We start from the raw sequence: 142,452 nt of genomic DNA on the forward strand, positions 1-142,452 counted from the left end.
TGCAGCCCTGATCTAGCCCATAGATACAGGTATGGCCCACGCAGAAATGTTTTTAAATACTTAATTACCAACACTTATAAATTGGTAACTTTTACATAAATATCTGGATCTGGGGATTTCCTTTATTTTTTAATTAAAAAAGATTTTAAGTTTATTCATTTATTTTTGAGAGAGACAGAGAGAGAGTGTGAGCTGGGAAGGGGCAGAGAGAGAAAGGGAGAGAGAGAATCCCAAACAGGCTCATGCTGTCATCTCTGAGCCAGACGTGGAGCTTGAACTCACGAACCATGAGATCATAACCTGATCAGAAACCGAGAGCCAGAGGCTTAACCAAATGAGCCACCCAGGCGCCCTCTTCAATAACTGAGCCTGTCTTCCCCCAGGGCAACCATGAACTGGCTGTCACTCAGAGACCCCTCCTTTTAGACGGCGCTAGTGTCATCCGCCTTTCGTGTTGTCCCAGCCACTTCCTTGTGACACCACCTATCTGGATGTTGTGGAAATGTGTGTTTGCACACCAGCAACAAATGGCAGTAGCATGGTTCATGTTTTTACCATCGCACTTAGTTAAGTGCATTTTGAATGGCTTTTCTCTTCATGACCACTAGAGGGCAATACAGAGACAACTTTCTAAAATAGCCATTAATATTTTTAAAAACATTACATGTATTTTTAAATATATGAATCATTTATATAAATACTATTATATCTTTCTGTACATGCATGTACAGAAAGGAGGTTTATAATAAGGACAATGGTGATTGTCATTGTTATGGCATTTTTATTGTTAGTAAAGAAGAGATGAGACACCAATAGGACCCACCAGTGACCTGATACCTGAATAACTTAGACTCAGCACCTAGGTAGTTACGGAGGAAAAGCAGAGAGAAATGGCTCTTCTCCCTGGTTGCAATCTCCTAGAGCGGGGAATTCCTATATTTACTCCCACCAGACATTATGGGAATGTCCTGTCCAACTTCAAATCCCTGCTCTACGATGTTTGGCTGATTACTTAGCCTTTCAGTGCAGTGTCTTCTGCATCAGTAAAATGAGGATTGTAGGGGTGCTTGGGGGGCTCAGTCGGTTGAGCGTCTGACTTCAGCTTGGGTACTGATCTTACAGTTCGTGAATTCAAGCCCCACAATGGGCTCACTGCTATCAGCACAGAGCTCGCTTCAGATACTCTGACCCCTACTCTCTACTCTCTCTGCACCTCTTGCACTCTCTCTCTCTCTCTCAAAAATAAAAATCAAATGAGATTATATGAATTAATATACTCAGTGCCAGCTTCATGGAAGAGTGTGTGATCAGTGCCATCTCACAGACCCCCTTCCCTCTCCTTGGAAAGGCCTCATGCTTGGGATGGAAAGCCCCTACCTCATCACCATCTCGAAATTCTTAATAATTTCATCTTTGAGTTTGCGTTTTGTAAGTGATGTCTGACGGGACAATGGTGCAGATGCCAGGGACTTGGAGCCTCGGCCCTCACACAGTGGTGCCTCTCACAGGGACCCCAGGATGGGTCCTCTGCCCCCTGCTCCCGGCCCCTGCCCCCTAGGGCAACGACAGCAGTGAGACAGTGGGGATGTGTCCTGTAGGAACACAAATCACAGCCGCCCGGCCTTCAGGGTCAGGGAGGCAGCTTCCATGCTGAGTTCTGAACCGAACGCAAGGGAGGCTCAATGTGACTGGTGACCAAAGAGTAAGGAGTCCTGGAAAACCGGGGGGGGTGGGGGGGTGAGGAACGGCCTGGAGTCAATCTGTTCTAAGCCAACCATTGCTGCCCCCAAAGTACCATTAACTCTGGCAAGAACAACTGGACTCAGATGGAATTACAAAAGGTTTAGCACTTCCCTCAAGATTAAGTATGTCTGCAGTAATGGCTCCCCTGTGGATCCTTCTAGATGATCAAACAATCGGTGCAAGAAATTATATATCTTTTCGTGTTTATTTATTTATTTTGAGAGAGAGCACAAGCAGGGGAGGGGCAGAGGGAGAGGGAGAGAGAGACAATTCCAAGCAGGCCCTTCGCTGTCAGCAAACAGTGAGACAACACTTAACAGACTGAGCCACCCAGGCGCCATGGTGCAAGAAATTATCTTTGATCAAACTACTAATGATCTTAAGGTAGCATAAACCATATCCATTACTGGGGAAATAGAAAATTAAGAGAAATTCAAAAGCAGATCAACATTAACAAGATAATAATATTTCAGCTTTTTTCATTATCATTTTAAAGTATCATAAACTCCTATGACTCAATTGAGAATTCTCTATAAACTCATGTTATCACTGATGGTATTGTAATAAGGAAAGCAGTAATAAGGGTATATAGCTTAACAGTTTTTACATTTATTTATTTTGAGAGTGAGAGAGAGTATGTGTGCGCGTGAGTGGGTGAGGGGCAGAGAGAGAGAGAGAGAATCCCAAACTGTCAGCACAAAGCCCCACTCGGGGCTCAATCTCACGAACCGTGAGATCATGACCAGATCTGAAACCAAGAGTCGGACACTTAAATGACTGAGCCACCCAGGTGCCCATATAGCTTAAAATGTTTTATTATATTCGTAAAAGTTTATTTGTTTATTTTGAGACAGAGAGGAGAGAGAGAATGGGCAGAGTAGGGTCAGAGAGAGAGGGAGACAGAGGACCTGAAGTGGGGCTTGAACTCACAAACCAAGAGATCATGACCTGAGCCAAAGTCAGATGCTCAACTGATTGAACCACCCAGGCACCCCAAAGTGTTTTAAATAACTAACCTGAAGGGGGAAGAAATTTACCTCCTCCTGAATTTACATAAAGTATTAGTTTTATACCAAATTCAACTACCAATTATTAAAGCAATTCTCTTTAATTATCTTTTTCTGTTTTGCGATGGTAAACATTTTAAGAAAACATTATTTTAATTGTGTAGTTAAATCCAATATCTACGACTTTTCATTTTCTCTCTCAAAGTTCTACAGAACCTTGGTAAATAAATATTAGTAAATGATAAAGTTAGGAAGATATAAATTGAAAATCTTACCTACATTTATAAAAAATAAATTCATAATGCTTCTTCCTACTCGGGTTACCTTCACAGCCAAGTTTTTTTCAAGCAATTATTTTTTTTTAATGTTTATTTTTGAGAGAGAGAGAGAGAGAAACAGAGTACGAGTACGGGGAGGGCAGATAGAGAGACACAGAATCCGAAGCAGGCTCCAGGCTCTGACCTGTCTGCACAGAGCCCAACTCATGTCGGGCTCGAACTCACGAACCGTGAAGTCATGACTGGAGCCGATGTCAGATGCTTAACCCACTGAGCCACAAAGGTGCCCCTCAAACAACCATTTAAAAATTCTCTCTTTTATTGTATCATGTAACCAATGTGTAGTGAGTGAATCTCAAATTCACCTTAAGAATGAGAAGAATCACCTTATAGATGTTCTGAAGCTAGAAAGATTTAGCTACATAGCTTATAGACTTTTTTGAGATAGAATACTGTTTATGAAAATTTGGAAGCACCCAAATGTCTAACAATAAGGAACTAATTAAATAAATGTGTCGTATGAGAGAGTATGCAGTTATTTAAATAATGTTGTAGTATAGTATTCAATGGCATGGAAAAATGTTTATGATCTATTAAATAAAAAAGAACCAGTTATACCTATAATGCACAAGATTCATTTTATACTTTTAACAAAAAGAGCTGAAAAGAAATAAGACTGGAAGAATGTATCCATGCTCTGAAAGCTGGTGGCATTTGGGGAGAGGATGCATTTTCCAATGACTTTTCTTGTTTTCGTTATTACCTGCTATGTGTAAGTCACCATGTGTTGTGCATTAAACCATTTCAAAGTGCATTTCTCAGCAACGGATCATACCTGATTTCTTAGTCAACAATTTGCAAGTAATTTATGATTTATCCTTTTAAAAAGTTGGAACAGATTCATATCTATGCCTACAATGACTTTCCTATTCACCTTGCATTTTTTAAAGTATTGATTTGTTTTGTGAAGCAAGTTATAAGTTTATTTATTTGAGAGAAACAAGTTTTAAGTTCATTTATTTGTTTTGAGAGAGAAAGAGAAAGAGAGAGAGAGAGAGCATGGTTGGGGCAGAGAGAGAGGGAGAGACAGAGAATCGCAAGCAGGCTCTATGCTGTCAGCACAGAGCCCAATGTGGGACTTGAACTCACGAACCGTAAGATCATGACCTGAGCTGAAATCAAGAGTCAGATGCTTAACCGACTGAGTCACCCAGGCGCCCTTCATCTCACATTCCATATGTTCTCTTAAGCAGGAGAAAAAAAGGTGGGTACAGGTACAGTTGGAGGTTGGACACAACCCTGGATCTTCCCTGGGCATGCGTGTGTCATGCATGGGGATGTTAGAGACTGCTCTGTTCCTTCTGCTTGAATCCCCTTTCCTCCTAATTGCCCTCAGGCCTTGGCCTACATATCACTTCCTCCAGGAAGCCTTCTTTAATCTCTATCATTTATTTCAGGTGCTTCTGGGTGTCCCTACAATATCCTTTACACACAATCAACTCATTATGAGTTGTATTGTTTATGTAAGCTTCATGGAAGGAAAACTGGTATCTCCTTTATATCACTGATCCCCAGCCCCTAACACACTTGAGTCAAAGTAGATGCTCAATAAGTGTTTGTCAAGTGGCTAAGCAAATGGAAAAGCGATGGAGGACCATTGCGCTCAAATTTCTGCCAGAGTTTTCCACAGAAGCCAAAATGGGAGGGACACAAGGGAGCAAGTCTCGGAAGACTGAGGGATCAGATCACATGCAGTCAGGAGACCAGGGCTGGGCTCAGGAATATATACAGGATGTGCCAAAGGATAGAGAGAAAAGATGATTCTAAGATAGCCAAACTAAGAGGTCCACTCAGATTAGGAAAAGGAGTAGTTAAGAAAACTAGACCAGTTTCTTTCCATCCTTATAAATAATCCACATGATCCCTTATAGCAGAAAATAGACATTTCCCCATCTGAGATTATAGCCACCTAGAGAACGTCCTATCAGTATAAGATGAGATTTAACCCTCATAAAATTAAACATTATACCCCAGCAAAAGTCTTGAGGCCTGGTCTCCTAATATTGCAAACAAATACTTTAAAAACAAGAAGACTGTTTAAAAACAAGGGGATGTATCATTGTGTCTCTGCCCCAGCAGCATACACAAGCAGAAAATCACATCTGGCACATGAATTCCCAGCCCGCAGGGACAGAATACTGCTCTTGATGACCTCAAAAAGGTGCCCGGGGCTCTAGAACCAGGAACTACAGCAGTGAATGTGGCATGGAGTCTCTCCTGACTCAGAGCAGGTCAAGGTCAAGGAGGTATAAAGAGCAAATGCCCTCCCCCTCCTCCCCCAGGACAGAAGTCAACCCAAACTCACACACGGCACAGGTGTTAGTGAATATACATCCCTGAATCCAACCCCACCTCCAAGGAGAACCTCAGAATAGGAGAGAAGCACCCACCTCCGTGCCGTTCTGACACTCCTGGTCACCAAATATATAGTCTTTCCACACATCAAGCAATTCTCTATGACACCAGCTGGGTGCCCTACAATATAACTAAATTCTAGCACCATCTACCCAGAGATAGCATCAGATTCTACAGGTTAAGGGCTCAGTCCCACAAGACTGCCCTCTCCTGACCACACACACACACACACACACACACACACACACACACACACATTTCACACACTAGTTGCAAGCTCAGATCATCACCTTGAAATGATAATAGCAATCGCTTCTCGGTCTTTTGGCTAAGATCAAGTGTAAAATAATAAGAGGAAACTATGTATTTAGTGATCATAGCTTATGGGCAAATGAATAAAATGAATGACTGCAATGTTATAAGAAACAAGGGGGGAAATTTGGGAATATTCTTTAAAAGGTACCTGCACTACCTGTGAACAGCTATTATGTTATTTGAGACTGGACTTCAATTAATTGTAAAAATATATCACAAATTCCAGTGCAACCACTAAGACTATTTTTAAAAGAAGTATGATTTCTGTGCTAAGAGAAGAGAAAAAATAGAATCATATAAAACACTCAGTTAAAACCAGAGAAAGCAAAGAAAGAGAGGATTAAAAAGCAAGAAATGAAGGACAAATGAAGCAAGTAGAAAATGGTAACAAATATGACAGATATTAATCCAAAGATATCAACAACCATTTTAAATGTGAATTGGCTAAATATACCAGTTAAAAGGCAGAGATTGACAGGACTTAAAAAAAAAAAAGACTCAACTATATCTTGTTTACAGAAACCCACTTAAATAAAGAGACATAAAAAATTTTTTAAAAGGGGGGCACCTGGGTACCTCACTCGGTTAAGGATCCAACTTTGGCTCAGATCATGATCCCGCAGTTCATGAGTTCAAGCCCCACATCAGGCTGTCTGCTGTCAGCGCAGAGCCTGTTTTGGATCCCTTGTCTCCCTCTCTCTTTGCCCCTCCTCTGCTCACGTGCTCACTCTCTCTCTCTTAAAAATAAATAATTAAAGAATTAAATATAAAGACACAGATAGTTTAAAAGTAAAGAGTTAAAGATATACCTTGCTAATATGAATCAGAAGAGACCTAGACTAGCTGTATTAATTTCAGAAAAAGAAACAAAAAAATTTTCAGAACAAGGAAAATTATCAGGGAAACAGAGGAGCGTTGATGATAAAGAGGTCAATTCTCATAGAAGACGTAACAATCTATAATGTGTATCTACCTAACAGAGCATCAAAATACACAAGGCAGAAAATGATGGACCTTCAAGGAGAAACAGACAAGGCCACAGCGGTAGCTGGAGACTTGAACACCTCTCTACTAGAAACTGGTGTATGCACCAGGCCAAAGAACAGTAGGGACACAGTTAAGCTAAACAGCGCCACCAACAAACAGAATTTAATTGACACTCGTAGAATGCTTCATCACAACAATGACAGATTACACATTCTTCTCAAACTCACATAAAATATTCACCAAGATAGACCACAACCATAGGCCATATATCACACCTTAGCAAATACAAAATAGAAGTCACGTATGCTCTCCAGCCAACATGAAATGAAACTCAAAATCAATAACAGAAAGGTAGCTGGAAAATCCCGAAACATTTGGAGATTAAACAACACACTTCTAAACTGCACACGGGTAAAAGAGGAGTCTCAAGAGAAATTTTAAAATATTTTGAAGGAAGGAAAATGAAAATACAACTTATCAAGATTTGTGGCATATGATGTAAGCAGGACTCAGAAGAAAATGTAAAATGGTACAGCCACGCAAGGAAGTGGTTTGACAGGCTAAGAAAACCAACAACTAAATATGCAACTGTCATGGGATCCAGCAATTGCACTCCCGGGAATGGCACTCCCAGATAACTGAAGATCTATGTTCACACAAAGAAACTGTACTTGAATGTGTACAGCAGCTTAATTCATGACAGCCACAAACTGGAAACCACGCAGATATACTTAGACAAGTGGAATGACTCAAGATGGTGCATCCCTATCAGCCATAGCACGGAAAACTACTCAACAATAAAAAGGAACATACTGTTGATATATACAACAACCTGTATAGTTTTTTAAAAAATTTTTAATGTTTTATTTATTTCTGAGAGAGAAACAGCTTAAGCAGGAGAGGGTCAGAGAGAGAGGGAGACACAGAATCTGAAACAGGCTCCAGGCTCTGAGCTGTCAGCACAGAGCCCGACACGGGGCTTGAACCCACAAACCGTGAGATCATGACCTGAGCCCAAGTCAGACGCTCAACGGAGCCACCCAGGTGCCCCGTATAGCTGCAATTTTTCATGTGCAGCCGAGGCACAGCTCACAATCATTCCAGCAAGAAAACGTTTGTAATTGGAAATAGCTCACATTTGTCCCGTCGGTCCATCAGAAAGAAGAAAATTGTAATTACCTGCACTTTTCAAGTTGCTGCATTGATCCTACGCTTACGGGAGAACATCCTGACACTGTGGCACAATATGAAGTAGACAGGACTGACTACGAAATATGATTGTCAAAGGTGGTAAGCATGAATCTATCATCTAGTTTATAGGAAACACAGGGGAGAGAGACACAAGCTAAATGTCATCATGAAGAAACGATCAGACATCCAGATATAAATAAATAACCCGTTCTCTTAAAAACAAGTCAGTAACAGAAACAAAAACCAAAACAACACATGGATCCTGCTCTAGATTTAAAAAGACTTAAGAGCATAACCAAGTATAAACGATGAACCTTGATTGGTATCTCACGTCTTTATTCACTTGTCAATGGACACTTCGGTCCCTTCTATGTCTTGGCTGTTGTAAATAGTGCTGCAGTAAACCGTGGGGTGCGTACACCTCTGTGAACTAGTGTTTTTATTTCCTTTGGGTAAATATCCAGTAGTGGAATTACTGGATCATATGGTATTCCTATTTTTAATTAGAGGAACCTCCATACTGTTTTCCAGAGTTGCCATACCAATTTACATTCCCACCAACAGAGCACAATAGCTCCCTTTTCTCGCCAACACTTACGTCTTGTCTTTTGTATTCTAGCCGTCTGGTGGGTGTCAGGTGATACCTCATTGTGGTTTTGATTTGTATTTCCCTGATGCCTAATGATGAGTATCTTTTCATGTGTGTGAAGACATGGGTTTCTTGAATTAGGCTGGGTGTAAGTATTGTTATGTTTATACACAAAGCAATGTATTTGGCATCTTAGTTATGGATGGAGAAATGATATATGTATATAAGCTTGATATCTGAAAAATGTCACTTTTAATGAACTTGCACATGTTTTCAAATAAGGTTAGACAGGACACACCCTCTACAGGTAATTCATGGGGACAGATTTTCATTTCTAATGCAGGTTTAACTTAATTACCATGAGCCCACTTATTGCCTTTCCTTTCTAACAGTTGTAGTGCAATTTCAGACTAATAGTTTCATTATCTCTTGTTGTACGATCAATTATGCAAAAGAAAAAAAAAGAAAAAAGAAAAATAACCATAATGTCTTTAAACCACTATAATTTATTTTTCATGATTTCTGCCAAGTCCTGAGTTCACTCAGAGCACAGTAGGGGGCAGCTTGTCTTGGCTCCTTGATGCCTGGGGCCTCAGCAAAAATCACTGGGGGCTGGAATCATTTGTTCACATGACTGGTGGTGCTGGCAGTTAATGTGACCTCTCCATGTAGCCTTGGGTTTCTGCCAACATGGTGACAAGGTTCCAAAGGCAAGCATCCCAAGAAAGAGACAGATGGAATTCATTGTCTTTAATAGCTAGCTTGGAAATCACACAGTGGCATTTCCTCTCCATTCTATTGGCTGAAGCTACAAAGATATGTCCAGATTCAAAGGGAGGGAACAAGGATCCGCCTCTTGATGGGAGTGTTGATAACACATTGAAGGAGTATGTGGGACGGAATACGGAATTACCCCATCCATCCATCTTTGGAAACCACATTCTGCTACAAGAAGTGACAGCTAGATCTCTTCACTTAAACTTCCCCCTTTGTCTGAGCAAGCAAGACAAACACCAGATCCACACCTAGAGACACAAGTTGGATGAGGCCAAAAGACACCTACAGAGTTAGGAAATGTGCGAGCGGACCCAGTATCCTAAGGCGAGGTGCAACAGGACCAAGGCTGGGACATACCCTGAACACTTTTAACTAGACTGTGTTATGTAAGGGGGAAAAATGTGTTATCTATGAATAACTAACTTAAAACAAGTTTTAAAGGAACAGGTGAAAGACTTTATCAGATAAAAATTAGTATCTCCATATAGAAGCCTGAGCAAAGTTCTGGGTCTCTGCTGCCCGGCCCTCTCCTCCCCGGGCCCATGGACCAGTGGGGCCAGGAGGTGTGAAGCCAGGCCACAGGCCCCACGCAGAGAACTGTGGCCCAAGAGGCAGGGCCCAAACTTCTGGAAAGCCATGCTATGGGGCCCATGGACTGCAGGGGAAGGGCGTTTAAAGAAAAATATTATTTTCAAAAATATGGAAGTTGAACAAGCCTGTCATTTTTTTTTTTTTTTTTTGAAAATGAAGTTCAAGTAACAGGGGTTAGTTCTTGTTTGAAAAATGCTTTTTCCCCCAGAGCTTTATTTTTGCTTATTTTGAGAAAGAGAGCACAAACGGGAGGAACAGAGAGAGGGAGAGAGAATCCCAAGCAGGCTCCACACTGTCAGTGCAGGACCTGACACAGGGGTCGAACTCACGAACTGTGAGATCATGACCTGAGCTCTAAGGTCAGACGCTTAACCGACTGAGCCACCCAGGCGCCCCCAAATCAATGTCTTTATTCTTCTTTGAGGAATAGTTTATCAAATGTACGCCCAAATTTATGTAACAAATTGATTACATGCTAATGATTAAAATAGAGACTAACTACTCCCCTCAGTGTCCATTCTACAAGAATTACACACATTGACAGTTGTTCACTATGAATTCCAGGAAGAGAGAGATGTCAAGCAGATAAAATGTTTTTTATAGAGAAAAATGATTTATAGAGAAAAATCAAGCAAGACTTTAAACAAAGTAAAAGATAAGGCCACTGTTTTTATTTAAAGCAAGACATGAAAAATTAAACACATCTGCATTTAGGTTAGGGAGGAAGAAAGTATATTTTGTAGTGCCCATAATATACTTTGTGGTCACCACAGTGACAGTGTTAACCAGGCCAAGCCTGAGAGGTGATTTTTAAGGATTGACCTGCCAAGCAGATGGCGGACTGTGATGGTTAACTTATGTGTCAACTTGACTGGCCACGGGGTCCCCACATGAAACCTTATTTCTGGGTGTGTCTCTGAGGGTGTTTCCAGGAGGGAATAGCATTTGAATCAGAGGACTCAGTAGACTGCCCTCCCCACTCGTGTGTGGGTACCATCCAATCCGTGGAGGACATGAACACAACAAAAGGTGAAGGAGGAATTCACTTCTTTCCCGCCTCACTGCTTGAGCCACAAGATGAGGTTCTCAGGCCTTCAGACTTGGACTGAATTACACTCTGGCTTTCTTGGGTCTCCCACTTGCAGACAGCAGATTGGGGGACTTCTCAGGCTCCATAACCACATGAACCAAGTTTTCATAATAAATCTGTGTGTGTGTGTGTGTGTGTGTGTGTGTGTGTGTGTGTGTATCCTACTGCTTCCAGAACTCTGGAGAACTGACTAAAACACACATAGCCAGTCTCCCCAAGTGTGGAAGAGAAAAAAACATCCTAAATGCTTGCAATCCAACCACCCATTTTCCATGACAACTTTCAACTTGTTTACACATTATTTTATCATTTTTTTCATCTCAATGTACTTTTATTACAATATCACTACAGGCTGATGTTTATAGATTGGTTTACACTGAATGTATTTCAGGTAAGCTGTTCCCTAACAACTTATGGAAACGCAGAATCATCACAAGGAGAAGCTGCTTACAAATCCCAGCTTTTGCCTATACACCGAGATGCCACTGATAGAATTTTGACAGTCAAGACCTAATTCTCAAGAGCCTGGGTACCCTTGACCTTATCTTCTTGACCTTTTCCTTCCCTAATCACATCCATACCTGTCTTATTGGGTTCTACAGCACTGTCACTAAACACAAAAATGAAATCTGACCATTTTTTAGTTCCTTTATATACCTAGCACAGAGGCTCGTATGGTAGGGGTTAACCATGTGCTGAAGGAAAAATGAATCTGGGACACCTGGGTGGCTCATTCAGTTAAGCGTCCAGCTCTTGATATCGGCTCAAGTCATGATCTCACGGTTCATGGGATGAAGACCCACACTGGGCTCTGTGCCGACAACATGGAGCCTGCTTGGGATTCTCTCTCTCCATCTCTCTCTCTGCCTCTCTGTACTCTCTCTCAAGATAAATAAACTTAAAAAAAAAAAAAGAGAAGAAGAAGAAGAAGAGCACCTGGATGGATTACTCTGTTAGGTATCTGACTCTTGATCTCAGCTCAGGTCACTATCTCCTTTGGTTTGGGAGACCAAGCCCTATGCCAGGCTCTGTGCTGACAGCATGGAGGCTGCTTGGGGTTCTATCTCTCCCTCTCTCTCTACCTTCCCTCTAAAATAAATAAATTTTATTTATTTAAATAAATGAAAACTTAAAAAAAATAGATCTGGAAAAAATATTCAAAAAAAAAAAAGAAAGTGAATTTTAAAATACATATGCTTTATTTACTAAAAAGTTTCATTTTTATAGTCAAGTAGAAAAGAAAATGAGAAAGGCAAAGAAGTTATATATAAAGAAATTACGCATAAGGAAACTATAGGAGTGGCCTCTAGGCCCTACTCTGGACCAGCTAAAGCTCAGGACTTCAGGTTATAACGTATCGGGTAAGGCCTCCCCCCCGGACCTCTGAGAGCCTCCGGCAGTGTCGTAAGATGTTCAATATCACATGAAACCGCTTGTCAGCTTTCAAAGCTGTGAACTCCTTTATGTCCGCTTCCACTATAAAATAATGACCTGAAAAATAAAGATATTCATGCTAATTTTCACGAGGACAACTTTCAAGATGAGTCTTTAATGAGGTTCAATGTGAATATGAATAACATTAATCATTTTTACTATCATTAGGCAACCAGAGTGAGAAGCAGTATTCCTGCTAAAATAATCATTATTCAACTGCAGTTGCACAACGTTTACGGTAGCATTTTAGAAATGTAGCTATCTGTTGGTATCTTCTGAACAGTAGTTCACTTTTCAAGAGGGAATATAGTGTAGTGGTTGAGAGAATGAAACCCCCCACAGCTCTGTCCCTTAACTGGCTGACCTTGGGCAAGTATCTTCAGTTCTCTTTGCCTAATCTGCAAAATGGGAATAAGGGTACACACCTTGTTAAGACGGAAGGACAAAAGCTCTCAGTATGCCATCTGGCACATGGTAAGTGCTACGTAAGCATGACCAACTCTTCTCATTTCTATTCTAATTCTGAAGACACTGGGTATAGTTTCATAATAGACTCTAAAGCCGTGCTCCTCAGCCTCAGAACTACAGGCACTTCTTTGCTGTGAAAGCTGTTGTACACTGCACTTTAACAGCACCTGTAGTCTCTAGATGCCAGTAGCACTCCCAACCCTGGTTGTAACCACCAAAAATACCTCCAGAGATGCCAAAAATGTTCCTAAGTGGGAAAACGGCTCCTGGCTGAGAACTACCTCTTTAGACTCAGAATTTTCTAGAATAAGTTGTTTCTCATAAGTTAGTTACACTCCAAACAGTTGACATGCACACACAGGTATGCTATCATATTTACCTTTGGTATCCTTTGTTTCTTCATCAATAAATCTGTGATATAGATTTCTGGCCACGGAATTCATAGACTTCTTTGGCTGATGCAGGATCTTATATTTACTAACTACTGCCTTATTGATTTCTTTAATTACATCATTAATTTGACAATAGGTTAAGCGGGATTTCATGTACCTGCAAATAAGTATATGATTAATTTTTTAAAAAATCATTATGCAAAATCATTTTCTCTGAAAAACATTAATGCTGATTTTATACAGTAGCAGTGATTAGAACTCTTTATACCAAAAAAAGTACATCAACTTCCAAATAAACCACACATCTCTCAATAGTTAAAAAATTAAAGAGACACCACAACATACCAGTTGCTTATCTTCCCTACTCATGTCTAGACACATTAATCTCCATTCTCTACCTACAGAACCAATATTACAATTTAAAATAAGATCTCAAATACTGATTCAAATGAACTGGTTAATTGCAAGCCAGAGGTTTATTTAAACATTTTTAAATGTTTGTGAGCAAGGGAAAGAAAAATTTCAATATTAACAAAATATATAACTCACACCACTCTAGTTTTCTGCAAACTTACCTGCTCTGAGAAAGAAAGAAAAGGGGAGGAGGAAGAGGAAGATGGGCAACAAAGGCCACTACAGAGATGGGAATTCCGATTAGGACAGAGAGCCGAATGCGCAGGAGAAGGTCTGGGAGTCGAAAGGCGGAGAGGAGCCAGGGCATAGCTCTGGGGTTCCACCCCATTGAGCACTGGTCTTTCTCTAAATCCACTCTTCCATTTCCCTCTTCCCCTTGCCGTGCTCCCTGTCACCTACAGTCTTAGAATATAAAAACAGGAGAACCTGATTTCTCCATACGCACCAAAACTAAAACCCAATGACCTGCCTCAATTTTTCCCTTCAAAAAACTGTGGATTCATTATGTGAAATGCTGCCCTTCTCTTCTCTCCAATGGGGCAGATTTCTTTCTTTTTTTTTAATGTTCATTTATTTTTGAGAGCAAGAGACAGAGCGCAGGTGGGGCAAGGGCAAAGAGAGAAGGAGACACAGAATCCAAAACAGGCTCCAGGCTCTGAGCGGTCAGCACAGAGCCTGACGCGGGGCTCGAACCCACAAACCACGAGATCACGACCTGAACCAAAGTTAGACCCTTAACCAACTGAGCCACCCAGGTGCCCCCAAGGGGGCAGATTTCTAACCAAACGTACGTAATATAAAATAATATATGAATATGTTTAAAGGAAAATGTTCATATTGATTAAAACACATTTTCATTATTCTCTTCTTTTCTAAATTCATTTTTGCCGTTGTTGTTTCTAACCACGATTCTCACAAACTATTGATCCCACAAACTATTCCCTCTCCCCAAAGAAATTCCTTTAAATCCTCTGAACTATCACCTTAATTTCCTCAATACTTATCCCCCTCCTCTGCCCATGTTCTCCACTTTTACTTCATCCTCAGAATTAGCTTTTTAACGATAAATAAATAAAAGCCTCATGCTTGGAATACATTCTTCCTTACCCCAATCGTCCAAGTTCTCTCATTCAATAAATATCCCCTCCCGTGAAAAATGAATACTCTGTGGCTAAAATGAACAAGTCAGGAGACAATAGATGCTGGTGAGAATGTGGAGAAACAGGCCCCCTCCTACACTGTTGGTGGGAATGTAAACTGGTGCAGCCCCTCTGGAAAACAGTGTGGAGGTTCCTCAAAAAATTAACAATAGAACTCCCCTATGACCCAGCAATAGCCCTGCTAGGAATTTACCCAAAGGACACAGGAGTGCAGACGCATGGGAGCACATGTACCCCAATGTTCACAGCAGCACTCTCAACAATAGCCAAATCATGGAAAGGGCCTAAATGTCCATCAACTGACAAATGGACCAAGAAGATGTGGTTTATATATACAGTGGGATACTACATGGCATGAGAAAGAATGGAATCTGGCCATTTGTAGCAATGTGGATGTAGCAGGGTGTTATGTTAAGTGAAATAAGAAGGACTGATACCATACGATTTCACTCATATGTGGAACAGGAGAAACTTAACAAACAGAGGACCATGGGGGAGGGGAAGGGGAAAAATAGTTAAGGAGAGGGAGGGAGGCAAACCATGAGAGACTCTTAAATACTGAGAACAAACTGAGAGTTGATGGGGGTGGGGGAGAGGGGAAAATGGGTGATGGGCATGAAGGAGGGCACTTGGGATGAGCACTGGGTGTTATATGGAAACTAACTTAACAATAAACTATAAAAGAAAAAAAATACAAAATAAAAATAAAAATGAATACTCTGCGGCACCTGGATGGCTCAGTCAGTTGAGCGTCTGACTATGGCTTAGGTCATGATCTCAAACTTTTTGAGTTCGAGCCCCACATTGGGCTCTGTGTTGACAGCATAGAGTCTGCTTGGATCTTCTGTTTCCTTCTCTCTCTGTCCCTCCCTTGCTCTCTCTCTCTCAAAAATAAACATTAAAAACAAAAAAATACTACGACTATTCTGATTTCCTTCCTTTATCTCTTCATGGAAGCAATTTTTAAAAACCCGTCTACCCCACTGTTCTCACAGACATTTGGTTTTCCATTTAGCTCAGCTAATGAGCAACAAAAATAACAACAAACTAAAAAATGAATAGCACCAAACAGAATTATCATGAAAATAAAGCGATCATAAAGAGAAATGACTGACAAAAAAATAGAAATTGAAGAGAACGGTCAGTCTCATTTTGATGACATATAATACAACTATTAACACCCAAGTTTACAAGAATAGGTAACAATGGCAAAATGCTCATGATAAAAAAGAAAGTAAACTGTATTTCCTGTATAAGTACATTGTTGTCATAATGATCAGGAGCAACCTATTACATACGTGAAATTAAATAAATATCCGGGTGGCAGAATTACAATGGAGTTATTTTCCTAACACGTATTATTTATATAATAGAAATGCAACAATATCAAGCCAAGACATTAAGCAAAGCCCTGGAGTTACAAGAGTTTAAAAACCTGGGTTAGCATGACGGGCTCTCCATTACTGTCTTCTGTAAAGAGCAAAGAAGACCTCCCACCAGGGACATTATCTGGTCTCACTTGCCCCTGTATTCTCCTCAGTGACCCATGGCCCAGAACGAGTGTGGGGCATAAGGTAAAAAACAAATGGAAAGCAAACACAACACTTGCCGTTCTAATTCTCAAACCCATACAACACACCTTCCTTAAAAGTACAGCAAAACTGAGGCTACTTCTAAAATGGAACTGAATAGAGGGGCCTTGGTGGCTCAGCCGGTTAGGCATCCAACTTCGGCTCAGGTCATGATCTCAGAGTTTGTGAGTTCGAGTCCCGCCTCAGGCTCTGTGCTGACAGCTTGGAGCCTGGAGCCTGCTTCCAATTCTGGGTCTCCCTCTCTCTCTGCTCTTCCCCTGCTCATGCTCTATCTCTCTCTCCTTCAAAAATAAATAATTAAAATGTAACTGGATAAATCTCTACCACAAAATGGTCCTGGAACTCAACAGACTGACCCATCACTAGGTCTCGCTATGAAAAGAGATCTGACAACTAAATAAAAAACATGATTTTAAGCATCTTCAAAAGACTTCCTGCATTTTCATAGCACAATGTTAAGACTATTTTAGAAAATATCAATATTTGAACACAGCAGACTATGAATATAATCAAGCTTTATGATTTAAACAATCATGTATGTTGACCATGAAAGAGTTGAATGTTAACATTTATCTTAAATACTTACGCTGGAATGCCATTAAACTCATCGGAAGTTATAAATGGCATTTCTTTAATACTTCTTTGTTCTTTTGGGGGCTTCTTTGTGGGTGCAGGTTCCTCAACTTTGACTGGTTCTTCAGGGTCAACATCTGACGCATTAACACTAAGGAACAGAGATGCACAGATGTACAAGTGATTATCAGAATTCCACAGAATACCAGCAAGTTTTCCCAACTGAAAATACTCAATAACAAATACAAGATTCATCTTGTGATAATTTTATAGTCATTTTTTGCTGCCCCTACTTCTATGTTCATGAAGATCTGAATAGTGAAGAGACCACTGAAAAATTAAGTTCCCAAATCTTCAGTAATAGAATTATATTTACATACCCAAAACATGGTACATGCAGTACATATGCCAGCCATCTTCACCAGTTATTCCTCTGGCTCCTCAAAGTCAGTATGTGCAAAGCTGAACTTAACCTCTCAACAGCTTCTCTTCCTGACTCCTTGTTTCTAGATGTAGAAGCATCAATCATCTCCTTCTATTTTTCTAATTTATCCCATTGGTTGCTGGTATCAGTCCCTGCCTGTTGCAGACTCATTTTAGTTGCAAGCCATGAGCATGGAACTCTTGGATTCAGTCCTGCCCAATTTTTGGAGTCAGTGAGAAGCCCAATATAGCTCCTACCCCACTAGCGAAGAGTCTAGAAATAGGCTGTAGCTTCTGGGTTATTTAGCTGCCAGGGAAGGAACAGAACCTTGTTTCCAGCAGCAAATGAAGCCATACTGGCTCGACAGCTCCAGAAAAGAAATGGGATACAGGAAAGAGTAGATCGAACCCAGGAGCCAGTGAAGGGAACCCCAAAAAAGACAGGGAAGTGAGGTCCCAAGATGACAGCAGGGCACCAGACACAGGGCAACCAGGCCTTACTGAGGTGGTATGACTGAGGATGGCCATGTTGGCGGCTGTCAAGGTGAAGCCTCCCAATGCTGTGCTCCCATCAACTTCAGTTAACATGAGACTTCACAGTGAGCCTGGCTGATTCTTCTCTGTACTTGTCTGTCTTCACCAGGTGCTAAGGAAGCTCGTGATTTCTCCTTCATGCCCTGCTGGGAGTATCAGCTGAAAAGAACCATTTCTACCTATGGAAAGGTTCTGCTTTGACCTTGGCTAAAAACTGAAACTAAGCCACAGTGAAGTCGGAAGAAGAAACCTCCTCCTATTCTCCGGGCCATATTCCTGCTGGATACCACCATCCAGCTCACACTACAATCCTGGCGAGTCTCCTATGATGGTCTCTAGTCCTAGCATCCATTCGTGACCTTGCCCATGACTTTCTTCTTGTAGGGAAATCACAGGGAACCCTGACCATGCCAGGCACTCTGCTGAGCTTTTCTTCTGGAGAACTCCAGCCATCAGCAGAAATGTGCCTCTTACCCTATACAGCGAGGCTCGTGCCTTCCTTTAAGTTTTTCTTTTCAAAGTTAAACAGTATGTTGTTTATGGAAACACACCCGTAAGAGTGATTATCATAAATGCCAGGATGACTACCTCTCTGACAGAGGAAGGGTCTGCAGGGGAAGAAGGGTTGTAAGGCACCAGGAATATCCTATTTCTTAATCTGACTGGTACATACACTGATGTTTGTTTATTACTCTAATTTGCACAAATAATGCTTTAGTCATTTTTCTGTGTGTATGTACATATATATATTTCAAAAGTTAAAAAATTTTAAGTTATCCACGGCATGGTTTTTATATACTTGGAACCCTGGAAGAAGAACCCAGAAGCCTAGAGAGGTGGGGGTGGTGGATCCCCCTGCAAAGGCAAAAAACACAGGAGCTCTCAAATCACACAGACCAGCAATGATGGGAGATGGCCTGGAGAGCCAGGCGATGAGAGTGGAAGAGAGGGCAGGGACAGACAAAATCCTGCGGAGACAGCAGCCTGGCTGAGGGCTGCAGAGAGCAAGACAGGCTGGAGGCACGGAGTTCCTCCGGCCCGGTGATGGGTGGGAGGCAGCAGGCATGACGGGTGGTTAACAAGGAACCAGTCGGAACCAGTCAGTTGAGTCTCAGACACACAGAGTTGAAAAGAATAGCTCATTTATCAAGCTCCCAGCAAGCAATTAAAACAGCAGAACCAGAGGTGACGTCAAGGCTGGAGCTGGACATCTGAGAGCATTAACAGTGGCGTAAGGTAAGTGTGAGCACCATTTAGCTTTAGGAGACACGCGTAATTTGAAGTAGGGCAAGCCAGTCAGACGCGGGATGACAAGGAAGCACTGTGGCAGAGCAGAAAAGAATTCCAGAAACAGACAGACAGCGAGATAATATCTGAAAAGAATCGGGGCTGAAGGGGGGATTTCTTGATGAGTTTCCTAAGTGTGGTAGTGATAGCAGCCCAGAGACCGGCGCAGGGGCTCTGCGGAAAAGGGGGGGTGGGGGCACAAGCACATACTGGGGGGGACCACACTGGGGACACAGGCTGGAGGGGGAAAGCAAAGCCAAGTGTTTGGTTCCTTTGGCTGTTTTTAAGATGGGACATTTATTAATCTTATTTTTACTCTAAACCAGTGGTTCTCAAGGGTCAGGGGAGAGACTGTCCCCCAGAGGACATATGGCAATGTCTGCAGACATTTCTCGTTGTCACAACGGGGCGGCGACGGTGAGGACGCCACTGACATGTAGTTGGTAGGTAGAGATCAGGGATGCTACTAAACATCACTGTCCTCAAAATAAAGAATTATCTAAATCAAGAAGGTAACAGGGCCAAGGTTGACAAACTCTGCTCTAAGGGAAAGAAATGAGAAAAAGTAGGGAAAGAGGGGTGACATCGTCCAGAGGCAGCAGGGTAAGACTGGGGCAGACAAAGAGAAACACTATTTCTACTGTAAGTGACAACACTAACACTAACATAATCACTAACAAACTCACAAGTACACGAAAACACAAAAAAGAGCCGAGGTGTTTAAAAGTTTTATACACGCAGATAGCAAGAATAATTACAAACACTTACAAGTTCTGGCTTACTGTTACTTGAGGCAAATGGGGAGGAATGTTTTCTTTGAGATGTTCCACATCTTTATAATCCTCTTCGAGAGATTCACAGAGTTCCTAGAATTTAAAAAAGGTCCCCAATGAGCGGCTATCCTGCCTGAGTGTGTTTTAAGACATTATAAAGAGCACAAAAGACTCAACCACAATCACAATGACTGGGAGTATTAAGAACGCAGAAGAGGGGCGCCTGGGTGGCTTAGTCGGTTAAGCGTCCGACTTTCGCTTAGGTCATGATCTCGCGGTTCGTGGGTTCGAGCCCCGCGTCGGGCTCTGTGCTGACTGCCGGCTCAGAGCCTGAAGCCTGTTTCGGAGTCTGTATCTCCCTCTCTCTCTGACCCTCCCCTGTTCACACTGTCTCTCTCTCTCTCTCCTAGAAATAAATAAAAAATATTAAAAAAAAAAAAAAAGAACGCAGAAGATGGAGAAGGGCACCGGCCACAACCGTATTTTTTTCACTGCGGCAATACATTTTTTAAGACGACTCTGGTCTCTAGATCTGTTTTTGGATAGCAACATAATATCTTTCTCTACTGGATTTTTTTTTCCAGAGAATAACTGCTATAATCACATTACAACAGCTAGGGTTGACATTTAACTTCAAGCTTGGCAAGCAACTAAAAAATGCATGAAGGATTTATGTTTGTCATTCCAGTAAATTGCTTCTGTTGACTTAACAAGCACTCCCCAGTGTGAGCTGTGCAGCACCATCAGGGTGACAATGCACGCCTGGAACGTACATGCAAGAAGCTACGTGGAACGACTTCCACAGCTGGCCTACACAATTCTCTAGCTTCATGGAAATTTCCACTGGGTCATGATCACATGGTTTTGTTCTGTGTCATCTTTATTTTACCTTTCACTAGAACTTGAGGCTATGAACTCATGCAAATGTGGTAAGAAAACTACTCTGTGCCTTTGGAGACCTGTCATCTGATCCTCAATCATAATATGAACAAAAATTCTATGCAGACTTCACTTCTAAACTTAACATTCCCTAGGCACACACTTAACTCTGGGTACTTCTAGGCAGATTAGAACTGAAACCAATATTGCCTTCTGTTTTGAATTTGCAGGACACCTTTCTTTCAAAGAGCCAAATGATGCTCACAGTCACTAATGTCATTTCAACTAATAGGATAGGTATATTCATGCCCATTCTTATGAAAAATCTTCACAGATCTTAAGGATTATGAGGCTGAAAGGGTCCGTAGAGGCCACCTTGTTCACTCCCACTGAACACCTCAATGGCTCTCAAAGCTTGAGGCAACGATGGACAGACTGAGTATTTTCCCAGAAGTACACTAGCACTTTACTAGCTTCATCAATTAGAAAGCTCATTTGGGGGGCGCCTGGGTGGCTTAGTCGGTTAAGCGTCCAACTTTCGCTTAGGTCATGATCTCGCGGTTTGTGGGTTCAAGCCCCACGTCGGGCTCTGTGCTGACTGCCAGCTCAGAGCCTGGAGCCTGTTTCAGAGTCTGTGACTCCCTCTCTCTCTGACTTTCCCCTGCTCACGCTGTCTCTCTCTCTCTCTCCTAGAAATAAATAAAAAACATGAAAAAATTTTTAAAAAAAATTAAAAAAAAAAAGAAAGCTCATTTGAAACAAAATGGTGTGCGAATACGGCTCAAGCTTTTTTTTGAGAATCCTTATATTTTATAGAACAGAAAAATGCAGAATGGAAGGAACCTAAGAAATAGTTAAGTATGACTAATTAATTTCCACATGAGGCCCCCAAGACCCCAAAAGGTAAGACGGCTTTCTCAGGGTGGCAGAGGGTGCTCTGGGCATCCAGAGTGAGAATCCGCATGTCCTCACCCCAGGCCAGGTACTCCTTCCACACCATTCTGCCAGATCGTTTGTTTCAATTAAACCTACCAAGAATTATTTGGGAAATCTTCCTTTTTAGTAAAGTTCAATTTCATTGGCTACCAGTGCGAAGAAAGAAACGCCTGTGGATCTCCGGAGTCCTTTATATGAATATAATGCAGACGGCACTCTACCATTAATAATAATTTACAAAGCTAAGAACCTTTTAGAGTAGCCTTCAGAATTCCCTGGGGATTAGGGAATTTATTGCCCTTTTGTTTCTTTACTGAAAAAACATTACCTTGAGTGAATGGTTGGTTTGTTCTTGATACTGAATTTCCAATTCCAATTTATTTAGAAGTTCATTTACTACAATGATCTCATCTCCTATTTTATCTAATGTAGTCTTCAAGGTAGGTTCCTGACCTATTAATAAACAAAGATAAAATGGCAAATAAAACATAGAAAACAATGAACATAACTGTACTCTTTAACTCAATTGTACCCAATTAAACTCTTGGATCAGAGCTTTACTTTAGATACAGATGGTTAGGGGAAGAGAAAGGACTTGTTTCAGCCCTAGGACCTGTCTCCATGGATAATCTTAAGAACTTTCTAAGCAACTGGTGTTTCTTATTGAGACAGAGAGAGACAAAGAGTGTGAGCAGGGGAGGGGCAGAAAGGGAGACAGAATCTGAAGTAGGCTCCAGGCTCTGAGCTGTCAGCACAGAGCTGGAGATGGGGCTCAAACTCACGAACCGCGAGATCATGACCTGAGCCAAAGTTGGACACTTAACCGACTGAATGATTCAGGTGCCCCATCATTTCTAAGTAACTGGAAGAGAAGGAAGGGAGAGGTAAAGTGTCCCCTGAGTCTTTTGTTTCTGGCAAATTCCTCCACTATAATAAAAGGCCTAGAAATGCTAGATAAAAGAGACACCATTTTACATGAATAGCTGAGCTTTCATGAGAATAAGGTAAATCCCCAAGGGCTTCAACATGAAGACAGATGCACAGACTAGGCAGTGTGAGTGAGTCAATATCGCAGCAGCCCTGATTGGGGGTGCAGAGGAACCTGGTAAGAGGAGGTTGCCAGTCAAGGCTTTGGGACTTCAAAGCACAGGATGTTAGAAGTCAGAATCCCAAATGAGGCTTCTTCATGGGATATATCTTCAGTGAAAGTATAAACCTCAGAATTCTAATCACTGACCAGGGAGAGAAGCTTATGATATGGACTGGCCCTTAGGGGTATGTGGAAGTTGGAGGTGAGTTTCTCTTCAGAATTTGTAATAGTGGCTTGGGATTCACTTGGGTTTAAAATTCATATTTACACTATCCACACTATTCACTAAGCAGAAAAAGTAATATATTAAGTCACAGGCCAGTAATCAGTCTGGGGTATTTGAAAGGAACAAACACCAGACATCTGTAAAGTAGCATGCTCTCATATTCCTAACCCCACCTCCTGGCACCTTTCTCTAGCTCTGTAGATTTGAGGATGGGAAAGCCAGAGTCTCCTCCTCCCTAGAAATAAAAGCAATCCAAAAAAAATTTTTTAATAGATCAAAAGCACAAAAGAAAAACTATTCTCATAATCAAATCTTTCCATTTTATTTCTAGTGACCAATGAAATACACATAAACCAAAGTATAATTAGAGAGGCAGGAAAAAAATAAACAAAAGTATAATTTGACCCTATCTGTAGATTATGGAAGCAGAAGAGTGAAACAGCCAGAAGGTCCAAAGCCTAAAGTTAGAGACACCAGTACCTACCTCCTCAAGATTACTATGAAGATAAGTGAAAAAGTACATGTAAGATGAGTCTGAACACTGTGCCTGGAACCTAGTAAAACATTCAGTAAACGCTAACTCCTACTGATCATCATAGTGACAAGCAACATATAATTCTATTTATAGAGCAATGTTAATAGAATTTGACAGGTTTGTAACAACTAAAAGAAATTAATAAGTAAATCAGAGTACTGATGTCTCTATCAAGATTAATTTCAGGGGGTTAAATAACTAGTTCCGATACACTGGTATCTCCACTAACTTTTAGTTACCTAAATTTTAGGGCCTTGTCTACTGATTTGTAGAAATATAATCAACAAGCGAATACACTACTTTTGATAGTAGTAATCTAGTATATTACAGCAGCCAAAAACTGAGTGGCAAACAAATTACTGGGTTCTAGTAAATAAGCCATGGAACCAAACAGTCAAATTATCCTTCCCACATGCACATGATGTGACCCAATGTGTACTAATCTAATAGGTCACATTGCTTCAGCCAGGACTCATGTGTTGGTGGGGTCATTTGAACTCAAGGTTTAATAGTTTCACAGATCTCCAAATTGTATATGTTTATTCCACAGTAATCATTCCCCTAGAAAGAGATTCTACACAAGGCTAGTTATTAAAATTCTAGACATCCCGGCACACCTGGTTGGCTCAGTCGGTTAAGCATCTGACTTTGGCTCAGGTGGTGATCTCACAGTTCATGAGTTCGAGCCCTGTGTAGGGCTCTGACAGCTCAGAACTTGGAGCCTGCTGGGGCGCCTGGGTGGCTTAGTCGGTTAAGCGTCCGACTTTCGCTTAGGTCATGATCTCGCGGTTTGTGGGTTCGAGCCCTACGTCGGGCTCTGTGCTGACTGCCGTCTCAGAGCCTGGAGCCTATTTCAGAGTCTGTATCTCCCTCTCTCTCTGACCCTCCCCTGCTCACGCTGTCTCTCTCTCTCTCTCTCAAAAAGTTTTAAAAAAAATAATAAAAAATAAATAAAATTCTAGACATCCTTTTTAGGTTTTTCAATAAAAGTGTCACAGAAGTAGAAAGAATATTAGCCTGGGGATGAAGGTACAAAACTGTAGTTCCAACCAGCTACCCATGAGCTAGGGGACCAGGCAAGTCACTTGACTTCTGAGAGTCATGTGTGAAATGAGGGAACTGGAGATGAACCCATACTCCCTACACCTTTAACTTTCTACAGAGTATGTGAGTGCCATAAACTGTATAATAAATAATGCTCCTTTCTTAGGGGTTCTCAAAAAGAGAACCTCAGTTAAGTGACCAACTCTTGATTTTGGCTCAGGTTATGATCTCATGGTCCTAAGACTTAGCCCTGAGTCAGGCTCCGCGCTGATTTGGAGCCTGCTTAAGATTCTCTCTCTCTCTCTCTCTCTCTCTCTGATCTGGAGCCTGCTTAAGATTCTCTCTCTCAATCTCCCTCAAAAAAGAAACAAACAAAGCAAAACAAAACAAAAACAAAACACACACACACAAACCGAACAAGCAGTTTAAATTATCAATCCACAGTACAAACTACGGATTTGTTTGTACAACGGAAAAGTTCACCACGATGGTCCCAGCAGATAGTATTCTGCCAACACTGAACACCTTCCCAGAGTGGACTGGAGAGCTCATGATTTTTGTAAACAACATGGTCCCAGACTTGACAAAGATCACCTATTTCTTTGCACTGTCCCTGCCACGTCTTCTTTCAGCACTTCAAAACATTCTGGAAGATGCTTGCAACCTCCAAGTTTCCTGACCTTAAAAACCTGGACATTTTCAATCATTTCCTAGTCATACATACTGATAAGCTTTCTCTGAAGCAGGTTGTGAGATGGGTTATGGGCTATTTCTACCTCTATGGGTCTCTTCCACTTCTATTTTTCTCCCTTACCTTTCAGTATCTCTGTTTAGCTTTAGAACCACATATGCCCCATGACCTTCAAATCTTACTATTGTGCCTTGTGTATCTCAAAAAAAATAAACAATTAAGTCTAATTAATATGCAGTTCATGGTTCAATATAATTGGCATTTTGGTACTCTGCAATATTCAAAATATTAATGTTGGAGTGCTTCACAAAACCACTACTCAAAAAACCGCTTACCTTTCACTTAACCAGGTAGGTATAAAATATTGAAAATGGAACATTAAAATGCATTGTGTCTGTATAACGTCAGCGGAATCTGTTCTACTTACCACAGTTTCTTAAAGACAGCATTCTTTTAATATTGCCAATCTTTTCGTTAATATGAGAGCATAACTGTTCCAGGTCTGAGGAGGCCATCCTTTAAGCCTCTGAAGAAACAAATAAACAACACATTTACCAAAAAAATAGGCCAAATTTCTGTTCACTTCCAAAATCCAATAATGGCAAATACCCAAGAACTCACATCTCCTTGAAAAGAAAGTACAAAAACTCAATTTCTTTTAATTTTCCAAAATTCAGTTTCTAACCAAAGTCCAGTACCTCTCTCTGAGCCTTCTGTAATCAGCGCACCCCAAACCAAGGTACAGGGAATTTAGGGGGACAAATGTCCTATTTATAAAGACAACGTTGATCTTTTCTTTAAAGATGCAAAGTACACATGCATTTTAAGAAAAAAACACAGTTGAGTGCACAGAAACAGGTCCAAGTAAGCATTTCTTCCATGCTGCGGGGGGTCCGGCGCTTTACGGTTTGGAGTCGATAAAGAGGCAGAGGGAAGGGAAGGAAGGGAGTCAGTTAATCATTCACTCCCGAGGGTAGGACAGAGGCTCGAAAGCATCCACTCCAGCTACCCGAGCGGTGGAAGGACAAGGCCGGCTCCCCGGCTCCGCCCGGCTGCCCCGCCCCCGCACCCCGCCCGCCCCCCCCTGCCCCAGCAATACCTTCCGCCTGCTCCCGAGGCCGCGGCCCCCGACACCAACCTCGCTCGGGTCCGGGAGCAAAGCACCACTCGCTGTGGAATTAAGAGCCGCGGAGCCCCGAGTCTCTGCCGGAAGCCCAAGATCGCGAGACGCGACTCTGGGAGCGAAATTCAAAGTGCCCGCCTGGATTCGGCGCCGCGCAGGCGCACCTCGGCGCTCCCGGAACGCCTGTTTAGCAACTGTTCGAGTTCCGGCGCCTTCCGCGGNTGCAGGCGATCCGGAATGATCCCAGGCAGTCACGTCACCTTGTTTTGGCCGCCGCCCAGCCAGGGGCCGCGGACTCTAACAGTGAGTCTCCAAGTTGGCTGCGCGTTAGAATCACCAGGGGGCAGCTTTTACAAATTCCAATCCCATTGAAATCAGGCACTCTGGAAGTCGGGCCTGCGGCTTGATATTTTAAAAAGCACTCCGGATAACTCCAAAAAGCACCCAAGTGTGTGAACTTAGAGACTGGGCGACTACAAATTTAAAATTAAAAAGGTTGGGGCGCCTGGGTGGCTCAGTCGGTTAAGCGTCTGACTCGCTCAGGTCATGATCTCGCGGTTCGTGGGTTCGAGCCCCGCGTCGGGCTCTGTGCTGACAGCTCAGAGCCTGGAACCTGCTTCTGATTCTGTGTCTCCCTCTCTCTCTGACCCTCCCCTGCTCATGCTTTGTTTCTCTCTGTCTCAATAATAAATATTTAAAAACATTAAAAAAATAAAAATTAAATTAAAAAGGTTAATTATCCCTGTCGAAATAAAAGGGAAAGTAACCCCGAGCTGGTGTGGCATCTCCACAGTCGTCAACGATCCAGATTCCTTCTAACTTTTGGCACCATCATCCGTAGCATCATGCATTCTGGCCTTCAGGCTGCCTGTAAGCAAGATGACCCTGACACTCCCTTCCTCAGGTATTGGTCTAAGGTAGCAGAAGAGACAAGGGTAACGTTTATGGAACCCACACCCAGTGGCTTCTATCTGCTTTTCACAGGTGATTCACATCTGCAAGCAAGACTGGAAGAAAAAAAATCATTAAAAATATATTTTTTTTAATTTAGACCGTTGTATTGCATCCTCCACCATGTAGGGATTCTGCTTGTAAAGGAGAAGGAGAGTGTAGATTCTGGGTAGGCACGTAGCAGCCTTGACCATTTCTACTTATTACTTTAAAAAAATCTCTTATGGAAAATTTCAAACTTATAAAGTTAGAATATAAGATAATGAAGCCCATGGTCAACCCATCGCCCCAGCTTCAACCATTATTAACTTATCCCAAATTTTGTTTCATCTGTACCTCCTGTCCTCTTACCTTTTACCTACTGGAATATTTTGTTTATTTTTTATTATTATTTTCTTTTTAGAGAGAGAGAGAGAGCGAGCATGCAAATGGGAAAGAGGAACAGTGGGAGAGACGAAGAGAGATAGAGAGAATCCCAAGCAGGCTCCACGCTCAGCGAAAAGTCCTACTAGGGACTCAATCCCATAACCCTGGACTCATTGAGCCAAAATCTAGAGTTGGAAGCTCAGCTAACTGAGCCACCCAGGGGCCCCTGGAATATTTTGAAGCAAATCTCAAATATTGCATCTTTCCATCCAAAATCATTTACATATTTATCTCCTAAAGATAGAAACTCTTTAAAAATGTGGCTTAGTCGGTTAAGCAACCGACTTTCGCTTAGGTCATGATCTTGCGGTTCGTGGGTTCAAGCCCCACGTTGGGCTCTGTGCTGACTGCCAGCTCAGAGCCCGGAGCCTGTTTCAGAGTCTGTGTCTCCCTCTCTCCCTGACCCTCCCCTGCTCACGCTGTCTCTCTCTCTCTCCTAGAAATAAATAAATAAATAAAAATATTAAAAATTACCATGTTAGCATTATCACATCTAAGTATTTTAACAATTATTTCTGAATACCAAACACCCAATGTTCAATTTCCCTGATTGTATCATTATTTATTGTTAAACTATTGGTTTGTTTGAATTAGAATCCAAACAAGAGTTACACAATGTTATCTGGTTGATACATTTTTAATGTTTCTCTTAATTTTGACGTACCTACTTATCTAAAGCCAAAACTCATTTAACAGGAACAAAGCCTTTCACTGTGGGAAACAATGTAAGGCCTCAAACGTCAGTATTCCAAGAAAAATAACACAGTAACACAAATTCACCCTGTAGCATCAAGGACAAACATTATCAGATCGTTTCCCATGAGAAAATAATAGGAAGATGAAAGCATAAAGGCACTGAATATGAGAGGAGAAGGGGGAAATGTGGAAAAAATATAGAAATGAGTAACTGGATGACACTGTCTATTTCATATTTCTTTCTAGGACAGGATTATTTACCAAGACTTCAAATACAATGACAGATACTCAATCCAAACTGGCTTAAGCAAGAAAAATAGGTTTCATTTGGCTTATAAAACAGTAAAGGGTACATGTGTAGGTCTTTTATTATAGCTGGACCCAGAAATTCAAACATCCTATTAAAGAACCACCTCCATCTCTCAGTTCTGCGTTCCTTTGTGCTTATTCCATTCCCACGCAGCCTTTACCCTCTGGTGACCGCTAATAGCTCTAGACTCAGACTCTAATAGGTTAGCAGTTCTTGCTTTCCTAAGGAATCTAGCAAAATGATTGGCCCAATTTGGGTCATCTGCCCAGTTTTAAACTAACCAGCCTGTTTAGGGGGGTAGAATGGTCATGTCGGCTACACATCCTGGAGCTGGGTGTTAGGATAATCCTACCCAAAAACACAGGGTCTGGGAGTAGAACAGAAGTGGTTTCTGGGATGTTATTTAACAGAGAAGGATAAGGAAATTGGGAGGGGTTATTTTGAACAAAAGTTTGTTGGAGAAAAGCAAGAGTTTCTCATTGGCTGAACTGCAGGGGGGAATTGATTTCTTGTAGGGTAATGCAATGTACATCTTTCTCTGTTGGGGCCTATAATTGATGATTCCTTCCTGCTGGTGATTCTTCTGCTGGGGTCTATAATTGACAATTCTTCTTGTAATTGGCATGGAATGGCAAGACTCCTTCTAGCCTCCTGATTCCATGTTAGAGAGGTTTCCCTTTATTTTTATATGAGCAAGATAGAAGAAATTGCTGGACTGGTTCTTGCAACAAATATAAGCAGGAGTAAAAGCAATGTGAACTCTAGTCTTCAGGGAAAAACAATAATAACATCAAAAAAACTTTTATTGGGTACTTAGTCTAATTCAGCCATTTTACGTGTATTATCCTGTTTAATCTTTGTAATAAACTTGTGAATACTTACAATTATGATCTGTACTTTACAGCTGAGGAACAGATGAGGAACTGAGGATTATAATCAAGTAACGCACAAGTCAGTATCTCAGAGCCTGTCCTCTTTCGATGAAGCTCTGTTGCCTCTCAGATGCAAGGGGTCTTTCCTTTACTCCCATGTTTTATGTTTCTGAACCTAAAGACTTCCATCATTATTTCAGTCCCTCATGGCACGCCTATCCCACAAGTGCAATTCTGGATTATTTATGAATTCTAAGTGTTTGATACCCAACTGACTTTGACAGAAACCACTTTTCTTTGTACTTTGCATACTTTCTTTCTGTCCTTTTCTTGCAGATAGGGGTCAAGTTTATTTCTGGATGTCCCCAAGTCAGAATCACCCAAGATCCTCATTGTAGAATAAAGATCAAATATCTCTTTAAGCAATAAGACTCTGCACTTCTGGGAAGCTGGGAAAGTATTTAACCCTCTGGTTTTGACGGTGGATAGTGACCAATAAGTTTGGGGACAGCTTCATATCTCTCCTTCCTGAAGAGGGAAAGCTCTCAATGTAATAGATGGGGTGCATTCTGAGATGCCTCACTGAGCAGGGGTAGGTCTGACCCTTTGGGGAGTTTTAACATTCAAGACAGATTGTGTTTTTACATTTCCTACTAAACTACGCTCCTTTATCTTATTCTTAAAAGCCGTTTTTTCCAACTGACAACATTAAAATCCAAGGCACATATTCATAATACAGTCCTCACGAGGGCCATTTCTCAATTCTCACTGCCTGTCATAGCAGCTGAGGCGAATCAGCCCAGAAAATCAAACTCCTCGCTTTTATAGTGTTTCATACCCTAAAATGATTTATGCCTCTTGCTGGAATTTTTTGGTTTTGTTTGGTTGGTTGGCTGAGGGGTTTTTCTTTCTTTCTTTTTTCTTCTTTTTCTTTTTTTGTAACTAGAGAGGAGAAAGAAAAAAACTTATACTTTTCCCCTAGTGTTCTCTCCTCATTTTATGAAGTCTTTATCCAGAGTGTGCTTTTTTTAGTGTTATAGTTAGAGCCCCAATTTCTGCACCACCAGAGTGCATTTAATAAAGACTCAGGGGTATGTAGTATGATTAGAGGCAGGAAAGGAAAGTCACCAGCATGAAAACTACACACATGCTTCTCTCTCTGATGTCCAGAATTCCACCCATTAGTGAGANGTCATTAACTAGCTCTGTGAACTTAAGGAGTAGATGACTTCTGATATGATGCCTAACTCAATGCATTAAGGTTTTTCCCTTTTGAGAAGTATTTCCTGCAGTGCCTGGGTGGCTCAGCCAGTTAAATACTCTACTCTTGGTTTCAGCTCAGGTCATGACCTCATGGTCATGGGATCGAGCCCTGAGTCTAGCTCTGCACTGGGCATGGAGCCTACTTAAAATTTTCTCTCTCCTTCTTCCTCTGCCTCTCTCCACTCGCATACATGTGTTCTTTCTCTCTCTCAAAAAGAAAAAAAAAGGAATTCCCTCTTCCTGTGACCTGCTTTTAAATATAAACATCACTGGGTGGAGAGTGACTTTTAAGTTAAAAGGGAGAATGAAGACTGTCCCACAGATTTTTCCTTTCCCTACATCTTAACAAATGTCCCCCAAATAAGTTTTTTTAAATCCTTTCCTCCCTGAAAAAAATCATTAATAATTGGCAATAAACAGATAATCTAAGGTAATAAACTTCGAAAACTGATGTCAAGGAGGGAAGCAGAAGATTCTGGAGCAGAGGGGAGAGGCAGAAGCCTGGTTCCTAACCACACCACCACCCTGAAATCATATTGGGGAAACCCACACAGCTAAGAATTGAAGGAAACCTGAAGATTACCAACTGAAGAATAGCCTTTCTTTTCCCCCTGTTCTTCTTGGCAATCACCCCGTCTCTAATTGAGTCCAGTTTCCCATTGGGAAATGACCTAAAGGTTGAGAGTATTCCTCAAAGGGAGGCACTACTCATTGAAATTGTGAAAATCAGAACAGCAGTTCGGTGCATTTAACAGTGAAAATGAAAAAGTGGGGGGAGGAAAGGAAGGAGGAAATCATGCAAAGAATGATAAAGAAAATGATCTACAGGAATACACAAAGGAATAGCAAGAAATTTTATATCTATGTGAATTGTATGTATATTAATTAAAAATAAGACTTCATCAAGAAGAGAGTAAACAGAAACAAAAGAGAGAGATAAAAAGGAGAGCATCAGACTAAAAAATATAAATTGACAGGCACCTGGGTGGGTCACTTTGTTAAGTGCCTGACTTTGGTTCAGGTCACGATCTCATGGTTAGTGAATTCAAGCCCCACATCTGGCTCAGTTCTGACAACTCAGAGCCTGGATCCTGCTTCGGATTTTGTGTCTCCCTCTCTCTCTGTGCCTCCCCTGTTTGTGTGCTCTCTCTCTCTCTCAAATAAACAAATAAACTTAAAATACACACACACACACACACACACATATATATACATACATACATATATATATGGAAGGGACACCTGGGTGGCTAAGTCGGTTAAGGAACCAACTCTTGATTTAGGCTCAGGTCATGATCTCACACAAGTGGAACTGAGCCCCTGTCAGGCTTTGCCCTGATCATGGAACCTGCTTGGGATTCTTTCTCTCCCTCTCCCTTTGCCTCTCCCTTGCTCTCTAAATAAAAAATATATGTATATACATATAAATTGAAGGGCCAAAAACACCACCACAGAATTAATGCACTGAATTACAAACAGCAAGGAATAGAAGAGACACCTTTGAAAATCAAGTTAAGAGAAAAGCTTAAGGTGATCAGAGGACAGGCAGTTGAAAAAAAAAAAGAAAACAGAGAGAAGCTCACAGAAACAGTAGAAATGATCCAACGTGAGCATAATTTGTGTCCTAAATACAAAACGACCCCCACAATGGGCCAGAAGATTTAATAAAGGTGATTACTCAAGAAAAAAAATTGAGCATCTAGGTGGAGATGCACACTGCATTCCAGGAAAATTTATTAAGGGACATTTTACAACTATAAATACCCAAGTTAAGTTATTCAACTTTAAGGATAAAGAAAGACTACTCCAAGCATACAGGTGAAAAGCAAATTGACTACAAGAAAGAAAAAAGAATCAGGCTGGCTGGCCTCCAACAGTGATATAGTAACATCCTCTCCCCAACTTTTTTTTTTAATTTCAACCATACATAAAAATGGAAAGAGTTGAACAACAAGCACTCATCTACCCTTCACTGAAATTCTTCAAATTTAAACATTTTGCAGTTGTTTCCTTCCTATTTATCTGTATATACATAGTGGTGGTTTTAAAATTCCACAAATATGGAGTCTGCTTCGGATTCTGTGTCTTCCTCTCTCTCCCCTTCACCCACTTGTGCGCTGTCTCTCTGTCTCTCAAAAATAAAAAAACACTAAAAAAATGTTTTAACTCCACAAATATCATAGTGTATTGCAAATACTAGGGAAACCACTAATTTTTTTTATAAAAGAAGTATAATTCTTTACTAATAAAAAATGCTCAGGGTGCCTGGGTAGCTCAGTCCGGTAAGTGTCTGACATTTGATTTCGGCTCAGGTTATGATCTCACAGTTCATGAAATCAAGGCTTGCATCAGGCTCTGTGCTGCCAGTGCCAGAGTCTGCTTGGGATTCTCTCTTTCCCTCTCTCTCTGCCCCTTCCTCGCTTTCTCTCCCTCTCTCTCTCTGTCTCTCTCTCTCTGTCTCTCAAAATAAATAAATAAACTTAAAAAAAACATGCTCAACTAAACTCAAAGAAAGGAGAAGAAGAAGCCTCTGGCAACAAGTAGAAAATACAAGCATGCTTGATATTAACCCAAATATATGAATAGTCACTTTATTTTTTTTTGAGTATAGCTTTTTAAAAAATATTTTTGGTCTTATTTAAATCCAGCTTAGTTAACATACAGTGTAATAATGATTTTAGGAGTAGAATTTAGTGATTCATCATTTACATATAACACTCAGTGCTCACTCAGTGCTCAATAATCCCTTTAAATGTGAATGGGTCTAATGACACCAATTAAAAGACGGTGATTGTTAGAGTGGATAAAAAAAAAAAAGTAAGACCCACCAAAAGTTGTCTACAAGAAAACCACTTTAAATATACAGAATCCAATAAAAGGCATGGAGGGGCGCCTGGGTGACTCAGTCAGTTAGGCATCCAATCTCAGCTCAGGTCATGACCTCGCGGTTCGTGGGTTCGAGCCCCGCGTCAGGCTCTGTGCTGACCGCTCAGAGCTTCGAGCCTGTCTTCAGATTCTGTGACTCCCTCTCTCTCTGACCCTCCCCTGCTCATGCTGTCTCTCTCTCTCTCTCTCTCAAAAATTAAGAAAACACTTAAAAACAACAACAACAACTAAAGGCATGGAGAAAGATAACAATGACAATGCTAATCAAAAGAAAACTAAGGTAGTTTTTTTTTTTTTTTTTGGACAAAGTAGACTTCAGAACAAGGAAAATTATCAGGGACAAAAGGAGACACTACAGAATAATAGAGGGGTCAGGCTCCAAGAGGTCATACATTCTTAAACATGTATGCACCTAACAACAGAGCATCATAATACGTGAGGCAAAACCTGATAGAAATAAAAGAAAAATAGACAAATGCACTATTACAGTTGGAGATCCAACATCCGCCTATCAATAACTAATAGATCAAGCAGGCAGAAAAATCGTTTACGATATAGCTTGACAGAACAACACTATAAACTGATCTAATTTACATTTACGGAATATTCTATTAAACAACAGCAAAATACATATTCTCCTCAAGCTTGCATACAAGTAATACGAGGTATATTTTTAGACTATAATGGAATTAAACTCTTAAAAGTCATATCTTCAAATAGAGTCACATTGTTCAGTTAGGGCTTTAATATATGAATTTTGAAGGGACACGACTCACTAAATTGTAGAAACACACACATTTTCAACTATGAGAGGCTGACTTATTACGTCTCTGGCTTCTGGAGTCTAGCATTTTAATGCAACAGAATGCGTACATGTAATAAAAGAAAAAGGTGAGAAATTCAGCTGCCGATTAAGGATAAGGGGCAAGGACACAAATGAAAAACCTACTTAATATTTTTTCAATAATAATAAGAAGAAAATATTTCTGTCTTTTACCTCACATATTCTAGGGGATGGTTGTTGCACTTGGGGGCATGTAATGTCCAACCCAAACAATAACAAGGTATAAATAACCCCTTGAATCCTGACCAACTGTGGGATGCTGACCTCAAGAGAGACTCGGCGCTGACTAGAAATTGGAGCACTAGTTTCTACTAAAAGAAAAGGAAGAAGAGATGTATTAATAGAGCAGCAGCTTTGTAGTACAAAGTCTCTCCAGTTTTTCACAGAGATTGTATGTTCGTGTTTTCTGCCATATGCTTAGTTCACACAAAGGAAAGAGTAAACATACTATATCAATACCTTGACAAAAATAAGATGGAAAAAACCTGGGTGATTTGAGGAGAATTTAATAAAAGGGACTGCTTAAAATAGGTGGCAGAGTTTTCAGAAGGTAACAATTGATGATGCAGTTCCCTGGGGTTGATGATCTTAGGGAACAGTTATTATCTCTAAGCATGAAGACTAAAAGTCACAGGAGTTTGGGGAAACAGCTCTGGCCTCTGGTTAGGATCAGAGCACCCCTGTCAGAAACTCAACAGGAAGGAAGCTAGGAGAATAAATATCTGCCTCTTTTCTCCCCCCACCTGCGGGTCTTCTGATAACCCCCTACTCCCATTGGCTGGACCCATCTTGAAGCCAGGAGGCAAAGGGAAATCCTGAAGCAGTCCATATAGGTCAGGCGCCCTCAGTCCAGGACTGGGTGGAAAATCACGGGGAGTGAAACTTGAGGAGAAGACAACCAACACATACTGAGGTTGCGGCTTTCACATATTGATGTACTTTGTGAATTTGGTAAAACATTTTTAGAACAGGCATCAGTATTTTATGCATAATATTTGAGACCAAGTATTATAAACATGAAAACCATATCTTTTGACAGAGACTTTTCCCAAAACATTAAACACTTAAAGGACATTGTTATATCGGTGTATATAAACTGGGAAGTTTCCAGTTCTTGAGGTAGAGAGGAGCGATGCTTGCCAAATTTTCTAGAATCAGCTGTGCACTGACCCCTCCCCCAATTCATACGTCGAAAGTCCTAACCGCCACTGCCTCAGAATGTGACTTCATATGGAGATGGGGTCTTTAAAGGGCTAATCAAGTTAAACTGAGGCCAATAGGTGAGGACTAATCCATTATGACTGGTGCCTTCATTAAAAAGGGGATACTTGGATACAGAGACACATGTGAAGGTAAAGAGGTGCAGGGAGTACGTGGACATCTACAAACCAAAGAGAATGAAGCAAGGGACAGATCCTTCCCTCACAGCTCTGAGAAGGTACCAATGCTGCCAACACCTTGATCGTGGACTTCCAGCCTCCAGAACTGTGAGACAACAAATTTCTGTTATTTAGGTCACCCAGTCTGTGGCACTTTGTTATAGCAGGCCCAGCAAAACCAATGTAGCATATACTGCTACCCCGGGCTCTGGATTTACTGATTAAGTATGACGAAACCAGGCTCATCCAGGTGATACCGTCTTTTTTAAAAAACATGAGCTCTAAAAGAAACGTTGCTTTGTTCAATATATTCTGTTTAAGAAACGGTGAGAGTGTTCATTTAATTTTTATGGAGCTCCTTAAGAGTTAAGCTTTGAGTGGAGAAGTTTTGTTCCTTGATGACGCCAAAAGGACGAGATTTTACCATAAAACAGATTGCTCGGCCTATGTTTGGTATCCATGAGGCTTCAACCAAATCAAAGTTTTACCCAGAACAACGTATATTTGCTGTCTTCTTCAGAGTTGGTAAAACAAATGTTTACTTTATTCAAATGCTGGTGGGAAGGTGCGTTTGCCGTGTCGCCACTAGATGGCAGGCCAGCAGCGTTCTTCCTGAGGGCACAGCGTAAACAAGATGCAGACTCAGGGGACTGTGGGAAAAGTTTGCAAATACAAACTAAAAAGTTTAGTTTTAGTTACTTTTCAGTTTATCTTCATACACTTCACTACATTCTTTCTTGCACTCGCTTCTTTTTTTTTCTTTTTTTGGACTCTACTTTTTTTTTTTTACAATAGTTTGCCAAGTTGGTTTCCATGTAACACCCCGTGCTCACCCCAAGTGCCCTCCTCCATGCCCATCGGCCCCCTTCCCCCCCAACCATCAGTCCTCAGTTTGTTCTCAGCATTCAAGAGTCTCTCATGGTTTGCCTCCCTCCCTCTCCCCCACCATTTCCCCCTTCTTCTCCTCCATGGATTTGCTTCTTCTTTTATAAAACTAGCACATGTTTTTAACCGCAAGTCTTAAACGTTGAAGAGTGTAGAGAACACAATTAAAACTCACCATTCTACCTATTAGAAGCAAAAAGCTGGAGGTCTTGCTCCCAAGGATAAAATGGCTAGAGCGGGGACCATTCCCAGCATTCTGTGTGAATACCTCTGCTCAAGATTCGCTCCCCGCTCCAGTTCTCAGGAGGGGAACCAGGTCAGAAATGGCTTGAGACATATGGTCAGGGGTGAGCAGGGGTGACTGTGGCAGGACTCCATGCTTCCTGGACAAAAATGTCTTCGTGGCCATCAGCTTCAAAGGAAAGCCCAGGTTCCTTGGCATGACCCACAGTTCTACTGTTGACCTGGCTCCTGCTGCCTCACTAGCCTCCGCAACCACCCCTCTTGCCCAGCATCAGTGCCATAGGAGCAGCTAGCGAGACTTGACAGATGCGTTCACCACTTAACCCATCACCAAGAAATAACCCCCATGAGTCAGCTTTAAAATATAAATAATGTCTCTGGAAAATCATCATTTGTGGGATTGAAGGCCCTTCAGTCTCCATGACATTGAAACCCGGGAGGGCTGTCACCTTGTGATGGGGTGTGTATGCCCCAGGGGAGATGGAGGGCTGGGAAGCAGATGATCTGGGCATGGAGCTGGCCATTAACCAGCTTGAGATATGGAATGAATTTTTCATCTCATGGAGCATGGGCTGTGGAATCTGATGGAGCTGTGAGAGTCATGCCTTCGTCTCTCAGTCTTCTCCTGCCATCCACCATCACTTTATGTGACCAGTTCGACCCTGCTAGTGGCCTAGCTGAACCCACCCTGCAGACCTGGACGGTGGAGGAAGGATGGGGGACTGGAAAGACTGTAGTTGCGTAGAAGACCAAGGGAATGCTGCTCACCATAGAATATTGCTAGGTTCTGCGTTCTGCTGTAGACTGTTGCCATAAGCACTCTAATTCCTTTGTCTGCCAAGCCAGTACAATACTCCAGACACTACTCCATCCACACTCATGCAATCACGGAGATACTGGCTTAGCTCCTGCACCGTGTGCAGCACGATGGAAGACCCTGGTGGTCACACCTATTCCAGGCATTACTGGTGGGGATGTAAAATGATGCACCTACTTTGGAAAACAGCCTTGCAGTTCATTGAATTATTAAATATAGAGTTACCGTATGATCCAGGGATTTCATTCCCAGGTAGTAATTCCCAATAGTAATGAAAACACATGTCCATGCAAAGGCTCATCCACACATGTTCATAGCAGCATTATTCATAATTGCCAAAAAAGTGGAAAACAGCCCAAATGTCCATCAACAAATGGATGGATGGAATGTGTTATATCCAAACACTGGGATATTATTTGGCCATAACAAGGAATGAAATACGGATATATGCTACCACAAGAAGAAATCTTGAAATTGTGCTAATAAACCAGTCACAAAATGCTAATACTGTATGATTCCATAAATATGAAATGTCTAGTCTAAGCAAATCTTCAGAAACAAAAAGTCAATTTTGATTGCCTGGGGCTGGAGAAGTTGGGGAGAAGTGAGGAGTATCTGCTAATGGATACAAAGTTTCTTTTTTGAGCTGATGAAAATTCCTAAGCTGATTGTGGTAATCTTTGCACAATTATGTGATTATACTAAAAACCATTGAATTGCACATTTTAGATGGGTAAATTCTCTAACTTGTGAGTTTTATCTCAATAAAATTGTTTTTTTTTTAAAAAACAGTGAGATAAAATAAAATACATTGTTGGTAAAACTGGTACAGCCACCTTGGAAAAGCTTGGCAGTTTAAAAAAATTAAACATACTCTTATCATTATCACCCTGCAATCCAACATAGGTATCTACTCAAAGAAAAATGAAAATTTATGTTCACACACAAAAAAATTATAAGCAAATACTTGTAGTGGGTTTATTCATAACTACCAAAACCTAAGGCCTTTCAATAGATAGTTAAAACATGGTACCTCTGCACACATCTACCGCAATTAAAGACAAGGAATAACTGATACATGCAACAACTTAGAATTTCAAAAACATCCATCCAAGTGAAAGAGGCCTAAGTAAAGCGTTCCTTTTATATGACATTTTGGAAAAGGCAAAATTATAGGCGCAGAAAACAGATCAGTGGTTTCCAGGTGGTAAGGAAGTGAGGAGAGGTTGACTACAATGGGGTAGCACCAAGGAAATTTCTGGGAGGTGGTGAGAGAGTTCTGTACCTTGATTGTGGTGGTTGTGTACATATGACTGTGCAATTGTAAAAATTCATGGAACTGTACAGAAAAGGAATGAATTTTATCCTATGTAAACTAAAAGATGTGGACTTAAAAAAAAAAATACAGGGGAGCCTGCGTGGCACAGTCAGTTACGCATCTGACTCTTGATCTCAGCTCAGGTCATGATCTTACGGTTCGTGGGTGTGGAGCCCCGCATCGGGCTCTGTGCTGATGGTGTGGAGCCTGCTTGGGATTCTGTCTCTCCTTCTCTCTGCCCCTCCCCTGTCTGCACGTGCTTGCTTTCATCCCCCCTCCCCTTCTCTCTCTCTCAAAATGGATAAATAAACTTTAAAAATACATTTAGTTTTGTCATTGGGATAGTGCAGCATTTTTAGAGATAGAACAAGGATTTTCAGAGTTACTTTCAGTGTGAGTACAGCTCACATCCTGATGTGTAGGGAGGGTTGGTAAAAAGCTAGGAAAATGAAATGTGAGTTGGGGTCAGGTTGGGAAGGTTTGTCTGCCCTCTCAGAAAGCGGTCAGTAAAGGAGACTCTGGGACATCTGTGAGACCAGCATGTGGTCTTGTAAGGCCCGGATGCAGCAACTACAGAGGTGGGGCTGACGAGCTAGAGAGAGAGATGTGACAGCAATTTTCAGACATAACTAAAGGAGAGTGAAACCTCGTCACAAGAAAGACAAGTGAGGGGCATGGGGGGTGACTCAGTCGGTGGAGCAACTGCCTTGATTTTGGCTCAGGTCATGATCCCAGGGTTGTGGGATACAGCCCCCTGTCCAGCTAGGTGTTGAGCGTGGAGCCTGATTGAGATTCTCTCTCTCTCTCTCTCTCTCTCCCCCCTGCTGGTGCGCTCTCTCTCCAAATAAATAAATAAATAAGAAAGACAAATGACATATTTTAAAAAATTCAGTTTATTAAGGAGAGGAGAACAGATTATAGGGGCCCTTTTTTCCTCTTCAAGGCCAGAAGAAAAGATTTAGTTCCAATTGTCCTCCTAGCAAGAAACGCCTACATTGTTCCCACTGCCAGACAGGGGGACTTATCTAAAGCCAGCCAGCAAAGAGTCTGCAGGATCTCAGCATGTAGTTAGGGACTAGATCTAGTTTTTAGGTAATACACATGATGGTGGCTGCTTTGCTCAGCTGTTAGGTCTGCAATTCTTTTTAGGTCTGCAATTCTTATTTGTGTTGTTTTACATAATCCATGCAGATTTTAACCTGGCACTTGTTGTGTGGCTCGCTCTGACAAATAGTGGAATTGTTAACATGTTCTGAACACCCTAAAAGCATGGGTCTGGCCCAAAGATTCTTCCCGATGGATTGAGGCATCTGCTTGTGAAGTGCTGACATGAAAATCACTTACCTTGTTAAGGAGGAGTTGTAAGAATGGCAGACTCTTGAACAACATAGTGGTTAGCAGTATCAGTCCTGTGTGAAGTCGAAAATCCACATATAAGTTTTGATTCCCCCAAAACTTAACCACCAATAGCCTGCTGTTGACCAGAAGACTTGTGGATACCATAAACAGTTGGCTAACATATATTTTATATGTTATATGTATTCTATATTGTATTCTTACAACAAAGTAAGTTAGAGAAAAGAAAATCATAAAATACTATATTGTATTTATCATATACTATATTAGATTCTATACTGTATTTATTTTTAATCATGTTTAAGTGGACTGACTGGTGGAGCTCAAATCCCTGCTGTTCAAGGGTCGACTGTAATCTTAAAATAGTACAGAAGTAAGAGGGTTGGTGACAGCGGTCCTGGAGGCAGGCAGGACAGGTGTACCCTGTGTGAAACCAGAGTGCAGTAGGGAGTCTGCCAAAGCTCTGTCTTTACTTGTGAAGACCTCGGAAACTTGCAGTCCAGCAGTGGCCCAAGAGATGTCCCCAAAGATCTGGAGAGAGCAGTAGAGGATAACATCTTCCAGGTGGTGGCCCCAATGTGCTCTCAGGAGGAGATCAGCCAATCCAGCCACTCCTGTGAGCCACCCGCACTATTCCGGGCACACAGTGGCACATCCAGCACAACCTCTGTGCTTTGCCTCAGGAGATCTGGCTGGAAGGCCACTGCAGGGTGGTCCCTAGACCCTAATCCTGGGGATTCCCTCCAGTGGCCTGGAGTCTGATGATGCATGGGAAACCCAGAAGCTGCTAAGGATGCCTGCTTTGAGCTGTTGACCTGGTCCACAAGTAGGGAGACACCTCCAGCGGCTCCTGAAAAAGATCTGACCCAGATGTAATCCTCGGCAATTCCATAGAGTTGATCCGTGAGCAGTTGACTGTATCCAAGGACAGATGGATCAAGAGCTGGGCACCAGGAGGAACAGAAGGACAATTATGTGTGTGACAGTTACCACTTGGAGACGCTGCTCCAGGAGGGAGTGAGGAATTCCTCTGTGCAGCCCTAGAGCCAGAAGTGGGAGCTGGTGGGTGAGGGCCAGCAACCACAGGACATTTACGAAGATGAAAATGATGAGAACAGTGAGAATACCTGGCACTGTGGGTGACCACAGGAGGCGAACAGTGCCGGAGCTGAAGATTCCAGAGGCTCTGATGAATAGGACAGCCTCAGGGAAAAGGAAAGAGGCAATGGCAGACCAGAGATGTGAGGCAAATACCCTTCAGATGTGCAGAAGGAGTTTGGCTCTGACAACCCCTATGACCTGGATTCAGACCTATGATGCTGTGATATCTACAAGGTTCTATCACAGGTCCTCAGGGGGTCTATGTCTCCGGCGTCGGCTGCCCTGGGAATGTCTTCTTGGGTTTCCTAGCTTAACACGTGGAAGGAAAATGCATGGCCAACATCACCACCCTGCCAGTGAAAACTTGTGCTGAAGAAGTATGTCTTTTCCAGTAACACTAGGACTCCTTTGCCTCAATCAAAAATGATATTATAGTTAAAAAAAAAAAAAACAAGCTGTGAAAATGAAGCTTCTTGGCCCAGGCATTTTCCCATTCTCCTCCTGTTGAAGCCAGTAAGTGGAGGAGAGGTTCCTGCTTCCTTGGCACTAAGATTCCTACATCACCAGGGCACCTGCCTCTAGTCAAAGCCTGTTTCTCTTAATAGGATCTAGAAGGGTTACGGTGGGACTCTTATGGCAGCACAGCCTGGATGGTAATAGTCATTAGGGAAGGAAATAGAATCTGCCTGAGCTTTGAGAGGCTTTAGTTCACAGCTGTCTCTACCCTTCCTGCTTTCTGACTTTGATACTGGTTGTAAATACTGCTGTCTTCCTTTGGCAGTGGTGCCAAGAAACAGGGAATGTATGAATGTGATACTGCGTTTAGTAAAAGCTAACTTTAAATGTGAAAAGGAAACACCAGAGCAATAAAAAAAAAAAGAAAACCGGTGACTTCCTTCTTCTCCTATTTTTGTTTGATTAAAGGAAAGCATTGGTTTTTATATTTATATAAATATATTTATATTTGTCACACTTCTTTGTAGTATTATGAAGATTTCTAAAAATCTTTGATATCATGAGCAAATTTAAGCACATAGATTGTAAATTTGTATAGGATTCCATCAAATAATACATTTAAGAACAAACAATACATCTTAGAGCTGCATTCGTGTTTTGAAACGTGAACAAAACTAGTCCATACGAAAACACTAAAAACCATCCCAAACTATTGCCAAGAAGTTACGCAAGAACAATTTTTTTTGTTCTTTGTTTTCTTTTCAGAGAATTCCCTGCTATGCTTGAGATCAAAAGAATATTAGAACAATAACAGTTTTTAAAACAGCGCAAAAAGCAAAGACATAACACGGCAGCTTGTCTTGAGGGTTCTGAAAACGGCAAAGCTTTCTTTTCCTGTTTTAGTGTATGTCCTGCCGAAGTGAGTGCTTGTTGCATCTTCCTAAATCATCAGACGCAAGAGTTAAGTCAGGAGACACAGCAGAGGACAAAGTCCTATCACAGGGCTAGAAAAACCAAGTTGGCAAAGAGTGATCATTTTACTTCGGTTGTGGTATGAAAGGCGCTGCCTGGGAGAGAACAGCAGTTTTCCAGAGCAGACTCCAGCCCATCTCCCGCTTTGTGAAGGGTCCCCTCCTATTCTAGTACTCAAGGTACTCAAGTACTCCCTAGTAGGGAGGACAGGCGCTGAGGCAGGCATATTCCAGGGCAAACAGCCTCGGGTCCCCTGCTCCAAAGAGCCAGATCCCTGCAGGGCTGCAGATGCCAGCCTGTGACGAGGCGGGTTTTCTCTGCCTTCTGCCCCCCATTGTGTCATGCTCCCCTGAGGCCATGATATACTTCCTGGCCTCCAAAAAGTCAACCCTGTTCCCATACAGAGACCTTCTTGTGCCATCTGTCCCCAGACCTGAGCTATCTGGGTTTGGTCTCTGTGATCTCACCACATGGGGACAGAGGCTTGAGTCCTTGATGCGGTTAAAAGTGGCTTGGCCATGGGTTCCCGTCTCATGCCACTGTCCTAGGACTTCGTAAAATTAACATTAAAAAATTTTTTTAAAATATCTATTTATTGTTTTTTTTGAAAGAGACAGAGTGTGAGCGGGTGAGAGGCAGAGAGAGGGGAGGCACAGAATCCGAAGCAGGCTCCAGGCTTCTGAGCTGTCAGCACAGAGCCCGACATGGGGCTCGAACTCACCAACCGTGAGATCATGACCTGAGCTGAAGTCAGGGGCTTAACAGACTGAGCCACCCAGGTGTCCCCAAATTACCATTTGTTAAGCGGAGCACAGGGTGCTGGGTGGTGAGCCCCCTGCTCTCAGCCCAATTTCAACAACAGACGTCGAGACAAATTGCAATAGAGAAGTTGATTACTCACAGGTCCTGAGGGAAGTACCCTGCTTTCCTCCAGGGGTGGAGAGGTGGAGGCAGAGCACAGATAGGGAGTTGGGACTTGGGGCACATGCCTTAATTAGGGTCCCTAGGTGAAGTGCTTTGGGGTTCCTGGGCTGAACTGATCAATTCAAACCAAAGAGAGGGGTCTTGGTAAGTCCCAGGAGGTCTTACCTAAGTAGTGCATATGGCTTGGAGAGGCAGGGGAGATTGTTGATCACAAGGGCTGTTGGGAAAGTCATACCTGGAAAATACATTTGCTTGTGACTCTGTGGCTGCTCTCTTGGGCAAAGTCATACCTGGAAAATACATTTGCTTGTGACTCTGTGGCTGCTCTCTTGGGCCTGCGCTTGCACGAGGGGGCTGGTGTCAGTTAGAGACCCTTGCAAGCCCCTGGGCCAAACAGAACGGGTGGTGGGGATGGCAATACCATGGAGTAGCTTAGCTAAACTCTCCATAGAAAGCCTGCCAAACGGCTGCTGCAGACCATGGCCTAGGAAGGCACGCAGCCACCACTGGGATCGTGGCTCTGCTGGGGGCCATCCTGACCATGGGCAGCATCTACAGGGACAGTGCCAGCCTCAGGGACAGCCCGGGACCCCTCAGTTGCTGAGCTGAGGCTCCTCCTGCTCCAGGTGCACCTGCCCCCTGGGGATGTGATTTTTATTATGGAAATCAAACCTTGGACAAGCAGGTTTAGAGGTTGGACAAACCCGCAGAGGCCCCACGGACCCCACGCAGGACTTAATTTCTGGTGGGTTCATTTGCAAGATGCAGCGCTCTTGGAGCGCCCATGGCCTCCGGGTGGGGCCTCTCCCGCGGATACCACCGGTAGAAAGCACCTACCAACGGCGCTGGAGGGGACCAGGCAGAGCTGCGGCCGCCGAGGGACTGGCAGTGGAGGGGATGTGTGCACGGTGGCGGCCACCGTCACTTCGGCTCATCCCAGCCTTTTCTGAGAGGGCATTCTTGTCCACTGACTCCCATTTTCAGCCTGTGCAGTAAATAGCAAAATAACAAAACTCTTCCCAAACTGGACACTTTTGGAGCCAGATAAGAGTGAACCATACCTTTATTTCTGTTATAGGATACAATTCGCTGTGTAAATTGGAGTTGTATTTAGACCTTCGGCCTTACCAAAGGAAAGATGTACTAGGAATTTGCCTTCCAGGCAGAAGGGTGTAATATCCGGTGAGCCAGTCTGGGAGGAGAGAACAGCACAGAGACTCAGCTTCTCAGAGCCAAGAGAAAATAGCTCGTTTTGGCGTCCTCAGTTCCCATGGTGACTCCGCCCACTCTAGCAGGAGCAAACACACGCACAACCACCCTCCTCAGGGAGTGGGTAGTCGGGGGCAATCCAAATGCCGCACCTTAAAGCAGTCCTTACACTAGTCATTCTGATTTGTGGGATCCTCCCTCTAAGGGGCAGCTGCTGGTACCAGAGGCCCTGAAACTTAAAGACACCTGTCTGGTATCATGGAGCTGGAGGAAGTGGAAGGCCTCACACCTGCTACTTGATTGTGGTGGTAACGGTGGCAATTGAAGGGTAGGAGGGGAGGGGACTTGGAGGGGGTAGGAGTGAGGGGAGGAAAGGGTGTCAATGACCTGTACCCTAGACCCTAGAAACTTGTCCAGGCTGCCCCCAATTCCTAGGCCCAGCCCAGCCCAACTGGACACGCAGTCAGGGCTCCTCCTATTAAGAGGAAAAGGACATGACATCTCATGTTTGTGAATTGGAAGACTTGATATTGCTACTGTTAGGACTACTCCCAAGCTGATCTACAGATTCAAACAAACCCTATCAAAACCCCAGCTGACTCCTTTGAAAAATGAGACAAGCTGACCATAAAACTTTAGGAACATTTAAGGAAACCAGAAGAGCTAAAACAATATTTTATTTTATTTTTTTAATGTTTTTATTTATTTCTGAGAGAGAGAGACAGTGTGAGCAGGGGAGGGTCAGAGAGAGAGGGAGACACAGAATCTGAAGCAGGCTCCAGGCTCTGAGCTAGCTGTCAGCACAGAGCCTGACACGGGGCTCGAACCCCCGAACCGTGAGATCATGACCTGAGCTGAAGTCGGATGCTTAACCAACTGAGCCACCCAGGTGCCCCGCTAAAAGAATAAGAGACTCACACTTCCTGAATTTAAAACTTACTACAAAGCTACAGTCATCAAGACATATAGAATACGGTATCAGCATCAGGATAGATGTGTAGATCAATAGAATAGAATTGAGAGTCCAGAAATGAACCTTCGTATTTCTTGTCCGTTGATTTTCACAAGGATGCCATAACTATTCATTTGAGGAAAGAATAGTCAACAGGCATTGCCAGGACAACTGTATATCCATATATAGAAAACTCAGAATGGATCTTTTAACTCAGAATGGACCAAAAACCTAAATGTAAGAGCTTAAACTATAAAACTTTTTTGAAGACAACAGAGGTATAAATCTCTGTAATCTTGGATCAAGCAATAGTTTCTTAGATATGACCCCAAAAGCACAACAAAAGAAAAAATAGATAAACTAGACATCATAAAACTTAAAAACTTTTTTTCCTTTCCCATCCCTCCATCCACCTCCCCTCTGGTAATCATCTATTTGTTCTCTACAGTTAAGAGCCTGATTTTTTTTGGTTTGTCTCTTTTTTCTTTTCCTTTGTTCATTTGTTTTGTTTCTTAAATTCCACATATGAGTGAAATCATACGGTATTTGTGTTTCTCTGACTGACTTATTTCACTAAGCATCATGCTCTGTAGCACCATCCATGTCATTGCAAATAGCAAGATTTAATTCTTTTTTATGGCTGCATAATATTCCATCGTATATACATAAACTCCATCTTCTTTTTCCATTCTTCTCTTGATGGACATTTGGGTGGCTTCCATAATTTGACTATTGTGAATAATGCTGCAGTAAACATAGTGGTGCATATACCCTTTCAAAATATAGTGTTTTCATTTTTGGGGGCTAACTACCCAGTAGTATGATTACTGGATCATAGGGTAGTTCTATTTTTATTTTGAGGAACCTCCATACGGTCTTCCACAGTGGCTGCACCAGTTTGCATCCCTAGCAACAGTGCACTTGGTTCCTTTTTCTCCACATCCTTGCCAACACTTGTTGTTTTTTTTGAGTTTTTGATATTAGCCATTCTGACAGGTGTGAGGTGATATTGTGGTTTTGATTGCATTTCTCTGATGGTGAGTGGTGTTGAGAATCTTTTCAGGTGTCTGTTGGCCATTTGCATGTCTTCTTTGGTGAAATGTCTGTTCATGTCTTCTGCCCCCTTTTAATTGGACTATTTGTTATTTTGGTGTTACATTGTAAAAGTTATTTACATATTCTGGATACTAACCCTTTATTAGATATGTCCTTTGCAAGTATCTTCTCCCATTCAGTAGGTTTTCTTTTCGTTTTGTTGATTAAAAACTTTTGTGCTTCAAAGAACACCATCAAGAAAGTGAAGACTTAATTAACAGAATGGAAGAAAATGTTTGCAAATCCCATATCTAATAAGAGATGTATCTAGAATATTTATAGAACTATTACAGGTAAGTATTTAACACAATGAAAAATAGGCAAAGAATCTGATTAGATATTTCTCCAAAGAAAATATTAAAATGGCCAATATATGCATGGAAATATGCTCAACATCATTAGCCATTAGGGAAATGCAAATCAAACCCACAGTGTGATACCACTTCATACCCACGAGGATGGCTACAAGCCAAAAGACAGATCACAAATGTTATTGAGGAGTTGGAGAAATTAGAATCTGCAAACACTACTGGTAGGAGTGAAAAATGGTGAAGGCGCTTTGGAAAACAGTCTGACAATTTCTTCAAATAGTCAAACATAGCGTTACCGTATGACCCAGTGATTCGTTTCTGGTTACATGCTTCATAAACCTCTATGTTTATCCTTAGCAGGGTGATGGTCTGCAAGCATCATCTTGTGCATCAGGTGAAGGACCCCATTCCTGGTGGGATATAGTAGTGGAGTTGGCCAGGTGCTATACGATGCTTAAACAGAACAAAGAACCATACATTGAGTCAGAAACAAAGATGTTCCCACACAATGCAGTAAGAGCCCCACTGGCGATGAGGACCAATACCCACTGGTGAGACTGATCTTGCTTTGTCCCTTCTCTATGTGAGTAAAGCATTGTTTTATCTAGTGCCTCTGTATGTATGTCTTTTTTGATGACCCTGACACGAACAGACCATAGAGTATGTTGACATCCAGAGACTGCTCCTCTTTGTTTCACATTGCTTGTTTCCGGACTAAAAGCCTAATCCCTAGAGTCTGATCTTGGGGACTACTGATCCATTTCCTGACTTAGGTTCACTGTGTTCCTCGGCTTTCAGAGCCTGCTCCATTCTGTGGCTCCCCCATCAGCCTTTTCATGTAGCTGCTTCCATGCTGGGCTTCCCTTAGTCTATGCCCTGATTTCAGCCCATGAGCAGCGCACAAAGCAGGAAGAGTGTTATTAATAACATCAGATTTGTTATTGCTGGCTCTGTGGCCTGGCAAGAGACTTAGGCCCCCTAAGACTTAATTGCTTCCACGATAGAGTGGGGATAACAATCCTAACTTGCAGGGATTCAAAAAACACCTTTTGAAATTAGTTTAAGAATTATTTTTCAAAATTATGGATAATGGAAAAGTATTCCTCAAAAGACATTAGACCAAAACATTAAAATACAGGGCTGCCAATACTATAGAACCCCAAATCTATTTTTTAATGTTTACATACCTATATGTACATATGTAAATACATTAGCAAGTTAACAATGCTTCTCAGTGGTAGGATTATTGGTGGGTTTTGTTCCACACATTCCTAGATTTTCTAGTTTTTCTTCAGTGTGTTAATATTATAATTAGAAGACAGGTAAAGGAAAAATATCACAAATCATACTTTCTTTTCCTTGTAAGTTTTAGGACTTTACTACATTACAGTGTTTTGCTACAATAAAAATCTAGTTTAGAAAGACCTTGAGGGGCACCTGGGTGGCTCAGTTGGTTAAGCTTTAGACTCCTGATCTCCTTGATTGGCTCGTCTCACGTAATGATCTCACCATTCGTCCAGGTCTGTGCGATGTGGAAGCTGTTAAAGAGTCTCTTTCTCCCTCTGCCCCTCCCCTCCTCAAAATAAATAAATAAATAAAAAGACCTTGAAAAGTTACTTTCTCTTCTGATAGAATTTCACTGGTGTATTTCTTTATCCCCTGGCCCACTGGTGTATTTAAAACATAATTTCTCTTCACATTTCAGAACATTTTTGTTGCTATCTAGCCACTTTTTGTGTTCTCTTCCTGAGTCATCTACAGAAAGGTAGCTGCTGATTATTTTTAAGATCTTAATGAGCATGATTATGTATTAAGTAACCGACATTTACCTATGAGGCATCAGATAGATGGTGCACTGCATACTAAAAAACAGTAAAAAATATGTGCCCCTGACTTCAAAGAGGTTCCAGTTTAGTTAGTGCAATGAGAATAATATATGTCAATCAGTCAATAATATTCGTCAGTATTTGATCAATCGTAATTTTTATGGTATAGAAAATTAGTTCTCAAAGTGTTGTCTGTGGATCCCTGGGGATTCCTGAGATGATTTCGGGTGGTACAGAATCAAACTGTGGTAGGGTCCCATCCCTAAGGAAAAAAAAAACCAAACAAACAAAACCTCAAGGTTATATGCGTACGTGACAACATCCCTCATGACCATGTAACATGAGACCACTTAATCGGACTACATGTTTGTATGTTACCATATATGGGAGACAAAGAAGTGGAAAATATATAAAAAACTACACCACGTGGCGTTCAGGGCTCAGTTCTTCTGGCATGAACCCAACTGAACAGTGCTGGCAGGGATAACGGTGCTTCCTGGAAAAAAAAAAAGAAGCCTTGGTGTCACGACTCTCTGCGAGAATCCTGCTACAAAACCGTTTCATAATATTAAGGCCTCTCCCCTTCTCACTGTATTCAGAGTTGCACCAATGGGGTAAAAGCGTGTTGGTAAATCTGGAGACACTTTAGCACAAATCCAGGCAGTTTCTCCAAACTATACAGTTGACCCTTGAACAACACATGTTTAAATTTACATGCAGATTTTTTTCGATAAACACAGTAGAGTACTAAAAATGTATTTTTTCTTGCTTGTGACTTCCTTAATAACATTTTCTCTTCTCTAGTTTTATTGTAAGAATACAGTGTATGATACAGATAAACACATGAAATACATATTAATAGACTATGTTATCAGTAAGCTTTCCAGTCAATAGTAGGCTACTAGTTAAGTTGTGGGAGAGTCAAAAGTTGTCAATTTTCAACTGCGTGGTGCTCAATGCCCCAACCCCCACTCTGTTCAAAGGTCAACTGTAATTAATATATTTTAAGATGGGAGTTTTTAACTTTTTGTTCTCAGGACTCTGTTATACTCTAAAAGTGGCAGACCAAACAACCCAAGAGTCAATTAAAAAAAAAACCCCAAAACCAACCAACCAAAAAAAAAAAAGCTTCATGAAGGGGAATATTGGCTGGGGCTGTGTGCTGGCTTCTTCCCACATAGCACAGTAATCATACCTGCTTTTTTTTTTATGTTTATTTATTTTTTGAGAGAGAAAGAGAGAGACAGCATGGGGGGAGGGTTGGTGGAGGGAGCAGGGAAAGAGAGGGAGACACAGAATCAAAAGCAGGTTCCAGGCTTTGAGCTGTCAGCACAAAGCCAATGTGGGGCTCAAACCCATGGACCAGACCACGAGATCATGACCTGAACTGAAGTTGGATACTCAACCAACTGAGCCAGCCAGGCGCCCTAACACCGCTTTTGATTTACAGCTGGCAGTGAGGTTTAAGAGAGGTAATAGAGTAGCTTACACCCTTTCAAGCAAAACCAGGACAACCATAGAGCTAGCTCAATTGCATTCGGCAACACCTGTCTTGTAAGGCACATTCTATCTGGGGAAGAAAGAACAGTTTTTCTTGATGGTCAGGGTGATTATGCAGCTAAGCACATAAACCCAAAAAACTTAGCAAATCAGCCCCTAAATTTGGGAGCTGGTTTATCAGTCAGTCCTGTGGGCAGCATGTGATAATGCTTTAGGACATTGACACTGAAGTTTTGACTCTTCAACCAATGGGTTATCATCTATTAACAGATTGGACAGTGGTTACTCATCCACCACTTAGGCAAGAGCATTTGCTACTGGATCCCAGTGAGTTTTAACGTTCACTGCCTTAAACTGTCAAGTGGACAAGCAGTCCTTAAGCAGTAGTGTGGTCGCTAATAAGGCTACGTGTATCACCACTACAGCCGCTCAGCATGGCTTGCCATTCTTCCACAGACTCAGTGCAAGCTCAAACACGTTCAGACAGTTTATTACAAGGTCACCATGGTATCAATTTCCTGCATCCCTAGTCTCAGGAAAAAACAACCAGTAAATCAGAGGAGCCATATGGGTATTACCAGTAGTGATTGCTTTTCTGCTGAAGAATCAGCTCTAAACTTGAGTCAGGTGCTTCTATAACCAGCAGTCATTTCCAAAGGAGAGGTGAAGTGGTTAAGTCTTGTGATCAAATGTAGCTGGGGAGATGGATGAGAAATGGCCTTATGCTATTTCTCATAAGGCTACTTCTCTCCCTTGGTTTTGGGGAAATCCAGGGCGTTCCACCAAGACTCAGACTGCTATTAAATTTTGCCTACTTGGCCTGTATGGAGATGTATAAGGTAAACAGAGTGTCGTGGTACAGCTAGTCGCTTGCAGTATTTCAAACATTAAACCAGTCTTGAATTTGGGGGATCATTCCTGGAATAAATACACTTCTTCAGAGCGAATTATTTTTATAAATTGCTAGATGCAATTTGCTTATATTTTGTTGATAACTTTGCATCTATGTGGTAAAGAATTTAACCTTGCCTAAAGAGAGGTCTGCCTTTAGTCTCCTTGGCTTCTGGGAGATAATCTCTAAGTCCTTTAATGTCATTCCCAACTGAAATGTCTTTGCCGACTTAGTCACTGGACAGTCTAATGTGACTTAGGGTGAGGACTCTGAGTCACATGGTATCAGCTCCACCTCTTGAGGGAACAGATCAGGCACATGGGCAGTCAATAGTGCCTAAGTCATGGAACTCCATTGGACAGCAAGGGTCAGGTGAGCTTCCCTGGTCGACAATTCTCCATGTGCGTTGTCACACATTGCCCCTGAGAGCAGCTAACTATGATTCCTAAGGGACAGGATTACTCAAAGCTCTGTATTTGAAACCCTTCCAAACCCTGTTCTATGGCAAATTTTGATCCTTTCCCTGTGATGCCTGTGAGTACAACTTGCAGTAAGTTCTGAGTCCTTCTAGCAAATTAGTTGGGGACTCCTGAACTTGCAATTAGTGTCAGAAGTAAGCATGATCTGGGAGAACTCTAAATTCTATAGTGATGTCAAAAGTAAAAACAGTCTTTTGGAGACTGTTCCTCAAAGCTTGTAGCATTTATGCTCATGGGGTATGTTGGCCTGCCATTTTCTTTTCTTATCTTTGTCTAGTCTGGTATCAGGGAAATGACTCTGAAAATGAATTGGGAAGTATTCCTTCTTCTATTATCTCAAAGACTTTGTATAGGATTGGTCTTTTTTCCTCCTTAAATATTTGATGGAATTTATTAGTGAAGCTATTTGGGCTTGGGGTTTTCTCTGTGGAAGAGTTTTTAATTAGAAATTAAAATAATCTTCTAGCTGCTTGGCTATTCGAAATTTCTATTTCTTCATGTGTTAGTTTTGGTAAGTTGTCTTTTTCAATGAATTTGTCCATTTTAGCTAAGTAGTCAAATATATTGCACTAGGTTGGTATAAATGTGTGAATAATATTTTTTAATATCTGTAAGATCTGTACTGATGGCTCTTTTTGCATTTATGAGGTGACCAATTTGTGTTTTCTCAATGTTTTTTCTTAACTGAATAAATCATATTTAATTTAATAAATTATAATTAAATATTATAATAATTGAATATAAATTTAAATCATTCAATTTATGTATGTAACATTAAAATGTAATGAATTAGGTGAATCTGAATTAAAATTTATTTATTTATTTTTAAACATTTATTTTTGAGAGAGAGAGACAGGCAGCATGAGCAGGGGGAGGGGCAGAGGGAGAGAGGGAGGCACAGAATCCCAAGCAGGCTTCAGGCTCTGAGCTCTCAGCACAGAGCCGGATGTGGGGCTCGAACTCACAAACCATGAGATCCTAACCTGAGTCGAAGTCGGGGCTTAACCGACTGAGCCACCCTGGCACCCCTAAAGTTTAAATGTGTTAAACTGAAACTGAATTAAATTAAACCATATTAAGTGAAATGTAAAATATCAAAGTAAGCAACAATTACATTGAAATTAAATGATACAGGAGCGCCTGGGTGGCTCAGTCGGGTTAAGCGACTGACTTCGGCTCAGATCATTATCTCACTCTTCTGCGCTGGAGTCCCGCATCGGGATCTGTGCTGACAGTTCAGAGCCTGGGGCCTGCTCAGAATCTGTATCTCCCTTTCTCTCTGATCCTCCCCTGCTCTCTCTCTCTCTCTCTCAGAAATAAATAAAACATTTTTAAATTAAAAAAAAGAAATTAAATGATACAGAACATTGCACTGAATACATTGAATTAATATTAAATTATTTTGAACTAAATTGAGTAAATCAGAAGTCAGTAATGTTAAATTTGAGTAATTACATTTAAGTTATACTTGAACTATACTCCCTTAAACTTATTTTCATAGGTCAAATTGTAATTAAAATTGAATTATATGAAATTCACTAATTGATACTAAAATAAATTTATCTGAGTACCTTACCAATACATATTCATCTATACTAACTGAAGTTAATACATTAAATGAACAATTAATTTGATGAATTAAGTTATTTGCTAAAATAAATTACAATCAAATTAAGATAACTCAGTATTAATTTTAAAATGGAGGCAAGTCTGAAGGTCCGTTTTGGGATTAAAAACCTGTTTTAGGAAGAGAGGGTCACAGAATCCGTGTTGTGACTTCTGTGTCTTTGGCATCTGTAATGGTGTGGAGGGGACAACGAGTAAAAACGTTTAGCAAAGGTGAAAACCCCCCACAAAACCCTAGACCTCTGAAAACACACCCAGGAGAACCATCAGTAGCAAAGCAGTTGCTACGTCCGGAGCCAAGAAACCCAGAACAAATGTTAGCAAAGAGTTGAACACTTTTCATTTTCCCCAGACCCCGCTCCTCAACCCGAATCGAGTCGTTTTGACTTTGAATGTGGGCATGTGGACACTTAGACGGTCATGAGTCGCGCACCCAGTGGAATTTGGGGTGGTGGCGGCACTGAACTATTGTAGGTCATTTGACCTCCCTGGTTGCCAGAGTTAGATCATTACCCCGAGAGGTCTAGTTCTCTGATCTGTCCAGAGTGGTTTTTTTTTATTGTACTTAATCTAATTTAAATAAAATGTTAAAATTAACTGTATAGGAGAGAACGGAATGTGTATGAAACAAGAGAACCAAAGTGGACGTCACCAGGAACCGGGCAAATTCACAGGTCAGAGAAAGACTTGGTGAAGCCAGTTGTCACAGATTTCAAAACCTACTTTGGTTCGGCCACTTCTCACCAGAGGCGGTCAGTCCACACCGTTCATGGCCTTCCGCTGTTGCTTGGGAATAATTCTGAGGGGCGAGAGCACTCCTGCAAAAGCCCAGAGGCTGAACCGTGCCAGGCCCGGCTGAGGAACTGGAAGGGGGAAGAGAGCGGGAGAGTCGCGGGAGGTAACGTCGCAAATGTAACAGGGGTAATGGTTTCTTTCGCAGCGCACGACACCCAGTCTTCTGGCGTCCCGTTTTTACATGTGAAACGGAAAAGTGATTGAATGGAAGAATGTGTGTAACTTGATACAGGTCGTGTTTCGGAAGCGGACACTTTTTCTGTGAACTTCTCAGCAGGACAAACCACCGGCCTACGGTATCGATGGTCAAAATGGCGGCGCCCTTGTGGAAGCCGCAATTAGGACGCTGCCATGTATTGTCTGTAAACGTACGGACTCGGCCATCTTACGGAATCAGATTCCAAGATGACGGCATCTGCGTGGAAGTCGCGCACAGGCGCGGCCATGTTGCCCGTAACGTTGCGTCCGTACAAGGAGTCACAGTACGGCCTCGGCCGACGGGGTGGCAGTGATCTCAGGAAGGCAGCGACGCAGGTGTGGCCGTGTTTCCTGCAAACGTATGGATTCGGCCGCCGTACGGTCCCAGTAGTCAATAGTCAAGATGGTGGCGCCTGAGAGACTGTAGCGGCTCTGGGCGCCGGATCTACTTGTTTGCAGCGGAGCCGACGCATTGGGCCTGCGCAATAAGAGTACGGTGCCCGGGAGGCGCGACCAAAGCGGAAGTAGTTGTGGGCGCCTTTACAACGGCCGTGGACGCCAGCGGGAGGTCTGTGCAGGTTCGCGGGTCGCTGGCGGGGGCAGCGGAGGGGTGCGCCGAGAGCGGAGAGATGGTGAGTACGGGTCCGGGGAGGGGGTCGGCGGTAGAGGTCAGTGGGATTGGTAGAGGCGGGGGCCGGGGGCAGAGGCATGGGGGTCTGTGGTGAACAGTAAGGAGAGTCTGGGCAGTATGGTGGGCGCCTGTGGTGAGCCTTAACAGACGTCTGTGGGTAGAATGTTGGGGGTCTGGTGTTCTGAAATTTTTCTGATGTGTGAGCCATCTGGGAGCTTTGTGATGAGCCATTGTACGGGTCCGTAATGGAAGTTTGGCGGGGGTCTCTTTCGCTAGGTAGTTCCGTGGCAGTCCGTATGGGAGATTGGGCAGTGCTCAGGGGTTTGCGATGAGCCGCACCAGGCGGTGTGTAGTGAGCCGTGATGAGTCTGTGTCAAGGGACTCGAGGGGAACCGTCATGGGGGGCGGGCTTGCCTGTGGGGTTAATAACGGGGGCCACTGGGGAACGGTGTTGGGAAGTCTGTAGGATATATATCCCGTGGTGTCTGTGAGAAGCGATGGGGGCACTATGTGTTGAGCGGTGGGGTGTTTGTAACTAACGTTATGAGTGTGTAGATAGACTGATGGAGTGTTAGAAGTGATGGAAGGTCTGAGACAGAATGATGGGATTTAAAAGCATGGTACTGGGGCGTTAGGGGTGAGTGATGGGAGCTTGTTGTGACCGTGATGGAAAGTTTATTGGCAGAATGTTGGGGTTTGTGGTGAGCCACGATGGAGCTGTAACAAGGAATGAGGCATTGTGATAGGGGTTCTCTAAGGAACCATGATGGGGGGGTATCCCACAGGAGGGTGATGGTTCAGACCCAGAGCCTCCAGATGCTGGAGAGGACAGCAAGTCAGAGAACGGGGAGAATGCGCCCATCTACTGCATCTGCCGCAAACCAGACATCAACTGCTTCATGATGTGAGCCGGGGAGAGGCGGGTGGGGCTGACACCTGCAAGGTTGGGTGAGGCTGATGGGTCCGGCCCCTCACATCTGCACCACTCACCCCATCCTCTGCAGCGGGTGTGACAACTGCAATGAGTGGTTCCATGGGGACTGCATCCGGATCACTGAGAAGATGGCCAAGGCCATCCGGGAGTGGTACTGTCGGGATTGCCGAGGTGAGGGGGTGTGCCTGGACAGGGCAGGCAGGTCCGCCTCCCTTGAGGAAGAAGCCATAAAGGGCGGGTGGGTCTTGGAGTGTAGTGATCTATGTCTGTGGGCGATTGTTGGTTTGTGGTTGAGTTGCAATGGACACTCCATTGTGAGCCTAAATACAGGGTCCCACTGGAGGGGTTAGCCTGCCCTGGAGTAAGTGGACAGAGCAGGTGAGTGGGACCAAAAAGAAGAGGAAGAAAGAGTTCTGGAACCTTCCAAATCCCTCACTGTCAATCCATCCCGGCCCCACTGTCTGCCCCACAGAAAAAGACCCCAAACTGGAAATCCGTTATCGGCACAAGAAGTCACGGGAGCGGGACAGCAATGAACGAGACGGCAGTGAGCCTCGGGATGAGGGTGGAGGGCGCAAGAGGCCTGCTCCGGATCCAGATCTGCAGCGCCGGGCGGGGTCAGGGACAGGGGTTGGGGCGATGCTTGCTCGGGGCTCTGCTTCGCCCCACAAATCCTCTCCACAGCCCTTGGTGGCCACACCCAGCCAGGTGAGTGGCTGCCACGGCTGGGATAGGTAGGGTGATCCTATGACAGGCCCTACTTGGGTTCCTGATTTCTGTTCCGGGCCCCTCCCTTCAGCATCACCAGCAGCAGCAGCAACAGATCAAACGGTCAGCCCGCATGTGTGGCGAGTGCGAGGCCTGCCGGCGCACAGAGGACTGTGGCCACTGTGATTTCTGTCGGGACATGAAGAAGTTTGGGGGCCCCAACAAGATCCGGCAGAAGTGCCGGCTGCGTCAGTGCCAGCTGCGGGCCCGGGTGAGCATGGGGAGAGCTGGGCAGGGCCAGGTGGGGATGTATGTCCAGGAAGAGCTCATGGAGGCTAGGAGGGGTGGGCCAGGTGAGGTGGGGCCTAACTGCATACAGACAGGTGGGAAGGAGCCCGGCCTGTGCAGATGAATGGGGCGTGATCAGGTGTGCGGGGCTAGCAGGGGCACCTCCAACCCCAGATGGGCAGGCTAGAGCCAGATGTTTCAAGGCGGTCAGGCGTGTCAGGCCAGGTGGGACAGGGTTGAGCATGTCCTGGTGACGAGAAGTAGGAGCAGTGGGTGTGTTTCTGGGGAGGCAAGGCAGGGTTAGTTGGTGGGGCTAGGCTCTTGTGGGAGGGGCTAGGGCAGGGCCACCCTCCATCCACTTGGGGCTGACCTGGGCCTTCCTCCTGCCGGCACAGGAATCGTACAAGTACTTCCCTTCCTCGGTGAGTCCAGCCCCCCAGGGCGGGGCGGGGCATGCGGGCAGGGCGGTCAGGGCCAGTCCTGAGATTCTGCCCTGCAGCTCTCGCCAGTGACGCCCTCAGAGTCCCTGCCAAGGCCTCGCAGGCCACTGCCCACCCAGCAGCAGCCACAGCCGTCACAGAAGCTGGGGCGCATCCGAGAGGACGAGGGGGCAGTGGCGTCATCAGCGGTCAAGGAGCCACCAGAAGCTACGGCCACTCCTGAGCCACTTTCCGACGAGGACCTACCGCTGGATCCTGACCTGTACCAGGACTTCTGTGCAGGGGCCTTTGACGACCATGGCCTGGTGAGCAGGTGGAGTGTCCCGTGGTGGAAGGGTGGAGGTTACAGAAGCCGAGTTTTCACGATGAGAGAGAAGGCAGGGTATGGAAAGCTGATCTGGAACTGAGGACGTGGTGGGGTAGTCACGGGTAGGGCAGGTGGGTCAGCGTATGCCTCACTTGCAGCCCTGGATGAGCGACACAGAGGAGTCCCCGTTCCTGGACCCTGCCCTGCGGAAGAGGGCAGTGAAAGTGAAGCACGTGAAGCGTCGGGAGAAGAAGTCTGAGAAGAAGGTGATGGAGAGGGTGAAGTGGGTGTGCGAAAGCAGAGGTCAGGGAGGGGAGGGAGAGGCAAAGGTCAGAGGCTGGATGGGGCAAGAAGCAGAAGGGGGTGGAATACAGGGGGAGACAGGCACTCAGGGCTGACTTCACCTCCACCCTGACCCGACCTGCTTCGTCGCATAGAAGGAAGAGAGATACAAGCGGCATCGGCAGAAGCAGAAGCACAAGGACAAATGGAAACACCCAGAACGTGCCGATGCCAAGGACCCTGCATCGCTACCGCAGTGCCTGGGACCTGGCTGTGTGCGCCCTGCCCAGCCCGGCTCCAAGTATTGCTCAGATGACTGTGGCATGAAGCTGGCAGCCAAGTGAGTCATTCCTAGAGGCTTCATGGGAGTCAGGGAGTATAGGGTAGGCAGTATAGGGGAGTAGGCAGTATAGGGGAGTAGACAGTATAGGGACTGTCTTCCCATCAGTCACCTGCACCCTGTTCAGTCCATGAAGCACCCAGCTATCCAGCCCTCACCCATCTCCCATTCAGGCGCTCGTCTGCCTATTTATCTACCACTTAGTCGCTCATTTGCCATTTGGTCACCCACGCATCCTACCATTCTTGGATCCCCCCACTTATTTTGTTGCTTGCCCTTCCCTGCCTGCACCTAACCAATTGCCCTGCTTGCCCTTCCCTGCCTGCAGCCGCATCTACGAGATCCTCCCCCAGCGCATCCAGCAGTGGCAGCAGAGTCCCTGCATTGCTGAGGAGCATGGGAAGAAGCTGCTCGAACGTATCCGCCGCGAGCAGCAGAGTGCCCGCACCCGCCTTCAGGAAATGGAGCGCCGATTCCATGAACTTGAGGCCATCATCCTTCGTGCCAAGCAGCAGGCTGTCCGTGAGGATGAGGAGGTGAGCAAAGCACGGGCCCAGCGGCACGGGGCCCAGTACCTGGTCCTGACTGGCCTCATCGTTCCTTCTGCTCCACGCAGAGCAACGAGGGTGACAGCGACGACACGGACCTGCAGATCTTCTGCGTCTCTTGCGGGCACCCCATCAACCCACGTGTTGCCTTGCGCCACATGGAGCGCTGCTACGCCAAGGTCAGGGTGTCAGCCTGAGGGGGAACGTCATGGGGTCTGTGGGGGACAGACGTGTTGTCTGGGGGTTGTCTTGGGATGCAGCCACATCCACAGTTCCCTCCATTTGTGCTCATCCCTCCAGTATGAGAGCCAGACGTCCTTTGGGTCCATGTACCCCACACGCATTGAGGGGTGAGTGCGGGCGCTACGTGGAGTTAGAGCAGGGAGGTTAAAGCTGGGGTCAGAAGTGGCATGTTGGGGCAGGCTGTGGGCACCGGCAAGGACAGGTGGGTCTCCCTCCACTACCCTCTCTTTATTCTAAACCCCCAGAGCTACCCGACTCTTCTGTGATGTCTACAATCCTCAGAGCAAGACTTACTGTAAGCGGCTCCAGGTGCTGTGCCCCGAGCACTCACGGGACCCCAAAGTAAGGTTTTCCCTTAACCGTCCCCCTCAGCCACCCCCATTCTGTCCTTCCTCCTCATGGCCCACGTTCATCCCTTGCTCTCTTCTGTCCCCTCTTTCCTTCCCTTTTCCACTTCTTGACTGTCCCCTTTCCACTATACTTGACCACTTCTGTAACCCCTGCTTTGCCTGCCTCATCATCCTTCATTCCTTTTTCCTCTCACCTCCTGTTCCTCCCCTTCTCCATTCCTCTCCTCTCCCTGAACTCTCCGTTCCTTCCTTCCTTCCTACCTCCCTGATCACTCCCCATGCCTGCCTTCTTTCCTGCCTCACCACCCCCATTCATCCCCGACTCTGGTCTCTCTGCAGGTGCCAGCTGACGAGGTATGCGGGTGTCCCCTTGTACGTGACGTCTTTGAGCTCACAGGTGACTTTTGCCGTCTGCCCAAGCGCCAGTGTAACCGCCACTACTGCTGGGAGAAGTTGCGGCGTGCTGAAGTGGACCTGGAGCGTGTGCGCGTGGTAGGTTTTGATGCTGGGTGTGGCTGGGGTCAGGCGGGGCTTCTGGAGCTCCTTCTCATGGCTCTTCTCTACTCTCCTGTCAGTGGTACAAGCTGGACGAGCTGTTTGAGCAGGAGCGCAACGTACGCACAGCCATGACTAACCGTGCAGGGTTACTGGCCCTGATGCTACACCAAACGATCCAGCATGACCCACTCACTACCGACCTGCGCTCTAGTGCTGACCGCTGAGCCGCACAATGGCCCAGAAGTTGTCACACGCTGCATTCCAGGCTGGGGAGCTGCCCAGAATCCCCCATTTGTCTGGTCTGCCCTTCGTATGTTTCTCCAGCGGTCCCGAGTTTCTCCCTGTGCCGATCCACCATTTGACTGCCCGGCTGTTGTTACCAGAGGGTCTCAGAACTTTTTCCTGTTCTTGTCTATTCCTTTGTCTCTCTGTTCTCTGTGCCTGGGTAGGACTGTGGAATCTGCTCACTCCTGCCCCCTCTTCCTCGTTTTGTTAATAAAATTTTGAAGAACTAAGATTACTACTGATGGTTTCCACACTTTATCCAGCTGCGACTGCATTTCCAAAGCCCTGGGGTAGATGGGCTGTGGCACACCTGTACCTCAGCAGGCGTGGCTGTATACAGCTTCGAGTACACTGTTGGCGCTTACTCTGTGCTCTGCAGGCGCCCCCGTGTGCGTTGGGTCTGACTTCCTGCGGGAGAGCCCAATCACCTACATTCTCAGCCCGTTTTGAAACAATGGGTATCCAGTCAGCACTAATTTAGTGTGTGGCTGATTTACCGGTTCTGGGTCAGCACTGAGATTCTCCAAACTAGACGTATGCTAGATGTAACCGGGTCCCTTGTTTACCCACAACCCTCTTTTGGGACACGTATGTAACAGAAGCCCGGGAACTCCATCCCGCCCTCTCGATGTCAGTCCAGCAGTCCCCACGGCACTACCTTTCCAGAACGGACCCGCCCTACTCGGGTGCACGGACCTTCTGTTTACCTGCTGCGCGGCACGCCCCCTTCTCCAGTTCCCGCGGAAGGAGCCGGGCTCAGTGTGCGGCCGCACCAGTCCCCGCGCGCTCCCGCGGCCGTTCGGCGGGCCGAAGAGAGCGAAACACAACAGTCCTGGGGCAGATGTTCGGGGAGCCGGATAGCACAGACGCGGCGTAAGCGAGAGGTGGGAGAGGAGGGCTCCGGCACAACCTTAGGCCTCGCCGCCCTTCCCTCCTGGGTACCCCTGGTGGAGACCGCCCGGGAAACATCACAGGGCCGTCCCCGACCCTCCTCGCCTCCTTAGGTTAGCAGAGCGCAGGCGCAAGCCAGGTGGGCGGAGTGGGGCGAAGGCGCCGGTTGGCGAGGTGAGGAGCTCAAGCGTTGCAGGTCTCCGATCGGGTACGAGCCGTAGTTGGATGTCAGAGCGCAAGCGCAGTAGGGCCGGGCAAGAGGCGCGCGCCGCTGTGGGGCTGAGCACGCAGGCGCGGGGCCCTCCCCACTAAGGGCAAATGCTGGCGGGGCATTAGGGCGCAGGCGTCTTGCCGGGAGCGGAGCCCTAGAGGCGGGCGGCGGGTTTCCGGTTCCGGGAGCAACGAACGGCCGCGGCAGCGACAGCTATCGCTTCAGAGGAAGCGTCTGCGGAGGAGGAAGAAGAACGGGGCAAGGCGGGAGTCACAGGCGGGACCCTCGCCATGGGTCCGCGGACCTAGAGCAGCGGAAGCTACCGGCCCGGTGCCGAGCTGGTGAGACAGTCGTGAGGGTGGAAATGGAGAGCGCTCAGGCGTAGGATGGGGAAGAATTGAGGCTCACAACGCTGACGGAGAGGAATGAAGGGCCCTCAGGCCGATGAGGGGGAGGAATGGCGGCGTCGGAATATTGAAAGGAGGAATGGAGAGGTTTTGGCGGCGGACGGGGAGGAAGGGGGCGCAGAACGCTGACAGGTGGACGTGTCGGGAGCCTGGACGAGGACGGAGAGGAATGGGGAAGGTTCTAAACGCTTGAGGAGAGATCTCGGGGCCTCTCAGGTTAAGGGGAGAGGAATGGGGGTTCAGAACGCTGAGAGGGAGAAGTGAGGGGTTCTCAGGTTGATGACGGGGAGAGACGGAGGCGTTGGGATGTTGAAAGGGAGCGACCGGGGCTTCGTCTGGAGAACGAGAAGTAACAGGGGTTCAGAATGCTGAGTTAGGGGTGGGCATGGTCTTGGGACAAGAACGGGGAGGGATGGGGTTTGGCTGAGAATGCTGACGAGAGAAGTCAGGGTCTCCGGGTGATGAGCGGGAGAGGATAGGGGACGCTGAAGGGAAGGGATGGGATGAAGAAACTTTTTAGCTGAAGATGAGAGGAATAAGGCATGGGGACTGAGATTGGGGAGGACTTGTGGCTCAGGACACTGACAGGGGAAATGAGGAGGAGGCTTTCAGGCTGAGGAGCAGAAGGTGTGAGGGGCTGTTCAGGGTAGAGGTGTGGAGCAGCTGGGGGCTGTCTGGCAGAGGACACAGAGGAAGTTGAGGCAGTAACACCGAGGCAGCAGGTAACGGGACATCAGAAAGGGAAGGAATGGGAAGGCTGAAAGACTGAAAGAGAAATTGAGGACTCCTGGGTCAAGGAAGGGAGCGAATGGGAGGTCAGAATACTGAGGCAGAGTGCTGGGACCTAGGTCTGAGGATGAGCAGAATGGGGCCTCTTGGGCTGACTGTGGGAGGAATGGGCTCTCTCAGGCTGATGATGGGGAGGGGAGTATGGAGGTTTCAGGGTGATAAAGGGGAGGAAAAGGGGCCGGTAGGTCAAAGACAGAGGATGTCTCCTGTGAGGAATGACAGGGTCCTGGATTGACAGTGGGGAGAAGTGATGACCTCTCAGGCTGAGGACGGGGAAGAATTGGGGATCAGTTCATTGAGTAAGAAACGAGGATCTTTGGGTTGAGGATGGGGACCTTAAAGTTGAAGATAGGGCTGCCTGGTCAAGAAGGGGTAGGAATGACAAGCACCTCGGCCCAGGACAGGGAAGAGTGAGGTGGGAAAGGGGATTTTTCTCTTTCATATATTGGCCAGTTGCCTGTGGTAGGTCCCCGGTCTTGGACAAGCATTACTAAATACCGGCGGTCTGTGTGGTTAGGGCACAATGTGTCCTCTCCTAGAGCCTCAGTTTTCCCCCTTGCCCCCTCCATGTTGCAGGCCGTTGCTCCTTCCTGTGGCCCCCATGGCTGAGGACTGGCTGGACTGCCCAGCCTTGGGCCCCGGCTGGAAGCGCCGCGAGGTCTTTCGAAAGTCAGGTGCCACCTGTGGACGCTCAGACACCTATTACCAGAGGTACTGGGTGGGTTGTTGGACAGAATCATGGGTAGGGCTGAAATCAGGGGGTGTGGTTAATTTGTGCATGGGTTAAAATTATGCAAATATAGTTGATTCTTATTATTTACAGATTCTATACTTGCAAATTAGCCTACTCACTAATATTTGTACTCTCAAAGTCAATATTCAGTGTACTTTCACAGTCATTTATAGACATGCACAGAACAGCAAAAGATTTAATTTCCCCGATACACTCATTCCCAGCTGAGATTGAATGAGGCCTTCTTATTTTACTTCATGTACCGTAAACAAGTGCCCTTTTGTGGTCTACTAAGTGCCATGTTTTTCACGTTTTTGCACTTTTTATTGGTGGTTTTGGTATTTACAGTGCTCCCACCCCAAGTATAGTGCCGAAGTGCTGTCTAGTGTTTTAAGTGCAAGAAGTCTGTGATGTGTTATAAGAAGAAATTACATGTTAAATAAATTTCAGTTGTGAGTTGCAGTATGGTTAGGTGTGAGTGCAATGTTAATGAATCAAAAATGTGGTACGTCTAGAAAAACAAAAGGAAATTTTCTAATTTGTACACAAGTCTGCTCTGGAAAACACTAAAGTAACATGTATAGTACATGATGAAGCTAGGGGAAAGGTGGGAAAATAGCTAAACTTGAAGATCCATAAGACAATACTTAGGAAAATAAAATGTAGTGGATAGTGCAAGAAGCTGAAAGCCAAGGACATTGATGGTTTTGTTACTCCTGATTAGGAGTATGTTAAACGCATCTCAGCTAGTGCTGACTGGCTCACACATTTCAAAAGGTGATACATCCTGAAAGATGTTAAATTTGCATACAAGGCAGGTTCTACAGATCAAGAGTTTGCAGAGGAATTTTAAAAATACTTGGTAAGTGTTACATGGGAAAAACGTCATGCAGAAAAATAGGTTTCACTGATGACTGACTTGTTTTACAAGGACCGTGGTAAAGGTTCAGATGGCCTCTGAAGCTCCTGGCTTTACGTCATTCAAAGGCCATGCTGTCGGTCACTTGTAAGAATGTATTAAGTAGAGTGTCTTTAAACAGGAGCACACATAAAACAAGGTTATGCATTGATTAGTTGACAGAAATGTCACCTGAGGCTCACAGTACCCTAAACTGTAGTTCCACAAGAGCAGAGGTTCTGTATTCATTTATGCAGTGCTCAGCGTGACCCTGTAAGACATGCCAGGAATAGTGGGAATCGACTATAAATGCACAAATGTATATGTTTATATGCAGTTCACATTTTAAGGATCTAAGGTAATTAATGAATTTTCTGCATTCTTCCTGAACTTTTTTTTTTTTTTTTGGTCTAAGTTGCTGTTTTTCTGGAGGAATAAAGTCATAAATACAATTATATTTGCTTATACTTAACTGTATGTTTATCCATATTCACAACTTGTGTGAAACTGCCAAAATTTAAAAATTTAAATGCTGTTGTCTAGACCTATAAAGGAGCAGGATTTATCTTAATTAGGGTAAGATAACAAGCATGTCACAATTTTGTGAATGCTGGTAGGATATACGAGACTCCTGGGTCAGAGATGAAAGATAGTTTATTACTCACAGTAACAGCAGTATCCAGAATGTCATTAATTTTGTGCCAGTTCCCCAAATGCCATTTCCCATAGCGTGACCTGAAGAGGACTGACTAGCTTCTGCCCATGCATTAGGTTGTAGGAAAGGAGTCCTGAGCTTAAGGAATCCAATCTTTTGTAACGTTAGGACAGTAAGGATGCCTTCCCTTTGCTCTGAAAGGAGAACTTATCTCTTATCTTCCAAGGCTGTTTGCTGTACAAACATCCTTGAAAAGATAGTTCATAACAAAGAACTATCAGTGCCTCTCTTGCAAGACATGCGGAAATGCTAGAGACCTTTTGGGTATTCCCTCCGAGAATATTAATTACTCCTACTTAGTTTTATATGTAGTTGCATTTGTTTCTTCGTACATGTTTTTATATACATATATGTATGTTCGTTTATTCACGCGTATATTTTTGAATGGGTGCTTCTTGTATTTTTTTCTTTTTTACGTATTTAGTATTTTAACTTTAACGCGTTTATATATTACTCAACAAGTTTGAATTTCTGTCTGTGTTTACGTTTATTTACTTAAACAGACTGCAAGTAGTAGTATGTGTTATTAATGGACGTGTTATCTATTTATGTTTATATTGCTCGTTTGTGTATATGCTGGTATCTAAACACATTTTGTGTTTCTGCTATGCGAGCTTAGTTGGGGTAAGACCTGGTCAGGGCTCACAGGCCAATCCCAGGCTGCCAGCCCTTGATCTCCTGCCAGCCCAGAACCCTCCCATTGGGAGGGTTGTGAGGGTGGAGTGGCCACGGCTGCACTGGTGTACCAACCCATCCTGGCCCATTCCCAGCCCCACAGGAGACAGGATCCGAAGCAAAGTTGAGCTGACCCGATACCTGGGCCCTGCGTGCGACCTTACCCTCTTCGACTTCAAACAAGGCATTCTGTGCTATCCGGCCCCCAAGGTACTACACAGTGTGGGGTACCCAGGCAGGGGTGACTGAGCCACCTAACACCCACCCACAGGTCTCTTCCCGCTTTCTTTCTCATTTGCAGGCCCAACCTTTAGCTGTGCCTAGCAGGAAGCGGAAGAAGCCTTCACGGCCAGCCAAGACTCGAAAACGTCAGGTTGGACCCCAAAAGGGTGAGGTCAGGAAGGAAGCCCCAAGAGATGAGACCAAGGCTAATGCTGACACAGCCCCAGCTTCACTCCCTGCACCTGGGTGAGTGTTGGCCTAAAGTGAGCCAAGAGGGTGAGGGTTGTGGTTGGGGGCACACTCAGGTCCCCACACCCATGTTTCCCATCCCAGGTGCTGTGAGAACTGTGGAATCAGCTTCTCAGGCGATGGTACCCGGAGGCAGCGGCTCAAGACATTATGCAAGGACTGCCGAGGTGAGTGGCCCCAGAGCCCTGGGAGATAGAAGTGGAGCAGGCCTGATGTCAGGCTGGGACACCGCTGTCAGGCTTCAGGTTGAATGTTGGATGAGGTTAGATATCTGATGCTCCTTGTCCACTTCTCTTCTTCCCCCTCCCTTTCCCCAGCGCAGAGAATTGCTTTCAATCGGGAACAGAGGATGTTTAAGGTAAGCACGACCTGCCTCCTCCTCACAAGTGTGTGGTGGGAGCAGGATGTGATGGGGGCCGGTAAGAAGGTCTGAAGGAATGATGATGGATCCACAGGGTGTCAGAATCATTTTGTAGGGAGCCAGCTACGGCCAGCAGACAGTAATGTGTTAATGGGGTGTCAGTAGACACAGTGATGAGGTTAACCAGGCACCTGGAGACATTGGGGATGGACTCTGATGATGGCTTATTAGTAGTCAGCTATAGTGATGAGGCATATGGTGGACTCCTAGACGTGGCAATGGGGGCTGAAAACAGACACATAAGGGGCAACATACTTGGAGCTACTCTGTCTGGGCCTGTGACCTCGCCCCACCCATTCCTGGCAGCGTGTGGGCTGTGGGGAGTGCGAGGCCTGCCGGGTAACCGAGGACTGCGGGGCCTGCTCCACCTGCCTTCTGCAGCTGCCCCATGATGTGGCCTCGGGGCTGTTCTGCAAGTGTGAGCGGAGACGGTGCCTCCGGATTGTGGAAAGGGTGAGTTGGGCAGGTAGGGTGGGCCCAAGGCTCACCCTATCCCCTGGCTGTCAGAGCCCTGGCCCCATGCATCATGCCTCTGGCCTCCTTGACAGAGCCGAGGGTGTGGAGTGTGCCGGGGCTGTCAGACCCGAGAGGACTGTGGCCGTTGCCGAGTCTGCCTTCGCCCGCCTCGCCCTGGTCTCAGGCGCCAGTGGAGGTGTGTCCAGCGGCGCTGCCTACGGGTGAGTCAGGATGAGGGGGCCAGGGCTGGGGCAGAGCACATTCTGCTGTTAAAGTTGCTACTGCTACTGCTGCTTCTTCCCAGCCTTGCCCACCTCATGTCTTCTTTTCTTCCCCACCCTATGCTCACCTCCCTGGCCTCACCTACCTGCCCCTATCTGCCAGCACCTTGCCCACCGTCTCCGTCGCCACCATCAGCGATGTCAACGACGCCCTCCCCTGGCTGTGGCTCCCCCTGCTGTGAGTGCCACACCCTACCCTCTGTCTGTCCCACGCATGCTTTCTGTACTCCTTTTGAGGGTGGGGGGTAGATGTGGGGGTCCTGGGTCGGCCTGGTTCCACCAGGCCTGAACTTCTGTTCTGGCTTTCTCCCAGGGTAAACGTAGCCGCCGCAGAGGGGGCTGTGACTCCAAGATGGCTGCCCGGCGGCGCCCCCCCCGAACCCAGCCATTGCCTCCAGTTCCCCCATCACAGCCTCCAGAGTCCCCAGAGCTGGTGAGGCCCTGGTGGGCAGGGGGAAGGCACAACTATAACTTTGCCCAGCACCTGCCCTGACCCCACCCCGTTTGCCTCTGCAGCACCCCAGAGCCCTGGTCCCCTCGCCACCTGCCGAATTCATCTATTACTGTGTAGACGAGGACGAGCTAGTGAGTGGCCCCACCCTACCTGGACAAGCCTAGACCCTCCCAGGGCACTTGGTTAATTGCAAAGGAGCAGCTGCTGCAATGGGCCTAATAGGGGAACAGCAAGACAGAGTAATGGGTACTAGCAGGGAATAAGCAGACAGCAGGGGAGGGACTAACATGGGATCGACAGGTGCAGTGATAGAGTACTTAATGTCAGATGAATCAACACTCTGGTGGGGCTAGTATAGGAAAAGCTAGTGTAGGGAATGGAGTTCACACAGGATGAGCAGATTCAGCAGGCACGGTGCCGGTAGCTATAGAGGGTCAGGAAAACGCTGCTGGAGGTGGGGGTCAAAGACGTTGTCTTGGCAACCATTGGTCTAGCAGATGAAGTCACGGATACTGCATTGGAGCAGCCACAGTCCTAATGCTATCAGGCACTGTCCGGTATGGTGATAGTGCCTGGTATAGGACTAGCAGATGCTGAGGTGTGACTAAGACCAGTGCACAGCCACTTCCCTCTGATGGGGCTAGTGAAGGGACAAGAAGAACAGCACTTGAATATTACCAGTAACCGCACCCCCGCCCTTGCCTATCCCCCAGCAGCCTTACACCAACCGCCGGCAGAACCGCAAGTGTGGAGCCTGTGCAGCCTGCCTGCGGCGGATGGACTGTGGTCACTGCGACTTCTGCTGTGACAAGCCTAAATTTGGGGGCAGCAACCAAAAGCGCCAGAAGTGTCGTTGGCGCCAATGCCTGCAGTTTGCCATGGTGGGTGATGCAGAGGAGTCAGGCGGGTGGGATGAGTTAACTCAGGGCCCCCACTGTCTGGGAATGGTGGGCAGGCCTCGTGGGTGGGGTGGGCCAGATGGGTTCTGCATTTTCAGAAGAATGGATGGGATGATGGGTTCAGCTAATGAGTAGCAAACATTGTGCCGGGGTGAACGAATCGAAGTGGCACTGGCAGGAGACTAACAGGCTCAATGAGGGGGGCCTCATATGAAAGCAGCTTCTGTGCCGCAGTTAATGTGGATTAGCAGGCATGTTGATCAGGGCAGGGTGGTCGATCATTGTGTCAGGTGGCCATAATACCCTGTCTTTGTTCAGAAGCGGCTGCTGCCTAGTGTCTGGGCAGGATCTGAGGATGGGGCAGGGCCACCCCCACACTCTCGTCGAAAGAGACCTGGCTCTACTCGAAGGCCCCGTCCGGGTCAGATATTGAAGACCTCCTTGACCGCACCTACGGCCCGACCAGGCCATGCCCAGACTCCAATGAAACAAGAAACAGGCAGTGGCTTTGTGCTGCCCCCACCTGGCACTGACCTTGTGTTCTTACGGGAAGGTGCAAGCAGTCCCGTGCAGGTGCCTGGCCCTGCCGCAGCTTCCACAGAAGCCCTGTTGCAGGTGAGGATCCCATCTTGGCTTGCCCTTCCCAGTCCTACCCAGCCTTGTGCCAGGAAGCTGGGACCAAGACTGCTGCAATCCTCCTTCACACAGGAGGCCCAGTGCCCTGGCCTGAGTTGGGTTGTGGCCTTACCCCAGGTGAAGCAAGAGAAGGCGGATGCCCAGGAAGACTGGACACCGGGCACAGCCATCCTGACTTCTCCTGTATTGCGGCCTGGCTGCCCCAGCAAGGTGGGGGTCGGTGATGGGTGGTCTGTGAGCAGAGTGATGGTGAGCCATGATGGTGGTTCTTGAGCAGAGCAACAGATGTGCTGATTGCAGCCTCACCACAAAATTACCCCACCTGTCTGACAGATGCCCCACCTTCCCCAGGCAACTAACTTTGCCTGCTTGCTGCCCAGCTAACAAAATGGAACTCTGAGGAATGGGAAAGGTTTGTAGGCAGAGAGATGGATTTTCTGGGCTGAAATGTGACAGAAGTGGGATTTGTTAGTATGCTGACAGGCTTGCTGATAAGAGACTCTCTTCTCAGGCCAACCCTGTCCTTCTGACTGCTGCCTGTTTCCTACCTCTCCCAGGCAGTGGACCCAGACTTGCCACGTGTGAAGCAAGAGCCACTGGACCCTGAGGAGGACAAAGAGGAAGAGAGCAAGGATGACTCCGCCTCTGACTCGGCCCCAGAGGAGGAGGCAGGAGGGGCTGGCACACCCGTGGTCAGTGCTGGGGGACATTTCACCCTCCCCTGACCCTGCTTTAGCCCCACTGGCCATGATGACCCATGATGTTAATTCTTCCCCAGATCACGGAGATTTTCAGCCTGGGTGGAACCCGCCTCCGGGACACAGCAGTCTGGTTGCCAAGGTGTGCCCCACACAGTGAGGGGTGGTATGGGGTTGGTGCTGGTCAGATATGGGCCCTGAGTGTTAAAAATAGAGCCAGCAATTTGGCATAATGGCAGTGGGAGGTAGCTTATATCACTGTGCTGATCATGGTCAGTGAGAGGTTATGTGTAGGACCCTAGAGACTTTTTCCTGAGGTTCAGGTTAGGGCTTTCCTTGGGTGTGTGGGGGTGCCATAGAGAGACAGGGGTCAGTGGTGGTTAAGGATTTGATGCCCTATGATGAGATATGGAAGAAAAGGATAAAAGCCTGATCCACATCTCCCTAAGAAAATCCAGAAGGGTTCAGGTTTAATATATAAATTCTTATTCCGTGAATCATCATTTGGGGTTTTGAAGGTGTTTGGAGTCTCCAAGAGATGACAGGTGGGCTGGACGGTGGGTGGGTGGATCTGGGCCCTGAGATGTGCAACTGTGCAATCTTAGGCTGCTCCTGCACCTCCTGGATTGTCCTCTGTGGACAGGGTTGGGCTGCATTTCTTGAACCTTTCCGGAGCCTGTTGAGGTTATTAAGAGTTTCAGCTGCTTCACAGAACTGTCCCTGCAGGCCTGGCAATAGTATGAAAGATAGCTTCCCCTAAGGACAGGGCTGGTGGGAGGAGGACAGGAATCCTACCTCCTAAAGAATGTTCTCAGGCTGTACATAGGGTTCCAGATACAGGCAACATAAACTGTTGGCCTAGGCACCTAGATTCCTTTGTTCCTCCAAGCTAGCTTCTGCAGGCCAGAAACTCCATCTGTCTTGGGCAATTATAGAGGTACTGATTGAGTACCTGCCTGGGTATGCTGCAGTGTGAGAGATACCATGGTGAACACAGTGACCCTGGAAGGCTTCTCCTTCAGGAGACATGGATTCCTGCCTTTAGGGAGCTTACCATCTAAGTAAGGAAACCTGTTTCCTTGTGTGTAAAATCATTATATGTTAACGGAGAACTAACAGTTCAGGTGTTTGTAATGGAATATTTTAGCAGAGAGATAAGAGATAAGGGATAATTATGGGGAAATGGATTCCAGGCACACAATACTAGGAAATGGTCTTGTGATGCTCCATTTTGCAAAGAGCGAACCTCATTCAACATACAGTCCTGCTCCCTCTTCTCTAGGTCCAAGGACCTTAAAAAACCTGGAGCTAGAAAGCAGTAGACTGGAGGCTTCTGCAGACTGTAGGATTCAAGGTGATAATTTACAGACTGGCTTTATGACAGACAACACTGATCTACTCAGAGCTGGACCATAGACCGAGGGGCATATGTAGGATTCAGTAGGAACTGGAAAAACCTACCACCAAACCAGAGAATCAGGCCGGCCTGTTCAGTACTTTGAGCTTATAGAGGAAGTAAGGAGGAAAGAAAGAGAAAGAATAGAAAGTTGTTGCAGCTGCTCCAACTGGTGCAAATCTCAGGAGCTTGACTGTGACCAGAAGTGCGGATATTATGGATGGGAGAATCTGGGGTAGAGAGGGGATGTAAAGGCCACCACAAAACAGCCTATACAAGCCATCTTCATAAATAATTTTTCAGTGGCTTCTGGATGAGACCTGGCAGTGTTTCTGAACATTTCCATTTCCACAGAGAGACAGCATTTGAAAATATAATGTGAATAAATGAGGAAAGGAACTGCTATTTGGTTAGTTCCTCCTACTGATCTATTTTATTTAATTCTGAAATCTTTTTAGGAAGACAATGATTTTTGCCCATTTTTGCATATGGGAAAACAAACTCAAAGAAGTTAAATAACTTGTCCAGTGTCAAACAGCTAGTATCAATAAGCCTAGAATCAGACCCAGGTCGTAAAAACCTTGTTTAAGCCACCGAACTATAAGCTGTAATACTATATTCGATATTGTGTAATATTATAGTGACAGAAGTTTTTAGTGACCTTGAAAACAAGGTGGATTACTCTAAACAGAACAAATCCTTTACACTGCTGCCTCTAGTGTGGTTTAGGAAGTGCTGAGGCTTTTTGGATGGTGTCACCTTGTCTCAACACCCTGGCATCCAAGAGACTGGGTTCTTCCCAGGACTTGGGTGTTGTATAATATTCCGCAAACACTAAAGGACGTCCTTCCCTGGTGGTCACTGTTCATTTCGCTTGTTACCCTCCTCCTCGGCTACAGCAGTCTTCAGAAGTACAGCTGCCAGCTTGGCTCATCTTTGCTGACAACGTACCTCCCTTGCCCAGTGACGACTTTTGTGCTTGGTTTCTGCTTTTGGCCCCTCTCTGCTAGGAGTATGAATTCCTGCTTCCAAGTCCTGCATAAGGGCCAGTCTTGGCTCAGCCCTGCCTCATTTCCCAGTTTTTCATAAAGTGCCAAAAAATATAGGCCTGCAGTTTGTTACTTAGCCAGCTTTACAGGGCTGTGACCGAGTGCATGCCTCCTTAAGTTTTGTAGCTTTCTGTTTTCCCCTGCCTTACTCTAGTCCCTGCCCTGCAGCTTTAGATAATTCATATGAAGATTAGATATTTCCCTACCCATAACCCTTTCTGCTGCCCTCCTCGGCTGCTTCCTTTGCCTTACCTACCTGAGCCAGAGTCAAGACTGGATAATTTACTGATACTGTTTTGCTCTCCCCAGGACCCAGCCACCCAACCCTAGTATTCTGTACTGTCCTAAATGAAATTTATTTGATGGGCATTCAGACTCCTAAGAGTCTGGTTACAGTGTGTATCACAGTAGGATTGGAAAAGCAGCACCATTAATATAGAGATTATATATATATGTATATGTATGTATATGTATATATATGTATATTGAGGGACTTGTAGGGATTTGACCTTACATAGTAGTGGGAGCTGGTTAAACAGTCTCTGTAAGGCTGTTGTCTTTACATCTAATGCTGGAGCTTGAAGTCTGCAGGGCAGGCAATCGCAATCGGGAAGGGAAGATGGATGTAAAGTGTGGGAGACGGAGGACACTTTGGCGCGTAGGAGCACGAGCACGAGCTGGAACCGGAACCGGCGAGGATGGCCTAGAACCCATGTCAGTCTCTCACCACCTCCAACTTCGATAATGTGGGTGTCCTGCAGAAGAAGCTGGTGCCCTTCATCACAGAGTTAAATACTCATCTGACCCAGGAATTAGAGACGCTGAAGGAAGATCCCAGGGAAAGTGGAGCAGCTGCAGGCCTGACTGCAGGCCTGACTGCTGCCCCACACCAACGAGGTGAGCCAGCAGATAAGTGACAACATGTGTGAACTGCAACAGTGCCTGGTGCCGCACACCAACCTTCCGAGTGTAAAAACGGTGTGCTGCTGCTTGACTTCTGCCCTCCAGTTACCATGCAAAATGTCTCTTGTGGCCCATCCTAACCGGAAGCATACGGGGAAGGGAGTTCTGGGAAACGTAGCCTAGTCAAGGTGACACATTACAAAGCCACCCTGCCATGAATCAGCTCCCAAGGGTCTCACTGCTCACCTGAGGATAACTTGATAAAGCTACGTTGCTGAAAATGCAAAGTTGAAGACCATGGATTTCATGGTGACCCCAGCAAGTACAGAAATTCTGTCAAGCCCACCCAGAAAAAACTTGCTGGTCTCGGCTATTTTTGTATCATTCATTCAAGTATTGAGAACCTGGCCCATGGTAGGCACTGTACTTGATACTGGGATACAGAAATGAAAAAGATATAGTCCATGCAATTTTATTAAATACATCAATATGTATTACCAGTGGTGAATGGATATCCAACTTTATCATGGAATTTCATGGTGAAAATCTAGAGTTCAGGAAACTGTCAGGAGGACAGCCCTTGCGTGAACCTTGTTGGGGCACAATAGGAATTGGAAATAATATAAATAGTTTTTATCTCTGAGCTGTTCTATTTTAAAATTATTTTAAAATGACTTTTATTGTCCTGTTTACTGTTTTATACACTTAGTGTTTATTTGGGGAGTGTCTTGGTGGTGGTAACTGTTAACTCCGAGAAAGTGGGATGGTGGGTGGCAAGATCTAGGTCAGGTTCTGTCTTAGGACAAATCACTTCTCTAGGCCTTGGGGCAGCTTGGCTGAAAGCGGAGGCTAGCGAGGGCTAGCTGGGCTCTGGTCCTGGCCCCGCCCGGCCACCCTCCGAATAGGCCCGCCAGGGGGCGCCGGGGCCGCGGTCATCCCACCAGGGCTCGGGAGACGCTGCCCCCCACCCCAGGCCTGGGCGGCCCAGGGGCGTGGCCTCTGCCTGGCTCGGACGCCGATCGTTGGCGGGACCGGGAGAAAAGCCGACTGTCCTTCATGTGGTGGTAAAACAGGCAGAACCGCACTGGAGTTAACTTATGGGGCGCGCCCGGGGTGAGGGTGCGGCACCACGAGCTCTGGACCGACGCTGGGACGTTCGAGGGCAGCAAAGTATCGCCAAGGGTCGTCTTACCCCGTCGCGGAACTCCTTTCGACGGGATCCTTCGGGCTGTACGACCTCTAGGGGTGTCCGACGGGCTCTCCTGTTAACTGCGCTGCTCATCCCAACCCCCGTGCCTGACTGAGGGCCTTTTCATTGCCTCCCTTTTTTCCCAAGGGTGTAGTGTGAGGGGTGGTTCCACCCAGATCAACCGGCGGGCCAGTCGTCCCTGGGACTTGAAGATCAAGGAACTGACCCACAGGACTCAGTACAGGGAACAGAGACGACCTCTAATTTCTTTCTTTTTTGTTTGTTTCAGGCTACATAAACTCTTAGCAGTAAATGAAAATGAGTATTTTACCGAACTGCAATTGAAAGAAGAAACATTATAGGAGAAAAAAGACAAAAAGAGAATTATTAAAAGAGATTATTAAAAAGAGAAAAGACATTATTTTGTGGCTGAAAAGCTGAACCAGCAATTCAGGAAACGGAATCCAAATCTAAAAACGTACCGCATACAAAATCTGAAGTGGGTGGATTACAAATGATTAAGGAATGCTAATTTACAGTAAATTGCAGCCTTGCGACGGTATACACAGTAGTTGTACTTTGGTTGTTAGATGTCAGTGACTAGGTTCTGATTTGTTTCTGTGCTCTAGTGTGCTGTGCTCATCCTGCTTTAGAAGGAGAGTACCAAAGTGTCATTCTTTCTTAACCGACTTTTAGTTACTTTTAGTTACTACCACCTTGCTTTTGACCAGAAGTACAGCTGTGGTCTCCACCTGTGCTGAGGGCCCCTTCTAGGTTCCCTGATCGGTGTTGCCTGTTCCCTTTCCTGGGATACAGATTCTGAGGCCTCATTACCTGCCCTTCTTACCCACGTCCTGACTGGTTTACTGGGACCCCTAACTCAGACTCTTTATTTTGCCCAGCCAGGTCATGTCATGCCCTCCTAGCCCATCTGATCTGCTCCCTCCCCCCATCCTAAGGCACCCTGAGACAGGTCTGGCTTCTGCCCAGTGCAGTAGGAAGATTTTATTAAAAACAGATTTATCATTACTGGTGTGGGTGGGCTGACAAGACAGGCTCCTTAGGCCTTGATTGTCTTGGCTGGAAAATGAGGATAATACCTGCTGTTCCCATCAACCCTCTGAAGTATCTGTGAGGTCCAAAGGTTTTATGTATGAAAGTACCTTGCAAATTACCTTAAAGAACTACACAAATATAAGGTTGTTGTCCTGTGATGATTACTACCATCATCAAGATTCAGTTAGAAATGGCCGCAAAATTTAACCTTCCCATAAAATATCCACTAACTTTTCTCATGCTTTTAGGCTGATTACAGTATATAAATAGCAAAGTCATTTGGAATGTAATTAGACCTTCGCCTTCACTTCGGGTTAAGGAGGCTTATCTCTGTTATTCTGATGAACCCTAGAGGAAGGGAGCGCGGTTGCTGGAGGCCTGGCCGAGGGCGGGGTGAGGACCGCGCAGACTCAGCTCCTCGGCTCCGGGAGGAAGTTGCGAACACCAGCGTCTATGGTCACCATGGTGACGGGACCGACTTGGGCCCCTCCCATCTGCCCCTCACCCTGCCGGGCGCACCATGGCAACCAGACCTCTGCATTGCGGAAGCTGGTCTCACTGGTCTCCACAGTTGGGAAACCGCGGCGGACGCCGCCCCCATCCCGAGGGACTCGAAAATGTACAGCCAGCGATTTGGCATCACACAGCGGGAGGTTAAGGGCCCCACTCCCAAGGTGGTGATCGTGGTAAGCACGGGATGTGTGTGCGGGACCCTACCGCTTTCTGCATTTCCCTGCACTTCAAGGCCAGCCGAGCCCATCCTGGCCCCAGCCGCGGCTCTCACAAGGGGAGCAGGTGCCTGTTGCAGTGGGGGTTGAATTTGAAAGAAGGGAAGATAGGTCATTCACCTAGCTCCTGTACTCTGTCCCTCAACCCTTACCCTTTACCGCCCTCGCACCAGTTATATTTAGATTCTGTATTTGTAGAATCACCACTTGGGATACTGAGACTTTTTCAGGCTCCAAGACACCCAAAGGAAGGTCTGTCCCCTTGTGATGTGGCGTCTGTCACTGGAAGGGTGCTGGGCTGGGGAAGGGCAGAAAATCGGGTCTGGGCTGGTGGTGATTCAGCTGTATGATCTTAGGCTGGTCCTGGCATTCCCTGATGAGATGGTATAAGAAAGGGGATTGGGCTGTGAGGGTTGTGAGCGGTTATGGTGCCCTTCCTATACCAACTCAGCTGTGACAGAAGTGTCCCTGCAGGCCTGGAAATAGGATGGTTGGTTGCCTCTAAGCTGGGGTGGTGATAGGAGGCTAGGCGAATGCTGTGTGCTGCAGAATTTGATGGGTCTTGCTCAGAACCCCAGACACTTGGTCTATGCACCTGGATTCCTTTGTTCCTACAATCTAGTCTCTACAGGCTAGAAAGCCTTCTTGTGTAATTGGCAATGATAGAGGTATATTCTTGAGCCCCTGCTGTGTTCACAGCACTGTGAGAGATACAGGGGTAAATATGATGACCCGGGGAGGTTTATTCTTCATTAAAAGTCTGATCCCTGCCTTCCTGTTGCTGCTTTTCTAATTGCAGAAACAATTTGTTCATTCATAAAACCATTAAAGGCTAACACGGTGGATAGTCATGTGCTATATTGTCTGTGATGGTAGTTTATGGAAGAAATATCAGGAATAATGAAGTATGCAGTTTTACTATGCACCACAGAGCACATAGAGTGTCCCAGTCCACTTATAGACCTGCTCCCTTTTCTCTAGATCCAAGGGCTATAGGTTCTTGGTTGGGAAGTCAATAGATTGGAGGCTTCTACAGACTGTAGGGTTCAAGGTGATAATTACATATTTCATGGACAGAAACTGATCTACCCTGGGTTCTATCCCAAAACAGAGATCAGGGGCTGGGCTACTGTTCAAGTGCCATTCCTTGTGATGGGAACCAATAAGGAACAGAAAAAAAAATTTTACCACCAAACCAGAGAAGCAGACCTATTGAATACTTTGAGCTTATAGAAGAATAAAGAGGAAAAGGGAAAAATCAGAGTTGTGCATCTCAGATGTCAGAGTGTGATAAGAAGTGTGGGTGTTGGAGATTGCAGAGATTCGGTGGCAGAAGATTAAAGCCACCAGAGATGAGACTTGGTGCTAAACAATTCCTCCAGGAGAAAGCCGTAAGTGACATAACACCTGAAGTAAAGAAGAAGTAAAGGAACATTTATTTGGTGAGTGCTGCTTAGGGACCAAATTACTTAATTCTCAAAATAGTTTCTTAGGAGCACGTTTGATTTGCTCATTTTGACAGGTGAGAAAACTGAGGCTCAGAGTAAGTACCTTGTTCAAATTCATAGTTATATTGTGTAGAGGCTAGAATCAAACTTAGACTGTAAAACATTGTTCTTTAAGAAATATAAACTATAAACTCCATTGTTAGAAACTGTAATTTAACATGTTACAGTAAAAGATTTCAGTGATCTTGGAAACACAAGGTAATTAAACAGTATGTTCTGCCTTTAGCATGGTTTAGAGTTGCAGTGCCCAATATGGTAGCCACTAGCCACAGATTGCTTTTAAGCACTTGAAGTGTGCCTAGAGTCACATGTTGAAATGACAATATTTTGAATATATTGGTTAAATAAAATATATTATTAAAATTAATTTCCCGTTTCTTTTTACTTTCTAAAATGCAGCTACTAGAAAATGTTGAACTATAGATTTGTTTTACGTCCTAGTTCTGTTAAACGCATGAATATTGAGTAATGCTGAGACTGCGTGGATTGCTGTCACCTTGTTAGAGAACTCCAGGTCATATCTTACTCATCTAGACACCAGGCCCTTCCTGGACTGCAGAGATCTGTTCAGGATACCCCAAGCCTTGCAAGACTTCCTGATCCCTGGCTACTGCTAAGGGTGTTTCTCACCACCCTTCACTTCCATTCTCCTCTTAAAGTCAAAATGTACTTCAGAGCCAGGCTCCTGCTCTAACAACTCAAGATAATTGATTCTTGATGACTTTGGTGCTGGGTTCTCAGCCCATAAATCTACTGGGAGCTTGAGTTTCTGTGTATATCTTGCCCAAGGTATAGTCTTGACTCGATTCTATTATCACTGAATCTGCATTCATAAAATGCCATATATATTAGAGAACAGTAGTTTGCTAATTAAGTAGCTCTAGGCTCTAAGTAATTCTGATATGGATTAGCTACCTACCATATAACCTCCAACATCATCTGTCTCCAACCCATCTCAGACCTGTCTCATCTTGTTCAACTAAATTTAGGTACTTGTATGTGTACTTTGAACCCTGAATCTTTTCATCAAGCTATCTGCAAATGTTGATTTTCTTTTCTCAGGAGACTCCTTTACTAAGACCTAACACTAGTATTCTGGTAATCATGACAGTGATGTTCTAAGTGTAAATTAGCAGATTGACTTTCTCCAATAAGTTAAGAATTTTGTTAATTGTAAATCAGCATCCCAGTGTCTGTCCATCTAAGGTGGACTTGATAAATCTGGCTAAAAATACAAAGCTCACAACAGTGGATTTCATGATGGCCCCAGGAGAAGCAGAAATTGCATCAAGCCCACCCAGAAATGTTTTCTTCCTCCCTCCCTCCTTTCTTTCATTCTTTCACATGGAGAACCAATGGTGGTGAGGCATTGTGCTCAAAGCTAGGAATACAGAAATGAGAAAGATAGTCCATGTGATTTTATTAATGTATCAATATGTTTTCAAAATGATGTCTGTATTTCCAACTTTTTTAGTGTAAGTTTGTGTAAAAAGAATATAGAAATTTAAGTTATTCCAAAATGTCAGTAGTACTGTGCTTATATTGGGCACAATAGAGATAAGAATAAAGCTTTACCATCAGTCCCCCCAACCCCCAACCCTTTTCTCTTCCTTTTTCTGCTTCCCTCCTTCCTTACCTTCCTTTCTTCTTAGTGGAGAGTGTTGTTGTTGTTGTTGTTGTTGTTTTTGTTACAACTCATTAGAGAGAGCAGCCTCTTCTAGTTGAGTATTTTGATGGTAGCTATGTTGTCTACCCCTGAAAAACAATATAAGATAGTGGGGGCACGATGAAGGTCAGGAATTAGAAGACCTCTAATTCTTATTCTATCTAGTATTTAAAGACTATTAAATCACTTAATGTTTAAAGACTATTAAATCACTTAATGTTTCTGAGTTTGACTAAATAAATAAATAGAGTCCTGCTCAAAGTTTTAACTTCATAATTCCATGAACTTTTACTCAAACAGCTTTTAAGAAATTTTTGAGACTGATTGATGACATTTTAGGATAGGCTCAAAGAGTCAAATTAAACCTTAGGAACTTAAACTCTTTGTGGTTGTCGCAGGTTGTATTACTTTGATACAACCAATTTTATCTAGTATTGGTGCAGGTCATGATTAATTGAAAATATGCAATTGATTTTTGATCGATTGTGAGTGATAATTATTTGTTTTCAGAGAGCTAAGCCTCCCAAAGCTCAAGGGGCTGAGCAAAATCTGCAAAGAATCCAACGCAGCCATCAGAAACGTCATGCTATCTTGGCTTCCATTAAGTCAAAGGAGCGGGATCGCTTGAAAGTTGACTGGGACCAGCACAGTGATCACAAGTTTGTGGACAGTCTTGTGAAAGCGAGAATCAAGGATGCCATGCAAGGTTTTATCATCAACACTGAGGAAAGACGAAATAAGTAAGGTTCACAAGCGTGGTGCTTCAGACTATAAAACAATTCTAAAACTCTAACATGAGCTTGACCAAAAATCAAGTGAATTTTTAAAGCAAGGATCATGGCTGAGATATTCATATCTCTACCAAATCAATAGCTACTGCTTGTTTGTATTTTTACTTGTGATAGCCCATATTTGATAGAAAACAAAAGAATATATCAATATTTTGTTACTTTAAAGTCTGTTTTTATTTTGTTAAAGATGTACATTATGTATCTAATTTGTATGTGATCAAATAAAATATGGCACATGTCAATCTGTTGCTTTAAATGGTGACTAGTCTTATTTTGTAGAAAACTGCAATGATCTTTGCCTTGCAAAATTTATGACTAAACATGTGCTTTGGTAATTAAATAAATAAAAATCAGTTGGTAAAATGGTCCCTGTGGCATGACAGTTTAAATTTTTTTGTGATTTTTTTTTCCAGGCTACGTGAACTTTTAGCATCAGAAGAAAATGGGTATTTTACTGAAATGCAGTTGAAAGAAGAAACAATTGAGGAGAAAAAAGATAGAATGAAAGATAAAACCAGATTATTGAAAGAGAAGAAAGAAAAAGAGAGACAGGATTTTGTGGCTGAAAAATTAGACCAGCAATTCAGGTAATGATACAGAAACACACACACACCGAATCTGAAGTTGGTGTATGAAAAACTGATTTAGGAATGCTAATTTATAGCAAACTATGGCCTTAAGATGGTGTACATGGTAGATGTGCCCCTAAGTCTTGGTAATTATACATATCATTGGATAATACAGGCACTGAGGGTTTGCTGTTGTTTTGTAGTGAGAATGCTTAGGACCTACTATGTGAGCAAATTTTAAGTATTCAATATAGTATTATTGTCTATAGTCACAATAGTGTACATTAGGTCCTCAGAACTTATTTATTCATCTTATAACTGAAAACTTGTGTCCTTTGATCAATATTTCCTCATTTTTCCCACCTCCACTCCCTGGGAACCACCATTCTACTCTATGTCTCTATGCATTCAAATTTTTTTTTTTTTTTTTTTATTGAGAATACAGTATTTGTCTTTCTCTGACTTAACCCACTGAATAGTGTCGTCCAGGTTCATCTATGTTGTCTCAAGTGGCAATATTCCATTTCATATATATGTATACATATACATGTATTATGGTATACATGTCATACATTTTCTTTATCCATTCACATATCACTAGACACTTAGGATATTTCCATATCTTGACTATTCTAAATAATGCTTCAATGAACATGAGAGTGCAGATATCGAGATACTGATTTTATTTCCTTTGGATATATGCCCAGAAGTGGGATCGCTGGATCATATGGTAATTCTATTTTTAGTTTTTTAGGAATCTCTATACTGTTTTTCACAATAGCTGTACAAATGTATATTCCTGCCAGTAGTGTACAAAGGTTTCCATTTCTTTATGCCCTTGCCAACATTTGTCATCTCTTGTCTTTTTGATAATAGCTATCTTAACAAATGTGAGGTGATATCTCATTGTGATGTACGTTTGCATTGCCCTGGTGATTAGTGATGTTAAGTACCTTTCCATGTACTTCTTAATCATCATTTGTATGTCTTCTCTTGAAAAATGTCTATTCAGATTCTTTGCTCATTTTTTAATCAGATTTTTGGGGGACTACTGAGCTGTTTGAGTTCCTTGTAATTTTATTTTATTTTTATGTATTTTTTAAGGTTTTTATTTTAGGAGAGAGAGACTGAGTGCAAGCAGGGAAGGGGCAGAGAGGGAAGGGGAGAGAGAGAATCAGAAGCAGGAGCCACACTGTCAGCATGGAGCTTGACATGGGGCTCAAAATTACTAACCTTGAGCTCATGACTTGAGCCAAAATCAAGAGTCAGATGCTTAACCGACTGAGCGACCCAGATGCCCCATCTTTATATATTTTAGTTATCAATCCTTTAACAGACATGTAGTTTGAAAATATCCCATGATTGCCTTTTCATCTTGTTGGTTGTTTTCTTTTCAGAAGCTTTTTAGTTTGATGTGGTCCCACTTGCTTATTTTTGCTTTTGTTACCGTTCCTGTAGGTGTCATATCCAAAAAATCATGCCAAGACCAATGTCAGGGTGATTTTTTTCCTATGTTTTTGCCTATATGTTTTATAGTTTACAGTTTTATGTTTAAGTCTTTAATTCATTTTGAGTTCATTTTTATGAATGGTATATATAATTGTTCAATTTTATTCTTTTTCATGAGGATATCCAGTTTTCCCAAGACTATTTATTGAAGAGACTATTCTTTCCCCCATTGTGTGTTCTTTGCCTCCTTTTAAAAGATAAGCTGATTATATATGAGTGAGTTTATTTCTGGGCCCTGTATTGTATTTCATTGACCTATATATCTATTATTATGCCAGTACTATACTGATTTAATAACTGTAACTTTGTGAAATAGTTTGAAATCAAGTGTGTGATGCTTCCAGCTTTGTTCTTTTTTACCAAGATTGCTTTGGCTATTTGGAGTCTTTTGTGGTTCCATCTGAATTTTTGGACTGTTTTTTCTACTTCTGTGAAAAATTCATTGTAATTTTGGTGGGATTGCATTGACTCTGTAGACCATTGCATAGCATGGACATTTTAACAGTATTGATTCTTTAATCAAGGACAAATGATATCTTTCCACCTATTTGTGTCTTCAATTATTTTTATCAGTATCTTACAATTTTCAGTGTATTAATCTTAAACTTCTTGGTTAAATATTTTCCTAAATATTGTGTTGTTTTTGTTGCTTTTTGCAAGTGGAATTGTTTTCTTAATTTCTCTTTCAGATAGTTCATTTTAGGTGTATAGAAATTGCAACTAATTTCTGTATGTTTTCATATCCTGCAACATTACTGAATTTGATTAGTTCTAACAGTTTTTTGGTTGAGTCTTTAGCGTTTTGTATATATAAGATCATGTCATGTGCAGACAGTTTTACTTCTTTTCCATTTTGAATGCCTTTTATTTCTTTTTCTTGCCTAATTGCTCTAGCTAGGACCTCCAGTACTAAGTTGAATAAAAGTGGCAAGACTGGGCACCCTTATCTCATTCCTAATTTCAGAGGAAGAGCCTTCAACTTTCTACCATTGAGTATGAAGTGAGCAGGGCACTTCTCATATATGGCCTTTATTGTAGTGGGCTACATTCTTTCTGTACCTAGTTTGTTGAAAGTTTTTATCATGAAAACATGTTGAATTTGGTCAGATGCTTTTTCTGCAGCTATTGTGATGATCTTATAATTTTAATCCTTCATTTTGTTAATGTGGTGCATCATACTTATTGATTTGTGTATATTGAACCATCCTTACATCCTAGGGATAAATCCCACTTGATCATGGTGTATGATCCTTTTTTAAGTTAACGTATTTATTTTGAGACAGAGAGAGAGAGAGAGAGAGAGGGCAAGAGAGAGGAAGGGAGAAGAGCAGAGAGAGGGGGAGAGAGAGAATCCCAAGAAGAGCCTGACACAGGGCTCGATCCCACGGACCATGAGATCATGACCTGAGCCGAAATCAAGAGTTGGATGCTTAACCGGCTTAGCTATCCAGGTGCCCCACTGTATGATCCTTTTAATGTGCTGTTAAATTTAGTTTACTAGTATTTCGTTGAGAATTTTTGCATCTATGTTTATCAGGGATATTGACCTGTAATTTCCTTTTCTTGTAGTGTCCATGTGTGGCTTTGGTGGCAGGGTAATACTGGCCTCATAAAATGGATTTGGAAGTGTTCTCTCTTCTTCAATTTTTTTGGAACCTTTTGAGAAGGATTGGTATTAATTCTTCTTTAAATGTTTGGTAGAATTTGCCAATGAAGTCATCTAGTCCTGGGATTTTCTTTACCGGAAGACTTTAGATTAGTGATTTAATCCCCTAACTCATTATTGATCTTTTCAGATTTTGTATTTCTTCATGGTTCAGTCTTGATAGGTTTATGTGTCTGGGAATCTATCTATTTTTCCCAGGCTATCTAATTTGTTGGTTTGGTATTGTTCATAGTAGTCTTCCATGATCCTTTGTGTTTTTGTAGTATCAGTTGTAATGTCTCCTCTTTCATATCTGATTTTATTTATTTGAGTCTTCTCTCTTTTTTTCTTAGGCTAAAGGCTTGTTGATTTTGTTTATTTTTTCAAGAAACCAAATCTTAGTTTCATTGATTTTTTTTTTCCTGTCATTATGCAAGTCTCTAGTTTATTTACTTTTGCTGTGATCTTTGTTATTTCCTTTCATCTGCTAACTTTGGGCATTTTGTTGTTTTTCTAGTTCCTTGAAGTAAAGTTGCATTGTTTACTTGAGACTTTTGTTTTTTCTTAATATAGGTGTTTATTGCTCTTAAATTCCCTCTTAAAACTGTTTTTGCATATCCTGTAGGTCTGGTATGTTGTGTTTCTATTTTCATTTGTTTCAAGATACTTTTTGATTTTCTTTTTGATTTCTTCTTTGACTCATTGGTTGTTTGTTCAGAAGTGTGTTGTTTAGTTTCCACATTTATTTGTTAGTTTTCTAGCTTTCTTCCTGTTATTAATTTCTAGCTTCATACTATTGTGGTTAAAAAAAAAAGATGCTTGATAAGATTTCAGTCTTCTTAAATTTGCTGAGACATTTTTTGTGACCTAGGGTATGATATATCCTAGAGAATGTTCCATGTGTGCTTGAGAAGAGTGTGTATTCTGCTGCTGTTGGATAGACTGTTCTGTATGTCTGTGAGTTCCATTTGATCTAAAGTGTACTTAAGTCCCATGTTTCCTTATTGATTTTATGTCTGGATGATCTATGCACTGTTGAAAGTGGAGTATTGAAGTCTCTTACTATTTTGCTGCATTGCTGCAATTTCTCCCTTCAGACCTGTAAATATTTGCTTAATATATTTAGGTGTTACGTGCATATATATTTACAATTGTTATATTCTTTTGGTATGTAAGGACCTTCTTTGTCTTTTTTTTTTTTTTTTACAGCTTTTGAGTTAAAATTTATCTTGTCTGTTAGAAGTATAGCCACCTCTTCTCTTTTTGTTTCTACTTGCATGGAATACCTTTTTCCATTCCTTCACTTTCAGCCTTTATGTGTCCTTAAAGCTGAAGTGAGTGTTTTGCAAGCAGCATATACTTTGATCTTGTTTTCCTTCTGTTCAGCCACTCTGAATACTTTCAAATTTCCTGTCTTTCAGTTCTCAGATATTTTATTCCACTTGATCAAATCTGGTGTTGATGCACTCTCTTGCATTTTTCATTTCATCCATTATATTCTTTAGCTCCAGAAATTCTGTTTGGTTCTTTTTTTATGATTTCTGTCTCTCTGTTGAAACTCTCATTTTGTTCATGTATTGTTTTTTTGATTTTGTTGATTGTCTATGTTCTCTTGTAGCTCACCGAGCTTTAAAACAATTATTCTGAATTTTTTTGTCTTTAGGATTGGTTACTGAAACACTATTGTGTTCCTTTGATGGTGTCATGTTGTCTTGTTTTTTATTTGTGTGTTCCTTGAAGTCTCTTGTGGCTCTTTTCACATCTGAAGAAGCAGTTACCTCCTCCATTCTTTACTGGATTGCTTCAGGAGAGGCATACCTTCACAGGCCAAACCAGCTAGGAATTCTGAGGCTTTCTCAGACCTTTTTACAGGTGTGCTTGGTCCATACTTTTTGTTCTTTCTTTTAGCCTGCAAAGCCAGGCCAGGTGCTGAGAGCCTCCCATTTGTTTTTCCTAGTATGGTACCCCAAAATACTTAAATTTGTGTACCTCCTCTCAGTCCTACAGAGTTGGGCGGGCTTTCTGTGCATGCTGGCCAGCCACCTGCATTTGGGCTATGGAGTCACCAAATGTGAGTAGGGAAGCTTGTGTATCATGTTACTCGGGATTCAGGAACAGAGTAATATAACAAAGTAACATAACAAAGTTAATGTAAACCCTGAGTTAAAGTCTAGCACAATTCAGAAGGAATACAAGAGTTCATTTTTCACAGCATGCAAAATTGGAGTAGATGAGAAATCCAAAGGTCAACAGGTGTGAGAAAGCAGCAAAACCAGGCACGTAGAAGGATCAGAACATGGTGTCAGAGGCAAGGCTTTTGCCACCTCCTCTCTCTCTGCCATGAAGTTGCTCTTAATCACATAGGCCACTCTAAAGCCTCCTGGTAGAGGCCCAGAGGACAAGTAAGCTATTTCAGTGAGGAGTGCATACAGATTGCAGATGCATCTGTGCTAACAGAGTAAATTAGACCACTCAGAGTGGAGGGAAAATCAAGTTCCCTGGGTTGGGGAACTGCTGAAGGACAGCAGTGAAAAAAACCAGAGTAGCAGTAATGCATGTGGCCAGAAGGGACTTGCCACGTTCCTCATCGGGCATATGGGTAACTTGAGTTCCACAGGTACTAATTTTCCTGAGTCTTCAAGCTTGTAGTAAACAAGACAGGATTAGACTTAGATTTTCTAGCCTGGTACAGTCTCACCCCTTGTCCTTGCTAGGACTCGGACACTCCCTACTGGTTGCTGAAGGGGAAATTGCAGGGAGGGACAAAGGGGACACTAGCAAATGAATTTCAACGGATCATTCATATATTTTCCACTCCCTGGTGAATGTTTCTCAACACAGTAAGGAAAATGAAACTCAAAAGTGATTTGGGTTCTTAAAATACCTATTTGGTAACATTTTACAGATTTCATAGATAAATCTTGTATAACCGAGTATACAGCTTCACAGGGAAGTTGTATAACTTGCTAGTTAGATAAGTTGTTATCTTTTTGAAGAAACAGTTATATCCTATAGCATTATAATTTATCTGAAAACAAATTGTTTGTTGTGTTTTTAATGTAATACTACCAACTCTTCAATACAGAGCATCACATAGTTTTTAATTCATTAAGAGAATGAAGAGTCAGGGTTAAATTTTGACTAAGGATGATAAATCAGGCCCCATTATCGAAAATATAACTGGGGCTTTAAAACATATATAGAGCAAGATGTATGAATATGCCACAACTTATTTATTCATTTTCCAGATGATGGGCATTTCAGTTATTTCCGATTTGGGACTCTTATTAATAGAGCTGCTATGAACGTGCTTGACATGTCCTTAGTGGGCATGTGCATTCATTGCTGTCAGGTACCTAGGACATTTGGTACCTGCATTGGGTCATTTTTAATGTTCTTACTCTTCCAGACAGATAACTTATTTTGAGTAATAATTAAATGAAATGAATAATAATAATAAGATAGCCAGTGATTTCTCTTTTTTTTTCAACTTTCAATTTCAAAATAATTACACATATACAGAGGTGCCATGCACCCTCATCTGAGTTTCTCCCCGTGGTTATCTCTTACATAATTATAGCCACAATATTAGGAAAATTGACAGTGGTGCAACATGTGTACGCAGTTCTGTGTCCCTTTATCACACGTGTAGGTCCATCTAACTCACCACCACAATCAAGATACGGAGATATTCCTCATGTTACCCCTTTGTAGACACACCCACCCCTCTCACCCCTGTCATTCTCAGCCTCTGGCAACCACTAATCTCTTGTCCGCCTTTTTCATTTCACCATTTCAAGAATGTTACATGCACGGAATCACACAATATGTGAGCTTTTGAGATTGGCTTTTTTTTAATTTAACATAGTCTCTTTGTAAGGTCCATCCAGGTTGCTGCATGTATCAGTAGTTTGTCCTTTGTTTCCTTGTATGAATGTACTTAGGTTTGTGTAAGCCATTCACTACTGAAGGACATTTTGGTTGTTTCTACTTTTTAGCTATTATAAATGAATCTCATATTAACATTTGTATACAGAGTTTTGTGTGACCACGAATTTTCATTTCTCCTGGATCGTTGTCCTGTGCTATTGCTGGATCTTACAATTTTTTTGTAATGTTTATTTATTTTGGGGGGAGGGGGAGGCAGAGAGACAGACACAGAATCTGAATCAGGCTCCAGACTCTGAGCTGTCAGCACAGAGACTGATGCAGGGCTTGAACTCATGGACAGTAAGATCATGACCTGAGCTGAAATTGGATGCTTCACTGCTTCACCGACTGAGCCACCCAGGCAGCCCACTGGGTCTTTATATGTATGTTTAGTTTTTAAACTGCCAAAGTGTTTTCCAGAGTGGCTGTTCCATTTTATATTTGCACCAGTAATATATAAAAGACAAGTTTTTCCATATTCTTGCCAAGATTTTTATACTGTCACTATAGAACAGAGGTATGCAGTGATATCTCATCGTGGTCTTAATTGGCATTTCCCTAATGACTGATTATGTTGAATAACTTTTTATGTGCTTATTTGCTATCTGTGTATCCTCTTTGGTAAAATGTCTCTTCATGTCTTATGCCCATTTTCTAACTGGATTACCTATTAAATTTTTAGAGTTCTTCATATATTCTACATATGAGTCCTTTGTGTAGGATATGTGCTTTGGAAATATTTTTCTTCCTAGTTTGTAGTTTGTTTTTCATCCTCTTAACAGGGTCTTTCACAAAGAGAGAGTTTTTAAATTTGATGATATCTTGTCTATCAATATTTCTTTTTTAAAAAATTTAATGTTTATTTTGAGAGAGAGAGAGTGAGAGATAGAACACAAGCAGGGGAAAGACAGAGAGAGAGGGAAACACAGAAGCTGAAGCAGGCTCCAGGCTCTGAGCTGTCAGCACCAAAGCCCGATGCGGGGCCTGAACCCATGAACCATGAGATCATGACCTGAGCCGGAGTAGGATGTTCAGCTGACTGAGCCACCAAGGCGCCCCTATCAATATTTCTTTTATGAATCATACTTTTGATGTATCATGAACTTTGTTTTTAAGTGTCCTATATTTATATACAATTAGTGATTGGATCCCAGATTAAGGTAGGCATTTTTTGGTTTCGTTTTGGAGTGTTTTTATGAAGTGAATACCCTAGGATATGTTGTCAGAACACTTGAGGATAGTCTTGCCTCTGTTAATTACTGATAGAGGTGACAGAATGAAGTACCAAAGATCTCAGACTCCAGGGCCAGACTGCCAGATCTTCAGTCCCAGCTCCACCGTGTATGAAACGTATGCACTTACCTAGGTTGCTTAACTGCTCAGTGCTTCTGTTTTATCTGTAAACTGGGGATAATAATAATAATAATGAAATTGCAATAATGTTAATTGCAACATTGGTTGTTATGAAGATAGAAGAGTTCACACATGTCAAGTGCTTAGAACAGTGCCTGGTAAATAATAAGCACTCAGTAACTGTTAACAGTTACCCCTGTTGTAATAATATTACAACTACCAACTATGTGGTTTGGGAAAACCCTAAGGTTTCCTGGGTTTCAATTGCTTTAACTCTAAAATGGGGATAATATTTGCTGCTCCATCTAAGTTATAAGACACATGTGAGGATAAAATAATATTTTACTGTGAGGGGCACCTGGGTGGCTCAGTTAAGTGTCCAACTTCTGCTGAGGTCATGATCTCACAGTTCGTGGTTTTCAGCTCTGCATTGGGCTCTGTGCTGACAGCTCAGAGCCTGGATCCTGCTTCAGATTCTGTGTCTCCCTTTCTCTCTGCCCCTCTCCTGCTCATGCTTGCGCGCGCTCTCTCTCTCTCTCTTTCTCTTTCAAGAATAAATAAGACATGGGGCGCCTGGGTGGCTTAGTCGGTTAAGCGTCCGACTTTCGCTTAGGTCATGATCTCGCGGTTCGTGGGTTCGAGCCCCGCGTCGGGCTCTATGCTGACTGCCAGCTCAGAGCCTGGAGCCTGTTTCAGTCTGTGACTCCCTCTCTCTCTGACCCTCCCCTGCTCATGCTGTCTCTCTCTCGCTCTCCTAGAAATAAATAAAACATTAAAAAAAAAAATTAAAAAAAAAAAAGAATAAATAAGACATTAAAGAAATTTAAAAAGTTTCAGTCTGGCTTTCTGTATTTAAAAAAAATAAGATTTTACTGTGAAAGTACTATATAAAGAACTCATAAAAAGTTTTTCTCTTGGGGTGCCTGGGTGGCTTAGTCACTTGAGCGTCTGACTTAGGCTCAGGTCATGATCTTACAGTTTGTGAGTTTGAGCCCTGTGTCGGGCTCTGTGCTGACAGCTAGCTCAGAGCCTGGAGTCTGCTTCAGATTCTGTGTCTCCCTCTCTCTGACCCTCCCCTGCTCACGCTGTCTCTCTCTCTTTCTTAGAAATAAATTTTTTTTTAAATTTTTCTCTTATCGATTATTATTATCATTAATATAAATATGCTATCTATCTGTAGATTAAAGTGACCATCCCTGAATCAAGTGTTCTCAAAGTTAAGAGAATAGGTGAATCATTAGGATGTGGGGAGGAAATATTTGATGTTTTTTGTTTAAATCTATCTGTCCTTCATTTTTACTTTTGCATATATTTAATAACTTATCTGATATAGTAACATAGTAATAGTTGCATATGATTTATAAGTAATAATCCTACCTGTTTGTAGGTACATAGAATTTTTTTACTGAAGGAATACATAATCAAAGTTTGAAGACCTATTGACTTAAAGAAATACTTGATATGGGCATCTTCATACAGTATGTTAATAGGCTTTCTTGACAGCATGCATCCTCAAGTGCCTTACATTTTTGTACTCTGATTTTGTATTAGGGAAGGGAATTACCTTAAGGAAATGATCAGAGGTAAGCAGAAAGAGCTACATTTAAGAATATTCATTACAGGAGTGCCTGAGTGGCTCAGTACGTTGAGTGTCTGACTTAATTTCTGCTCAGGTCATGATCTCACAGTTCATGAGATTGAGCCCTGCATTGGGATTTGCACTGACAGTGCGGGACCTGCTTGGGATTCTCTCTCTCTGTGTCTCTCCACCCCTCCCCAGTTTGCACTCTCTAAACAAACAAACAAACAAACATAAAAAAAGAATATTCATTGCAACATCATAGTAGAAGTCAGAAGTAACCTATATGTTCATCAAGGCAATGTTTAAATAAACTGATATATTTATAGGCTCCAGCCTCTATTCCACAGCTAAGTAAACTATAATAAAGTTTTGAGGTTAGGAATTACTTTTAAGAAGATTTCATGAAGAAACATTCCCAGTATAATGTTAGGTGAAAAATTAAAATATAAGGAGATACCAATATAGGTATGTAGATATGCAGAATAACCCTAATTGTAGTAAAGGACACATATACAAGACTGGGAAGAAATGTGTTACTATGCTAAAAGCAGTTGTCTTTGAGTAGTGGGATTAAGCATATTTTTAGTGTCTTCACACTTTTCTATATTTTCCAGTTTTTCTGTGTGTGTTAGTTGTATACTTAGAAAGACGTTTTCCTTTTGAGGAAAAAAAAATACCATAAGCCATACTTGTTATTCTTAGGCTTCAGATTTTCATTAATTGAATAACTTTCCTGGGGTGTAAGTCATAAGATTGGGAAGGACTTTAGTTAGTTGTCATGGCCAATTCTGATAGAATCTCATGGATGAATTTCAGACAGATTAATTCATTTTTCAATATTAAAGTGTTTTGGGTTTTTTTTGGACAATGTTAACAATTTAAGCTTCTGTAATCTTTTTCAGATTTCCGCAGGATGTAGGTAACTGCTAGTTATCACTATTTTGTTAATAAGCATGACTATATATCAATTTAACCAACAATTATTTATTGGACACTGGGGAGGTAGTATGGGGCATATATTCCTGAAATCTATTCTTGAGTCTCAGCCCTCACAGAGATTCCCCTTTAGTGAGGGAAATAGGACTAGTCCTGATCAAATGTTGAATGATACTCAGCAGTATTTGATAAATGTCAATTTCTGTGGTATTGACCACTCTTGTAATTTTAAATATTATCCTTTCTTTCAGCCTTAGCAACTAAAATTCTTCAAAGTTCTTTGTTGAGCCCATTCTCAAAATTTAGCTTCTTGGTGCTAAATTTGATGAAACCAGGAAGACTTGATGTTTATGAACATTGCCTTGAATCAGAGGTTCTCAAACTTGGCTATATGCCAGAAGTTTCTGAGGAGTTCTGAAAAAATAGAGGTGCCCGGGTCCTACCCCCAGATATTCTGATTTAACTAGTCTTGGAGTAGCAGAGAGAAGAAACGGAGAGTAGGACTTTAAAGATATCCCTATGTAATTCTAAAGTGTAGATAGTATTGAGTATCACAGCACTTAAATTAAAAATGGGCTCAATGAAGAACTTTTGAGGAAACTGGAATTACCAAGACTGAAAGAAAGGATGAAGACTAAACACTTACTGAAAAGAGCATTTCTTCTGGAATGGTGACATAAGCCTGGGTATGAAAAAGCAGCATTTGAGCTATTTTCCAAGCTCTGGCAGAACCCCCTTCAGTGACCTGTGTCCCACCAAGAAGCCAGGGGCATTGGGGCAACTTTACCATGAATGCCGACCCTTAGCTCTTTCCCTGGCATGCAGGGTCTCTTCCTACCAAAGCCTTAATCTGTCTGTAATATTGCAGGGATCCATGCCTCTTCTGTTTCCTCTATAGTAGTAATAATAGTTACCATGTATTTAGCTTCTATTATCTACCAGATATTTTCATCCATTTTCTCTGATCCTTACCAGAGCCTTGAAAGCGAGTTGTTTTGCAGATAGAGAAACAGGCTCAGATAGGTCTAGTTTTTGATCTAAAGTCACACAGAAATGTCAGCTCTTGGATTCAAAGCCTACTCAGCCTGACTCCAGTGTTTTGTCTATGACATCCTGGTGCCTGCCTCCCTGTTGCCCATCACATGTCTTTTGGGCTCTGGTGGCCTACATCTAGGTCTTTCACTTTTCTTACTCCAGTGTCTGATTATGCAGATGCGTGCCTAAATAGACCAGTGTCTTATGGAAGGCTGTGTTTTACCTTTTAAAAATTCTCCTTCCACGGGGCACCTGGGTGGCTCAGTTGGTTGAGTGGTTGACTTCGGCTCAGGTCATGATCTCGTGGTTCATGGGTTTGAGCCCTGCATTGGGCTCTGTGCTAATAGCCAGCTCAGAGCCTGGAGCCTGTTTCGGATTCTGTGTCTTCCTCTCTCTCTGGCCCTCCCCTGCTCACGTTGTCTCTTTCTGTCTCTCTTTCAGAAATAAATAAAACATTAAAAAAATTTTTTTTAATTAAAAAAAAATAAAAATTCTCTTTTCAGGGAATGCTGTGAGGAGCTCCGTGTTCAGTTGTTTTGTGTCCATCAGAAGAAGGTGTGTGAGGAACGGAAAGCACAGATAGCTTTTAATGAGGAACTGAAAAGACAGAAACTGATAGAAGAGCAGATGTTCTCAAAGCTCTGGGAGGAAGACCGATTAGCCAAGGAAAAGCGAGAAGCCGAAGAGGCGAGGAGGCAGAAAGAGCTGGTGGAGAACACACGCCTGGGGCTGGATGCCCAGATCACCAGCATCAAGGCGCAAAGGCGGGCTGCGCAGCAACTAAAGGAAGAGGAGGCACGCTTTGTGGTGGGCCTTTTACAGTGTTTGTCACGGGATGATTCACTCAGTGTGTGTAGTGCACGGTTTGCAGGCCCATGACATGCAGTTTGCCCAGTGGCCTGGCTGCTTCACAGGGCAGCAGACCATGATTAGAGCCTGGGATTCCAAGCTCGTTAACAGTGCTGTCCCATTGCATAGGGCAAGTGACTTCACTAGTGTGGCTTGGGTTCTTTATTTAAAAATATGAGGCAGGAACGCCTGGGTAGCTCAGTTGATTAAGTGTCCAACTTCAGCTCAGATCATGATCTCCTAGTTCATGAGTTCGAGCCCTGCCTTAGGCTTGCTGCTGTCAGTGCAGAGCTTGCTTCTGATCCTCTGTCCCTTTCTCTCTGCCCCTTCCCTGCTAGCATACACACACACACTCTCTCAAAAATAACCATTAAAAAATTAAAAATTAAAAAATTTAAAATGAGGCAAAAGCCTTTGTCTTTGTTATGAGGATGAAATGTGATAAAAATGGGCAGTGCCATAGAGGGCTAGTGGCAGTTTGGCAACATTCCCCCATTCTTTGATATGGTTAACCGATAGTTCCCATGTCCTATGTAAAGCACTATACAATAGCTACAGAGGCTCCTTCCACCCCAGCCACCAAAGTCAGTAATCTCAAAAGGTCACTGCCCCTACTGTATAGAAATTAGAGAGGCGCCTGGGTGGTTCAGTCAGTTGAGTGTCAGACTTCGCCTCAGGTCATGATCTCATGGTCCATGAGTTCAAGCCCCACATGGGGCTCTGTGCTGACAGCTCAGAGCCTGGAGCCTGGTTTGGATTCTGAATCTCCCTCTCTGTCTGCCCCTCTCATGCTCATGCTCTGTCTCTGTCTCTCTCAAAAAGAAAAAAAAAAAAAGAGAGAGAGGTGTCACTGAAAATATATGAAAACATTAAAAAAGTAGCAATTTTATATGTATATAGAACTTCTAGCAACTGATACTTTAATACCACCAAATTTAGGAAGAAGGTATATTTTCCTGGGAAATCCCAAGTACTGAGATTTGGAACCATAAGAAATGTTAAAGGTAAGCTTTTTCAGAGCCCCTAAAAACCTTTCCTGGGTTTGAGACTGTTTTCTTTTGGAGAGTTTAATGGAAGATATCTAAATATTTTAGCTTCTCTAAGAAAATTGAAACTGTGTTCTAAGATATCAACAAATTAGGAATAGAAGGAGGTATCTCAACATATGACAATATATGACAAGCCCATAGCTAACATCACACTCAATGGTGAAAGCTTTGAAGCTTTTTCTATAAAATCAGGAAAAAAACAAGGGTACCCACATCACCACTCCTGTGCAACATAGTACTGGAAGTCCTTAACAGAGCACTTCAGAATTGGGAAGGAAGCAATAAAATGGTCTCTGTTGCAGATGATAAAGTTTTATATAGAAAAAATTCTAAAGACTTTACCCCAAAGCTGTTAGGTCTAATCAATAAATTCAGTAAAGTCTCAGGATAAAAAATAAACATGCAAAAATAAGTTGCACTTGAAAAAACAAAACAGGAAATTAGTATTGGTATAATACCTTCATTTAAAGTTATTATTTATTTAAACATAGTAAAACCTTTGGCTTTCACCAGTTTCTACATGCACTCTTTGGGGGAAGGGGTATGGTTCTATGAAATTTTATCACATGTATAGATTTTTGTAAATACTACCCAAATCAGGATACAGAACTGTTCCACCAGTCAAAGAAACTTTTTTTTAAGTTTTATTCATTTATTTTGAGAGAGAGTACATGTGCAAGTTGGGGGAGGAGCAGAGAGATACTGGGGGAGGGGCAAAGAGGGAGAGAGAGAATCATAAGCAGTTTGCTTACTGTCAGCACAGAGCCCAATGCGGGGCTCCAGCTCACAAACCTCAAGATCATGACCTGAGCCAAAATCAAGAGTTGGATGCTTAACCGACTGAGCCACCCAAGTGCCCCTCAGAGAAACTCCTTTAAAGTTACTCCTTTATAGTCATAACCTCTCTTGACCCTAACTCCTGGCAGCCACTGATATATTCTTTATCTTTATCATTTTGTAATTTTGAGAATGTTATATAAATTCCACCCCTTTTAATGTTTAAATGAACATTTTCAAATGCACAGAAGTCAAGAGTACAATGAACCCTCATCTACCCATCTCCCTGTTTCAGCAGCTTTGTAATTTGGTCACATTGGTTTCTTCTACCTCCCCCAACCCCACTCTGTTTTTATGTTTTAAAACATAAATCCCAGGCAGGTCATTTTCCCCTTAAATATGTATCAAGTGTGCATTTCAACAAAGGGCATTGTCATACCTAAAAAAATTAACTGTGATTCCTTTTTATGATCTATAATCAGCATCTGATTTCCATCATGGTCTAAATTATTTGATATTTAGATCAGAATCTCTTTAGAAAGAGTAATTGTTTCTTATTCAAACCAGGGTGCATTTGAGATGGAAAAGCAATAAATGCATCACATCTGCACAATAGGTGCACCATCAGAACCACCCCAGTGAAACCAAGACGTGGTAAATTGTTTTAGATCTCTTAGTCTTGAACAGTTTTCTCCTGTCCCATCCCATTTCCCCCATATCTTAGAGTCTGGATTTGGCTAATTGCTTCCTCCTCGTGTAATCAGGCTTACTGTTTAAAAAAAAAAAAAAAAAAGTGTGTCCCACTATTGCATTGGCTTTCATGTTTGATAGCCATTGCTTTTCCTTAGGTGCTGCAGCTCATTTTCACATTTTCGTTTGACCCTCACAGTTTGGGGCTATCTGTTCATGGCATTACCGGGAAAGTCTAGCCTATAACTCTCTCTCACAAACCAGGGATCATGGCGATCATGGCTGTTTTGAGTCTCGGTTAAATCACATTGGGAATTGCACACTATCGTATGGCCACGTCATCTCTTGTTCTAGCTGAGCGAGTACTTATCTATCCCTCTAGGACCGCTCAGCTGCCTCTGGCAGAAGGGCTGATGCTTCAGTTTTTACCACACCTAGACGTTCTACCAAACCCGTGATGCCCAACAGCCTTGGTGCCCAGTTAAAACTGCTTGAATTGGCCAGGCAATTAAGCCCAGAGGGTTAGAAAGATAAGAAAATAAGAGGAATGGGGAGAATACTTTTAAAGGACAAAATGCATACAGTTTAATTTATATATATTAAGCTGATGTGCACGTTTCTATTTTTGAGCTCCTATTGCTGTTTAATAATAGATCCATATCTAGATGTTGCAGGTATACAAAGAAAAGTCTAGAAAGCCAATACACTGAAATGTTGAGTGTGGTAGTGGGGGAGGGGTACAAGGTTAAAAGTGATTTCTCTATATTTTTCTGCATTTTAAACCCTATAACTGTTTATTATTTTATAATCACATACAACACAAAGCCTTATTGCTGACTCAGAGATGAAAAGGCAAGTTTTCTATCTTACAGTTCTTCTAAATTCCAAGAAACCCTTGATTTTCATCTCTTAAGTGAAATGCGTGCAAGTATTTGTTTTGTCCAACTGTACCAATACATTGTCTTCATTATTGTTTTACCTTAGGAAAATGACAAAGCACAGGTGAAACTTGAGAATGAACAGGATAAGCTAAAGAAATGGAAGACAAAACAGGAACTTAGGGCTGCTCTGCAAAAAGCCCTCCTAGAGAAGACAGAGCATATTCAGCAGGAATGCAGAGAAGAGCAGGACTTGAACATGAAGCTCCTGCAGAGGGCCCTTCAAGACTTACAGGATGAAGCTGATAAAAAGAAGCAAAAAAAGGTAAGATATTTATTCAGTTATTTATTCATTATTCACTGGATGAGATTCCTTGCTGAGCTTTCAGTCTTACAGAAGCCAGCCACAGGTAGAATGAAGCATAACCATGCTACTCTTTTTTTTTTAATGTTTATTTATTTATGAGAGAGACAGACAGAGTGTGAGTGGGGAAGGGGTAGAGAGAGAGGAGACACAGAATCTGAAGCGGGCTCCAGGCTCTGAGCTGTCAGCACAGAGCCCGACTCGGAGCTCGAACTCCTGAACTGTGAGATCATGACCTGAGCTGAAGTCAGATGCTCAACCGACTGAAGTACCCATGCACCAACCATGCTACTTTTAAGTGTGGTCCATAAACTTAACAGCATCAGCATCATCTGAGAGGTTGTTAGAAAGAGAAATTGATAGGCTCCAGAATTAGAATCTCCAAATTGAAATCTTGGCAGGGGCAAGAAATCTGTTTTAACAAGCCCCCGCCAGGGGATTCTGATGCTCACTGAATTTAGAGAACTCCTATAACGTGGTGCTGGCAGGATGAGAGTGAAGGAAATGAATGACGTGCTGGGAAGCTGGGGAGGACATCACTGAGAAAGTGGCATTCAAGGGACCTCAAAAGATATGTAGAGTTTGGTTGGGCAGAGAGCAGAGAAAAGCATTCCAGTATGTATTCAGCTGTCTGTTTCTTTGAAATTTGTATTGAACCCTCGAGGTGTTGTACTTTTCCTATAGGTACTATTTTTTGTTCCTTTAAAAAAATTTTAATTTTAGTTTTAGGTTCAGAGCAAAATTGAGCAGAAGATGCAGAAATTTCCCATGTACTCTCTTCTCCCACATAGGTACAGCCTCCCATATCATTATCACTCAACCAGAAGAGTATGTTTGTTATCATCAATGAACCTATATTGACCTATCATTGTCCCCCAAAGTCCGTAGTTTACATTAAGGTTTACTCTTTGTGTTGTATGTTCTGCGGGTGTGAACAAATGAGGACATGTATTTACCACAAAAGTATCATGCAGAGTAATTTCACTAGCCTTCAAATCCTCTGTGCTTCCCCTGTTCATTCCTCTCCTGACTGCAAACCCTTGGAAACTACTGATCTTTGTACTGCCTCCACAGTTTTGCCTTTTCCAGAATGTCATAAGGTTGGAATCACATAGTACATTGCCTTTTTAGATTTGCTTATTTCACCATGTAATAGGCATTTAAGTTTCCTCCATATCTTTTCATGGCTCAATAGCTCATTTCCTTTTAGCTCTGAATAACATTCCATTGTGTGGACGTACCACAGTTTTTCCAGCCACCTGCTGAAGATATCCTTGGTTTCCAAGTTTTACTGATTGTGACTAAAGCTGCTGTTGTACATGCTTGTTTGCAGGTTTTTGTATGGCTGTAAGTTTTCAACTCATTTGGGTAAACCAAGGAGCATAGTTACTGGGTCATATGGTAGAAGTATGTTTAGTTTTGTAAGAAACTGCCAAATTGTCTTCCAAAGTGGCTGTACCATTTTGCATGTCCACGTTGTTCAGGGTCAACTATACACGCTAGAGGTCTGGCTCAGGGCGGAGCTGCAAGTATGAGCTCCACTGCTAGTTGAGCGGATCTCAGTGAGCTCCAGTGGGTTAGTAGGGGTGCACCTTGCAGAGGAATGCGGGGTGTCCACTGAGCTTAGAATCACTGTGACTTGGACTTGGGCTTCTGTGTCTAATAGAGCCAGGAATGTGTGATGTGGACCCAGTGGACCACCAGAGTTGTAAGTGGGTGATTGTGCAGGTGGGATGAGCTCTGAGTAGCTGCCAAGTCTGTAGTGTAATTCTCTGGAAGACTGCCGAGCCTGCAGGCCAGGGGAGTTGTTTGGGAGAGAGAGGGCCTTGGGACTCTCAGAAGGCCTCTGAGCCATTAGGATGGGTCTCTGTAGTGAGGCAGTCACTTGTTTTAAAGACAGGAGCTTACTTCACAGTTGTCGCAATATAAGATCACTGGGGATCCCCAGTTGGTAGAGCTGCCAGTACAAGGCCCCCTGCTATTTGAAATGTCCTAGACGTTGTTTCCTAATAGCTTTGGCATGAGAGCTCCAGGACCAGGAGGCAGGAAGGGGGTTGCAGGGCCTGGCACCTGAAGGCTGGCCTTGGGACTCTGTGCTGCCTTGGTACTGTAAAATCTGATAGTCTGGATAAGCGTCTCTTTCACAATGTGGCTATCAAGTCTGCTCCTTCCAGTGACTCCTGAATAGTATGGGAGGTCCCTATAAAGTGGAGGAGCATGGCCTTGTACTTTTGGAGGAGGCCTCCTTATAAAAAGAATACTCTGGATTTGGGGGTAATTGGGGCCTCTTCATGATTGGAGATGAAATCTGGGTGATCTGGGTTGCTGTGTTTAGAGAAGTGATAGACCTGTTGGATCATACCAGTCTTACCAAGGAGTCATGCCTCATCTAGGGTGTTCCACTGGCTTTGAGCCTTTGTGGTAATAAGTACAATAGAAGGGTGAGGTCAGCTCCATGCCATAAAAATCCAAGCAAGCAAAGAAAGGGATTCTTCCTTGATCTTTAGAGCTGGTGCCTTTGGGTTTGGACTCTCTCATCATTGGAATTCTTGATTATGGTGTTTCCTTTTTTTCCACGTGGAAGCCTAGATGGACCCTGCAGTTGGGTATTTCCCTTCTCCCAGGTCGGTTAAGCTGGGATCAAACCCCAGCAGATTAGGCTCTGGTGAAATAATTTCTCCTGGAGCAAACCTCAGAATAGAATGCTCTGGTGAATTTCAAAATGATTCCTTTTCTCCTCCCTCTGCGAGAAACATGGGAGGCTTTTTCTCTGATTTTCACTATGAGAACCTGGTAGAGCTTTGGGTGGTGAAACTCAGGAAAGTGTGGTCTCCCGCACTCCTCAATGATGGGCCCCCTTAGTGTTCTTAGGTGTCCGCACTGAGCCTCCAGCAGTGCATCAGTTACAGGTTTTCCTACCCCAGCACTGGTTCCCACAGAAGTGGCTGCTCAGGGGTTTCTGCTGTGGTCAGTTGTGATTCTCTGTATTTACCTTTCTCTCCAATTGGGGGGCAGTGGTTTGCCCTGTGACCTTGCTTCTCTTATGGATCTAAGGTTAGTTCTTGATTTTTTAAGTTTGTTAGCTTTTTCCTTGATGTTAGGACAACAGAATGGCAACTGCTAAGCTCCTTACATGCCAGACTGAATACCAGAAGTCTGCTACTATTTTTTAAATTATACTTTTTTATTTGGGGATAATTTTAGATTCACATGCAGTTGAAAGAAATAATGCAGAGAGATGCCACATACCCTTTATTCAGTGTCTCTCAATGATGCCTTGCAAAACTATAGTCTAGTATCACAGCCAGGATAGTGACACTGAACTGTCAGGATATGGAGCATCCCCATCACCACAAGGGGTCCTTGTGTTTCCCTTTTATCTGTTCTCCATTTCCCTAATGTTGTCATTTCAAGGGTGTTATGTAAATGGAATCATATAGTATGTAACCTTTTGGGATTGACATTTTCTTTCAGCTTAACTTTGGAGATTCATCCAGGTTGTTGCAAGTATCAGTGGTGTGTTTATTTTTTATTGTTGAGGAGTATTTGTGCTATGATTACACCGCAGTCTGTTTTTACCCTTTACCTGTTAAAGGTCATCTGGGTTGTTTCCAGCTCATGGCTATTATGAGTAAAGCTGCTATAATCATTCAGGTACAGGTTTTTGTGTGAGCACAAATTTTTGTTTCTCTGGGAAAAATGCCCTGAAGGGCAGTTGAGCCCGATGCTGGGCTCAAACTCATGAACTTCAAAATCATGACCTGAGCTGAAATCAGCTGTTTACCTGACTGAGCCACCCAGGCGCCCCAGCATGTTTAGTTTTTGTTTTTTTTTTAATGTTTGTTTTTCTTCCATAGCAGATTATGTTTTTTAATAGTTTATTGTCAAGTTGGTTTTCATATAACACCCAGTGCTCATCCGCACAAGTGCCCTCCTCCCTGCCCCTCACTCCCCTTCCCCTCCTGCCGACACCATCTGCCCTGTTTGTTCTCTGCATTCAAGAGTCTCTCATGATTTGCCTCCCTCCCTCTCCCCAACTATTTTTCCCCTTCTTCTCACCCATGGTCCTCCGTTAAGTTGTTCCTAATCCTCCTATACGTGCAAACATATGATATTTGTCCTTCTCTGCCTGACTCATTTCGCTCAGCATAACACCCTCAAGTTCCATCCATGTTGCTACACATGGCCAGATTTCATGGTTTCTCATTGCCATGTAGTATTCCATTGTATAGATAAACCACATCCTCTTGATCCATTCATCAGTTGATGGCCACTTAGGCTCTTTCCATGTTTTGGCTATTGTTGAGAGTGCTGCTATGAACATTGGGGTATATGTGCTCCTCTGCATCAGCTCTCCTATATCCCTTGGGTAAATTTCTTTAGTTTTTTAAGAAACTGTCAAACTGTTTTTCAGAGTAGCTTTACCATCCCACAAATATTGTGCATTCCTACCAACAGTGAATGAATGATTCAGTTTCTCTATATCGTCACCAACATTTGGTGGTGCTATTGTTTTTTTACTTTAGCTATACTGTAGTATAGTAATATATACTACATAATAAATTAGATATACTACATCTAATAAATTAGATATATAGTGATATCTCATTGCTTTTATATTTCCATAATAACTGTGATGTCAATCAACTTTTCACGTGCTCATTTGCCATCTGTATATCCTCTTCAGTGATGAGTTTTCTCATATTTCTTGCCCCTTTTCTAATTGGATTATTTGATTGATTGATTGATTGATTTTGCTCTTGAATTTTTGTTCTCCATTCGATCTCCATAGATCATTTTATTCTGTTTTTTAACACCTTCATTAAGGTAATTAATATACAATTTACCCATATAAAACATACATTTCAGTGGTTTTTGGTATATTCACAGATATGTACAACCGTTCCCACAGGCAATTTTAGAATTTTTTATTATCTCACTATTCCCTCTTCCCCACTCTGTACCCCCATTCCTAAGCAACTACTAATATATTTTCTGTCTCTATAGATTTGTTATTCTGGACTTTAATATGAGTAGAATTACATATTCTGTGACCTTTTGACTGGCATCTTCCATTTAGCATGTTTCAAGGTTTATTCATGTTGTAACATGTATGAGTACTTAATCCTTTTATGTGGCTGAATAGTACTCCATTGTATGGATATACCACATTTCGTTTATCCATTTGTCAGTCTATGGACATTTGATTTGTTTGCAGTTTTGGGCTATTATGAATAATGCTACTGTGAGTATTCTTATGTAAATTTTTGTTTGGACATAGGTTTTTTGGGGGGTTTTTGTTGTTTTTCTCTTGGGTTATATACCTAGGAGTAGAATTAATGAGTCCTAGGGTAACTTTATGTTTAAGTTTTTGAGTACTTGCCAAATTGTTTTCCAAAGTGGGCTTTATCATTTTACATTCTCACTAGCAGTGTAGGAAGGTTTTGATTTCTCCACATGCTTGTTAACACTTGTTATTATCTGTCTTTTTTTTCAGTTTTAACCATCTAGTGTGTCTGAAGTGATCTGGTATTGTGGCTTTGAGTTGCATTTCTCTAATGACCAATGATGTTCAGCCTCTTTTTCTGTGCTTATTGACCATTTGTATATCTTCCTGGAGAAATCTGTTTGAATCCATTTGAAATTTCAAGAAAACAATTCCAGTCATTTCCCCAATTTTTAATTGGCTTATTTGTCTTTATTATTGAGTTTTAATTGTTCTTTATATGTTCTAGATACAGGTCCCTCACACATAAATTATATATATATATATTTTATTCTGTGGGTTGTCGTTTCACTTTCTTGATGGTAACCCTTGAAGTCCATCTATATTTTGTTTTGTTGCTTGTGCCTTTGGTGTCCTATCTAAAAATCTGTTCCTACCCCAAGGTCAAGAAGACGGAGGTTCTATGTTTTCTTTTTAAGAGTTTTATAGGTTTAGCTCTCAAAATGGCCTTTGATCCATTTTGAGTTAAATTTTGTATATGGTGTGAGGCAGAGGTCCGACTTTATTCCTTTGCATGTAGATATACAATTGTTCTAGCACCATTTGTTGAAGAGACTATTCTTCCCCTATTGAACTGTCTTGGTACACTTGTCAAAATCAATTGACAATGAATGTGAGGGTTTATCTCTGAACTCTAAGTTCTATTCCTAATCTATGTGTCCATCCTTATGCCAATATCACACATCTGTTTGTCTTGATCACTGTAGCTTTTGTGGTAGGTTTGAGATCAGTAAATGTGAATCTTCCAACTTTGTTCTTTTTCAAATTGTTTTGGTTTTTCTGGGTCTCTTGCATGTCCGTAGGAATTTAGAATCAGCTTGTTGATTTCTGAGTAGAATCTATTTGGGATTTTGATAGGGATTATTTTGAATCTGTAGACCAAATGTGAACAGTTTCCATTTTAACAATATTGCCTTCTGATCCATGAATGTAGGATATCTTTCCACTTATTATTTTGGTGTCTTAGTTTTCAGAGTATAAGTATTGTACTTCTTTTGTTAAATTTATTCCCAAGTATGAGAGGATGAATGCAAGCCATTCTGAGGGTACAGTTCATACCTTGCTAGTCCTCCCTCAGATTTATGATATTCTCAAAAGAGATCAAACCAGAGACTGGATGACACAGCACAAATATAATACCATGAACAACAGAGAAGCTGACTAAAAATGCTAGCATTAGAAAGCCCAGTTCGCAGCCTTAGCTGCACATTAAAATCACTTTGGGAACTTGAAGGCTGTTCATTAGACAGGAATCTGTCAGGGTAAGATTCAGTTCTTGGTACTTTTTAAAGCTCCCAGATGATTCCAAAGCATAGCTCAGACTGAGAATGTCTGCTACAAAGCATCAAGTGACTCAGCTTTTAGTCAGAGACCATGCCATCATAGTAGTAATGGCTTACTTTGTTTATCAGCTTACAGTTTCATAATCTACCTAAATGAAAAGCTGTATAATTGAAAATTATCTGGGAACTGCTTTGAAAAAGACTTTGGGAATGTGTTTGAAGTAACTTATTTAAAAGTGTATTTTAGGGGCTCCTGGGTGGCTTAGTCGGTTAAGCGTCCAACTTTCGCTTGGGTCATGATCTCACGGTTCGTGGGTTCGAGCCCCGCATCGGGCTCTGTGCTGACTGCCAGCTCAGAGCCTGGAGCCTGTTTCAGTCTGTGACTCCCTCTCTCTCTGACCCTCCCCTGCTCACGCTGTCTCTCTCTCTCTCTCTCCTAGAAATAAATAAAACATTAAAAAAAAAAAAAAGTGTATTTTAAAGCACCGGTACAAAGAATAGTATAATAAAACTCTAATGTGTCCTTTTACTTCCTTCAATAACCACCACCTACCGGCCATTCTATATTTCATCTGTGCCCCACCCATTCCCTACCACCATCTCTAGATATTTTGAAATGAACCCTCGACATAATATTTCATCTCTAAATGTGTCAGTATGTAGTTCTAAAAGATTGGGATTGTAGTTTTAAAAGATTGTTTTAAAACTTAATCCTCGGGGCACCTGGGTGGCTTAGTCGGTTAAGCGTCCAACTTTCGCTTAGGTCATGATCTCGCGGTTCGTGGGTTCGAGCCCCGCGTCGGGCTCTGTGCTGACTGCTAGCTCAGAGCCTGGAGCCTGTTTCAGAGTCTGTCACTCCCTCTCTCTCTGACCCTCCCCTGCTCACGCTGTCTCTTTCTCTCTCCTAGAAATAAATAAAACATTAAAACAAATAAATAAATAAAATAAAACTTAATCCTCATACCATATCGCACCTACATGTTTAACAATGTGAGGTATTCTCTCTGTTGTGTAGGAAGAGATGGCAAGAGAACAGGAGATATATCGTCAGTATTTGGCACAGCGGCGTGAGGAGGAAAGAGCTCAGGAGAAACAATTGGACAGAATATTAGAGGCAGAGAAGGAAAAGAAGTTGGCTGAGAAGGACAAGGAGCTAAGACTTGAAAAGGAGGCAAGGAGACAACTTGTGAATGAGGTCATGTGTACAAGAAAACTTCAAGTTCAAGAAAAATGTAAGGAAATGAATTAGTATTATAGTTGGGCCTTAATTCAACTTAATGGCAGCCAAAATATTTACTAAGCAGGTATTATATGTAAAATGGTATGAGGGATATAAGAAGGATTAAGACCCCTGGCTTGGAGAACTTACCTAATTTAGTACATGGAATATAAGCATATGAAGAGTTTTATATCCTAGCAGATTCTGAGCAGTCACATAGGAGATATTTCAAGGTTAAAGGAGCAGTATGTCTGTTGGTCTGTGTGCCTGAGTGATTATAAAGGGGAGTGAGGAGGTAGGGCACAGCACACATACATACTCCTCCTCCCTTTTATCTGGCCCTCTTTTCTGTCTGCAGGTGTCTCTGTACCTTCATACCTGTAGACCTTTACTTGGGTAGAATTCCCTCCCTATATGATGCTTTTGATCTTGAGAAATACTGGAGATCCTTCAAGGCCAGCTCAAATGTCTCATTCCACAAATATGTCCCCTTATTCATAATAAATCCTCTTTCTGGGGCTCTCCCTGTGGCTTGCTCAATCTCTGCCTTAGCATACCTCTGTATGCCCTCAGCTCCAAACAGTGCTTGGTCACAAAAGGAAATATCTCTTGAGAGGGTGAACTGCCACCTCCAGGTTTCCATCATTCCATGTCCAGCCCAATGAACCGGAGAAGCAGTAGATGGAGACATTTACCATTGGGTACCATTAGACTCCACACTGGTTGTCTTTGCGGAGAAAGCTCATCTTGGTTCCACTAACTGATTCTCCACTCCAAGAATTATAACAGCTGTTGAAAATTATTAAGCCCATGTTGGGTGGAGTTGTAAGAAAATTAGAAGAAAGCTTATAAGCTAAAAAGATTTCTGTATTTACCCATGATAAATGTTTTAAAAGCTATTGAGGCTACAGGGAAAGTTTGGGGCCATTTTTAAACAAAATCAACCATAATTCTACTACCCAGTAATAGCTACTATTCCCAACTTCGTGTATTTCCTTCCAGTATTTTTACTATGTATATAATTTCCTCTCACAAATTAGGATCATGTTAAATACATTGTTTTAGAGCCAGCCTTTTCCACCTATTTTTCCAGGTCATATTTCTTCAACTACAAAATTTGTAATGCTGCCTAGAAATCTGTTATAAAAATGGATAATTTATTTTACCTAAACACAGTCAATGGACCTTCAGATTGTCTTGAATCTTTTTACTACTACTTTAGCATTGCAGTTTACTGTCTCTGTATGTAGTTCTTTTTGGCTCATATATGATTATTTAAGATAAGTTCCTGTAAATGGACTTTAGGACCAAAGATACATACATTTCAGATGTATATTTCTCAGTTGTATTTATTCTTTTGTGAATGTTTTCTTTGTTGTTTTTTCCCCTTACTGGATGCTTAATTTTTTAAAATTTAATTTGCAAAAACCTTATAAATTATATACTAAGGCTTTTTCCAATATTTTGTCATAAAGTCTCTTATTAACATAAATGACAATAGAACTGTTTGTCCTCAAGAAGAAAAGGGTGAGAAGTGTTCTGACAGTGGCAACCTGGCTTGAAAAGGCTGATCAAAGATTTGCAATGAAAAACGTTAAAAAAAATCTGTGTAGATCACAGCACATTCAAACCTAAATCCTCTTGTTCCCGTGATGGAGAGGATGACTTCTACCTTATTGACCTAAGATGCAGTCAGTGATTGTAGGCTCTGCCTCTCTAAAGGGAGGATGGCATTGATGCCCAGAGGGATGGCAGCAAGTCTTGTCTGAAGAAGGTCGTTTAGCAAAAATTGCTTTTGTCTTTCTCAGTGCAACGAAAGGCAAAAGAACAGGAAGAGCGTGCTATGGAACAGGAACGTATAAATGAAGGTCTTGAAGAACTTAACCGTGAAGAGAAGGAGAATTTTGCAAGGTATGTTTTTGTTTGCTTTATTGTTTACTACCTAAAAAAAAGGCAGATTTTTAACATAGAAAGAGGGCAATGTGACATTATTCATGCATTATTGACATTTTTTAACATCAGTATTACATTTGTCTTAAAAGCTCAAGTCAATTTACAAAATTTCATATAAAAATAAGCACCAACCATCTTGGTAAAATTAAATTGTCTTGCTATTGTATATATTGTGACTATAGACATTAGGTATTAAACTGGACAAACATCTTAAAAAATAAAATACATTAGAAACAATTTTTTAAAAATAGGCCCCAATATCAAATCCTAATGAAATAACAAGAAGACTGTCCTCCCCCATGAAAAAACCCTGAAACACAGTGTGGCTTGATTAGCTGGATTAGCAGAAATGGCAGGAGTTCATGCAAAATGTCCTCAGGAGAATTTTTGCAGCTTCACAGGTGGGAAAACAAATGTTCTAAGTGGTTTAGGAAACACCAGTGCCCTCCTCTGCTAAGTGTCCCTCTGATCACCACAATCAAGCTCTGGTGGCGGAAACAGGCAGAGGCCTCCTTGCAGCATTTCCTGGACCATCGCACTCCCTGCCCACTGATGACCGAGATACCCAACTCAGGCGACCAGTGTGGCGGAGGAAGACTTGGCTCTTCTACTTGCTGGTCACCCTTCCTGTCTCTTGCGCCTCTCCCTGACTTTCACACTCACCTGATGCATAGAAAAAAAGCTCTTTTCATTCTAGAAAGACTATGGTTTATGCAGCTGAGCCTATTGTTAGTTTGGGGGCACTCGCTTTAATATCTGGCCTACCTTACTGACTCCCTGCTACTGCCTCTGCTCTGGAGGTCTTCTCAGTGTTAAAAAAAAGTTTATCATTGGAAATGTGAGGGAGACTTGACAAGTAGCAACTTTCTTCACTGCCCAACCTCTGAATCAACTGAGAGAGAAGAAAAAGAAGTGTGTGTGGAATCACAGCTACCTATTGGTGAATAACAAAATATCCCAAAATTTCTGGCTTAAAGTGAGTTAGGATTATCTCTCATGATTCTCTGGTCAACAAGGCTCAGCTGAGTGGTTCTTGCTTAGGGTCCCTCCCGTGGTTCAAGTCAGATGTTGGCGGGCGCTGCCTTCATGTGAAGGCTCAACTGCCCTGATCTCCTCTGATACCTTCTCATATACTGGGCAGTGTATGCTGACTGTAGTTAGGGAACTCATCGGTACTACCACCCAGAGCACTTTCATGTGGCCTGTCCATGTGCTTGGGCTTCTCCCAGTATGGTGGTTGGTTCTGACAGGGAGAGTTCGGATAGTGAGCATTCCAGTGGGCAGGAGGGGAAGCTGCCAGGCCAGGTAAGGGCTACGCCTAGGACTGACATAGCATCACTTTTGTCCTATTCTACTGGTCATAAAAATAGTCCCTGGGCCTATCCAGATTCAAAGGTTGGAGACATAAGCCCCACCTGTTGATAAGGGGAATAGAGGTTCACATTTCAGGAGAGCAGATGGAGGGGAGATATTACTGTGGCCATCAGAAAATGGGATCTGCTACAGAGGCATATGCATCTTTATTTTATGATAAAAGCTTTATTTCTGATAAAAGCTGATAATAAAAATGTGGCTTATAGATTGTAAAATGGCATGACCACTATGGAAAACAGTATGAAGTCTCCTCAAAAAATTGAAAATAGAAATACCTTGTGATCCAACAATCTCACTTGTGGGTATATATCCAAAATAATTGAAAGCAGGACCTTGCAGAGCTACTTGCACAGCCATGTTTATAGCAGCACTGTTCACAATAGCCAGGAGGTGGGAATAACCCTAAGGTCCATTAACAGACGAATGGATAAACCAGATGTGATACATATATACACTGGAATATTATTCAGCCTTAAAATGGGAGAAAATCCTGTCAGATGCCACGGCATGGTTGAGAACCTTGAGGACACTATGCTAAGTGAAATAAGCTAGTCACCAAAAGACAAATACTATGATTTCCTTTATATGAGATATTTAGAGTATCCAAACTCTTAGACACAGCAAACAGAATGGTGGTTGCCAGAGGCTGAGGGGAGGGGGAAAGAAAGAGCTATTATTTAATGGGTGTAGAGTTTCAGATGAAAACATCCCAGAGATCTGATTCACAACAATGTGAATGTACTTAACACGTCTGAACTATTACACTTAAAAATTGTTAAATGGTCAATTTTACATTCACACTATAAAATTTAAAATGTAGTTTATATGTTTAAAATGTGGCTTTTATATGGAGGAAATTGTCTAGTTAATACTGATCAGATTGAGGCACCTTTATGTACCCAGCCACCACCAGTGCCAGACCAGTGCAGGTCTCCAGCAGGTGCATGGCCCTTTGACAGACAGGGTGGAAAACAGGCAGGCTAGCTGTTCCAGTGTTACTATTAGGAAAGTCACTTCTTGGGGTGCCTGGGTGGCTCAGTCAATTAAGTGTCCAACTCTTTTTTTTTGTTTTTTGTTTTTTTTTAAATTTATTTCTAGTAGAGAGAGAGAGAGAGAGAGACATCATGAGCAGGGAGGGTCAGAGAGAGAGGGAGTCACAGACTGAAACAGGCTCCAGGCTCTGACCTGGCAGTCAGCACAGAGCCCGACGCGGGGCTCGAACCCACGAACCGCGAGATCATGACCTAAGCGAAAGTCGGACGCTTAACCGACTAAGCCACCCAGACGCCCCTTAAACGTCCAACTCTTGATTTCGGCTCAAGTCATAATCTCATAGTTCGTGAGATGGAGTCCAGGTGTTGGGTTCCATGCTGACGGTGTGGAGCCTCCTTGGGATTCTCTCTCCTCTCTCTCTCTCTCTCTCTCTCTGCCTCTGTCTATTTCTCTTTCTCTCTCTCAAAATAAATAAACAAACATTAAAAAAGAAAAGTCACTTCTTCCTTGGGGAAGAGTGGAAGAAGGGATGGAGAGTGGCCAGGGACTCACTCCAGATAGCAGGAAATATTCTGAGTGGGCCAAATCAATATTCTGTTTAGCTTAATTATTATTGTGTAATAAACACATTATTGAATTTTCCATCTATTTTCTTCCCCTCTCACCCTGATTTTAATTGGAATTTTAATTTGACTTCAAAAATTCTATTTTAATTGTAATGCCCTAAATGAATCCAAATGCTTACCTTTGTTAATTCTGTAATTTGACATTTCTAATATCTTAGACGCTCCAGTTTGGCCCGGGAATACAGGAAGCAACTTGAGATGCAGATGTCGTACCAGCAGCAGGCCCGGGAAGCAGAGAAGGAAGAGGAGCGCAGAGAGTTTGAAGCAGGAGTGGCAGCAAACAAGATTTGCCAGGACAAGATCTGGGAGATCCTGTCAGTCCATCCCGTGCTGTCCCGAAACACCCATCCCATGCGGAGGGCCTGCCCGGATCAGCTCCCACCGTAGTCTCACAAATGTTAATATATTTTTGCTCAGTCTTTTAATGTTTTTCACTACAGTATTTCAACTCACAAATAAACTTTCCTTTATTTCTCTGAGTCTGCATAATTCCACACAATGCTATTCCTTCAAATTAAACTTCATGCCTTTTTTTTTTTTAGGCTTTATAGACTTACAGGTCTGAATGATCTATTTCATATCACACGGTTACTTTCCTGACTTATCCCCACCCCTCCATTTCTCGTTCATTTATTAATAGCTATGCTTTCTTTCCCCCATTTCCTCTTGCCTCTTTTCTCTTTTGTCTTATATACATAACTCACCATATTAACAGGGCGGAGCTGGGCCTAAGAGCCACTTTCATTAGCCCAGTTATTTAGATATTACACAAATATTTACCTTCCATATGCCAGGCACTATTCTGGATCCCAGACTTTAGCAAGAACGGAACAAACCCCTTGCTTTTGTGGAGCTTACGTCCTGGTGGAAGAAATGAGGCGGTGTGTTAAGTGTTATAAAGCAGGAAATGTCAAGAGTGCTCAAAGATCAGTTTGAGTAGTTGATACTTGAATGAACCAACCATATGGTTATCTGAAGGAAAACATCCCAGGCAGAGGAAAGAGCCAGTGCAAGGGCCCAGGGGCAGAAGTCTGCTTAGTGCATTTGAGACCTAACATTTGTGCTAGAATGGAGTGAGTGAGGAGAGAGTGGTAAGTGGTAGAAGACTAATCAGAAAGGCAGTGAGGGCCGGGTGATGTAAGGCCTTGGAACCATGGTAAAGACTGGCTTTTACTTGGAAAAGCAGTTAATAGGGTTTTCAGCAGAAGAGTACACAAGATGTAAGAGGGTTGCTGGTTGCTGTGTTGAGAAGAGACGTTAGGCAAAATAGACAAGAACAGACTCAGTTAAGGAGTGATCACAATAACCCAGCACGGTAGCCAGCCTCCAGGATGACCCCTAATGATCCTCTCCCCTGTATTTCTGCCCGTGTAGTCTCCTTCCACCCTGAACCATGGCTACCCTGTGTGACAAATAGGGTACTTGGACCCTCTTGCAGACACAGTATTATAGGGTCTTCTAGAGAGTCTCCTTCAAAGGGAGAGGAAGGAAGTTTTGGGATGGCTGAGTAAGGAGCTCTGGAAAACCTCTCTCAAAATGACAATGATAGAATGGAAACCATCGTCAAAAACAGCATTTCAGGACTGGAAATTGACCAAAGGCATACAACAGATTGAGAAGCATTTATCCAAGCGAACCTACTGAGCCCTGGTAAGAATGGTGGGCGTCCATGGCATTTTGGCCTTGAGCCACTGCCATAACCCCTCAGGCACGTGAAGCAATAGTGGCACCAGGGCCACGTGGCTTGTGAGGACCAGCCTCACTGCAGCTGCAGCTCATGTGATTGGGAGGAGGATTTGGAAAAATCCACACTTGGGGCATGGTAAAAATAATTAGTGATTTTTTAAAAATTTTTAGGGAGAGAGAGTGCAAGTGGGGGAGAGAGGCAGAGAGAGAGAGAGAAAATCTTAAGCAGGCTCCATGCTGTCAGCACAGAGCCTGATATAGGGCTCAATCCCATGGCCCTGGGATCATGACCTTAGCTGAAATGAGGAGTTGGATACTCAACAGACTGGGCCACCCAGGTGCCCCAAAATAATAGCAATTATAGTGGCAGTCAGGGAAGGCTCACATCACAGCTAAACTGAGGTTGTGATACTGATTGGGACAAGCAACAGACAGACCAGCCAGAAATTTACAGGAAGATTTGGGGAACATGCCAGCCATACTGACTTTGATGTTTGGATGGGCTTCCATATATTCTTGGGAGTCTGGAAGGCTGTGTAGGCATAAAGCTACATGCTTGCTCATGAAAGACCTGAGTAGGTCCGAGTAGTCTATGGATCCTTAGCCAAATGTAAGGCCTTGCACATACAGCAGGTAAAAGCTGGGGCAGATTTGCAAATGGCCTAAACTTTGAGTGTGTTCCCTAATCCTTATCCAGATCCATCAGCAAAAGGTGGACACCTTATAAGCTTAATCACTCACTGAGCACTAAGCTATGGTGACCTAGGGCCACCCCTAGGAAGCCAGCCTTAAAAATAAAACAGGAATTTTAAAAATGAGCAGACATCAGTGTTATCTAGCCAGGTTGTATAAAAGTTCAAATGGAGTCTAGAATGTGTATGTAATTTGATTAACTATAGAGTGTTACACACACGTGGGTATTAGTATCAGACCCATCCCCCCCATTCAAGGTTCCCTCAATCTCTCATCTGTGGCCATCTTGCTCTCTTTGCACTCTTCCATTAAAATAGGGAGGTTCTTTATATCAGACTGAATCTATCTCCCCAAGGAAGTGTTTGCAAAACATATATCCAACAAAGAACTCATTTCCAGAATATATATAACAATTGCTACAATAAGAAAGAGATAAGTCAGTAGAAAAAATGGGCAGAAGACTTGTATTGACACTTCACAAAGAGAATTAAGAAAATGGGCAATAAACAGGGAGGTGCTCAATGTTATTACTCACCATGAAATTAAAACCACCGTGAATCTACACACTCAACGAAATGGGTAAAATGAAAATGACAGGCAAACAAGTATTGGAGAGAATATCGAGCAACCAGAACTCTCATACACTGGTGATGTTAAGAATATAAATTTTAGGGGTGCCGGGGTGGATCAGTTGGTTAAGCGTCCAACTTCAGCTCAGGTCATGATCTCACGGTTCGTGGGTTCGAGCCCAGCATCAGGCTCTGTGCTGACAGCCAGCTGAGAGCCTGGAGCCTGTTTCAGATTCTGTCTCCCTCTCTCTCTGACCCTCCCTTGCTCATGCTGTCTCTCTCTCTCTCTGTCTCTGTCTCTCAGAAATAAAACATTTAAAAAATTTTTTAAAAAGAATATAAATTTTAAGAGGGTGCTTGAGTGGCTCAGTCGGCTAAGCGTCTGACTTCAGCTCAGGTCATGAACTCATGGTTCATGGATTTGAGCCCTGCATTGGGCTCTTGTGCTGGCAGCTCAGAGCCTGGACCCTGCTTTGGATTCTATGTCTCCCTCTCTCTGCCCCTTCCTCTGCTCATGCTCTGTCTCCCTCTCAAAAATAAACATTTAAAATATATATATAAATTTTAGGGGCACCTGGGGGGCTCAGCTGGTTGAGTGTCTGACTTGATTTCGGCTCAAGGCATGGTCTTGCAGTTAATGGGATCGAGCGCAGCATCAGGCTTTGCACTGACAGCACAGAGCCTTCTTGGGATTCTCTTTCTCTCTCTGCTCCCACTCTGCTTTCTCTCCCAAAATAAATAAACATTAAAAAAGAAAAAAGATTGTTCATAGCAGCACTAGTCATAATAGCCCAAATTGGAAATAGCTCAAATGCCCGTCCAGAGTAGAATGGAAAACTATACACAATGACAATGAATGAACTTTGCTGCATGCAACAACATTGATGAGCATCATAGACCTAATGATGAGCAAAATAAGTCCTTATGAGAAGCTCAGAAGCAAGTGAATCTAAGTTTTGGTACTAGAAATCAGGTGATTATCCTTTTGGGGAGAGTGCCTGGAGAGGGACTTCTGGGTATTAACGTTCTGTTTCTTGATTTTTGGGTGGTGGTTATTCAGTGTGTTCACCTTAAGCAAGTTCTTCAAGCTGTACGTTTAGGATTTTTGCAGTTTTTGGGGCGCCTGGGTGGCTCGGTTGGGCGTCCGACTTCGGCTCAGGTCGTGTCACGATCTCACGGTTCGTGGGTTCGAGCCCCACGTCAGGCTCTGTGCTGACAGCCAGCTCAGAGCCTGGAGCCTGTTTCAGATTCTGTGTCTCCCTCTCTCTCTCTGATACTCCCCTGCTCATGCTGTCTCTCTCTCTCTCTCTCAGAAATAAATAAAACATTTAAAAAAATTTAAGATTTTTGCAGTTTCCTGTATATGTGCTGAGCTTCCATTAAGAGTTTAAAAGCGGTCATCCTTCCTGATATAGCTACCATTGGTCATAGTGCTGGTTTCCGGATCTTTACAAACTGGGTCTAATATCTGGAGGCTCATGTCTCACCATTCTCCAGGTAGACATCTCACATTGGTCCAAGCACTGCAGACCCTTCATCGTCGGCTTGCCCTCTAGTGGTCACTGGTCACTTTTCCAGATTTATTTAAAACAGGATGTTCAGAACTAGATAAAATCAGTCCAGAAAAGGTCTGCAGAGCCCCATATAGTGGGACCATCACTTCCTTTAATCAGCACACTATACTTCATTTCATGAAGTCCACAGTTGAGTGCCCACCGTCCAGTCACAGTTGAAAAAATGTGAGCACAATGATCTTGTCCTTGGCAGGCCCTCCCTGCTTGTTATAAACAAGACAGTAAGAAGCTAGAAAGGAGAAAGGCTAGAGATTGAGTTGTATCTAAACCCTTGAATAACAGTGTTTGATGTTCGAAGAGCTCCAGTTGGGAAACGCAGGAGGAGCTGGGGTGGGGGTGGCACACCCTGAGAAAGCATGGACGCTGTGTCTTCCTATGCTTTGCCCTACCCGGCTACTCTGGCCGTTCCTGAGATAAATCCTTTATAACAAATCAGCAAATGTAAATAGTGTTCCTGAGTTCTGTGAGCTGTTCTAGCCAATTATTAAAACTGAGAAGAGGGGGTTCTAGGAATTCACAATTTGTGGCCAGTTAGTCAGAGGTATAGGTGGCCCAGGACTTGTGATTGGCCTTGGAAATCGGGCGAAGGCAGTCCTGTGGGACTGAGCTTTTAATCTGTGGGGCCTGCACTAACTGCAGATAATTAGTGTCTGAACCGATTTGAATTGTTGAACTTTGGTGTCTTGGAGAATCACGGAGTTGGTCGTTGGTGGTCGTACTGGCATTCGAACTCTGTCTGGATACAGAGTCTATGCTTTTAGTCTCTTTGATTCACCGCCTCCCCACAAACAGGTCAAAATTGATGAATTATAGGCTTTTAGAGCATGAACATCTATCACAAATATTTTAGTTTATTTTGGAAATGATAAAGCAACCCCCCCCCATCTCCTATCTATTTGTTCAGCACTTTTTTCATATAACATCATGATTTGTTACCAAAATCCAATTTATCAAAGCACTCATAATCAACCAATATGCCCTTCAAGCCTGGCTGTCTAGGCAATAGTACAGCATGAGGCTAGTTTCACTCCATTTCCATCATTTTTCAGCCTCTATCCACACCTTTATGTTTGCTAACAGCATTTTGGTGCAAATCCATCAAGTACACTTATGCATACATATTCCATAAATTACACATGGGCATGAATGTTTGTCTTTATCTAAAGCATCCTTCTGATATCTTGATTACCTTATATAAACTGGGCAAACAGTCTCTCAGAATATAGATGAAAATTTCATTTAATAAAAAGAATAGCTTCCTATATAGGGAAGTCCCTGAGATAATAAGAAAAGATTAAAATAAAAAGATGTGATTCAGTTTATGCCTCCCGAGAAGCTGTTGGTTGGACGAGGCCTCCAGGAGCCCAAAATTGCCTCCAAGTATAAACTCATTTCTGTAAAGTTCTAAGACGTGTGTCTTGGATAGAGGCTGAGCATTATTAACTTAGTGCTTCCAAGCATTGTGATGTGGGACTTTTATTCGAAATGGCTTTATAGATAAGGTTCTGGGAAAGCTGACATAACGAGACAGTTTCATGTTAGGTTCTTGCCCCATGGGCCATTAATTTGCTGGGTGACTTTGGGTGGAACTGCCTGGGATGCACTTCTTGTCTAAAAACCGAGGTGCTTCTAGGCCTGGAAGGGACCTGAAGGAGTGTCTAGTCCAAATCCTTCATTTGATAGATGACGGAGGGTCTCATGCTATGAGGACTTGGCTGCAGTTAGGTTATTTGGTAGCTGGTCCCAGAAGCAGAAGTTTGGGATGCGCAGAGTAGCAAGGAGGACCCAGTACAAGAATGTGCTAGAGGAAGGTTACCACTGCAGGCCACTGGGTCTCCTTCCACCTGGGGGCCTTCTGAGGATCTGTGGAGAATGCCTCACAGGTATGTACCACCCAAGGTGGATGTCGGGGCACTTATCACCCCACTCCTGCCCTCTTTTGTTGAGGGGTTCCCCTGTGGTGGTTGGGGGGCTCGAGCTGTGGGTAGGCCCTGGGTGATAAACCAGAGTCATGTGGGGTATGCGCCTGAGGCGTCCCCCGGTGCCCCAGACAGAACCACCGCTGGAATCCAGGGAGCAGAGGGAAGCAGTGATATGTGGCACCTCAAGGCCAGAGAAGCTATGAAGACTTCTCATCTGGCCTGCAGCACACAGCGGGAACTATACTTCTTGTGTGTGTACATATTTTCCGTGTGTGTGTATGTGTGTGTGTGTGTGTGTATGTGCTCTCTAGGCACTGAGATACTTGAACAGGTGCCAAGTCTTGGACATCTCAGATGATCCTGAGCTTTTAGCACAAGACTTTGTCCAGAGCACATCCTCAGAAAATACTTCCTTATTTGTTTTGGGGAGAGAAAGGAAGATTCAGTGGCCAGGGTGAAAGGGTGACCATGGAGCCTTCTTTCTGATTCCTTAGCAGCTAGACCTAAGAGGGCCTCATGGGACCAAAATAGGATAAGGCCAGGCTGAGAGAGACGAGCCCCAGAGAACACCTACAGCGGTCAGCAGAAGACCAGAGCTGACCATCAGGAGCCAGAGAACCCTGATGACAAAGAGGCCGCGTAAGACCTGAAGCAGGCAGGCAGCTGGGCGGGGAGGTGCCATCTGAGGTAGCAAGACTTGGCCATTCTACAGCTCCCAGATCTGGACAGGAAGTGTCTATAACTCCCAGTAGCCACAGACTTTGGCATAGAGCCGGTAAGGGGCTCCTAAAAGCAAGGCAACACGTTTGCATTCTGTCTCCCAAGTGGGGGAGCTAGAATTTTCAAAGACTCACATCTTGAACAGACACCCAAGGCTGGTGGCCATGGCGCACGTCTGCTTTTGCTGTGCCTCAAGATGCAGAGACCAATTCTAGGGCTTTCAGGTGAGTGACTACCTGGAGCCAGAAACAGGTTAGCCAGCTTGATGTGGAGAGCGTGGGGTTGAAATGAAAGGCGTTTTGCCCCTTCGTGGTCTTCTGGTCACTGAGAAAGGGCCCCCCCCACCCCCACCCCTTTGATGGCAGGCTCCCGTCTGCCTCTCTGCAGGGGTTGGTGGATTTGGGGTGAGTGAAGGAAAGAAGATACAACCACAACCAAGAGATGGTAGTAGCAAACACAAGCTTCAGTGCGGGGTGGGGGTGGGGGTGCTCAAGCAGGGTTCCTGGAGAGGCTATTCGCTCACAGCAAGAGACCCAGATAGTAGGGAGAAGGAAGAGGGGACAAGGGAAATCTCGGGGTGAAAGGGGATCAGGGTGGGGCTCACATGTCCAGGTGATGTTGCCCAGCACAGTGGGAAGGCTCTGGGTCAGAGAACTCCAAAGGGGCTCTGGCAATGTGGGGCTTGACTACAGCAAGCCCTATCTTAGTAATAGCAGTTGGGTGGGGTGTTGTGGGGAATGTAAACCAGGCAGTCTCTAACTGGCTAAAAATGTATGTGTCTGGGCTATTTAAAAAATTTTTTTTTAATGTTTATTTTTGAGAGAGAAAGAGACAGAGACAGTACGAGCAGGGGAGGGGCAGAGAAAGAGAGGGAGACACAGAATCTGAAGCAGGCTCCAGGCTCTGAGCTGCCGGTACAAAGCCCAATGCAGGGCTCCAACTCCTGAAATGTGAGATCATGACCTGAGACGAAGTCGGAAGCTTAACCGACTGAGCCACCCAGATGCCCCCAATCTACTTTTAAAATAATTAAGGGGCATCTGGGTGGCTCAGTTGGTTAAGCTTCTGACTTCAGCTCAGGTCATATTCTTACAGTTCATGGGTTCAAGCCCCGCGTCTGGCTCTGTGTTGACAGATCAGAGCCTGGAGCCTGCTTCAGATTCTGTGTCTCCTTCTCTCTGCCTCTCCCTTGCTCATGCTCTGTCTCTCTCTGTCTCTCAAAAATAAATAAGTGTTAAAAAAATAATCGGATGTCAGTACGGCACAGGAGGGCTTTTGAACTAACAGGTTTCTGCCTTCAGTGAAGAAACAAACAACCCAGGGGCCAACACACAGAAGGCACCTCTAACTCTGAGCACCAAGAACGCAGCTGTCACCCATCCCTAAACAGACACACACCTTTTCCCCATGCTATGCCTTTACTCAGTGTTGCTTCAGGGTGTCCTGCCCTGTGGGATCACAGCCTGTCTTTGGCCAAGAGCCCAGCTCAGACGTCTATTCCATAACCCCACCCCACCCCCTCAGGGCCCACCCCACTCCCTGAAGGGGCCCTGCTCCCTGCTGGGCCCAGCTCTTTGTTTCTCTTTTCTTTTCATCACAGTGGCAGTATAGCTGTCACCTGGCCTGTGTCCACCACTAGACTTGGAGCTCTCTGAGGGAAGGAGCCTGCTAGGAACCGACTTGTGTCCCCCTCAAATTCATATCCGAAAGCCCTATCTCCCAGTATGACTATTCAGAGATAGGGCCTTCATGAGGCAATTAGGTTTAACGAGGTCATAAGCGTGGGGCCCTCATCAGACAAGGCCGGTGTCTTTATAAGAGGAGGAGGGGACACCAGTGATTGCTTCCTGTCTGCGTGCACAGAGAAGAGGCAGTGAAAAGGTGACCATCTTACAGCTGGAAAGGGGGGGGCTCCCCAGAAACGAGCAGCCTGTTGGCACCTTGATCATGGACTTCCAGTCTCCAGATCCATGAGAAGATAAATGTCTGTTGGTGAAGCTTCACAACCTGTGGTACTTGGTTCTGACTTCCCAGGCAAACTAATCCAGAGTCCTACCTTCTTCCCCTTAAAATCCTCCCACAGGGCCTAGGACGGGTCCGGCACGTAGATACTCCTCCACAAATGTTTGCTGACTTGAACTGATGCCCGAATGAATGAGCGATGCGTGCTGCCGTTGGTGCCCAGAACCTCTCGCAAACCTGGTGGCCTGATCCGTGGACACAGCAGAAGGCAGACCAGCCCACCAACGCTCACCTACAGCTGCTCCATCCAAAAAGCGTGGAAACCAGAAAGTCAGACGCTAACCCTCATTCATATACCAGTGAAACCTGACCTAAACAAGTGTGAAAGACCTAAAATGATCTTGCTAGGTTTTACTAAAGAACTACTAATGTTTTTGATGACGGCCCCAGTGCTTGCTGAGAGTATTATAAAATCTATGGCTTAGGCATTCTACTACCTGTCTGAAATCCAAAAAAAACTGAGAGTTCCAAAACACATCTGGCCCAAGGGGTTTCGGATGAAGGATGTGGCCCTGTGGCGCCTAAAGGGTTAATACCAACCAAATTGCTATCAACCCTAGGAAGACCATGGCAAACACTAATTATCCGGTATGTAAATAAACTGCAATTGCTTTTTGAACAGAATGAGAAATAACTTAATCCCACACCAGGGAGATGTGTGACTGGAGTGAAACGTGTTTATTGATATACATGCTACAGACGAGAAGTTTATTTCATCAGCCTACAAAATGTGCTGAGTACAGTTTTCAAAGATGTAATGAAAAAGTAGAGTATTACCTTGGAAAATAGCAAGTGGTACAGTTTAAAGCCCAATTGGCTTTTTATAAATTGCCTTTAACAACTGGAGAAATCAATAAAAAATGCAATTATAAGAGCGCCAACGATTATTCTTTATGACTATCGGCAATACTACTATAAATAATACGAGAAAGTAAATTTGCTGAATGTACAAAGTATAGTATGTTTTCAGCAGAGAACTCAAAGTCTTTAGTAATTAGTGCTCTCTTGGCTCTGTCAAGCCTCCTGCGAGGTCCCACAGACACAATAATATAAGTTTTCTTCTGTTGAGGAGTTTAGCCTTGTCCAAGATCAAGACCTGGGGAAAGAAATAAGTGAGAACAATACAAGGCAACATATGATAGTAGCGTGTCAAATATAATCAAGTGTGTAGAAGAGACTTACTGCTTAGCCTTCTTTTAAAGGCTCCAGAATTGCCATGCAGCTTGGCCAAAGGGAGGTACCAGGTTGGAAGACAGGCATAGAGAGCATGTCTTGAATGTATATTTGAATACCAGCACACAATTTTTGTTCAGATTTTGTGTTTCTTTGGAGCACTTGGAGGAGGAGCTTTCGGTGACTGGGAGGAGGGTGGTATCATCCAAGACATGCTTTGGAGCCACGCCATGGCTGCTCTGGGTTTCTGGAAAAGGGAGAGGTTTATTACGGCTAAGGCTCTCAAGGAAGAGTTTTTGGGAAAAGGTGGCACTGGAGCTGGACTTAGAGGTCACGTGGACTGCAAAAGACTTTGAGAGGGAAGAGGATATTTAGAGGTGAGTCTGTTGGAGGGAGGTCATAGTCAGACGTAGACTGCACTCAGTTGGGGAATCTGTCCCATTTTATGAATAAGAAAAAGGAAAAATCTCGTAAATTCCACCAAATCTCAACAGAAATTGCCGAGGGAATTTCAGTAACTGTGTCCCCCCCTCAGGCATGCATTATGAGCAGACCACCCTACATCCCTTCCCACTAAGGGTGCAGTTTTGAGTGTATGGTTAACACTATTATATGTAATCATTTGGACCAATCACTGCAGGGAGAAGAAGGTGCACCATTGGGTGATGGGCAACAGGGTGCCTGCTGGGCCTTAGTAGCTTTCAGACTTGGGCCCTGGATGCTCTACTGACATCCAAGGTCAAGTGAAAGGTCAAAGAATTGAGGGCAGCAGGGACAACCCTGCTATGACTGTTAGGAAATTAAATGAAATGACAAACAAGGTTAGCACTCAACACATGCCACATACTATCACTCAGCATCAGAATCTCATAGGCCACGATACGTATCATGTCCTTCCAGTGAAATCATGTAACAGCCCAGAGGTGCTCAGTTTCTATTCCTAGTCACATTAGTGCTGGTTTAGAACAGTATGGCTTTCTTTCTTGAAGTTCTAACGTCTGTCATCTGCATTATTATTACTTAACAATAACAATTCATATGTATTTGGTGTTTTAGAAGTGTGTCTTGTTTTATGTGGTCCTCACCATAGCCTTGGTCACTGGGCAGGGATTTTTCTCTTTTCATAATTGAGATACAGCATCCGTACAGTAAAATGTGGAAAGTGCACAGTGTGGTGAATATTTTCATATTTGCTCCTGTGTAACTCCACCTGCTTAGAACATTTCCAGCACTGTGTCTCTTCCCATTCAGTGTCCCCTCAGAGATGAGCACTGTTCTGACTTGTAGCACCATCCATTAGTTTTGCCCAATCTTGAACATCATGCAAATGGAACCTCATGCAGAGAAGACTCCACAGAACAGTCTTCTGTGTCTGTTCACTCAACACAATGTCTATGTGATTCGTCCATCCTGCGGCATGTGTCAGTAGTTCATTCTTCGTTATTGCTGGGTGGTATTTCACTGTATGAAACTACCAGAATTTATTTACCCATTCTCTTGTAGGCAGGGATTATTACACAAAATTTACAGATGAAGAAATCCAGGACCAGAGTAACTTAGTTCCTTAGGATTAAGGGGCTCAGGTTAGGCAGCTGGGAAAGTCAGCGTTTGAACTTGAGTTATCTGTCTCCAAATCCAGTGCTCTTTCTAACATACACTGTGAAGCATACCACTCCTGAACTTTCTTAAGCTTCTTTTTTTTTTTTACGTTGCAAAACTTTGAACTACGTGACTTATAGTATCTTAAATCAGTTGAAGAGAATAAGTAGTTCAAACAAAAAGCAAAAGCTCAAATAAAAACACCCAATTTGTTGGGAATTCTACATGAAAATGTAGGTATGTCCTCAAAGTGAACACCATGCCCTTGGTAGGCTTTAAATGAATCCATCATGGTTCTGAGTCATACACAAGTCCAGGGATGATGGATTCAGTTCTCAGCTCTTAAGGTATACAGCTACAGTGTGAGCAGGGCTCGGGGAAGCACCTCTACTTCCCTACAGAGTGGTCTGCCTGTGGTTGGCTGGCCCAGGGTGTGTGTGCGTGCGTGCGTGTGTGTGTGTGTGAACTTGCCACTAATCATGGTGACATTCCAAAATGCTGTTGTGCATATAGGCACATACCTCTCCCTGCATTGGAAACTGAGGCACATTGCTCTGTTAGTGCAGGTCCCCAGCTTCCAGGAACCAGCTGTGGCCTCTCTAGCTCTTTCTCCAAAGGACTAGCCCAGCGAAGCAGCCTTGGCTGGCACCTGATGCGGGGAAGGAAGCTGGAGGCAGGTCAGAGTGATTTGTGGAAAACCGGGGCAGGGAAAATAGACCCAGACAAGGATTTAGGGCAATAACACAAAACAACAAATCATTTCATCGTAAATGCTGCAAATCAAATTCCAAGTCTGAGGCCAAGAACTGGAGAAATTTATGTGCAGTGAAAAGGCAAGGGAGGTAATCAGTCAGGTTGAATGTGCTTTTCCAACAATGTGTGCTAAATACAGGTGTCTGCACTGTCATGAAGAGGGAAGACTCTTCCATTACTTAGCAGAGAAATTACATTTCCTGCAAGAGGAGTCATCCAAGCCGCCCGGGTTATAATGGTAAAAAATACAAAAATCAAGTTCTATCTCTGGCAGTTCCTGTGTCTGCTTCTAGACCCCCCAGTCCTCACCTGGTGACATGTGCCTCTCCTCCCAGCCCAGCACCCAGTGGGCGGGTCTCCCTTCCTCTACCTTTCCATCTCTCATGCGTTTCTCGCCCACGAAGACACATAGCTGCCCGGCCTCCCCACCCCACTCCCCTGCTGCCAGTTCTCCTATCTCTCTTTTCTGTTTTTTTTTTTTTAATGTTTATTTTTGAGATGGGGGAGGGGCAGAGAGAGAGGGAGACTGAGTATCCAAAGTGGGCTGTGCTCTGACAGAGGAGAACCCTACGCGGGGCTCAAACTCACAAACCATGAGATCATGACCTGAGCTGAAGTCAGACGCTTAACCAACTGAGTCAGCCACCCAGGCGCCCCTTCTATCTCTCTTTTCTGACTCCAACTCGCCTCTTCTTGTTGTGTGCAGTACTCTACCTTCACCAGAGAATGTTCAGGAAATCTAATCTCGGAGACTGCTATGACCCAGGTTTGGACCAACATCTTCAAGGACAAACCTGTTTAAGGGCTTTGTGCCACCACAAGACTCCTGGGGGTGGACTTTCAGGTGGCTTCCAGGCTTTTGTTACTTCAACTCACGCCGCTGTGAATCAACTCATGAGCCCATCAGGAAAGTAAATTCCCAAAGTGGAATTTCTGGGTCAAAGGGCAAGTGCGTTTCGATGTAAGATCATAATTGCCAAGTAGGCAGCAATATCCTCATCTGTGCTACTGATTAATTTTAGAAAAGAGGGGGCTGATGGACAGGTCCAGGTCGACTCCGTGAGGACGAACCTCGCCCCTGTCGTGTTTCTTCAACTTTTTTGTGTTTCAAGTCACACTTGAGAAAATATCAGGAATTTTGTTGATACATCTGAAACGGTTAAAAGGAGCAAAGCCAGACAGGTCTGAGGTGATGACCACACGCCATTGCTGGGGCAGCCCAGTGTTACACAGCGTGTGTAAAAGCCCCCAGGCTGGCACGCTGCGTGTAGATAGAGTGCTTGATCGCACCATCTCCACTGGCAGCCTAAGGTGTGCCAGCGAACTTGTTACCCCATTTCTTAACCTCTCAATCAAAGCAAAGGACATCTGGTTCATCAGAGTGCACGTCTTCTTTGGTCATAACAGAAATAAATGTTACATTGTAATCAGAATTTGCTGATCCACTGGTGACCTCTGATAACTGCTAATTAAGAATCACTGAGGGGCGCCTGAGTGGCTCAGTCAGTTAAGCATCCAACTTCGGCTCAGGTCATGATCTCATGGTTCATGGGTTCGAGCCCTGTGTCGGGCTCTGTGCTGACAGCTCAGAGACTGGAGCTTGCTTTAGATTCTGTCTCCTTCTCTCTCTGCCTCTCCCCCATGCATGCTCTGTCTCTCTCAAAAATAAATAAAAACATTAAAAATTAAAAAAAAAAAAAAGAACCACTGATCGCCAAACCAAACAGATCCCCCAGGTGGTAACAGGAAGTCTGGGAAGATCCCAGGGGTGACTCGCAGGAATCCTGGCAGGTGAGTAGGTCGCAGCATTGGGAATCTGGAAGCAAGATCCAGGCGGATCCAGGCATCTAGGAGGAAGTGCTGCAAAAAGTGGCTGGAGGCACGGGCCCTGGGCTTAACGATGGATCACAGACCAGGGGAAGACTGGTGGGCCAGCAGAGGCTATTCCTGGGGAATGTGGGCACGACATGCGGCAAGAGGAGGGTTCAGGCCCTATAACCAGACTGTGACAGAGGCTTGGTTGTAAGGAGTGAAACAGAATCCCAGTGACTGGAACTGGGAGTTCAAGGCAAACGGAGTGTCAAGACCAGGTTGGGCCGTGTGTATTGACTTGGGGCTTAAATCTGGCTGCAGCTCCTGGGTGAGCTTGCCTGTGAGTGCTACCTGAGGTGTGAGCAGCGGGCAGCTAGGGGCTGGACAGTTACTGCCCTGACCCTTGTGGAATGAGCTTTAAGACCCGCTAGAGCAGGAATGGCACAATGCTGGAGTCGAAAGACACCCTATATCTGTGAGAATTTTACAGCCTGATTTATGGAGTAACACATGTTGAAATAGAAGCAGACCATAAACTTTTAGCTAGAGCATAAAAATAAAATGCTAAATGGTATGCCTCCCACACTCCTAAGTTGCCAGGCTGGGGATGCAAATATTACCGGGTGCCAGCAGGTGGCTGCTAATGGACTGCCCTGGAGAGGAGGTGTGGGCTCATGCGCAAGCGCTGGCTCAGGCCCGACCACGCCCCAGCGCCCCAGGGGTGTCATCTGGTCTCCCTCACCAGCCTGGGTGCTCCCTGGGGTAGGGGTCTTGCCTGCCACTTTGTTGTCTCCAGTGCCTAGTGAATGCCTGGCTCTGTAAAAACATGTTGAACAAACAGATGAGGATAAGAAGGAAGACTTTGTTTTGCATAAACGATAGCAGTTCCAGCCCCCACGTTTTTCTTTTAATGGGGCAGAACTGCCACTGGACAAGTACATCGTGAGATTTCACCTGTGATAGTTGAATTATGTCTCCCCAAAAAGATATGTTGAAGTCCTAACTGCCAGTGCTTCAGAATGTGACCCTATTTGGAAATAGGTTCACTGTAGATGTAATTGGGTGAGATGGGTCATGCTGGATGGAGTGGGTGGACCTTAATCCAATACGACTGGTGTCCTTATAAAAAGAGGAAAGGACACAGAGACACACAAACTCACAGGGAGAATGCCATGGGACAATGAAGGCAGAAACTGGAGTCACACAGCTTCAAGCCTAGGGACCCTAAGGGTCCCCAGCCACCACCGGAAGCTGGAAGAGGCAAGGAAGGGTTCCCCTTAGAGACCCAGAGGAAGTGCAGCCCTTCTGAACCTTGATTTTGGGCTTCCAGCCTCCAGAGCTGTGAGATATTACATTTCTATGGTTTTAAGCCACCCAGTTTGTGGTTCTTTGTTATAGCAGCCTCAGAGAGCTAATATATCACCCAAACCACCACTTCTACTTCCGGCTGGAAAGAATCATGCTTCAGATCAGGACATCCTTATGGGTTAGAGAATCCAACAGCTCACATTCTCCAAGGAGAGGAAAACAATGCACAAATAAGTGAGGAAATGGTATACTATGATAGACTATGATAGCGGCATGGGAAAAATATAGGCACTGGGGAATACGGAATCAAAATAGGACATGCAACCTTAAATGAGGTGGGCAGGGAAGTCCTCCTGGAAAAAAGCCCCGAGGAGGTGATGGGGAGGAAGGCAAAGCCACACAGGGGGACTGGCCAAGAGGTATGTGAGGGACGGAAGGATGCCAGTGGGGTGGAGTGGAGGCAAGGAGTGGATCCTAGGCCACTGGAAAGACTTTGGGTGAATGAGTCAGAAGCCCTCAGATGCTTGTACTCAGGGACATCTAGGGAATGGGACAAAGAAATCCTGGACAATGAAATGTTGGGAGTTGGGAAGCACAGAGGTGGTGGTGAGGCCTTGGGGCCAGAAGGAGGAGGTTGGGGGCCACCAGGATGAGCAGTCAGGTCCCAAGGAGAATGGGATGGCAAGAACAAGAAAGTGCTACAAGACTCAAAAGCAAAGGCACCAAAGTAAAACCTTCACATCTGATGACTTTGTCCACGTGTTTTCTCTTTAGGGGGGTCGTGTTTTAATAATAGATATCCAGAAATACAAACGGCCACTGCAAATGAATGACTCAATTTCCCAAAACAGTCGAGCGCCACTGGCCAAAGTATCTTTTAATAAGCTCAGAGGCAGTGGTAAACGGGTGTTTTCCGCCAGCAGGAGAGTTCAAATGTAGCGAACTTGAATTAGGCAATGCTTGAAAAGGCAAGGTATTTTCTGCACTCTGATCAGAGGGCAACTTGTCTACACTTTGTAAATAGCTCCTGTTAAACTGGAAAAATTGGGACTAGCTAGAGGCTTCCTTTTTCTCTAGGATTCTGTCTGGATTTGTGTCTGTGGATCCTTTCAGCCCTTGGATCCCCTCAGCCACAGAGCCCAGCATAGCAATGAACTATACCAGAAGGATCCTCACAACGTGCCTATTCTTGGCATCTATACACTCACAGAAGGGGCTTTGGTCCCCAGGCAGAGGCTCAATGCAGCTGACATTTATCGAGTACCTACTATATGAGGGATCCTCTTCTGAGATCTGGGAGTTCAGTGGTGAACAAGACAGACAAAGGCTCTGCTTTTATGGAGCTTATAGTGGTCTGGAGGAAGGGATAGACAGGAAATAACAGGAATATGAAGAAGGCAACTTCAGAGTGTGAAGTGATAAGACGAAAAGAGAAATGAGAGAGCAAAGTCCTCAGGAGGGTAATGAGGGAAGGCCGTCTGATCAAGGGCTATTTGAGGCTAGGAAAATGAGATGCCACAGCCTGGATCATCTGTAAGCAGGACTAGTGTGAGGTGAGTGAGGCAGTAGCCTTGGGTGCAGAATTTTGGGGGTACCAGAAGCTCGGTAACCAAGATTAATAATACTAGTAAAAATCAAAATTCATGCCAAAATTCCACGAAGAATGAAAGATCAAGGATACTTTTGAAATATCAAGGATTTATTTATTTTTTATTTTTTTGAGAGTGTGAGCGGGGAGAGAGAGAGAGAGAGAGAGAGAGAGAGAATCTTAGGCAGGCTCCATGCCCAGCGTGGCGCTCTATCTCCTGACCATGAGCTCATGACCTGCACTGAAATCAAGAGTAAGGTGCTTAACCTACTGAGCAACCCAGTAGGTCCCTAAATATCAAGAATTTAAAGAAAGACAGGATCTGGTGCTGGTGGGTGGTGTGCTGGGTTATATTAGAACCCAAGGCCAACGGAAAAAACGTGTGTCCCTATATACATGTTTTAATGTGTTTCTTTAATGGTTAGCTTTGTCCAGAACTAGATTTTGAAAATATTACTTATGATAGTATTTGCTTCATTAAAGCAAATACGTAAAATGATAATACATTCTGTTTGGAGGATCGAATTGTAAAGGGTTAACTCAGCAGGCTTGGGGTGTTCAAACCCTCCACATTCCAAAGAAAATTGGTTCTTGATCATCTCTTGATTTCCTCCTGGGAGATAACCTGTGAGCCTGTGGAATCCTGCTTGGGAGTGTCTTTGTATAGCTCAGGCCCAGGGCCATAGCAGGGAGTTCATCCTACCCATGTGGTTTGTGGTGAATGCCTGTTTTTATTCCCTGGGGGTTAATGTCATGCTGTGTGTCAGTTTCACCTTGGGGTGGAAGGTTTGGAGACTGGGTGGTTAAGGTTAGTCAGTGGGGACTCCGTGCCTAGGTGACCGATCCCCAATAAAAATCCTGGAGGCTTGGGTGAGTTTCCCTGCTTGGCGATACTTTGTACATGCTGTAACATATCCTTGCTGGGAGAAGTTAGTGCTCTGCCTGTGAGCCCCACTGGTAAGGGCGACCAGAAGCTTATGGCTGCTCACTCCTGGGCACCACCCTAGGCACTTTTTTCCTCTGTTGATTTTTAGTTTGTATCTTTTTCATTGCAGTAAGTCAAAACCATAAACGTAACAGCTTTGCTGCATCCTGAGTCCTTCCAAGGAATCAGCAAACCTGAAGATGGTCTTGGGGGATCCCTAATCCAAGAATAAATTAAGTATTCAAACTTAGAATAATGTTGTGAGTTTTTATACACTTACTTCATGATGTTTCAGTCTTTTCCCACCCCTTCACTGTCCTGCGGAGGAAAATTGCCTTTAAAAAACTCCATGAAGGGGCGCCTGGGTGGCTCAGTTGGTTAAACGTCTGACTTTCGCTCAGGTCATGATCTTGCGGTTCGTGAGTTTGGGCCTTGCATCGAGGCTGGAGCCTACTTCAGATTCTGTGCCTCCCTGTCTCTCTGCCCCTCCCCTGCTCATGCTCTGTCTCTCTCTCTCAAAAATAAATAAACATTACAATTAAAAAAATTATTTAAAAAAATCCATGAAAGCATGCATATAGGGGCACGCATTTTTGTTTTTCCCTCAAGCAATTCAATGACTCAACAAGGCATTTTGTATCCTGTCTCTATTTAATATTTTGATATTTTAGAGGCACCTGGCTGGCTCAGTCAGTGGAGCATGTGACTCTTGATCTGGAGGTCATGAGTTCGAGCCCCACATTGTGGGTAGAGATTTTAAAATATTTTAAAAGATATTTCAAGATTTCATTCCTCATGGACTTTTTGCATTAATTTTTTTAACTATTACATTAAAATATCATCATGATTTCTGAGATATTTGGTACACCTTTAGATTTGGGGCCTGAGGGGAATGCCTCACATGCCAACATATTCAGGTACCCTGAGCTGAGAACAAAGTCAGTGTTTTGGGAGCAGAAAGAAGGTTGGTGGCTGGAAGAGCACAGTAAGAAAGGAGAAGAACCTAAAGCGGGTAAGGGGGCCAAATGTATGGTGATGAGTGGTAACTAGACTTGTTGCCATGATCACTTTGTAGTTTATGTAAATTTCAGATTATGTTGTACACCTGAACATATAACCAATATAATGTTATATGTCAATTTTTACCTCAATAAAAATAATAAAGAGGGAAAAGGAGGTCCAGGTGAAGGCCTGAGATGCTCTCCTTTCAATAAGGTGAATGGATTAAAACATCTATTTTAGCTTTATGACGTAAATTTTACTTTTTTTTTGTCTCAAAAAAAGAAAAGGAAAACAGGGGCAGGAAGAGATGAGGTCAAAAGCATTGATGAAAACAAAGGGACCAATCTGGTGACTTTTGCAGAGTCCAGCAGGAAATGGCTGGGACCTGGTTAAGGGTGTGGTGGCAGGAGAGATGGAGCGTGGTGGCGGATTTGGGGCACGCTTTGGAGATTGGGCTATGAAGTCTTACTGATGCATTAGAACTGAGAACTGAGAGGAAGGGAAGAACCAAGATTTGGGGTTTGGTTTTGATGGTAGATGGTGAAGTCCTACATCCATATGGGTAAGATTTGGGGGAAGAACATGCACGGCAGGTGAAAATAAAGACTCTTGTTTTGGGCGGTTAACTTGGAGATACCTGAGACATACATGTGGAAAAGTTAGGAAGGCAGCTGAACGTTTGAGCTGAGGCCCATTTCATTTCACTTATCTCTAACACATTTCATTTATCTCTAAACATCTAGTCTCTTGTAGGATGCCTCAAACATAGTGGGTGTTTAATAAATAATGTTTACATGAATATTTCTTTGCAGACTATGAGTCTGAAGTTCTCTTTCCAGCAAGAGAGGGAATGCAGAATTGAATACAAGAGACGCTAATGTCCAGGAGGAGACAAGTGCTCCAAACGGGGCTTTCATCTCCATGTTTATTGAGAACTCGAGATCTTTTTTTTTTTTTTTTACAAATAGTTTATTGTCAAATTAGTTTCCACATAACACTCAGCCACTCAGCGCTCATCCCCACAAGTGCCCTCCTCCGTGCCCATCCCCCCCTGCCCCCCACATCCATCAGTCCTCAGTTTTTGTCAGCATNAGATTCTGGATATTAACCCTTTATCTGATATGTCATTTGCAACTATCTTTTCCCATTCCGTTGGTTGCCTATTAGTTTTGTGGGTTGTTTCCTTGGCTGTGCAGAAGCTTTTAATCTTGATGAGGTCCCAATCATTTATTTTTGCTCTTGATTCCCTTGCTTTTGGGGATGTGTCAAGTAAGAAGTTGCTGCGGTGGAGGTCAGGGAGGTTGTTTGCTGCTTTCTCCTCTAGTGAGCACTCGAGATCTTATCCACGTGGTGAATGTGAAGAAAACAAGATCTTATCCACGTGATGAACATGAAGAAATCAATATCTTACACACGTAGTGAACATGGAAAAATAATCAGAGAGTAATTGCTAACTTATGTGTGTAAGAAGTAAAGGGTCTGGGGGTGGGGGGCAAGTAGAGTTTGTGATCAAGGTACACTGGCGTCAGATGGAAAGTGATTTCCTGCAGGTGATAGAACAAGTTACTCGTGATCCCATTACAATATCGCACTAGCTAACCTTGGGTGCTTTCGCCCTGTTGTGGCAGCTCTCCACCCTAAGCTTTTTTCTAACCCATGTCTGTAAGGAGAACCTATTTCCCCACAATATTTTTAGAGAAGAGTCAGAAAAATATATACAAGACTCAGAGTTAGAAAATGATCCTGGTTTAATTGGTCATCCATTGCAGTCAGGTTCTTTTTGGTAAGTAATGGTAGTTGTCCAAACTTGAGGTGGTGGCTACAGGTTATAAAGGCTGTTTCTGTTCAAATCTGCCACAGGTTACTAAACGAACCTTCATTGGCAAGGTAGGTAGAGGAGTTCTACAACTGGCTTTGGAAGCTTGATGAAATCCCAGGGCTCTGAACTTTTAACAGCTCTGACCACACCTGCAAGGCAGGGTCATGGGAAGTTTACCTGCCTGCATTTTGACATTTCAGAGGGAGGATTTTATGCCTTCCAGTCAGCATTATACAGTCAGAAATCCTCCTAAACCATTGGCTGCACACAGGACCCAACTAGGATCCAGGCTTGGGTACCCTCCCTAATGAGGCGGTTACAGAACACTCAGGATTCTTTCTGTGGCTTGTTTTAGCAAAGGGTGAGGAGTGTCTCTGCCCAGTCTCCAGATCCTAAGTATCTTTAATTGCACCAAAAAGAGCCTACTCCTAACATCCAACTTGTTATTTAAGACATCACCAGTTTCACCAATAAAAACTCATTTGGGCTTTCATTGTGTTAACTAGCCAGGACTTGGTTATTGATCGAGCTGTGAAGAGCATAAAGACTTGTAACTTTTATGATATGGAATGTATATGTATGTGTATGTATGTAGGGAATATGGCCTTTTCTGATATGCTAGCTGGCCACCCTGGAATGTAAATTCCTGATAGCAGGAATTTCCTGAGAATAATACTAGGCTACCCCTAGAATTAAAGCTCAAACTGACTGTGTATACTGAAATATTTCAAAGTATATTATAGATATTGTCAGTCTCTGGTTCCAACTGGAGTAGAAACACATCCAGGTAGTGCCGGAAGGCTTCCTGGAGAAGGTGGGACATAGGGCAGCTCTCACGCAGAGGTTCTTGACCTTGGCTCTGTTCTAGAGTTACCTGCGGAGTGTTTAAAGAACATACCGCAGAAGAAGTAAATTGGAGATTCCGAAAGGAGATACAGGGGTCAGCCTTTGTGAAGCAATTCCCAGGTCATGTGGGTGTGTCCCCGAGATGGAGAATCACAGCCTTAAAGAATGAGTACCGTTTGGAAATAGCATTTTCCAAGCAGGCTTCATTAACTTCCAAGATTGTGTAATTAACAGAAGCCCCAAGATCCATCTTCAGACAGCTTCTGGCTCTGACTCCCCCTCACTTTATCTCAGAATGTGAGAAAAATCTCATCTGGAATCAGGTAGAAACTTGGGCCCCACAGCAAGAGCTCTGTTTGATGGTTCAAATTTGATTTATTAATGGACGCTATGGACTGAAAGGTATGCTTTCTGAGCAAGGCAGGTGGGGAGAGATTGTGAGTGAAATTCTCTGCTACTCAGGCAGAGCTTGTGAATCTCAACTTCCAAGTTCTTCCCAGAAATGACAGGCCACTTGGCAGCCAACCAGCTGTATGGCTCTGGGCGGGGTCTGCTCTGGGCGTCTGTTTTCTCGCTTGTAAAATGAGAAGGCTGGACATCGATCTCTTTAGGTCTTTCTAGTTATGACTTCCAAAGGTCAGGGAATTGTGGAATACCAAAAATGAGAGAAAAAGCAAAAATAAAACTGGCTGTTGGGAAAAGTGTCCAGAAGAGGGCGCAAGATGCCGGGGATAGAAAACACCGTAGGCCCTGGCCATTCTCTGCAGAGACCCTGCCTCTGCTTCCCCGAGAGCAGGCCAGGCTGAGGGGCAGCGGTCAGAGGACTAGAGGTTCTGAGTCACTTCAGTGGGATGTGTAGACCATGGCTTACAAGCTCTTCATTTGCATTTTCTTTTTTTTCTTTCTTTTTTTAAATGTTTTATTTATTTCTAGGAGAGAGAGAGAGACAGCGTGAGCAGGAGAGGGTCAGAGAGAGAGGGAGTCACAGACTGAAACAGGCTCCAGGCTCTGACCTGGCAGTCAGCACAGAGCCCGACGCGGGGCTCGAACCCACGAACCGCGAGACCATGACCTAAGCGAAAGTCGGACGCTTAACCGACTAAGCCACCCGGGCGCCCCAAGAAAAGTTTTATTAGAACACAGTTCACTGTCCCTTGGTTCTTTGAGTTCCTTCTGAGGTGCCAAAAATCACATAGCGATTCACCAGAAGATTATTTGCCATCATCTATCGGCTTACGACTGGTTTGGTCCTCCTTCAGTTTTGTTGCTAGCAGAACTGGAATCTGCTCACCCTGCACAGAATACATGACTCCTTCAGTGGAGTCACCCGCGTGCTCAACACCAAAGTTTCCAACTGTCCTTTTCTTGGACATCCTGGCGGCTCTTGCTTCCCAAGCAAAGCACTGTCCTACTCAGGAGGATTGAGAAATGCACTTTTCTTTTGAAAAGTGCAAGAGGGTGAGGAGGGAGAGCTGATAGAGCCCCTCTCACTGCAGGCGCATCTTTTTTTTGCAAATTGGTGTTTAGATTTGCCGGTGCATATGGAGATTGAGGATCTGGGCATTGACTCCCTTAAAACAGATTATGGAATAGAGCTCCTTGGAAAGTCTTGACACGCACCCCAGGAAGAAGACGGCTGCCTTGCAGGTAGGAGCATTCGGGAACCCAACCTGAATGGGGAGGAGAGAGATCCCGGGACAAAGTTCTTACCAGTGAGCCAGTCATCACAGAACACTTTTTATATGTGACTTTATTAGTCATCTACTGGTACGTAAAAAATCGCCCCAACCCTCAGTGGTTCCAAACAGCACACGTTTATTACCTCGCAGTTTCTATGGGTCACAGACTTTATTAACGCCACTGCTTTCACCGAGACACAGCTTTTCTGAATCTTCTGCCTGAGGGTGTCTCACGTGGCTAGAATCCAAGAATCAGCTGGGACTGTGGTCTTCAAGTCCAGTCTGGAGGCTCAACTAGCAAGGAATCCACTCCAAGCTCACTCACTTACCTAATGGGAGAATTCAGTTTCTCCAGAACTGTGGACCCTACACCAGCTGGGGGTATTTATTAAACACATAGACTTATGGACTACATGTGGATCAATTGAATTAGCATCTCCTGATACCACCTAATCCTGATATACATTAACATTAAAGAACCATGGGCATTAAAGCAAACACTTAGGCTCTTATCTAGAGATAAGAGTGTAGTTGAGGGTCTGCTCTTTGACCTAGAACATTTCCCCCACCAGCCTCACCTTGCTCATCTGTGAAATAGATTCATCATTTGCACTTCCTTTATAGGGTTCCTCTGAGGCTCAGACCAGATCATGGAGGGAAACACTTGGCAAGTTTTCTGGCACAAGGTAAGTTTTAAAATATCTTTATTAATATTCAAAGGAGGGAAAGACCATATCTGATTGTGAGATTAGAAGTTCACAAAGCCCTGGCCAACAACAAGATTCTCCTCGGGGAAGCGATTCAGTTCAGTCAGCATGAGCTGAGGTTTTTAATCCGTGACAGGTATGACTGAAGTTAGGAAGTTGGAACCAGGTTGGCGGTGGGGAGGAAGGATAGAGACAAATGAGTTTCAGGTTAATGCTAGGTCCTAGTGGTATGGCTGGTGTTGCCTATCTGGCAGGTGGAAAGGTGGGTCTGCAGTAAGGTAGCATTAGATTGGAGAGTTAACAATGCTGTGAGAGGCAAAATGGTGTGTGTGTGTGTGTGTGTGTGTGTGTGTGTGTGTGTAGAAGAGGTTCGGAAAATGGGCCACGGTTTTATTGAAGAACCAGCAAGCAGAGTTAGAAAAGTTCATCACAAAGCTATGGTTAGAGAAGCTGTAAAACAAAAGGAGAAAAATGATACATGGTAAGGAAGGAGCTGGTTTAACCTAGGTGGTTGATCTAGTCAATTAACCTAGTCAATTACCAGCCCATGCTTCAGAGGGAGAAGGTAATGTCAATAGGATGGGGGCGGGTGGAATCACTTAGAAAAGGACTAAAGCAGCATTTTTTTAAAAGTGTTTTTTTTTTTTAACTTAAGTGATCTCTACACCCAAGATGGGGCTCAAACTCACGACACAGAGATCAAGAGTTGGATGCTCTTCTGACTGAGCCAGCCTGGCTCCTGTCAAGCACCAAATCCTAACTTTGGCTGTCATTAGAACTACCTGGGAACCCTTCAAGATCCTTTTGCCCAGGCAGCACCCCAGCCAAATTAAATCAGAATTTCTAGGAGTGGGGAGCCAGGCATTTGTTTTTGTAAAAGTGCGCAAAGTGCTGAGAACAGGTGAGTCATGGAGGACTTTGTGTAAGTGGCACCATCTGGTAGCTTGTACCTCAAGAAGTTTAGCAGGACAGGAGAACAGAGCGGGAGTTGCTGGTAAAGACAGGACCACTGAGGAAGCATGGTGGTGGGGAAGCCAGTGGGGTCCTAGGCAGAGGGGAGGACTGAGCCTAGCAAGGGAGGTGTCTTAGTCCAAGATGGGAGAATCCTCTGGAAATGGGGGAAAAGAGTGTTGGCTCCCCGCCCCCCAGCTTTTCTAATTCAGTATGTCTGAGGCCTGACAGTTTGTATTTCTAATAAATTCCCAGATGATGCGGATAGCCCCGCGGGCCACACTTCGAGAACTACTAGAGAACAGGAAAGTAAACTATGCAGACAGGTTTTTGAGTGAGAGATAAGTGGTGGAGCCATTTCCTTTCTGCTTCTGCAGAAAGTGATCTGAAGAGCTGCATTTCAAATCCAAAAATTCTCCAAGCTTTGGTCACCCACTGCATTTGCCAGCCTTGAGAGTACAATTTTTTAGAACTGTGGAGCTTAAAAATTTCAGATACTAGGGTCCCACTGCTCACCAACGAAATCCTGAGGGTAAGGCGCCTTCCTTGGCACTGGTAACACTCCCTCGGCTAGTCTCTCTGAGGAGGCACAGCTGTGACCGGGCTGCACAGGTGAATTAAATGGAGATCCCGCGTTCCACGTGGTAAGGTCTTAAGTGGGAAGAGTTTAAGAAGCATCTTCCAGGGCGTGGGGCTCCAGAACGATTTCTTCAGTGAGAATGTACGGCTGTTCTGCCCGAGAACTGACCCTCCAAGGCCATTCCTCCTTCAGGTACGAGGGCTATTTCCAGAACGCTGAAGCTCTGTCTTACCCGGCAGCACCCACTCTGCTTCCACCAAATCCTGCCAGCTAGGTTTTTTTTTTTTTTTTNAGCGGCAGAGGAATGGAAAATGCATGTAAGAAAGAAAGGAGAAAGCATTAAGACTTTCCAGAAAAGCGAGCCATAATCCTCTTATGGAGGGCAGGGATCCCTAGGAGCCTAGTTAGAAGCCCTGGGTGAAACAGGCACACAGTTAAAGCAGCTACTCCCCTTTCCTGGAGTAAGGATTTCAGCCCAGGGAGCTTGGTTTGATGGAGCCCACGGTTGGTATATCCGAGTCACCTTTAACCCTCTCTCCTGACAGAATTGAATTATTCTAATAACGAGAATGCTGAGTGCAGCCACGTAAAGTCCGGAGGAAAACGTATGGAACCTTCCAGCCGTAGACTTCCCCTTTTCTTCTACTTCCTAGCTCCTTCTCCATATGTCTCTTATTTTCCTCTTTTTTTGGTATCCAGTCTATCACTGCCCCGCTTCGCAGGGTCCCAGCCACGAGCCAGGGGAGCCTGGCGCGGGGCAGGTGCCGCACCCTGCGCGCACCTGTCCGGCGTGCGTTGGGCGGCNCCCCGCTCGCAGCTCCTGCCCAGCCGCAGCTGCGCCGCCACCGCGGGAGTAAAGGTCGCGCTGGCCGAGAGCGAGCCGGCCGCGGCACCTCCAGGAAGCCGGCGGGGCGGGGCGAGGGGNGGGCCGCTCGCCGCGGTCCCGCCGGCCCAGGTGAGGGCGGCGCGCTCCCGGCCGCCTTGGCCCTCGGGGGGCGCCCTCTCCTGCGGCCCGGGGAGGTGGGGGTGATGACGGGAGCCGCCGGGCAGCCTACTCCTCGCCGTCTTCCTGGCGCCCCGAACTTTGGGTGGCAGAGAAAGTTTGGCTGTTCCGGGAGCGCCCTGCGCTGACCCGCCACGGCTCCCGGCGATACTTCGGCTCTACCCGCGATCGGGGTTGCCGACCCCATACCGAGGGCCTGCTGTCGCTGCCCTTCCCGGTCCGCGGGGGCGGCTCCGCTGCCGCCCCCTCCCCTTGCCGGTGGACCCCGTCCTAGCTGCCCTGCGGCGCCAGCTAGCAAGGGCGTCCCTCAAAGGCTTCCGCGCACCGGTGGAGGGAACCCCCAACTTGGGGGGGTATTCGCACACCTGGGGTGGAGAGAAGGGGCCCTAACCGGCTGTGGGGGTCTCGGTGGCTTGGGCGGAGGTGGAGGCTAAGCAATGAGTAAAGCGGGAGGTGGTCTGAGGCTCTGCAGAGACCCTGGGGGAAGCGCATCCCGAATTTCCCGGGGGTGGGCGGCTGGAGGTGGTCCCTCTGCTTCGGTACCAGGAAGGCTTCGGTTACTGCTAAGAAAGGGGGTGGAGGAACGCTGACCTAGGGGTGGAGTGGATTTCGAGGATGCCCTCAAGGTCAGAAGGGAGGTGTGGGCTCGGTCCCCCACGGTCGGGAACAGGTGCAGCTGGGTGGAGACGCTCTGCTTCCGCGGCAGTTGTTTTAAAGTTAAGGACCAGCCGCTGCCTCCCCGAGCGCCCGCGGCGGTGCAGCGGCGGCGTCCAGGCCCTGCTCGGGTTTGTCGGGGGTGGGCGTTGGGGGGATGGCGAGGGGTATGGGCCTTTAAGCACGTGCCTTTCCTTCCCCCCCTCCCCCCCGTTCAGNGGTCTAGGCGGGGAGGAAGAGCTACTTCCGCATCCTCACCCAGTTCTTGTCCCAGCTGACCCGCGCGTGGGCGGGAGGGCTACTTCTTGAGGAATTTTCTAACTATTCCTCCTGGAAAATAATAAAATCTCACCGGGCTGATACTCAGGAAGTGGCTGCAGAGGCTGTAACCTGGCTGGGGATGCGGTCGTGGCAGTCTCCTACATCTACTGTAGCCCTGCCNCTTTGAAAAGCGTTCCACCTGCTTTACTCCTGTGAGGCTTGGGAGGCCTCAAAGCGCCAGCTTTCCGCCTTTCCCTGAAGCGGATTGTCATGAACTTGGCCTAAAGCTGGATACTGGGGACGAACCCGGAGTGTAAAGCGCAGAGGCTTTAACACCTGAAATGCCTAGAGATCCTGTTTAGAGTCCCAAATCAAGCACCTCCTTGACGGGCTATACGGTATATCCTAGTCTGATATCCGATAACTGCTGTTATGTGAAGCAAATGATCAAACCTGTAACTCTTGAAGCCGTGGTCTTGAAAAACCACGTTAAATTGCTTTTAAAGACCCCACTTCCAGGGGAAAACACTCAATTTTGTTAGAAACGAACCTATTGTACGTCAGACGAATATATTACATGTTAACTGCTAGAGACCGTGGGAGTCTGAGCTAAGGCTAGAGTGTAATTTTCTGGGCATGTGGTAAAGACAAAACTTCTAGGAAAAATCTCTTGGGAGGGCACAAACCAAAGTAGCTTCAGGGGGCTGAGTGTTGAACACAGCTGGGAATAGAATGCCTTCCTAGGGTGCCGGGTTGGGTGGTGAGTGGTAGGGCTTTACCTGGACATTAATGGGTTTCTAGCTCTTAATCACTTCCAGGCTTATGAATCTGAAATTGAGACTTCCTCTGGCCCACCTAGTAGCTTCGTATTCCAAAAAATAGAATTTTTAAGCAGCTCTGTCAGAGTTCAACATCCTTCTGCCTTCCTATGAGAAGCTGTTGCGTTGTCTCCTAACCATTATCACACTACTTGTGAGGCTGAGTGTCAGGATGCATACGAATCACAAGTTACTTGGAGAAACCTTGTCTGCTACTCCAGTTCATTGTCGTAAGGAGATGACTTGTTCATTTTAATGTATTAAAATAGCCAATGTTCTTAACTTGCTAGGCTAGTCTGACATGATGAATGCTGGATCCAGTCATGCCCTGTAATGTATTATACATGATGGAAATAATTATCCATTGTCCACAGCATTTATGAGTGGGAGGGAAATATTAAAGCCCTTGATTGACTGATTATGCCTGTTGCTTTAGTGGCCTAGTTGGAAGATCCTGTTGGAATGAGCCCTTTAAGTATGTAAACTAACCTGGAGGTATAGTTTCAGTTAAGAACTTAATGTATTCGTGTATTATCTAAGAAAGCCCTTCCTCCTGAGTTCTCGTCTTGCTCTTTGCCTGTCTGATCTCCAACTGGAGGCTCTTCTGTCGTGTGAATTATTTTTTGGAGTTTTTTAGTCCTTGGCAAAGGGCACTTCCTATTAACAAGGGCACACCTGTTTTCAGATGACTATATACCTCACCTTTGAGAAATTGCTTTCTTTGTGGTGAAGCTTTTTCTGGGTGGGAAAAGAAAATTAGTCTGTGCCAGACACTTTGAGGGTGATGTCAAGGTGAGTCAGCCTCACCTACTCTCCCGGAAAGCTGGAGCTGATCCATGGGTGATCTTGTCACAAACGGCATATATGTGACAAATCTACGGTCTTGCGGGTGGGAGACCTGGCTGAATTTGTCCCAGAAAGACCCGCGAACGTGTGCAACTATGGGTAGTACAATTTGATAGATAATTGCGGAAAATAGTCTGACTTTGAAGTAAAGGATCTCTCAGGCTAAATAATGAAACTTTTTAAGAATAACTCTGTATAGGAGGGTTATTCTGAATGGAAAAACTTAGATAAGTATTTTTCAGTATGTTGCTTTGACTTTTTTTTTTTAGCCAGCAGAGTGACTAGGAAATTGCCAGAAACCAGCAATTGGTTGACTGAAACCAGCATCCTCAAATAACTTTTTGATCTTTAATGGATAGGTGGTGTCAGAAGTGGATGTTGGGGTGTTGCTAGCTTACCGGTGAAGCCACCCTGTGTGTTACTAGTGGCTTTGTCCTGTCCTTTATGCATCGGGTAGTGTGGGTTTCTCCCAAGTATCTGGAAGACCTCCGGAGCCTCCTGCTTCCTCTACCCACTGTTGGAGGCACTAACGATGCCTCTTTAGGATCCCAGATGCCATTTCAAAAAAGCAGTGATGGTAGAGACGTGTTAGCGGATGCTGGTAGTGCTCCTTTGTTGGCTGTGGACTCTTCTGAACACTGGTGCTTGCTCACTCCTGAGGGTGCCTAGGTTTCTGTCAAAGGTTCCTGGTGCCTGAGAATGCTCCCCCTCCCACCCCGACCTAGGGGTGGTCCTTCAACCAGCTGGAGTGTAATCACTGTAGTTTCCAATCCCCCAGCCTTCGGAATGGCACTGCCCAAGGTGCTGGCCCATACTCTTCCAGAGCTGTGCAGGTTGAGCCAAAGTTCACTGCGTGAACTTCACGGAGTATCCCACCCCTGCTGGCCTTCTTTCCCTCCCCTCCTCTTCCCTGGGAGCGCTGCCTAATGCATCACCTGAACCGGAATTCTCACTTCAGGATCTGATCGTGGGAACGCTGCAGCTTGGCTGCGTCCATGGGGGAGAAACTCCAGGGCTCTAGCTCCTCAGGGTCCTGTGAAGCTGAGCTGTCCATGGAGGCCCTTAGCAGCTCCTGCCTCCGTCCTTGCCTGACCCTTTGCGTCGCCTTCTGCTACTGGTCGTCCCTAGCTCCCACTCTTTCCTGTCTGCTCCCCTTCCTCAGATGGGCCTGTAAACGCAGTGGGCTCTTGTCAGCTCTGCTGTGAGCATCAAAGTTCCGGAGTTCGCATGCAAACTGTTCCCCAGGGCACCTGGCATGCACTGGTACGCAGGGCAGTGAGCGAGCTTGCCCTGCCCCACCTCCCCTGTCCCTGGTTCTTGTCGTGTGTCCTCTTCCCAGTTAGATGGAGTGCCTGGAGAGCACAGGCCATAGCAAATGTGGTTTTGGCACCTCCAGTGTTCAGCACTGTGCATTATACTTAAGAGCTGAATTGAGAGCTTGTCCCCTGGATCCCCACCCCCACCGAGGTCCCTTTGCCCCCAGTTCTGCTGGAACTTCTATGTAGCCCTTTGCTGACCCCAACTCTCCCCACTCCGGTCTCTTGGGGAAGCTGAGATTCTAGCTGCTAGTCTCTTCCAGTTTTCTTTTGGTAAATCGGCTCCTGATATTTCCCTTCGTTAGCTGCAGGATAGCTACCCTTCAGAAGGCTTTGACAGCCCCATGTCTGGTTGCAAGTCTATATTACTGTACTTTAATAGAGCTGGCTTTCACTTGTGACTTGGAGGGCTTAAGGCACCTCTGTGGAAACTAAATCTACTAAGGTCTGGCAAGGGCTTTTTGTTCTGTATTTTCTGTGGTAATAGCTATAAACTATACTGCTTACAACCTTTAAGTTCAAATACAGCTTTCTGTAAGTGATAGTATATTTCATTATACATAACTTTCAAGGTAAACCTAGATCAGTTGAA

The 142,452-nt window shown here is 44.0% G+C and overlaps 4 protein-coding genes, 1 long non-coding RNA gene and 1 pseudogene across 56 annotated transcripts; 4 read left to right on the forward strand and 2 right to left on the reverse strand.

Moving 5' to 3' along the window:
* Positions 1-12,159: 12,159 nt before the first annotated feature.
* On the reverse strand, positions 12,160-26,668 carry SKA1 (spindle and kinetochore associated complex subunit 1). 2 transcript variants are annotated; one of them, XM_077777626.1, is made up of 7 exons: positions 26,573-26,668; positions 25,862-25,960; positions 22,177-22,301; positions 20,029-20,126; positions 17,030-17,167; positions 13,265-13,434; positions 12,160-12,474 (listed from the first exon to the last, which is right to left on the reverse strand). In XM_077777626.1, exons 2-7 carry the CDS (start codon positions 25,947-25,949, stop codon positions 12,326-12,328), a joined length of 768 nt encoding a protein of 255 aa, XP_077633752.1. In that variant the 5' UTR covers positions 25,950-25,960; positions 26,573-26,668; the 3' UTR covers positions 12,160-12,325. The 2 variants fall into 2 exon arrangements, with proteins under 2 accessions (XP_077633752.1, XP_077633751.1); XM_077777625.1 differs by having other exon boundaries at positions 26,534-26,668.
* Positions 26,251-42,120, forward strand: LOC144242598 (putative RNA polymerase II nuclear localization protein SLC7A6OS pseudogene; annotated as a pseudogene).
* Positions 42,121-49,818: 7,698 nt separating this feature from the next.
* LOC144242626 (uncharacterized) lies at positions 49,819-55,437 on the reverse strand. Its single transcript, XR_013338399.1, has 3 exons — positions 54,870-55,437; positions 50,028-50,145; positions 49,819-49,911 (listed from the first exon to the last, which is right to left on the reverse strand). It is a non-coding gene; the product is annotated as an uncharacterized LOC144242626 (long non-coding RNA).
* A 255-nt stretch (positions 55,438-55,692) lies between these two features.
* On the forward strand, positions 55,693-61,223 carry LOC144242625 (CXXC-type zinc finger protein 1). Of its 2 annotated transcripts, XM_077777611.1 has the most exons (15): positions 55,693-55,771; positions 56,556-56,674; positions 56,775-56,875; positions 57,177-57,412; positions 57,504-57,683; positions 58,096-58,122; positions 58,200-58,445; positions 58,606-58,713; positions 58,885-59,069; positions 59,398-59,605; positions 59,686-59,796; positions 59,918-59,967; positions 60,106-60,202; positions 60,550-60,702; positions 60,786-61,223. In XM_077777611.1, exons 1-15 carry the CDS (start codon positions 55,769-55,771, stop codon positions 60,930-60,932), a joined length of 1,971 nt encoding a protein of 656 aa, XP_077633737.1. In that variant the 5' UTR covers positions 55,693-55,768; the 3' UTR covers positions 60,933-61,223. The 2 variants fall into 2 exon arrangements, with proteins under 2 accessions (XP_077633737.1, XP_077633738.1); XM_077777612.1 differs by lacking the exon at positions 58,096-58,122.
* Positions 61,224-61,787: 564 nt separating this feature from the next.
* On the forward strand, positions 61,788-75,727 carry LOC144242744 (methyl-CpG-binding domain protein 1). 50 transcript variants are annotated; one of them, XM_077777756.1, is made up of 18 exons: positions 61,791-61,866; positions 63,868-64,002; positions 66,408-66,522; positions 66,584-66,780; positions 66,868-66,950; positions 67,101-67,141; positions 67,511-67,657; positions 67,753-67,881; positions 68,045-68,119; positions 68,255-68,374; positions 68,458-68,526; positions 69,109-69,276; positions 69,613-69,909; positions 70,003-70,140; positions 70,488-70,622; positions 70,709-70,770; positions 71,911-71,982; positions 75,455-75,506. In XM_077777756.1, the coding sequence occupies exons 1-17, from the start codon at positions 61,835-61,837 to the stop codon at positions 71,948-71,950; spliced, it is 1,983 nt and encodes a 660-aa protein (XP_077633882.1). In that variant the 5' UTR covers positions 61,791-61,834; the 3' UTR covers positions 71,951-71,982; positions 75,455-75,506. The 50 variants fall into 50 exon arrangements, 49 of the variants coding, with proteins under 49 accessions (XP_077633897.1, XP_077633900.1, XP_077633876.1 ...); XM_077777755.1 differs by lacking the exon at positions 75,455-75,506 and adding an exon at positions 73,665-73,748; XM_077777754.1 differs by lacking the exon at positions 75,455-75,506 and adding an exon at positions 73,658-73,745.
* Positions 75,728-76,573: 846 nt separating this feature from the next.
* On the forward strand, positions 76,574-111,513 carry CFAP53 (cilia and flagella associated protein 53). Its single transcript, XM_077777779.1, has 8 exons — positions 76,574-76,907; positions 80,634-80,863; positions 81,328-81,501; positions 93,977-94,280; positions 97,823-98,041; positions 105,885-106,101; positions 107,897-107,999; positions 111,193-111,513. Exons 1-8 carry the CDS (start codon positions 76,839-76,841, stop codon positions 111,419-111,421), a joined length of 1,545 nt encoding a protein of 514 aa, XP_077633905.1. The 5' UTR covers positions 76,574-76,838; the 3' UTR covers positions 111,422-111,513.
* The last annotated feature ends 30,939 nt before the right edge of the window (positions 111,514-142,452 follow it).

This window comes from Crocuta crocuta, unplaced genomic scaffold (assembly GCF_008692635.1).
Source record: "Crocuta crocuta isolate KB4526 unplaced genomic scaffold, BGI_CrCroc_1.0 scaffold36, whole genome shotgun sequence".
Classification (NCBI taxonomy): domain Eukaryota; kingdom Metazoa; phylum Chordata; class Mammalia; order Carnivora; family Hyaenidae; genus Crocuta; species Crocuta crocuta.

Excerpts from the sequence above, each read along its gene's own strand:
- LOC144242744 (XM_077777726.1), top strand. The coding sequence starts at position 61,835 with ATGTTCGGGGAGCCGGATAGCACAGACGCGGC. Across the intron at positions 66,523-66,583 it reads TGTGCTATCCGGCCCCCAAG|GTCTCTTCCCGCTTTCTTTC; the intron begins GTACTACACAGT and ends ACCCACCCACAG. Across the intron at positions 67,658-67,752 it reads GCCTCCGGATTGTGGAAAGG|AGCCGAGGGTGTGGAGTGTG; the intron begins GTGAGTTGGGCA and ends CCTCCTTGACAG.
- SKA1 (XM_077777626.1), bottom strand. The coding sequence starts at position 25,949 with ATGGCCTCCTCAGACCTGGAACAGTTATGCTCTCATATTAACGAAAAG. Across the intron at positions 20,127-22,176 it reads AAACCAACCATTCACTCAAG|GAACTCTGTGAATCTCTCGA; the intron begins GTAATGTTTTTT and ends TTTAAATTCTAG. Across the intron at positions 13,435-17,029 it reads GAGTTTAATGGCATTCCAGC|GTACATGAAATCCCGCTTAA; the intron begins GTAAGTATTTAA and ends ACTTATTTGCAG.
- LOC144242625 (XM_077777611.1), top strand. Across the intron at positions 57,684-58,095 it reads AGTGCCAGCTGCGGGCCCGG|GAATCGTACAAGTACTTCCC; the intron begins GTGAGCATGGGG and ends CTGCCGGCACAG. Across the intron at positions 59,968-60,105 it reads TACCCCACACGCATTGAGGG|AGCTACCCGACTCTTCTGTG; the intron begins GTGAGTGCGGGC and ends CTAAACCCCCAG.
- CFAP53 (XM_077777779.1), top strand. The coding sequence starts at position 76,839 with ATGTACAGCCAGCGATTTGGCATCACACAGCGGGAGGTTAAGGGCCCC. Across the intron at positions 80,864-81,327 it reads ACTGAGGAAAGACGAAATAA|GCTACGTGAACTTTTAGCAT; the intron begins GTAAGGTTCACA and ends TTTTTTTTCCAG. Across the intron at positions 98,042-105,884 it reads ATAAAAAGAAGCAAAAAAAG|GAAGAGATGGCAAGAGAACA; the intron begins GTAAGATATTTA and ends TCTGTTGTGTAG.